Source organism: Chamaea fasciata, unplaced genomic scaffold (genome assembly GCF_029207755.1).
Source record: "Chamaea fasciata isolate MVZ Bird 193981 ecotype frontalis unplaced genomic scaffold, bChaFas1.0.hap1 SCAF_46, whole genome shotgun sequence".
Lineage (NCBI taxonomy): Eukaryota > Metazoa > Chordata > Aves > Passeriformes > Sylviidae > Chamaea > Chamaea fasciata.
In genome coordinates, this window is record NW_027094131.1 from 1,089,191 (window position 1) to 1,231,132 (window position 141,942).

At 50.3% G+C, this 141,942-nt stretch overlaps 7 long non-coding RNA genes across 7 annotated transcripts; all 7 read right to left on the minus strand.

Moving 5' to 3' along the window:
- Positions 1 to 7,294: 7,294 nt before the first annotated feature.
- Positions 7,295 to 10,037, minus strand: LOC136303993 (uncharacterized). The gene is made up of 3 exons (XR_010724337.1): positions 9,949 to 10,037; positions 7,892 to 7,955; positions 7,295 to 7,345 (listed from the first exon to the last, which is right to left on the minus strand). It is a non-coding gene; the product is annotated as an uncharacterized lncRNA (long non-coding RNA).
- Positions 10,038 to 25,354: 15,317 nt separating this feature from the next.
- On the minus strand, positions 25,355 to 27,151 carry LOC136304068 (uncharacterized). Its single transcript, XR_010724372.1, has 3 exons — positions 27,129 to 27,151; positions 25,914 to 25,977; positions 25,355 to 25,365 (listed from the first exon to the last, which is right to left on the minus strand). It is a non-coding gene; the product is annotated as an uncharacterized lncRNA (long non-coding RNA).
- A 13,826-nt stretch (positions 27,152 to 40,977) lies between these two features.
- LOC136304067 (uncharacterized) lies at positions 40,978 to 42,774 on the minus strand. Its single transcript, XR_010724371.1, has 3 exons — positions 42,752 to 42,774; positions 41,537 to 41,600; positions 40,978 to 40,988 (listed from the first exon to the last, which is right to left on the minus strand). It is a non-coding gene; the product is annotated as an uncharacterized lncRNA (long non-coding RNA).
- A 13,825-nt stretch (positions 42,775 to 56,599) lies between these two features.
- On the minus strand, positions 56,600 to 58,396 carry LOC136304066 (uncharacterized). The gene is made up of 3 exons (XR_010724370.1): positions 58,374 to 58,396; positions 57,159 to 57,222; positions 56,600 to 56,610 (listed from the first exon to the last, which is right to left on the minus strand). It is a non-coding gene; the product is annotated as an uncharacterized lncRNA (long non-coding RNA).
- A 13,827-nt stretch (positions 58,397 to 72,223) lies between these two features.
- Positions 72,224 to 74,020, minus strand: LOC136304065 (uncharacterized). Its single transcript, XR_010724369.1, has 3 exons — positions 73,998 to 74,020; positions 72,783 to 72,846; positions 72,224 to 72,234 (listed from the first exon to the last, which is right to left on the minus strand). It is a non-coding gene; the product is annotated as an uncharacterized lncRNA (long non-coding RNA).
- A 29,449-nt stretch (positions 74,021 to 103,469) lies between these two features.
- Positions 103,470 to 105,266, minus strand: LOC136304064 (uncharacterized). The gene is made up of 3 exons (XR_010724367.1): positions 105,244 to 105,266; positions 104,029 to 104,092; positions 103,470 to 103,480 (listed from the first exon to the last, which is right to left on the minus strand). It is a non-coding gene; the product is annotated as an uncharacterized lncRNA (long non-coding RNA).
- A 16,034-nt stretch (positions 105,267 to 121,300) lies between these two features.
- Positions 121,301 to 129,724, minus strand: LOC136303998 (uncharacterized). The gene is made up of 3 exons (XR_010724342.1): positions 129,645 to 129,724; positions 128,884 to 129,026; positions 121,301 to 122,532 (listed from the first exon to the last, which is right to left on the minus strand). It is a non-coding gene; the product is annotated as an uncharacterized lncRNA (long non-coding RNA).
- Positions 129,725 to 141,942: the final 12,218 nt, after the last annotated feature.

A 141,942-nucleotide genomic window follows, 5' to 3' on the forward strand; every position in this document is an offset into this window, starting at 1 on the left:
GTGCCAGAGAGCCCTGGCTGGGCAGGGCACGGCGCCCACTGCACTGCGGGCTCTTTCTCCTGCCACAGCTGGGCACACCTGGCAACAAATCCTGATGACTTGTGGGGAAACCAAGGGCTTTGTGGAGGCTGCATTGCTCTGCACACACCCGGGCCACCTGCAGCACAGAGCTTTGGCCCCCAGAAAGGTAAACCCGAGGGGAACAGCTGGAAAAGGTTTCATTTTCACCTTTCAATAGAAGCGACTAAAATCAAAGTTACCAAGAAGGGCTCCGATCCCTGGTGCCAGCTCGGTGTGAGAAAGGAGACATGACTTTATTTCAGTGCTGGGTGCGTGGGGAATCACTTTCCTAACACATGCTCAGCCAGAAATCTCACCTACTCATTTGTAACCATGGAAACAAGACCTACTCATTACTGTGCTGAAACTCACAGGTTAAACATTCCCTCAAATTAGTTGACATATTTAAATCGCTTCTCAGAAGTTACTGACAGGAGAGTAGGGCTCTCTTGAGAGTCTCTGGTGGTCATTTGGGGAACATCCCATTCCTGCAATTCTCCTCTGATGCCCAAGAGCCTCCTACAACCACTCTTTTCCCCTTGAATTCATTCCAGCTACATTCTTAGGAAGACTACTCTATTCTCAAGGCTAAGGTAGCCACTTGCACACATCAATCACTGCACTGGGGGAATACAGGGTTCAACACTGTTAATGGGAAGGGAATCCACGATTTGTTGCAGTTCAACATTTTCTCAACACTTTCTTTCTCTGGGAATTGCTCACAAGCATTTCCTCAATGCACCTTGAAATAGTTTTTGCTGACTGAAGCCACATTGTATCTTTCCTTCAGCAATTCAGAAAGAAAAACACAAATTGCTGACTGAAAACTTTCTACTCCCAAATCTGTTCACTGCTCAAGCACAAGCCTCAGGCTCATACCCGATTCCCTCAGTGAGATAGGAGGTAATATTTTGCTTCAGCTGAAGGGTTATTAGAAGAAAGAAGGAAAGTTGTTGGTTCTAGGTGTTGTTATTTAGGGTTTGGATTTGTTCTAGTTGATTTGTTGGGTGTTGCTGTGAGCTGGGAGAGGGGCCAGCGTGAAGACCAGACCAAAAGGGAAGTAGGGTAAGAGGGGAGGGGACAGAAAAGGAGGCGGTGGAGACAGAATAAAAGTTTCCTATTTCCCGGCCAAAGGGAAAGGGGACACGGTTCGCCCTGGGCTGGGAAAGGCAATAAAAAGCAGCATTTTCTGTGTGTGTGTTGTGTGTGTGTTTGGCTCTTGGGAGAGGGAGATACACACCCAGCTCAGGTGAATCCTTCCTCAGAAACAGTTCTCTTTGGCTTTGAGGACTTTTTCCCCATTTAATTTCATCTAAGAGTTGGCTCCTTTCTAACACCCCTCTCCCAGCAGCTCAGGGCTGCATTGCACAGTGCTTGCTGTGTGCCAGAGAGCTCAAAGCAGGCTGGCCTGGCGCCCCGGAATATTTCTGCAGAACACTCTGCATTTCACCCCTTTGCTCTGGCTCAGTGCACAACTCCAGCACTGCAGGCGCTTCCTCCCAGAGCCGTGTGAGGCCCCGGCTCCTGCAGATGTGACCTGACAAGCTGTCCCTGCCTGCTGCTGGCCTCGCTTCCCCCGGCAGAAGCGCCGTGCCTGAAGGAGGCTGCCCTGTGCCGGAGCCTGCGGAGCAGCCCGGCTCCCTCCCCTGTGCCCAGAGCGCTGCACACACTGCTCGCCTTGGCCAGGGGTTAGAGGGCAGCCGGCACAAGGGTGGCAATCCTCAGCCAGGCCTGCAGCCCTCGGCTGTGGTTTGCCTTTCTCTGCTCCTGTGCACGCTCCGGACGGCCGATGCCACCGGTCTGTGCTGTGCCCAGCACGGCCACGCTTCCCCTCGGGAGCAGCCGGCTGCCAGCTGGGCTCTGAGAGCGCAGGATTCGCCCGGGGCCCCCAAGAGGCACCCAGGGCCGGGCTGCTGCCTCTTGCAGCTCCAAGGGCCTCCTTGCAGCTGCCTCTGCCCCGGCTCAGGCTGCTCCGGGCTCTGCCAGGGCTCTGCTGGGGCTCCAGCCTGGGCAAGGCGGGGCCTGGGCTCACCCTGCAGCCGCTGACAGCTCTGCACCAGCTCTGCGCCTTTCCCAGGAGCCTCCCTGATCTTTCTGCTGTCTCACTTGGGCAAAACTCTCCCCCAGACAAAGAGATTGCACTTAGGAATACAAATGCAAGTGGCAGCAACCCAAATGCTCTCGAGTCAGAGCTCAAGGCCTGCATCTGCACAGGGTATTTGGGCTGCCCCACTCGTCCTTTGGTTCTGCCTGCAAATGCCACTGCCCTTTCTGCCTCAAACACAAGTGCCACAGCTGGGTAAAACCCAGCCCCTGGGCCATATTCCAAAGGCACTGCGGTCCGGAGAGCATGACGAAAGAAGAGCCTACTCCCCCTTCAAACCGTACCAAAGAAGGCATCAATGTCACTTTCCACCTCTAAGCAAAAATGGACAGTTCAGAAGGAAATGTTGAGCATTCTCACAGGCTCAGAAGGAGGACAATCTTCAAAATGACTTGAGGTTTCAGAAACTTTATTTACAATCCTAGGCCAAAATACTACCCTACAATCCTAGGCTAAAATCCTACTCTACAATCTACTACAATGCTGGTGATGGAAGAAAAAGTTTTTAAGTGACTGGTCCATTCCTGTCAACTCCTTCCACCTCTTAAAGGTAAGGATGAGTGGCACCAGGCTGGATGTAGGCTTGGCCGATGTTACAAATGGATGCTGCACAAAGGAAAACAAAAAAGCCAAGAATGAACCATTACTTTCCAAGCTAAGAGCCCCAAAGGCAGGGTAATCTTTTTTTCAATGAAAAGGGGATTGAGTCAGAGTAGGTCTAAGGAGCAACAGTGGGACAACAGTGGCACAGCTTACTGCAAGAGCTGCTAAATGCCCCAGGCCTGGAAATATTTCAGGTCTGAGCATCCTGATCTCTTGAAAGACGCCCCTGCTCATTGCAGGGCACTTGGACCAGATGACCCTTACAGGTCCCTGCCAGCCCAGCCCAGTCTAGGATTCCTGGCTGTTCTCATTTGAACAGCACCAAGAGTGGAGGCGAGGAGGACGAGGCTCATCTGATGCCTGGCACTTCAGTGCAGGAGGAGCCCGTCCCTGGGACACTGTTTCCCCTGCAGCCCCTTGGCATTTTACCTGCAGCAGCTCCTTGGCAGACCAGCGCCGCTCCTCGTCTCTCTGCAGGCAGCAGCTCAGGAAGTCACGCAGCAAAGGGGAGAGAAGCTGGGGCTGCTGCAGCTTTGGGATCCCTTTGGTGGCTATCAGGAATCGAGCCTGGAGAAAAAGGAAAGACGAGTCTCTCAGCTGCTTCTTTCACATCTGGAACTGCTCTCCCAGATCCCATTGTTTCAGCTGCACTCTGCAGTGGCAGTTTCTGCCGTGGCACAGAGGAAGAGATGACTTTCCTGGACCAACAAAAAACCCAAAGCCTGATGCAGTCACAGCTTTTCCAGCATCCAGCAGATCTTGCCCTGGCAGCTGATTTCATTGACTGACCTCCTTAGTGGAAACTACATCAGCAAAAGCACCTTTGCTTCTCTGAGGATTCACCTGACCAGCTTGACAGGCTAGTTGGAAGAGGGACTTTGCTCTACTAACTCACTCTAGTATTTCCAAGGAGTATGACATGAAAAGCATCTCTGCAGCACTTGTTGGTCCCTTAAGCACAGCTGCTATAAAAGTCATCAAGCTTTTTCCTTGGTTCTTGAAAACAATGGTAATTAAAAGTAAAGAAAGGAAATCCCTCAGTTAAGGCAAGTTTCCCTGTGAGAAGAATGGGGGTACACTTCTCTCCAAACCACTGCTTTAGAAACTTGGTTGGGTTTGGGTTACTTTCCTTCATTTCAGGAAAGATAACAGCAGCTCTAAGATGCTTGTTTCCTGTTAGTAGGGCCATCTACACGGCCAAATGAGCTGGAAGGACTTCTAAGCCAAAGCCCAGTGTTGCCTGAGAAGGGAGATTGTCTGCCTGGGCTAAGGCTTGAGTTCCCCCATGGATGCAACCAAAACCCCAGCAGATGCTGATGTGCTGCAGGGACATTTTCAGAAAGGGACCGTGGTGGAAGTAGTTCCAGCAGATGGCAATGGCATTTTGTCCAATGGCACACAGAACGTGGGATGGGGGAGAAAGACAGCGGGATCAGAGAGTATTTACACCTTACCGAGAGAGGACCTTTATTCCCGTAAGGAGGTTCTCCTTCCACCATTTCAATGCCCACAATTCCAAAAGACCAGATGTCTGCTTTGGGGCCATAGGACTCAGCTTTTGCAATTTCAGGCGCCATCCACCAAGCAGTCCCGGTCACCGAGCTCCGTCTACTCTGCTCAGGGGTGAGTTGAGCAGAGAGGCCAAAATCAGCTGGGGAGAAAGCAAAAGACCGTTTTGATTTGAATCCTGTGCAATTAGGAAAGCAAGGAAAAGAATTGCCCAGTTGAAGTTGGAGAATATGCTGCTGAATCTCCTGGACAACTCTCCCTGCTCTGTTTCCTCAGGACTTTAGCCAAGGAAATATGGCATTGGCTGCTTCAAAAATCCCCACATTTTTTACACGGCCTCCAGCAGTGTCTTTTGTTCCCCTGAAGCTTTAGACTTGTAGCCCCCTCCCTCTGGAAGGGACACACACAGAGCAATGCCACTGTGCACTGCTCGATCCTTGCCATAGGTCTGTGCACGTTGCCACCGCGTGGTCAGCTCACAACAGGCTCCCTGCACTGCCACCAGCACCGTTTTGGGGGGGCTGGCTCTCACTCAAAAGCAGCCCCACAGCCCACATATCCCTGGAATGCTGCACCTGACCAAGAAAATACTGACCCAGCTTGACAGAGCCATCCGTTTTGAGGAGGATGTTGAGGCTCTTCACATCTCGGTGTATCACGTGGTTGGAATGGAGAAAATGCAGTCCTTGCAGGCACTGAGAGAGAAACCAGAAACAGGAGGGCAAAAATCAGTGATGTGATTTCATCACACAAGAAAGGAAAGAGCTCTCCAAGATTCCCTCTGCAGGGGAATGGGGAGTAATGGCAGAAGACAGTGCCATTGAGGGCAAGAGCACGCTGCTACAACACAGGCAGGGCAGCACCTTTCTAAAGAAAGGCATGTCAGCTTGCCAAAGAGCAACAGCAACTGCTGGTGTAGACTCTGCCCTGCAAACCAGCCAGGACGACTGCTGCTGCACTGGATGTGCTCAGAAGTACAGAGCATTCTGGCTGCACTGCTAACCTTTCCAGCTGAGGACTCAGAGAAATGAGTCTCTCTTCTTTGCTGCTCCTTTCAAACAGTGCCACCCCCACCTTTGCTTTTACAGGCAAGGAATGCAGCGCAGACAGGCCAAAGTTTAGAGAGGCAAGATGGAGAAGAGCAAATACAAGAGCCAGAGTGAAAGTGCAACAGCAGGAGAGAAGAGGACAAGAACAGAGTCCAGTGAGTGCAGGGGCACTGGCAGGCAGTTCACTTGAGATGCTCTTGCTTGCCCAGAGCATATCAGCCACACAGAAACAAAGCCTGGCTCACGGAATCGCTCCTGTCCTGAGCCCCTTTCCCAGACAATCCTGCCCAAGCCCTGGGACGCACAGATGGGATCCCTCACCTCTCGACTGATGGTTGCAACGTGGTGTTCACATATGCGAACCTCAGCGATGACATCATCCAGAGAGCCTCCATCCATGTACTCCATCACCAGCCAGAGTTCGTCGAGCACAAGGTAGCTGAAAGAAGGGAACAAGGCCATGCAGATGAACATGCATACATTGGTTTCTTTGCTTGATTCTTGTTTCCGGGTCCCTTTGTGACAAGGACAGAATTCAAGGAATAGACATGCCCTCCAGGCTGTGCATTGTTTGCAGTCTGTGCAGTCTCAAGGAGAACAGCACATCTGTGAGAAAGGAGATATTTTAGATGGCCAGCAAGCCAAAAGTACAGTTTAGTATCAGCCAAGATGAAAAACCTGTCCCGCATGGTATTTCTGGAAAGGAGCACCTAGTGTTCCTGGTATGGCCAGCCCTGGAAAAGAGGGGCAACAATCCAAGGGAAATCCTCTCTAGCATGCTTCATCAGCATTGAAGAAACTTGAAAAAATCAATCCTGAGACAACATGGAGGCAGTGAGCTTACAAGGTATTGACTTAGTATGGGAGGGTTGATTCAGGTTTTTGGCCAGTGTTCCAACTCAGTGTTTGAAAGCCAGGGAAGACACATGCAGGCAAAATACACTCTCTTCCCATCCATTGGAGATGAGTAGAGAAATAATAATTAACTGATTATTAACAGCTCTATTTTCTGCCAGTGTCCAAAGTGGGGTTTTAACCTCGCATGCTTTTACTATGTAAACAAACCTTCATGGGAAGAGACCATGACCACTCACCTGTCTAAATAATCCACAACGTGGGGACTCTTATTCTTCTTCATGACCATGATTTCATTAAGCGCTTGTTGATTCCTGTTCAGTCCTTGAAGATTGATTTTCTTGATGGCCACCTAGAATGACACAGAAAATCAGTAACTTTAGAAGCTGGTGGAATGAGACCACAACACACATGGAGCGAGTGATTTTGCAATGACACAGGTGAGCTCTGCCAAAGTGCCTTGCGATTAGACAAAGGAGTAATTAGGAACTGACATTCCTACAGCTCATTTCTCTGCTCCTTTGGGGGCCAGTTCCAGGACACGTGGCCACTGACCACATTTTGCCTTGTCCACTTGTTAAAAATGGTGTGTCAACTCTCACCCCCCAAAGCTCTGAGCACACTCTCTGTTTCTCTGTCCGTACTTCAGAGGAAGAAATGCATGCCTTGGTACTCTGTGGATACATCTCGGGACCTAGGCAGGGCTTGGGGCTTTTAGGGATGCCTTGCAGATCTCTCCCCTACATGCAGTTCCCAAGTGCAGCACTGCAGGTGGCTAAGGAACTGCCAGGAACATTCCGATGAATTTGCTGGCAGCCAGAAATGAGAATTCAGGACTCTGAAGCCGTAGCCCCAGAGAGCAGTGAGATGCCCCTTTGTTGGAGCAATTGAGAGCCAGGGAGAGCGTCCTTCTCTGAAAGGAACCGCTGCCCCCCTTGCCTTCCTTCTGGCAGCTGAGCAGGACAAAGACTGTCCCAAATGCAGCTGGCAGGCTGGCACCAGTCTGTGCTTCTTGTGCCTTTGCAGCACAGCTCTAGCCACAGCTGCAGCCACAGCTGACACGAGAGAGGAAAGCCCTGGAGAGCAGCAGAATCTGCAGGGGCTCTTGACATTTACCTGTCCTCCTGTGGCAGTGTCGATCGCTCTGCAAACCTCTCCAAAAGCCCTAGAAACAAAACAGCAGCAAAGCAAGGAGAAGCCATTTAGACGTTGGAGTGAAAGCCAGCCCAGACAGGAGATGTCTGCTGGAAATGCCTCCAACCTGCAGCATGCAGGAGGGCTCTGCCAGAAGGCAGATGATGCATTTTCCTCTCCAGTGCATGGGCACTGGGCCTGTTTCTGAAGCACTGGGCTTTAGTGCCTCAGCTCAAAAGGCCAGGTGATTCTTTCGTCTTGGATTTCAGTTTCTAAACTGGGCAGTTTTTATCCTGATCACACTATTTCCTTCAGCAAACTCTTGGGAAGAAATGTTCCTTCAAACAGTTATCTGCCTGCTACGAAAAGGGGTGGTTGCTGTTTCTGGCAATGAAATCCAAGTGTCTGACAATTCCTTCTGACCACACTTCCAAATTCTGGCCGGTACTGAGAGATGGGGCAGACTAACCCCAGTGTCTGAATATGTTTGCAGCTTGCCTGACTTCACCCTTGACAGATATTCCAGCAGCAGATCGTTGCCCCATGATTGTGTACAAGTAACTGTGGTTGGACTCACCCTCTGCCAACAATTTCCTCTTCAATGTATTTCCTTCGGGGATTTTCCATGCTCGCCATTTGCCCTGAGGGAAACAAAATGCAAGATGCTCACTTGAAAGCAGAGATCCCACTATCCAGGAGATACAAAAGGCAGCCCTGCTGGGGCTGTACAGTCTGGCCTTCTGAGTCCTTTGTGGCCAGCTGCGTAACAACAAAAACTGCAAGAATTGCAACAAGACAGGCAGCTCTGCAGTACAAGCAGGCCAGCACTGATTTCTACAGTCCTTTGAAGAGATCTCTTGACAGCAAACAAAGCACAGGGAGATGCATTCCCAGGAGAGGAGGGCATCTTCCCCACCTTGCAGCAGTTTGCCAAAGGAATGCCTTTCCCTTTGTAAACCCAAGCAGCTCATGCTCTAACCAATCCCAAGGGGCCTTCAGCAGCAGGACCCTCACCCTTGATGAGCAGGCTGAGCTGGAAGACGCCCTTGCCCGTGGCCCACGTGAAGAACCACACTGCTTCTCCTCCCCCTGACAGCAGGGATCAGTCCCTGCCATTGCACTCGCCCTCTCAGCCCCGCACACGTGCCCACCTTCCCGCAGCGGGCAAGGGCAGCAGGGACAGCAGTGCTCCTCAGGTGCCGGCGGGACACGGACAGCTGCCCAGAGGAGATGCTGACCCTCTGTGAGCCCAGCCCAGGCCGTGCAGGAGCCGGCCCAGAGCAGGGGCTGCTGCCTCGGGGCAGCTCCGCTCTGCAGCGGCCGGCCGGCAGCGGCACTCTCCCAGCTAAGGAAGGCTCCAGCCTCGGCACTCACACCAGCCCTCAGGGCCAGGGCAGCCACCGCCACAAAGCTGCCAAAGCCCAGGCACCAGCACTGACAAGCAATGGCAAGAAGGCACGGCCACACCCAGCCCCTTCCAAGCTGGTGCCCCCACTGAGGACACGGCAGGATTGGCTTGGAGAGCAGACACACCCAGGTGCACGTCAGTGCCCTTTTGTGCCAACAGGTGACGGGAGACAGAGAGTCAGCTGGGCTCTCTTCTCAGCCCCACCAGGTCTCATCTGAGGGCACAGGACCGGCAGCTGCTCTGGGCAAGAAGCAGCTTCAATGACTTGTGCTGTAGAATCACAAAGGGCTTGATTTGTTTTCCTAGAGACTGATCTGAGCAGGGCTTGGGCCAGTGGGTAGCATTCTAACAGTCATGGGAATGACTGGGAATCAGGTAGGAAAAAGTGCCATGGATCTGAGGAATATACAGCAGAGGGGCTGGAGGCTCACTCCTGAGAAATGCCTACAGTGCACTTTTATCTGATCATGCCCCAGGCCTGTGTCTCTTGGACTTATCTTTCTAGGAACAAAACTAGGATATTAAATACAGATTGTAATAAAAGGATCTGTTTTTTTCATTGGGGGCCCAAAAAAACCAGCTCTTGCTGTCTGTTTCTGCTGTCACCTGATGTTCTTTCCAAAGAGTCCTCACTGACAAATATATAATCTTCTCATTAAAAAACCTGCAGATGTAGTAGTGGTAAATAGGAACAGTCATCAAAATTACGCCACTGAGACTCATGGGGCAGAAGAGCTCCTTCAAGATGGAGAAAAAACCTCTACCCAAAAAAATCTGGGAAAAAACCCAAACTAAAACCACAACCAAAAGATAAAATGCCAAAACCAATCAATTTCCGTGAAGGTTTTTTTTGCTCGGATGGCGGATGAGAAGTCAGGAGTCTAAGGAGAATTTAGGAAGCTGACTATTCTATCCAGTTTGGCCACTAGCACACAGGACTTGCCCAAATCATTTGCTAGCTCACAGCCTTCTGCTGATGCAAGGACAACCCCTGCTTCTGCCTTTAGCAGCTGGGGAAGCTCAGGCAAACCCCAGGCACGTCCAAGCTGCCCTCAGAGGCAGCGGGAACACCCAGAGCACTCTCTTGCTGCCTTGGAGCACAGCCTCTCCTGTGGGGAGCCCTAAATGCTCCTGGGACACCAAAGGGAGGAGAATCATTGGGTCCAGCTGTGCTGACACGTGCACACAATACACTTTGCCTCAGAGAAGAAAGACACAAGACATACTCAGGAGCTCCAGGGACTCATCCTCATCATCCTCCATCTCCTGTTGCTGAGCAGAAGCCCTGTCAGTGCTGGAGATGAACGAACTGCCCGGCTTCCACTGCACAGCTTGGCCAGCACAGGTGCCTTCAGGTAACACTGCTGCTGCTGCAGGTTCAACAGAAGAGCCTGTGGAGATCTGAGACAACAAAGGAGTTTGTGTCAGAAAGAAAAGTGGCTGGCAGAGATTAGCCCCAGATCCCATTTCAAGTGCAAGCCCTTAGCAAGATGCTGTCAGCCACATGCAGGGCTCTGCCATGGGTTTGTTCTGATGTCCACTCCTCAAACTGGATGGCTCAAAGCCAAAGGCTGGTTTGACTGGAGTGCAAGGCCAGATTCATTGTCCATTTTCTCCAAAATGCATTTGCATGGATTTTCTGAAGGGTGACTGCCAAAATGACCATTCCGCTTTCTCCCAAGGACGCTTTTCCCCTTCCAAGGGCTGCAGACACACTTGCAGCTCTTTGTTCAAATGTTCTACCTTCTCCCATGGAGTCCTCTTTTCCTCCGGCATCTTCTGAACGTGTCCAACCGGCAGCGCTGCTGCTTGGGACAGTTTCTGTGCCTCACAGGAATCTTGGGGCTCCTTGCTGCCAGTCACTTGATGGAAATCTTTGCAGGCTGCCAGGCGAGATGTCAACACTTCCACCTTAAGTCAAAGAGAACAAAGCAGTCAGAGAGTCCAGCTTGTCCCTGTCAGCCAAGAGTCATCGACTGTGAGGAAAGGGAGAGGACCAGATTTACAAGGGATACAGACAGCTTCTTTCCAGATCCATCTGGGTCACCGTGTTCCCCTGCAAGAACACCTCAAGAAACAAGGAGAGCAGGAAGAGGCCAGCAGGAATGCATTCAGATGACTGCTGGCCAAAAGGCCAAAGCACTAGTGCCACTGTGCAGGGCAGCAGCTGAGATTCAGCAGAGCAGGGAGTGTCCTTCAGAGTGCCTGTGACACACACTGGAGCAGGATGGCACTCAGAGGCATCACCCCACCCCCCTGCTGCTCTGCAGGGGAAAGGCAAGAAGGGCAGAAAGCACCAGGTTGGTGACTGCAGTGGCTATTGCTCATTCACTCACTTGTTTCTGTAGAGCCTCTCGCTTCTCAAGGAGGAGACAAATTTTCGCTCGGTCTTCTGCTAGAATCTCCATTTCTTCCTCCAGCCTCTTCTCCCATGCCTTGATCCTAGCCCGAGTTTTCTGCAGCTCTGCCTCCAACTTGTCTCCAAAGTTCCGTAAAGAACAAGAGACAGAACCTTCCATCAGGGGAGTGGCTACTACTCCTCCGCTTACATGGTTTTGTTGATTGCCCCTCTCCTGATGGAGTTTCCATTGATCCTCAGTTCTTCTGATGTCTTCCCTGCTCTTCCTCCTTGCTGCCATGGTGTCACTCGGAGGTTTGGGCGGCTCTGCTTGTGCCTCTGCCTCCACGTTCTGTACACACAAATGCAGAGCAAGTGACTGGGAGATGCCATCAGGCTCAGCTTTTTCCTTTTTCAGCGTACGAATCATATTCATTCAGCCACTTCTTTCTGCTTCCCTGCCCACCTCTGCTTCCATTGTAACCCTCCTGTCCCAGTGCTGATCTCTGCAGATGACAAGGCTCTGTGCTTTCAGTGCCTGGGGGACTCCTGGCCTCCTCAGTCCCAAGAGCTCCATTGAATTCCCCTCTCCCTGCCCTTCACTCTGTCCCACTGTGACACTAGCAGTACAATCAGCCTCCATCTGGGTCTGAAGCTCCAACAGCCTCTTCGGAAGCTGACAGGGAATGTGTCTTTTGCCACACAAGAGAAGAGTGGCCCCCCAAAGATTCACGGACAACACATCATCTCTTAGCAGCTCTTTAAAAGCCAAAAGACAGGTGGACTCCGAGTGCCTGTCAGCTCTGCTACTGCCTGCTCTGCCTGAAGAGGCAAAAGAACAACCTGGCAACAAAGGCACCAAAATCCCTGTCTTCAAACAGCAACTCCACATCCCCAGTGTGTCTCTGAAATGCTCCCGGGTAAGCACAGCCAAGAAGCTCCCGGGGACAAACCACCCCAAAGAGCTTGTGTTCTCAGATCAAGACTTTTGGTGCCTGTGGGTACTTGGCACGTCTGTGGAGAGGGACAGGTGTCCCCAGACCACAGCGTCCCCTACGTATCCACCAAGGCTGAGCACAGTGCCTTTGACATGCTCCCTCCTCTGCAGACAGGGAACCTTCCTGCTCCAGGCTGGCCCCTATCAGAATCCCAGCAAGCTGGGGCCTAAACACGGCAGCTCAAAGCCCATTTTCCAGCTGTCACTGGCTGAGGGGAATGGCTAGGTCTGGCAGGACTGCAGCACTCATCATCCTCAGCCACCAACAGCAAGAGCTGGCTGCTCAGAAACTTGCAGCTCTGCCTCGCACTAAAGACAGCACCCTCCAGAAGTGGCACTTACTGGCTGGGAAAGTTCTGGCTGTGGGGTGACAACAGCTGGAGCCTTGTGGTCATTTGGCTCCTCTTCGGCTTCTTGTCCAGGAGCAGAGGAAGCCGGAGGGGAGTCTGTTCTTCCTTCAGTGATCTGTGGACAGACAGGAGCGTGAGACACAGGCTCATTTAGAACCTTCTTTCTCTTCAGCTCTAGAACCAGCTCTACTAAGCACAAATCATCAACTTGGAGAGCAAGGGGATTCTAAGTCACTCTGCCTAAATTCTAATGGGCTGATTCAACTGGACACTGCAAATTGCTCCAAATTACATATTCCCCCTGACTACTATCAGGAAGCACCATTCTCTCTGCAAAACTTCTCTTTTAGTTCTTTTAAAGCTCTGGAATGGAAAATTAGGAAATAGGCAGTGATGCCTCTGCTCTTGCTGCTGTAGACATGGAAATGGATTTTCTTGCAGCCTACTCAGCTGGCCCTCTACACTCTACTGCCACAGGCCAAGCTCACAGCTTGCTGCACGATTCTTAAACACCAGGAACATCAAATGTTCTTTCCTTACTCACCTTGGGATCAGCACCTCTGAATACCCGGCTCAGGTGACCTGCAGTAGGCAAGGGAAAATGAAGCAGATGCTTTGAGAAAACTGGAGACAACCAGAGCATTTTCAGAAGACCTTCCAAGAAGGCCTCCCAGTCTACATTTTCAAAGTTGTCCTGCTTGACCCAGCAATGGAGGAATTGGCAAACTCTGCTGCCACAGACTCTCCCACGGAGGGAACGCAACCCCTGCAGGTTCCCTTGCAAATGCTGCCCACACGGCCGTGGCTACACACGCCCCCTTTTGAGCTGAACATGTTGACAGGAGCTTTACCCAAGCGGCATCCCAATGGCCTTTCTGTTTCCAAATCAACCCAGTCACTAAGAAAGAGCAGGAAGACACAAAAACCAGGTTAGGTGACACTCAGGGAAAACCTCTACTTACCTGCCAGGTGAGTCAGGAAATAGCAGGAATAAGTAACTCCGTAAACAGTGAAAACTGCAGCGGCGAGTTGCCGAATCATTGTGGCAACTGCTGTGCAAGTTTGCAGAGTGCGCTCTAACGCTAGCTAAAAGGAGTCTCCTGTCAGTCAGCAGCTGCCCACTGACAAAAGCCTCAAGCACAGGACCAAGTTCCTGCACCGAGCAAGCCCAAGAGCTGCTCTGACACCCCTGAGGCCTTCCGGGCACCAAGGCAACCTTGCGATGTCACCATGACCACGTGGCAACCGTGCCCTGACATCACAAAGCAAACGCTCTGCCTTGATCTGGATGGATGGAGGAGGGCACGTGGACGCGACTACTGAGGACACATAGCAGACGCTAGAATTAAGGGCTGTCCTTTGGATCATTATGAATTGGCCTGGTCAGGGTGTAAATATTGTCACAGACTCATGATGCGTAGTAGGGGTGGTGCTGCGGATTGAGGATGCATTGATAAAGGATATAAAGAATGACAGGTTATGGGAACTTTTGAGACAGCTGAGGCAAGCTGTTTGGCTGCGCTCAGCTCCTTTTGCAATTTTGCATATTCGAAGCCACAAATGGTCAGAAGGTTTGGGTCAGGGTAATGCCATAACTGATCAGTTGGTTTCTGTTGCAGTACCACAAGACGGATTTCAGCAGGCACGTGTTGCTCATGAGACTTTTCACCAGAATGCGCGTGGCCTAAAGAAACAGTTTCGCATATCTCTGAATGATGCCCGTGGTATTGTCAGATCCTGTCCTCTCTGTAGTCAGCATGGGCCTGGACTAGGGATGGGAGTAAACCCACAGGGCCTTGGAGCCAATCAGATCTGGCAAATGGATGTAACTCACGTATCCTCCTTTGGTAGATTGAAATATGTGCATGTTACAATTGATCCTTTCAGTAAATTTATTTGGGCTTCAGCGCAGCCAAGAGAGAAAGCTCTCCACGTGGTACGACACCTAACTACTTGCTTTGCGGTGATGGGGGTGCCAGAACAGATTAAGACAGACAATGGCCCTGCATATGTGAGCAGCAGGATCCAAAGGTTCTTACAGAAGTGGGGTGTGACACACATCACAGGTATCCCACATTCACCAACAGGTCAGGCGATTGTGGAGCGAGCCCACCAAACACTCAAGGATTATCTGTTAAAATAGAAGGAGGAGGTGGATGTGCAGACCATGCTATCAAAAACACTATTTGTATTAAACTATCTGTGTGTAATGGGGGACCACTCGGAGCCCCCTGCGGTCATCCACTCAGGGGGAGTAAAGGAGGAAGCAACTAAGCCATTGTTTAAAGTCATGTACCGAGATCCCAAAACTGGAGTATGGGAAGGTCCCGCAGAGGTTCAGTACATGGGTAGAGGTTATGTTTGTGTTCTTACCCCCACAGGGCCCCAATGGATACCTAGTAAATGGATCCGTCCTGCTAATGACCCTGCAAGAGTGACATCGATACTGGACAGCCAGGGTTAGAGGCGGTACACTTAATTGAAGACTTAAGGGCAAGAGAAAACCTACAACTGCTCTGGCAGTTTGACAAGGCAGTACAGAGATATCACTCCATGTCAATTCATACCCAAATAGCTAAGTTGCAAGAACTCACTAGTGATTTGCAGCAAGACACAGGCTTGGCTTTAACAGATTGGCTACGATCTTTCGGGCGAGGGCCTTGGATAACCTCCCTACTGCAACATGTAATCAATATTGTGATTGTTATTTTACTGCTTGTCCTTTTTGTACCTTGCTTTTTTGGCTGCTGGCAACAGATGATGTATCGCGTAGCAGAAACAGTAACTACTCGACACCCTGCATTTGCTGCACAAAATAAAAAAGAGGGAATTGTTGAAGAACGGTTAGCAGTGCAAGGCCACGGATCATTAGAGGCCTTATGGCCCGATACCAAGTGCTAGCAGCCTACGCGCTGCTGAGACAAGCTGTCCTTGGGACAGCAGTAAGCACGGACACAGGCCAAAGATAAAAGAACTTGTGGTGAATAGAGCATAGCAGTAAGCACGTATACAAAGTTTTCAGCATGCCAAGAGGAGGAACATTCTCACGCTTGATATAGCCAATCAAGTATAGATGAGTAGTGTATGCTAACCAGCTATAATTTGACAAGTATGCTGAACGCTTCGGGCAAAAGTATAAGAACGGATGTTATGAGCAATAAAGTTGAACAATGCTTTAGCAATCATATTGATTGATTGCATTCTTCCCTCGCCGAAATCCTCCGCAGTGCAGCACATCCTGCGTAGGAGACGGTCCTGGTGTCCCAGAGGGAATTGTGCGTGGCTTTGTGGACAGTGGTGCAGGTGGAGCCCAAGTCGCTGAGGGCCAGGTTGAGCAGGAGGAAGAACATGGGGCTGTGCAGGTGGTGGCCGCAGGCTACGGTGCTGGTGACCAGGCCGTGGCCCAGGAGGGCAGCCAGGGAGATGCCCAGGAAGAGGCAGAAGTGCAGGAGCTGCAGCTGCCGCGTGTCTGCCAGCGCCAGCGGGGGGAAGTGGCTGATGGAGCTGCTGTTGGACATTTGCTGTGGCTGCATATGGGGACGTGTTCATGGATAAAGGACAGTGACAAGTCAGGACTGGCTGCTTTGAGCCAAACCCGTGCCATTCCCTGTAGCCTGCCCTGCTGGTGTTGGTGTCTTTGGGGCGGACCCTGACTGCCGACACAACAGCAACACATTCGCTTAAGAGCTGGACTAGGTCAGTGCAAAAGATGGCGGCCAGGGCTGAGGGAGCCACACACAAGATGGCGGCCAGGGCTGGAGAACCACACACAAGATGGCGGCTGGGGCCGGGCTGCCAGGGCGGCTGATCTCACTAGGAGGCGCAGCCTCAGCCCTCTGGCTGCCATCCTGCGTGGGGCAGGCTGAGCCCCCCTGCAGTGTCTGTTGGAATGGACATTAACAGACACCCGGGAAAAGGACACGGTCTGGCACCTTTGCTCTGTGCACACAAACACAGACCAGCCGGTTTGGAACGCCAACTGGCAGTACTTTGATGTCAAGGCAATTCAAATAGGGGAAAATAGAACGAAACTCCAGGCATTGAACGTTTTAAAATAAAAACTTCTTTTTTTTTTTTTTTTTTTTTTTTTTTTGAAAGAGGGCTAAAAGCACTTCTTGTGCACATGGACTCCAATTAGCATCAAGCAGCATCACAAGTGGTTTCGTCCAGGCAGGAGTCACAGTGAGTGTGAGGTGATGAAAACGGAGATGGGATCTGCTTGAGGCGGATGGTGCAGCGGCTGCTCACCTGCGACGTGTATCCCTCAGGGTACCCATTTCTTTAGAACACTATGAAGACTAGAGGGAATTGAAAGTCCACTGCAGTTTAGGTTGTTCTTCACGAGATTGTTCAAGTCGAGCACAGCCATTCTGTTCAGCAGACACACGGGCAGGGGCTTCTTGGAGCGCTGCTCTGGCACCCATTCTTTGGAGGAGGGGATTGCAGGAAAGAAGAAAAGAAGCTCATCAACTACTGAAGAGGAAGAGTCACTGACAGGACTCAGTGGGTTAAGAAATGTGAGGGGAAAAAAGGCAGAAAACATGAGGTGACAACTGTGAGAAATGGGAGTGGAAAAAGGAGGGAAGTGTGAGGGAGGAAAAGGGAAGGAAACCTGAGTGGGAAAGGCTGAGAAAACTGAGGGGAAAATGGTGAAGACGTGAGTGAAAATAGGAGAGGAAGGTGAGAGGAGGAAAAGGCAGGACATATGACGGGAAAATTCTAAGAAACATAATCAGGGAAGGCTGAAAAACATAGAGGAAAAAATGGAGGGAAATGTGAGGGGAAGAGAGTGAGAAAATTACTGGCAGAGAAAGAGAAACAGGCAGCAAATGTGAGGGGAACATTGTGAGAATCCTGAGGGGAAAAGAGGGAGAAACCAGAGGGCAGAAAAAGGCAGAAAACATTAGGGGGGAAAAAAGGGTGGGAAGTTGGATGGGAAAAGTGACAGAAAACAGGAGTGAAAAAAGAGCACAAAATGCTAGAGGAAAAGTATAAGCAACATGAGGGGGAAAGAATGATGAACGTGAGGGGAAAAGTGGGAGAAATGGGAGAGGGAAAGCCTGGGAAACACGAGGGCAAAAGTGAGAAACATGAGGAGACAACTTGGAGAAAAATGACTGAGGAAAGGAGAAAAGCATGAGGAGAGAAAAGGGCAGGGTAAGTGAGGGGAAAATTGTGAGAATCATGCGAGAACAAAAAAGCAGGAAAAAGCGGGAAGCTGGGGAAGTGCGAGAGGCAAAGTGTGAGGAAAGGGAGCTGAAAAGGGTGGGGAAAAGAAGTAAAACTTGGGAGGCAAACATGACAGGAAAACTGTGAGACTCGAGAGGGGGAAGGAGTGGAAATGTGAGAGGGAAAAGAACAGGAAAGGTGAAGGGAGAAAAGGAGCGAAGGCAGGATTGGCATGACAGCTGAAATGATTCCTAACACATTCCCCCATGCATTTGCCCATTTATTGCACTAGCCCAGGGCTTCTCTGTATGTCCGTCTCCCCCTGTGCCTTGATTCCTGTTTGGAAGCAGCAGAAGTGCAGGATGTGCCCACCAGCAGGAGCTGCTCCAGGCTGGGAAGGGGCCAGGTGGTGCTGATTTCCAGAGGCTTCTGTGTCCCAGGTGAGGCCAGGGCAGGAGTGGGTTGAAAGGTGCTGCTGCTGCTCCTCTGTGCCAGAGAGCCCTGGCTGGGCAGGGCCCGGCGCCCACTGCACTGCGGGCTCTTTCTCCTGCCACAGCTGGGCACACCTGGCAACAAATCCTGATGACTTGTGGGGAAACCAAGGGCTTTGTGGAGGCTGCATTGCTCTGCACACACCCGGGCCACCTGCAGCACAGAGCTTTGGCCCCCGGAAATGTAAACCCGAGGGGAACAGCTGGAAAAGGTTTCATTTTCACCTTTCAATAGAAGCAACTAAAATCAAAGTTACCAAGAAGGGCTCCGATCCCTGGTGCCAGCTCGGTGTGAGAAAGGAGGCATGACTTTATTTCAGTGCTGGGTGCGTGGGGAATCACTTTCCTAACACGTGCTCAGCCAGAAATCTCACCTACTCATTTGTAACCATGGAAATAAGACCTACTCATTACTGTGCTGAAACTCACAGGTTAAACATTCCCTCAAATTAGTTGACATATTTAAACCACTTCTCAGAAGTTACTGACAGGAGAGTAGGGCTCTCTTGAGAGTCTCGGGTGGTCATTTGGGGAACATCCCATTCCTGCAATTCTCCTCTGATGCCCAAGAGCCTCCTACAACCACTCTTTTCCCCCTGAATTCATTCCAGCTACATTCTTAGGAAGACTACTCTATTCTCAAGGCTAAGGTAGCCACTTGCACACATCAATCACTGCACTGGGGGAATAGAGGGCTCAACACTCTGTTAATGCAAAGGGAATTCACAATTTGTTACAGTTCAACATTTTCTCAAAACCTGCCTTCTCTGGGAATTGCTCACAAGCATGTCCTCAATGCACCTTGAAAATGTTTTTGCTGACTGAAGCCAGAGTGTGTCTTTCCTTCAGCAATTCAGAAGAAAAACACAAACTGCCTACTGAAACCCTTCTGCTCCCTTCCAAATCAGTTCACTGCTCAAGCACGAGCCACAGGCTCATGCCCGATTCCCTCAGTGAGATAGGAGGTAATATTTTGCTGCAGCTGCAGGGTTATTAGAAGAAGGAACGAAAGCTGTTGGTTCTTGGGGTTGTTATTTAGGGTTTGGATTGGTTCTAGTTGATTTGTTGGGTGTTGCTGTGAGCTGGGAGAGGGGCCAGCGTGAAGACCAAACCAAAAGGGAAGTAGGAGAAGAGGGGAGGGAACAGAAAAGGAGGCGGTGGGGACAGAATACAAGTTTCCTATTTCCCGGCCAAAGGGAAAGGGGACACGGTTCGCCCTGGGCTGGGAAAGGCCATAAATAGCAGCATTTTCTGTGTGTGTGTTGTGTGTGTGTTTGGCTCTTGGGAGAGGGAGATACACACCCAGCTCAGGTGAATCCTTCCTAAGAAACAGTTCTCTTTGGCTTTGATGACTTTGTCTCCCCATTTAATTTCATCTAAGAGTTGGCTCCTTTCTAACACCCCTCTCCCAGCAGCTCAGGGCTGCATTGCACAGTGCTTGCTGTGTGCCAGAGAGCTCAAAGCAGGCTGGCCTGGTGCCCCGGAATATTTCTGCAGAACACTCTGCATTTCACCCCTTTGCTCTGGCTCAGTGCACAACTCCAGCACTGCAGGCGCTTCCTCCCAGAGCCGTGTGAGGCCCCGGCTCCTGCAGATGTGACCTGACAAGCTGTCCCTGCCTGCCGCTGGCCTCGCTTCCCCCGGCAGAAACGCCGTGCCTGAAGGAGGCTGCCCTGTGCCGGAGCCTGCGGAGCAGCCCGGCTCCCTCCCCTGTGCCCAGAGCGCTGCACACACTGCTCACCTTGGCCAGGAGTTAGAGGGCAGCCGGCACAAGGGTGGCAATCCTCAGCCAGGCCTGCAGCCCTCGGCTGTGGTTTGCCTTTCTCTGCTCCTGTGCACGCTCCGGACGGCCGATGCCACCGGTCTGTGCTGTGCCCAGCACGGCCACGCTTCCCCTCGGGAGAGCCTTCCCCACTTTCCAACTGTACCAAAGAAGCCATCAATGTCACTCTCCACCTCTAAGAAAAAACTGACACTTCAGAAGAAAATGTTGAGCTTTCTCAGAGGCTCAGAAGGAGGACAATCTTTGAAACGAGTTGTTTCACAAACTTTATTTCCAATCCTATGCTACAATCCTACTCCACTGTCCTAGCTGCAATCCTACTCTGCAGTCCTATTCTACAATCCTTCTCTATAGTGGTGTTGGAGAAAACAGTTGTCTGATTCCTGTCTCCTCCTTCCACTCTTTCACTGAAGTGATCAGTGGCACCAGGCTGGACACAGGCTTGGCTGATGTTATAAATGGATGCTGCACAAAGAAAAAAAGAAACCAAGAATGAACCATTACTTTGCAAGCTAAGAGCCTCAAAGGCAGGGCAATATTTTTCAAAGGAAAAGGAGATTGAATCAGAGTAGGTCGAAGGAGCAACAGTGGGGCCACATTGGCACAGCTTGCTGCAAGAGCTGCTAAGTGCCCCAGGCCTGGAAATATCTCAGGTCTGAGCATCCTGATCTCTTGAAAGAGGTCCCTGGTCATATTGCAGGGCACGCGGAGCAGATGAGCTTTACAGGCCCCTGCCAGCCCAGCCCAGTCTAGGATTCCTGACTGTTCTCATTTGAACAGCACCAAGAGTGGAGGTGAAGAGGAGGAGGCTCCCCTGATGCCTGGCCGTTCAGTGCAGGAGGAGCCCGTCCCTGGGACACTGTTTCCCCTGCAGCCCCTTGGCATTTTACCTGCAGCAGCTCCTTGGCAGACCAGCGCCGCTCCTCGTCTCTCTGCAGGCAGCAGCTCAGGAAGTCACGCAGCAAAGGTGAGCAGAGCTTGGGCTGCTGCAGCTTTGGGATCCCTTTGGTGGCTTTCAGGAGTCGAGCCTGGAGAAAAAGGAAAGATGAGTTTCTCACCTGCTTCTTTCACGTCTGGAACTGCTCTCCCAGATGCCACGGTTGAAGCTGCACTCTGCAGTGGCACTTTCTGCCGTGGCACAGAGGCAGAGATGACTTTCCTGGACCAACAAAACACCTATAGCCCAATGCAGCCACAGCTTTTCCAGCATCCAGCAGATCTTGCCTTGGCAGCTGATTTCATTGACTGACCTTGTTAGTGAAAACAATAGCAGCAAAAGCAGGTTTCCTTCTCTGAGGATTCACCTGAGCAGCTTGACAGGCTAGTTGGAAGAGGGACTTTGCTCTACTAACTCACTCTACTATTTCCAAAGATAATTACATGAAAAGCATCTCTGCAGCACTTGTTGGTCCCTTAAGCACAGCTGCCAGCAAACCAAAGGCATCAAGCTTTTTCCTGGGTTCTTGAAAACAATGGGAATTGCAAGCAAAGAAAGGAAATCCCTCAGTTATTCCTCAGGTAAGGAAACAAGCATTTGGAATCCCATCTTCCACACAGACACATGAAGATGCATGCACAAATGTCTTGGGACGAAAATGCCTCTTTGGGCACACAGGAAACACGTGCACCTCCGTCTCTCATCAGACTGCAAATTTCAGCTTCCCTTAGGCAGCAAAAGGAAAATTTTGGTGGTCAAAGCAGAAGAGGGAGAAACACCATCCATGTGGTAGCCCTCTGCTCATTTGGATCCTCAAGTCAATGCATTAATGGTATGGCCATCCTAGAAAGTGCCAGGAAACAAAGGGGTGGGTTTGGCAGGCTCTCCACATGGCCAGGCTTCATCTTGGTGACATGGAGGTGGCGGCTTGGGTTAGGAAAGAAAGACGGTCACTAAGTGTTTCAGCACCACCGCACAAGAAGCACAACAGACTCTGTGGCCTTCACAGCCTCTTGTCAAGGTTTCAGGCAAATTTCCTTGTGAGAAGAACGGGGGTGCACTTCTTCTCTCCAAACCACTGTTTTATAAACTTTCTTGGGTTTGGGTTACTTTCCTTCATTTCAGGAAAGATAACACCACTTCTAAGATGCTTGTTTGCTGCTATTAGGGACGTCTACAAAGCCAAAAGAGCTGGAACGACTTCTAAGCCAAAGCCAAATGTTGCCTGAGAAGGGAGATTGTTTGCCTGGGCTAAGGCTTGAGTTCCCCCACGGATGCAACCAAAACCCCAGCAGATGCTGATGTGCTGCCGGGACATTTTCAGAAAGGGACTGTGGTGGAAGTAGTTCCAGCGGATGGCAATGGCATTTTGTCCAATGGCACACAGAACGTGGGATGGGGGAGAAAGACAGCGGGATCAGAGAGTATTTACACCTTACCATGGCAGAATTTTCCTCCCAGTCAGGAGCTTCTCCTTCCACCATTTCAATGACCACGATTCCCAAAGACCATATGTCCACTTTGGGGCCATAGGGTTCACCGTTCACTTCAGGTGCCATCCACTGAAGAGTCCCGACCACCGATCTCCGTCTACTCTGCTCAGGGGTGAGTTGAGCAGAGAGGCCAAAATCAGCTGGGGAGAAAGCAAACGACCGTTTTTATTTGAATCCTGTGCAATTAGGAAAGCACGCAAAAGAATTTCCCAGTAGAAGTTTGAGAATGTGCTCTTGAATCTCCTGGACAACTGTCCCTGCTCTGTTTCCTCAGGACTTTAGCCAAGGAAATATGGTGCTGGCTGCTTCAAAAATCCCCACATTTTTTACACGGCCTCCAGCAGTGTCTTTTCTTCCCCTGAAGCTTTAGACTTGTAGTCCCCTCCCTCTGGAAGGGACACACACAGAGCAATGCCACTGTGCACTGCTCGATCCTTGCCATAGGTCTGTGCACGTTGCCACCATGTGGTCAGCTCACAACAGGCTCCCTGCACTGCCACCAGCACCATTTTGGGGGGGCTGGCACTCACTCAAAAGCAGCCCCACAGCCCACATATCCCTGGAACGCTGCATCTGCCCAAGAATATACTGACCCAGCTTGACAGAGCCATCCGTTTTGAGGAGAATGTTGAGGCTCTTCAAATCTCTGTGCATCACGTGGTTGGAATGGAGAAAATGCAGTCCTTGCAGGCACTGAGAGAGAAACCAGAAACAGGAGGGCAAAAATCAGTGATGTGATTTCATCACACAAGAAAGGAAACAGCTCTCCAAGATTCCCTCTCCAGGGGAATGAGGAGTAATGGCAGAACACAGTGCCATTGAGGGCAAGAGCTCGCTGCTCCAACACAGGCAGAGCAGCACCTTTCTAAAGAAAGGCATGTCAGCTTGCCAAAGAGCAACAGCAACTGCTGGTGTAGACTCTGCCCTGCAAACCAGCCAGGATGACTGCTGCTGCAGTGGATGTGCTCAGAAGTACAGAGCATTCTGGCTGCACTGCTAACCTTTCCAGCTGAGGACTCAGAGAAATGAGTCTCTCTTTCTTCTTTGCTGTTCCTTTCAAATGCTACCACCACCACCACCTTTGCTTTTACAGGCAAGGAATGCAGTGCCAACAGGCCAAAGTTTAGAGAGGCAAGATGGAGAAGAGCAAATACAAGAGCCAGAGTGAGAATGCAACAGCAGGAGAGAAGAGGACAGGAACAGAGTCCAGTGAGTGCAGGGGCACTGGCAGGCAGTTCACTTGAGAGGCTCTTGCTTGCCCAGAGCATATCAGCAACACAGAAACAAAGCCTGGCTCACGGAATCACTCCTGTTCTGAGCCCCTTTCCCAGACAATCCTGCCCAAGCTCTGGGAAGCACAGCTGGGATCCCCGACTGACCTCCCGACTGATGATGGCAATCTCATCTTCTCTCAGGCGAGTCTTTTGGATTGTGTCATAAAGACTGCCTCCATCCATGTACTCCATCACCAGCCACAGTTCTTCATGCACAAGGTAGCTGAAAGAAGGAAACAAGGCCATGCAGATGAACATGCATTCGTTGGTTCCTTTGCTTGATTCTTGTTTTTGGGTCCCTTTGTGACAAGGACAGAATTAAAAGAATTAAAGACATTCCCTCCAGGCTGTGGGTTGTTTGCAGTCTGTGCAGTCTCAAGGAGAACAGCACATCTGTGAAAAAGGAGATGTCTCTGATGGCCAGCAAACAAAAAGTGCAGTTTAGTAACAACCAAGATGAAAAACCTGTCACCGTGATATTTCTGGAAATAAGCACCTAGTGTTCCTGGTATGGAGAGCCATGGAAAAGAGGGGCAACAATCCAAGGGAAATCCTCTCTAGCATGCTTCATCAGCATTGAAGAAACCTTAAAAAATCCATCCTGAGACAACATGGAGGCAGTGAGCTTACAGGGTACTGACTTCTTGTGGTAGAGTTGATGCAGGTTTTTGAACAATTTTTCAACTATGTGTTGGAAAGGCAGGGATGACTCATGGAGACAAACTGCACTCTCTTCCCATCCATTGGAGATGAGTAGAGAAATAATAATGAAGCAATAATTACCAGCTTTCTTTTCTGCCAGTGTCCAAAGTGGGGTTTTAACTTTGCATGCTTTTACTATGTAAACAAACCTTCATGGGATGAGACCACGACCACTCACCCGTCTAAATAATGGACGAGATGGGGACTCATATTCCTCTTCATGACCGTGATTTCAGTAACAATATCCTCCATCTCGCTCGGTCCCCGAAGATAGATTTTCTTGATGGCCACCTAGAATGAGATTGAAAATCAGTAACTTTAGAAGCTGGTGGAATGAGACCAAAACACACATGGGGAGAGAGATTTTGCAATGACACCACCAAGCCGTGCCAAAGTGCCTTGTAATTAGACAAAGGAGTAATTAGGAACTGACATTCCTACAGCTCATTTCTCTGCTCCTTTGGGGGCCAGTTCCAGGACACGTGGCCACTGACCACATTTTGCCTTGTCCACTTGTTAAAAATGGTGTGTCAATTATCATCCCCAAAGCTCTGAGCACACTCTCTGTCTGTCTGTACTTCAGAGGAAGAAATGCGTGCCTTGGTACTCTGTGGATACATCTCGGGCTATAGGCAGAGCTTGGGGCTTTTAGGGACGCCTTGCAGATCTCTCCCTACGTGCAGTTCCCAAGTGCAGCACTGCAGGTGGCTAAGGAACTGCCAGGAACATTCAGATGTATTTGTTGGCAGCCAGAAATGGGAATTCAGGACTCTGAAGCCGTAGCCCCAGAGAGCAGTGAGATGCTCCAAGGCACCACCTTTGTTGGAGCAATTGAGAGCCAGGGAGAGCGTCCTTCTCTGAAAGGAACCGCTGCCCTCCTTGCCTTCCTTCTGGCAGCTGAGCAGGACAAAGACTGTCCCAAATGCAGCTGGCTGGCTGGCACCCGTCTGTGCTTCTTGTGCCTTTGCAGCACAGCTCTAGCCACAGCTGCAGCCACAGCTGACACGAGAGAGGAAAGCCCTGGAGAGCAGCAGAATCTGCAGGGGCTCTTGACATTTACCTGTCTTCCTGTGGCAGTGTCGATGGCTCTGCAAACCTCTCCAAAAGCCCTAGAAACAAAACAGCAGCAAAGAAAGGAGAAGCCATTTAGACGTTGGAGTGAAAGGCAGTCCAGACAGGAGATGTCTGCTGGAAATGCCTCCAACCTGCAGCATGCAGGAGGGCTCTGCCAGAAGGCAGATGATGCATTTTCCTCTCCAGTGCATGGGCACTGGGCCTGTTTCTGAAGCATTGGGGTTTAGTGCCTCAGCTCAAAAGGCCAGGTGATTCTTTCATCTTGGATTTCAGTTTCTAAACTGGGCGGTTTTTGTCCTCAGCACAGACTATTTCCTTCAGCAAACTCTTGGGAAGAAATGCTCCTGAGAAGTGTTATCTGACTGCTATGATAGGGGGTAGGTTGCTGTTTCTGGTAATGAAATCCAAGTACCTTTGATAATGCCTTCTTACCACACAAATTCTGGCTGGTACTGAGAGATGGGGCAGACTAACCCCAGTGTCTGAATGTGTTTGCAGTTTGCCTGACTTCACACTTGATAGATATTCCAGCAGCAAATCGCCTGCCCCATGGTTGTGTAGAAGCAACTGTGGTTGGACTCACCCTCTGCCAACAATTTCCTTTTCGGTGTATTTCCTCCGGGGATTTTCTGTGCTCACCATTTGCCCTGAGGGAAACAAAATGCAAGATGCTCACTTGAAAGCCGACATCCCACCATCCAAGAGATACAAAAGGCAGCCCCACTGGGGCTCTAGAGTCTGGGCTTCTGAGTCCTTTGTGGCCAGCTGGGTAACAACAACAACAACAACAATTGCAACAAGACAGGCAGCTCTGCAGTACAAGCAGGCCAGCACAGAGAATGATTTTCTACAGTCCTTTGAAGAGATCTCTTGAAAGGAAACAAAGCACAGGGAGATGCATTCCCAGGAGAGGAGGGCATCTTCCCCACCTTGCAGCACTTTACCAAAAGAATGCCTTTCCCTTTGTAAACCCAAGCAGCTCATGCTCTAACCAATCCCAAGGGGCCTTCAGCAGCAGGACCCTCACCCTTGATGAGCAGGCTGAGCTGGAAGACGCCCTTGCCCGTGGCCCACGTGAAGAACCACACTGCTTCTCCTCCCCCTGACAGCAGGGATCAGTCCCTGCCATTGCACTCGCCCTCTCAGCCCCGCACACGTGCCCAGCTTCCCGCAGCGGGCAAGGGCAGCAGGGACAGCAGTGCTCCTCAGGTGCCGGCGGGACACGGACAGCTGCCCAGAGGAGATGCTGACCCTCTGTGAGCCCAGCCCAGGCCATGCAGGAGCCGGCCCAGAGCAGGGGCTGCTGCCTCGGGGCAGCTCCGCGCTGCAGCGGCCGGCCGGCAGCGGGACTCTCCCAGCTAAGGAAGGCTCCAGCCTCGGCGCTCACACCAGCCCTCAGGGCCAGGGCAGCCACCGCCACAAAGCTGCCAAAGCCCAGGCACCAGCACTGACAAGCAATGGCAAGAAGGCACGGCCACACCCAGCCCCTTCCAAGCTGGTGCCCCCACTGAGGACACGGCAGGATTGGCTTGGAGAGCAGACACACCCAGGTGCACATCAGTGCCCTTTTGTGCCAACAGGTGACGGGAGACAGAGAGTCAGCTGGGCTCTCTTCTCAGCCCCACTAGGTCTTATCTGAGGGCACAGGACCGGCAGCTGCTCTGGGCAAGAAGCAGCTTCAATGACTTGTGCTGTAGAATCACAAAGGGCACCCAAGTGAGGAGGATCATTGGGTCCAGCTATGCTGACGCGTGCTCACAATACACTGTCCCTCAGAGAAGAAAGACACAAGACGTACTCATGAACCCCAGGAAGTCATCCTCATCATACTCCATCTCCTGTTGCTGAGCAGCAGCTTTGTCAGTGCTGGAGATGAAGGAACTGCCCAGGCTCCAGTGCTCAGCTGGGGCAGGCCAGGCCCCTTCAGGTGACACTGCTGCTGCAGCAGCTTCAATAGAAGAGCCTGTGGAGATCTGAGACAACAAAAGAGTTTGTGTCAGAAAAGTGGCTGGCAGAGATTAGCCCCAGATCCCATTTTAAATGCAAGCCCTTAGGAAGGTGCTGTCAGCCAGTGACTGGGAGCTGCTGTCAGGCTCAGCTTTTTCACCTTTCTGCCCACAATTCACATTAATTCAGCCATTTCTTTCTGCTTCCCTGCCCACCTCTGCTTCCATTTTACCAAAAGAACAACCTGGCAACCAAGGCACCAAAATCCCTGTCTTCAAACAGCAACTCCACGTCCCCAGTGTGTCTCTGAAATGCTCCCGGGTAAGCACAGCCAAGAAGCTCCCGGGGACAAACTGCCCCAAAGAGCTTGTGTTGTCACATCAAGACTTTTGGTGCCTGTGGGTACTTGGCACGTCTGTGGAGAGGGACAGGTGTCCCCAGACCACAGCGTCCCCTACGTATCCACCAAGGCTGAGCACAGTGCCTTTGGCATGCTCCCTCCTCTGCAGACAGGGAACCTTCCTGCTCCAGGCTGGCCCCTATCAGAATCCCAGCAAGCTGGGGCCTAAACACGGCAGCTCAAAGCCCATTTTCCAGCTGTCACTGGCTGAGGGGAATGGCTAGGTCTGGCAGGACTGCAGCACTCAGCATCCTCAGCCACCAACAGCAAGAGCTGGCTGCTCAGAAACTTGCAGCTCTGCCTCGCACTAAAGACAGCACCCTCCAGAAGAGGCACTTACTGGCTGGGAAAGTTCCGGCTGTGGTGTGACCACAGCTGGAGCCTTGTGGTCATTTGGCTCCTCTTCGGCTTCTTGTCCAGGAGCAGAGGAAACCGGAGGGGAGTCTGTTCTTCCTTCAGTGATCTGTGGACAGACAGGAGCGTGAGACACAGGCTCATTTAGAACCTTCTTTCTCTTCAGCTCTAGAACCAGCTCTACTAAGCACAAATCATCAACTTGGAGAGCAAGGGGATTCTAAGTCCCTCAGACTAAATTCTAATGGGTTGATTCAACTGGGCACTGCAAATTGCTCTGAATTAGACAATCCCCCCTGGCTACTATCAGGAAGCAACGTTCTCTCAGCAAAACTGGGCTTTTAGTTCTTTTAAAGCTCTGGAATGGAAAATTAGGAAATAGGCAGTGATGCCTTTGCTCTTGCTGCTGCAGACATGGAAATGGATTTTCTTGCAGCCTACTCAGCTGGCCCTCTACACTCTACTGCCACAGGCCAAGCTCACAGCTTGCTGCACAATTCTTAAACGCCAGGAACATCAAATGTGCCTTTCTTACTCACCTCAGGATCAGCACCTCTGAATACCCGGCTCAGGTGACCTGCAGTGGGCAAGGGAAAATGAAGCAGATGCTTTGAGAAAACTGGAGACAACCACAGCATTTTTAGAAGATTTTCCAAGAAGGCCTCCCAGTCTACATTTTCAAAGTTGTCCTGCTTGACCCAGCAAATAGAGGAAATGACAGACTCTGCTGACACAGACTCTCCCACGGAGGGAATGCAACCCCTGCAGGTTCCCTTGCAAATGCTGCCCGCACAGCCCTGGCTACACACACCCCCTTTTGAGCTGAACATGTTGACAGGAGCTTTACCCAAGCGGCATCCCAATGGCCTTTCTGTTTCCAAATCAATTCAGTCACTAAGAAAGAGCAGGAAGACCAAAAACCAGGTTAGGTGACACTCAGGGAAAACCTCTACTTACCTGCCAGGTGAGTCAGGAAATAGCAGGAATAAGTAACTCCATAAACAGTGAAAACTGCAGCGGCGAGTTGCCCAATCATTGTGGCAACTGCTGTGCAAGTTTGCAGAGTGCGCTCTAACGCTAGCTAAAAGGAGTCTCCTGTCAGTCAGCAGCTGCCCACTGACAAAAGCCTCAAGCACAGGACCAAGTTCCTGCACTGAGCAAGCCCAAGAGCTGCTCTGACACCCCTGAGGCCTTCCGTGCACCAAGGCAACCTTGCGATGTCACCATGACCACGTGGCAACCGTGCCCTGACATCACAAAGCAAACGCTCTGCCTTGATCTGGATGGATGGAGGAGGGCACGTGGACGCGACTACTGAGGACACATTGCAGACGCTAGAATTAAGGGCTGTCCTTTGGATCATTATGAATTGGCCTGGTCAGGGTGTAAATGTTGTCACAGACTCATTATACGTAGTAGGGGTAGTGCTGCGGATTGAGGATGCATTGATAAAGGATATAAAGAATGACAGGTTATGGGAACTTTTGAGACAGCTGAGGCAAGCTGTTCGGCTGCGCTCAGCTCCTTTTGCAATTTTGCATATTTGAAGCCACAAATGGTCAGAAGGTTTGGGTCAGGGTAATGCCATAACTGATCAGTTGGTTTCTGTTGCAGTACCACAAGACAGATTTCAGCAGGCACGTATTGCTCATGAGACTTTTCAGCAGAATGCGCGAGGCCTAAAGAAACAGTTTCGCATATCTCTGAATGATGCCCGTGGTATTGTCAGATCCTGTCCTCTCTGTAGTCAGCATGGGCCTGGACTAGGGATGGGAGTAAACCCACGGGGCCTTGGAGCCAATCAGATCTGGCAAATGGATGTAACTCACGTATCCTCCTTTGGTAGATTGAAATATGTGCATGTTACAATTGATCCTTTCAGTAAATTTATTTGGGCTTCAGCGCAGCCGGGAAAGAAAGCTCTCCACGTGGTACGACACCTAACTACTTGCTTTGCGGTGATGGGGGTGCCAGAACAGATTAAGACAGACAATGGCCCTGCATATGTGAGCAGCAGGATCCAAAGGTTCTTACAGAAGTGGGGTGTGACACACATCACAGGTATCCCACATTCACCAACAGGTCAGGCGATTGTGGAGCGAGCCCACCAAACACTCAAGGATTATCTGTTAAAATAGAAGGAGGAGGTGGATGTGCAGACCATGCTATCAAAAACACTATTTGTATTAAACTATCTGTGTGTAATGGGGGACCGCTCGGAGCCCCCTGCGGTCATCCACTCAGGGGGAGTAAAGGAGGAAGCAACTAAGCCATTGTTTAAAGTCATGTACCGAGATCCCACAACTGGAGTATGGGAAGGTCCCGCAGAGGTTCAGTACATGGGTAGAGGTTATGTTTGTGTTCTTACCCCCACAGGGCCCCAATGGATACCTAGTAAATGGATCCGTCCTGCTAATGACCCTGCAAGAGTGACATCGATACTGGACAGCCAGGGTTAGAGGCGGTACACTTAATTGAAGACTTAAGGGCAAGAGAAAACCTACAACTGCTCTGGCAGTTTGACAAGGCAGTACAGAGATATCACTCCATGTCAATTCATACCCAAATAGCTAAGTTGCAAGAACTCACTAGTCATTTGCAGCAAGACACAGGCTTGGCTTTAACAGATTGGCTACAATCTTTCGGGCTAGGGCCTTGGATAACCTCCCTACTGCAACATGTAATCAATATTGTGATTGTTATTTTACTGCTTGTCCTTTTTGTACCTTGCTTTTTTCGCTGCTTGCAACAGATGATGTATCGCATAGCAGAAACAGTAACTACTCGACACACTGCGTTTGTTGCACAAAATAAAAAAGAGGGAATTGTTGAAGAATGGTTAGCAGTGCAAGGCCACGGATCATTAGAGGCCTTATGGCCCGATACCAAGTGCTAGCAGCCTACGTGCTGCTGAGACAAGCTGTCCTTGGGACAGCAGTAAGCACGGACACAGGCCAAAGATAAAAGAACTTGTGGTGAATAGAGCATAGCAGTAAGCACGTATACAAAGTTTTCAGCATGCCAAGAGGAGGAACCTTCTCACGCTTGATATAGCCAATCAAGTATAGATGAGTAGTGTATGCTAACCAACTATAATTTGACAAGTATGCTGAACGCTTCGGGCAAAAGTATAAGAACGGATAGTATGAGCAATAAAGTTGAACAATGCTTTACCAATCATATTGGTTGATTGCATTCTTCCCTCACCGAAATGCTCCGCAGTGCAGCACATCCTGCGTAGGAGATGGTCCTGGTGTTCCAGAGGGAATTGTGCGTGGCTTTGCGGACAGTGGTGCAGATGGAGCCCAGGTCGCTGAGGGCCAGGTTGAGCAGGAGGAAGAACATGGGGCTGTGCAGGTGGTGGCCGCAGGCTACGGCGCTGGTGACCAGGCCGTGGCCCAGGAGCGCAGCCAGGGAGATGCCCAGGAAGAGGCAGAAGTGCAGGAGCTGCAGCTGCCGCGTGTCTGCCAACGCCAGCGGGAGGAAGTGGCTGATGGAGCTGCTGTTGGACATTTGCTGTGGCTGCATATGGGGACGTGTTCATGGATAAAGGACAGTGACAAGTCAGGACTGGCTGCTTTGAGCCAAACCCGTGCCATTCCCTGTAGCCTGTCCTGCTGGTGTTGGTGTCTTTGGGGCGGACCCTGACTGCCGACACAACAGCAACACATTCGCTTAAGAGCTGGACTAGGTCAGTGCAAAAGATGGCGGCCAGGGCTGAGGGAGCCACACACAAGATGGCGGCCAGGGCTGGAGAACCACACACAAGATGGCGGCTGGGGCCGGGCTGCCAGGGCGGCTGATCTCACTAGGAGGCGCAGCCTCAGCCCTCTGGCTGCCATCCTGTGTGGGGCAGGCTGAGCCCCCCTGCAGTGTCTGTTGGAATGGACATTAACGGACACCCGGGAAAAGGACACGGTCTGGCACCTTTGCTCTGTGCACACAAACACAGACCAGCCAGTTTGGAACGCCAACTGGCAGTACTTTGATGTCAAGGCAATTCAAATAGGGGAAAATAGAACGAAACTCCAGGCATTGAACATTTTAAAATAAAAACATCTTCTTTTTTTTTTTTTTTTTTTTTTTTTTGAAAGAGGGCTAAAAGCACTTCTTGTGCACATGGACGCCAGTTAGCATCAAGCAGCATCACAAGTGGTTTCGTCCAGGGAGGAGTCACAGTGAGTGTGAGGTGATGAAAACGGAGATGGGATCTGCTTGAGGCGGATGGTGCAGCGGCTGCTCACCTGCGACGTGTATCCCTCAGGGTACTCATTTCTTTAGAACACTATGAAGAATAGAGGGAATTGAAAGTCCACTGCAGTTTAGGTTGTTCTTCACGAGATTGTTCAAGTTGAGCACAGCCATTCTGTTCAGCAGACACACGGGCAGGGGCTTCTTGGAGCGCTGCTCTGGCACCCATTCTTTGGAGGAGGGGATTGCAGGAAAGAAGAAAAGAAGCTCATCAACTACTGAAGAGGAAGAGTCACTGACAGGAAGCAGTGGGTTAAGAAATGTGAGGGGAAAAAAGGCAGAAAACATGAGGTGACAACTGTGAGAAATGGGAGTGGAAAAAGGAGGGAAGTGTGAGGGAGGAAAAGGGAAGGAAACCTGAGTGGGAAAGGCTGAGAAAACTGAGGGGAAAATGGTGAAGACGTGAGTGAAAATAGGAGAGGAAGGTGAGAGGAGGAAAAGGCAGGACATATGACGGGAAAATTCTAAGAAACATAATCAGGGAAGGCTGAAAAACATAGAGGAAAAAATGGAGGGAAATGTGAGGGGAAGAGAGTGAGAAAATTACTGGCAGAGAAAGAGAAACAGGCAGCAAATGTGAGGGGAACATTGTGAGAATCCTGAGGGGAAAAGAGGGAGAAACCAGAGGGCAGAAAAAGGCAGAAAACATTAGGGGGGAAAAAAGGGTGGGAAGTTGGATGGGAAAAGTGACAGAAAACAGGAGTGAAAAAAGAGCACAAAATGCTAGAGGAAAAGTATAAGCAACATGAGGGGGAAAGAATGATGAACGTGAGGGGAAAAGTGGGAGAAATGGGAGAGGGAAAGCCTGGGAAACACGAGGGCAAAAGTGAGAAACATGAGGAGACAACTTGGAGAAAAATGACTGAGGAAAGGAGAAAAGCATGAGGAGAGAAAAGGGCAGGGTAAGTGAGGGGAAAATTGTGAGAATCATGCGAGAACAAAAAAGCAGGAAAAAGCGGGAAGCTGGGGAAGTGCGAGAGGCAAAGTGTGAGGAAAGGGAGCTGAAAAGGGTGGGGAAAAGAAGTAAAACTTGGGAGGCAAACATGACAGGAAAACTGTGAGACTCGAGAGGGGGAAGGAGTGGAAATGTGAGAGGGAAAAGAACAGGAAAGGTGAAGGGAGAAAAGGAGCGAAGGCAGGATTGGCATGACAGCTGAAATGATTCCTAACACATTCCCCCATGCATTTGCCCATTTATTGCACTAGCCCAGGGCTTCTCTGTATGTCCGTCTCCCCCTGTGCCTTGATTCCTGTTTGGAAGCAGCAGAAGTGCAGGATGTGCCCACCAGCAGGAGCTGCTCCAGGCTGGGAAGGGGCCAGGTGGTGCTGATTTCCAGAGGCTTCTGTGTCCCAGGTGAGGCCAGGGCAGGAGTGGGTTGAAAGGTGCTGCTGCTGCTCCTCTGTGCCAGAGAGCCCTGGCTGGGCAGGGCCCGGCGCCCACTGCACTGCGGGCTCTTTCTCCTGCCACAGCTGGGCACACCTGGCAACAAATCATGACGACTTGTGGGGAAACCAAGGGCTTTGTGGAGGCTGCATTGCTCTGCACACACCCGGGCCACCTGCAGCACAGAGCTTTGGCCCCCGGAAATGTAAACCCGAGGGGAACAGCTGGAAAAGGTTTCATTTTCACCTTTCAATAGAAGCAACTAAAATCAAAGTTACCAAGAAGGGCTCCGATCCCTGGTGCCAGCTCGGTGTGAGAAAGGAGGCATGACTTTATTTCAGTGCTGGGTGCGTGGGGAATCACTTTCCTAACACGTGCTCAGCCAGAAATCCCACCTACTCATTTGTAACCATGGAAATAAGACCTACTCATTACTTTGCTGAAACTCACAGGCTAAACATTCCCTCAAATTAGTTGACATATTTAAACCACTTCTCAGAAGTTACTGACAGGAGAGTAGGGCTCTCTTGAGAGTCTCGGGTGGTCATTTGGGGAACATCCCATTCCTGCAATTCTCCTCTGATGCCCAAGAGCCTCCTACAACCACTCTTTTCCCCCTGAATTCATTCCAGCTACATTCTTAGGAAGACTACTCTATTCTCAAGGCTAAGGTAGCCACTTGCACACATCAATCACTGCACTGGGGGAATAGAGGGCTCAACACTCTGTTAATGCAAAGGGAATTCACAATTTGTTACAGTTCAACATTTTCTCAAAACCTGCCTTCTCTGGGAATTGCTCACAAGCATGTCCTCAATGCACCTTGAAAATGTTTTTGCTGACTGAAGCCAGAGTGTGTCTTTCCTTCAGCAATTCAGAAGAAAAACACAAACTGCCTACTGAAACCCTTCTGCTCCCTTCCAAATCAGTTCACTGCTCAAGCACGAGCCACAGGCTCATGCCCGATTCCCTCAGTGAGATAGGAGGTAATATTTTGCTGCAGCTGCAGGGTTATTAGAAGAAGGAACGAAAGCTGTTGGTTCTTGGGGTTGTTATTTAGGGTTTGGATTGGTTCTAGTTGATTTGTTGGGTGTTGCTGTGAGCTGGGAGAGGGGCCAGCGTGAAGACCAAACCAAAAGGGAAGTAGGAGAAGAGGGGAGGGAACAGAAAAGGAGGCGGTGGGGACAGAATACAAGTTTCCTATTTCCCGGCCAAAGGGAAAGGGGACACGGTTCGCCCTGGGCTGGGAAAGGCCATAAATAGCAGCATTTTCTGTGTGTGTGTTGTGTGTGTGTTTGGCTCTTGGGAGAGGGAGATACACACCCAGCTCCGGTGAATCCTTCCTAAGAAACAGTTCTCTTTGGCTTTGATGACTTTGTCTCCCCATTTAATTTCATCTAAGAGTTGGCTCCTTTCTAACACCCCTCTCCCAGCAGCTCAGGGCTGCATTGCACAGTGCTTGCTGTGTGCCAGAGAGCTCAAAGCAGGCTGGCCTGGTGCCCCGGAATATTTCTGCAGAACACTCTGCATTTCACCCCTTTGCTCTGGCTCAGTGCACAACTCCAGCACTGCAGGCGCTTCCTCCCAGAGCCGTGTGAGGCCCCGGCTCCTGCAGATGTGACCTGACAAGCTGTCCCTGCCTGCCGCTGGCCTCGCTTCCCCCGGCAGAAACGCCGTGCCTGAAGGAGGCTGCCCTGTGCAGGAGCCTGCGGAGCAGCCCGGCTCCCTCCCCTGTGCCCAGAGCGCTGCACACACTGCTCGCCTTGGCCAGGAGTTAGAGGGCAGCCGGCACAAGGGTGGCAATCCTCAGCCAGGCCTGCAGCCCTCGGCTGTGGTTTGCCTTTCTCTGCTCCTGTGCACGCTCCGGACGGCCGATGCCACCGGTCTGTGCTGTGCCCAGCACGGCCACGCTTCCCCTCGGGAGAGCCTTCCCCACTTTCCAACTGTACCAAAGAAGCCATCAATGTCACTCTCCACCTCTAAGAAAAAACTGACACTTCAGAAGAAAATGTTGAGCTTTCTCAGAGGCTCAGAAGGAGGACAATCTTTGAAACGAGTTGAGGTTTCACAAACTTTATTTCCAATCCTATGCTACAATCCTACTCCACTGTCCTAGCTGCAATCCTACTCTGCAGTCCTATTCTACAATCCTTCTCTATAGTGGTGTTGGAGAAAACAGTTGTCTGATTCCTGTCTCCTCCTTCCACTCTTTCACTGAAGTGATCAGTGGCACCAGGCTGGACACAGGCTTGGCTGATGTTATAAATGGATGCTGCACAAAGAAAAAAAGAAACCAAGAATGAACCATTACTTTGCAAGCTAAGAGCCTCAAAGGCAGGGCAATATTTTTCAAAGGAAAAGGAGATTGAATCAGAGTAGGTCGAAGGAGCAACAGTGGGGCCACATTGGCACAGCTTGCTGCAAGAGCTGCTAAGTGCCCCAGGCCTGGAAATATCTCAGGTCTGAGCATCCTGATCTCTTGAAAGAGGTCCCTGGTCATATTGCAGGGCACGCGGAGCAGATGAGCTTTACAGGCCCCTGCCAGCCCAGCCCAGTCTAGGATTCCTGACTGTTCTCATTTGAACAGCACCAAGAGTGGAGGTGAAGAGGAGGAGGCTCCCCTGATGCCTGGCCGTTCAGTGCAGGAGGAGCCCGTCCCTGGGACACTGTTTCCCCTGCAGCCCCTTGGCATTTTACCTGCAGCAGCTCCTTGGCAGACCAGCGCCGCTCCTCGTCTCTCTGCAGGCAGCAGCTCAGGAAGTCACGCAGCAAAGGTGAGCAGAGCTTGGGCTGCTGCAGCTTTGGGATCCCTTTGGTGGCTTTCAGGAGTCGAGCCTGGAGAAAAAGGAAAGATGAGTTTCTCACCTGCTTCTTTCACGTCTGGAACTGCTCTCCCAGATGCCACGGTTGAAGCTGCACTCTGCAGTGGCACTTTCTGCCGTGGCACAGAGGCAGAGATGACTTTCCTGGACCAACAAAACACCTATAGCCCAATGCAGCCACAGCTTTTCCAGCATCCAGCAGATCTTGCCTTGGCAGCTGATTTCATTGACTGACCTTGTTAGTGAAAACAATAGCAGCAAAAGCAGGTTTCCTTCTCTGAGGATTCACCTGAGCAGCTTGACAGGCTAGTTGGAAGAGGGACTTTGCTCTACTAACTCACTCTACTATTTCCAAAGATAATTACATGAAAAGCATCTCTGCAGCACTTGTTGGTCCCTTAAGCACAGCTGCCATCAAACCAAAGGCATCAAGCTTTTTCCTGGGTTCTTGAAAACAATGGGAATTGCAAGCAAAGAAAGGAAATCCCTCAGTTATTCCTCAGGTAAGGAAACAAGCATTTGGAATCCCATCTTCCACACAGACACATGAAGATGCATGCACAAATGTCTTGGGACGAAAATGCCTCTTTGGGCACACAGGAAACACGTGCACCTCCGTCTCTCATCAGACTGCAAATTTCAGCTTCCCTTAGGCAGCAAAAGGAAAATTTTGGTGGTCAAAGCAGAAGAGGGAGAAACACCATCCATGTGGTAGCCCTCTGCTCATTTGGATCCTCAAGTCAATGCATTAATGGTATGGCCATCCTAGAAAGTGCCAGGAAACAAAGGGGTGGGTTTGGCAGGCTCTCCACATGGCCAGGCTTCATCTTGGTGACATGGAGGTGGCGGCTTGGGTTAGGAAAGAAAGATGGTCACTAAGTGTTTCAGCACCACCGCACAAGAAGCACAACAGACTCTGTGGCCTTCACAGCCTCTTGTCAAGGTTTCAGGCAAATTTCCTTGTGAGAAGAACGGGGGTGCACTTCTTCTCTCCAAACCACTGTTTTATAAACTTTCTTGGGTTTGGGTTACTTTCCTTCATTTCAGGAAAGATAACACCACTTCTAAGATGCTTGTTTGCTGCTATTAGGGACGTCTACAAAGCCAAAAGAGCTGGAACGACTTCTAAGCCAAAGCCAAATGTTGCCTGAGAAGGGAGATTGTTTGCCTGGGCTAAGGCTTGAGTTCCCCCACGGATGCAACCAAAACCCCAGCAGATGCTGATGTGCTGCCGGGACATTTTCAGAAAGGGACTGTGGTGGAAGTAGTTCCAGCGGATGGCAATGGCATTTTGTCCAATGGCACACAGAACGTGGGATGGGGGAGAAAGACAGCGGGATCAGAGAGTATTTACACCTTACCATGGCAGAATTTTCCTCCCAGTCAGGAGCTTCTCCTTCCACCATTTCAATGACCACGATTCCCAAAGACCATATGTCCACTTTGGGGCCATAGGGTTCACCGTTCACTTCAGGTGCCATCCACTGAAGAGTCCCGACCACCGATCTCCGTCTACTCTGCTCAGGGGTGAGTTGAGCAGAGAGGCCAAAATCAGCTGGGGAGAAAGCAAACGACCGTTTTTATTTGAATCCTGTGCAATTAGGAAAGCACGCAAAAGAATTTCCCAGTAGAAGTTTGAGAATGTGCTCTTGAATCTCCTGGACAACTGTCCCTGCTCTGTTTCCTCAGGACTTTAGCCAAGGAAATATGGCATTGGCTGCTTCAAAAATCCCCACATTTTTTACACGGCCTCCAGCAGTGTCTTTTCTTCCCCTGAAGCTTTAGACTTGTAGTCCCCTCCCTCTGGAAGGGACACACACAGAGCAATGCCACTGTGCACTGCTCGATCCTTGCCATAGGTCTGTGCACGTTGCCACCGCGTGGTCAGCTCACAACAGGCTCCCTGCACTGCCACCAGCACCATTTTGGGGGGGCTGGCACTCACTCAAAAGCAGCCCCACAGCCCACATATCCCTGGAACGCTGCATCTGCCCAAGAATATACTGACCCAGCTTGACAGAGCCATCCGTTTTGAGGAGAATGTTGAGGCTCTTCAAATCTCTGTGCATCACGTGGTTGGAATGGAGAAAATGCAGTCCTTGCAGGCACTGAGAGAGAAACCAGAAACAGGAGGGCAAAAATCAGTGATGTGATTTCATCACACAAGAAAGGAAACAGCTCTCCAAGATTCCCTCTCCAGGGGAATGAGGAGTAATGGCAGAACACAGTGCCATTGAGGGCAAGAGCTCGCTGCTCCAACACAGGCAGAGCAGCACCTTTCTAAAGAAAGGCATGTCAGCTTGCCAAAGAGCAACAGCAACTGCTGGTGTAGACTCTGCCCTGCAAACCAGCCAGGATGACTGCTGCTGCAGTGGATGTGCTCAGAAGTACAGAGCATTCTGGCTGCACTGCTAACCTTTCCAGCTGAGGACTCAGAGAAATGAGTCTCTCTTTCTTCTTTGCTGTTCCTTTCAAATGCTACCACCACCACCACCTTTGCTTTTACAGGCAAGGAATGCAGTGCCAACAGGCCAAAGTTTAGAGAGGCAAGATGGAGAAGAGCAAATACAAGAGCCAGAGTGAGAATGCAACAGCAGGAGAGAAGAGGACAGGAACAGAGTCCAGTGAGTGCAGGGGCACTGGCAGGCAGTTCACTTGAGAGGCTCTTGCTTGCCCAGAGCATATCAGCAACACAGAAACAAAGCCTGGCTCACAGAATCACTCCTGTTCTGAGCCCCTTTCCCAGACAATCCTGCCCAAGCTCTGGGAAGCACAGCTGGGATCCCCGACTGACCTCCCGACTGATGATGGCAATCTCATCTTCTCTCAGGCGAGTCTTTTGGATTGTGTCATAAAGACTGCCTCCATCCATGTACTCCATCACCAGCCACAGTTCTTCATGCACAAGGTAGCTGAAAGAAGGAAACAAGGCCATGCAGATGAACATGCATTCGTTGGTTCCTTTGCTTGATTCTTGTTTTTGGGTCCCTTTGTGACAAGGACAGAATTAAAAGAATTAAAGACATTCCCTCCAGGCTGTGGGTTGTTTGCAGTCTGTGCAGTCTCAAGGAGAACAGCACATCTGTGAAAAAGGAGATGTCTCTGATGGCCAGCAAACAAAAAGTGCAGTTTAGTAACAACCAAGATGAAAAACCTGTCACCGTGATATTTCTGGAAATAAGCACCTAGTGTTCCTGGTATGGAGAGCCATGGAAAAGAGGGGCAACAATCCAAGGGAAATCCTCTCTAGCATGCTTCATCAGCATTGAAGAAACCTTAAAAAATCCATCCTGAGACAACATGGAGGCAGTGAGCTTACAGGGTACTGACTTCTTGTGGTAGAGTTGATGCAGGTTTTTGAACAATTTTTCAACTATGTGTTGGAAAGGCAGGGATGACTCATGGAGACAAACTGCACTCTCTTCCCATCCATTGGAGATGAGTAGAGAAATAATAATGAAGCAATAATTACCAGCTTTCTTTTCTGCCAGTGTCCAAAGTGGGGTTTTAACTTTGCATGCTTTTACTATGTAAACAAACCTTCATGGGATGAGACCACGACCACTCACCCGTCTAAATAATGGACGAGATGGGGACTCATATTCCTCTTCATGACCGTGATTTCAGTAACAATATCCTCCATCTCGCTCGGTCCCCGAAGATAGATTTTCTTGATGGCCACCTAGAATGAGATTGAAAATCAGTAACTTTAGAAGCTGGTGGAATGAGACCAAAACACACATGGGGAGAGAGATTTTGCAATGACACCACCAAGCCGTGCCAAAGTGCCTTGTAATTAGACAAAGGAGTAATTAGGAACTGACATTCCTACAGCTCATTTCTCTGCTCCTTTGGGGGCCAGTTCCAGGACACGTGGCCACTGACCACATTTTGCCTTGTCCACTTGTTAAAAATGGTGTGTCAATTATCATCCCCAAAGCTCTGAGCACACTCTCTGTCTGTCTGTACTTCAGAGGAAGAAATGCGTGCCTTGGTACTCTGTGGATACATCTCGGGCTATAGGCAGAGCTTGGGGCTTTTAGGGACGCCTTGCAGATCTCTCCCTACGTGCAGTTCCCAAGTGCAGCACTGCAGGTGGCTAAGGAACTGCCAGGAACATTCAGATGTATTTGTTGGCAGCCAGAAATGGGAATTCAGGACTCTGAAGCCGTAGCCCCAGAGAGCAGTGAGATGCTCCAAGGCACCACCTTTGTTGGAGCAATTGAGAGCCAGGGAGAGCGTCCTTCTCTGAAAGGAACCGCTGCCCTCCTTGCCTTCCTTCTGGCAGCTGAGCAGGACAAAGACTGTCCCAAATGCAGCTGGCTGGCTGGCACCCGTCTGTGCTTCTTGTGCCTTTGCAGCACAGCTCTAGCCACAGCTGCAGCCACAGCTGACACGAGAGAGGAAAGCCCTGGAGAGCAGCAGAATCTGCAGGGGCTCTTGACATTTACCTGTCTTCCTGTGGCAGTGTCGATGGCTCTGCAAACCTCTCCAAAAGCCCTAGAAACAAAACAGCAGCAAAGAAAGGAGAAGCCATTTAGACGTTGGAGTGAAAGGCAGTCCAGACAGGAGATGTCTGCTGGAAATGCCTCCAACCTGCAGCATGCAGGAGGGCTCTGCCAGAAGGCAGATGATGCATTTTCCTCTCCAGTGCATGGGCACTGGGCCTGTTTCTGAAGCATTGGGGTTTAGTGCCTCAGCTCAAAAGGCCAGGTGATTCTTTCATCTTGGATTTCAGTTTCTAAACTGGGCGGTTTTTGTCCTCAGCACAGACTATTTCCTTCAGCAAACTCTTGGGAAGAAATGCTCCTGAGAAGTGTTATCTGACTGCTATGATAGGGGGTAGGTTGCTGTTTCTGGTAATGAAATCCAAGTACCTTTGATAATGCCTTCTTACCACACAAATTCTGGCTGGTACTGAGAGATGGGGCAGACTAACCCCAGTGTCTGAATGTGTTTGCAGTTTGCCTGACTTCACACTTGATAGATATTCCAGCAGCAAATCGCCTGCCCCATGGTTGTGTAGAAGCAACTGTGGTTGGACTCACCCTCTGCCAACAATTTCCTTTTCGGTGTATTTCCTCCGGGGATTTTCTGTGCTCACCATTTGCCCTGAGGGAAACAAAATGCAAGATGCTCACTTGAAAGCCGACATCCCACCATCCAAGAGATACAAAAGGCAGCCCCACTGGGGCTCTAGAGTCTGGGCTTCTGAGTCCTTTGTGGCCAGCTGGGTAACAACAACAACAACAACAATTGCAACAAGACAGGCAGCTCTGCAGTACAAGCAGGCCAGCACAGAGAATGATTTTCTACAGTCCTTTGAAGAGATCTCTTGAAAGGAAACAAAGCACAGGGAGATGCATTCCCAGGAGAGGAGGGCATCTTCCCCACCTTGCAGCACTTTACCAAAAGAATGCCTTTCCCTTTGTAAACCCAAGCAGCTCATGCTCTAACCAATCCCAAGGGGCCTTCAGCAGCAGGACCCTCACCCTTGATGAGCAGGCTGAGCTGGAAGACGCCCTTGCCCGTGGCCCACGTGAAGAACCACACTGCTTCTCCTCCCCCTGACAGCAGGGATCAGTCCCTGCCATTGCACTCGCCCTCTCAGCCCCGCACACGTGCCCAGCTTCCCGCAGCGGGCAAGGGCAGCAGGGACAGCAGTGCTCCTCAGGTGCCGGCGGGACACGGACAGCTGCCCAGAGGAGATGCTGACCCTCTGTGAGCCCAGCCCAGGCCATGCAGGAGCCGGCCCAGAGCAGGGGCTGCTGCCTCGGGGCAGCTCCGCGCTGCAGCGGCCAGCCGGCAGCGGGACTCTCCCAGCTAAGGAAGGCTCCAGCCTCGGCGCTCACACCAGCCCTCAGGGCCAGGGCAGCCACCGCCACAAAGCTGCCAAAGCCCAGGCACCAGCACTGACAAGCAATGGCAAGAAGGCACGGCCACACCCAGCCCCTTCCAAGCTGGTGCCCCCACTGAGGACACGGCAGGATTGGCTTGGAGAGCAGACACACCCAGGTGCACATCAGTGCCCTTTTGTGCCAACAGGTGACGGGAGACAGAGAGTCAGCTGGGCTCTCTTCTCAGCCCCACTAGGTCTTATCTGAGGGCACAGGACCGGCAGCTGCTCTGGGCAAGAAGCAGCTTCAATGACTTGTGCTGTAGAATCACAAAGGGCACCCAAGTGAGGAGGATCATTGGGTCCAGCTATGCTGACGCGTGCTCACAATACACTGTCCCTCAGAGAAGAAAGACACAAGACGTACTCATGAACCCCAGGAAGTCATCCTCATCATACTCCATCTCCTGTTGCTGAGCAGCAGCTTTGTCAGTGCTGGAGATGAAGGAACTGCCCAGGCTCCAGTGCTCAGCTGGGGCAGGCCAGGCCCCTTCAGGTGACACTGCTGCTGCAGCAGCTTCAATAGAAGAGCCTGTGGAGATCTGAGACAACAAAAGAGTTTGTGTCAGAAAAGTGGCTGGCAGAGATTAGCCCCAGATCCCATTTTAAATGCAAGCCCTTAGGAAGGTGCTGTCAGCCAGTGACTGGGAGCTGCTGTCAGGCTCAGCTTTTTCACCTTTCTGCCCACAATTCACATTAATTCAGCCATTTCTTTCTGCTTCCCTGCCCACCTCTGCTTCCATTTTACCAAAAGAACAACCTGGCAACCAAGGCACCAAAATCCCTGTCTTCAAACAGCAACTCCACGTCCCCAGTGTGTCTCTGAAATGCTCCCGGGTAAGCACAGCCAAGAAGCTCCCGGGGACAAACTGCCCCAAAGAGCTTGTGTTGTCACATCAAGACTTTTGGTGCCTGTGGGTACTTGGCACGTCTGTGGAGAGGGACAGGTGTCCCCAGACCACAGCGTCCCCTACGTATCCACCAAGGCTGAGCACAGTGCCTTTGGCATGCTCCCTCCTCTGCAGACAGGGAACCTTCCTGCTCCAGGCTGGCCCCTATCAGAATCCCAGCAAGCTGGGGCCTAAACACGGCAGCTCAAAGCCCATTTTCCAGCTGTCACTGGCTGAGGGGAATGGCTAGGTCTGGCAGGACTGCAGCACTCAGCATCCTCAGCCACCAACAGCAAGAGCTGGCTGCTCAGAAACTTGCAGCTCTGCCTCGCACTAAAGACAGCACCCTCCAGAAGAGGCACTTACTGGCTGGGAAAGTTCCGGCTGTGGTGTGACCACAGCTGGAGCCTTGTGGTCATTTGGCTCCTCTTCGGCTTCTTGTCCAGGAGCAGAGGAAACCGGAGGGGAGTCTGTTCTTCCTTCAGTGATCTGTGGACAGACAGGAGCGTGAGACACAGGCTCATTTAGAACCTTCTTTCTCTTCAGCTCTAGAACCAGCTCTACTAAGCACAAATCATCAACTTGGAGAGCAAGGGGATTCTAAGTCCCTCAGACTAAATTCTAATGGGTTGATTCAACTGGGCACTGCAAATTGCTCTGAATTAGACAATCCCCCCTGGCTACTATCAGGAAGCAACGTTCTCTCAGCAAAACTGGGCTTTTAGTTCTTTTAAAGCTCTGGAATGGAAAATTAGGAAATAGGCAGTGATGCCTTTGCTCTTGCTGCTGCAGACATGGAAATGGATTTTCTTGCAGCCTACTCAGCTGGCCCTCTACACTCTACTGCCACAGGCCAAGCTCACAGCTTGCTGCACAATTCTTAAACGCCAGGAACATCAAATGTGCCTTTCTTACTCACCTCAGGATCAGCACCTCTGAATACCCGGCTCAGGTGACCTGCAGTGGGCAAGGGAAAATGAAGCAGATGCTTTGAGAAAACTGGAGACAACCACAGCATTTTTAGAAGATTTTCCAAGAAGGCCTCCCAGTCTACATTTTCAAAGTTGTCCTGCTTGACCCAGCAAATAGAGGAAATGACAGACTCTGCTGACACAGACTCTCCCACGGAGGGAATGCAACCCCTGCAGGTTCCCTTGCAAATGCTGCCCGCACAGCCCTGGCTACACACACCCCCTTTTGAGCTGAACATGTTGACAGGAGCTTTACCCAAGCGGCATCCCAATGGCCTTTCTGTTTCCAAATCAATTCAGTCACTAAGAAAGAGCAGGAAGACCAAAAACCAGGTTAGGTGACACTCAGGGAAAACCTCTACTTACCTGCCAGGTGAGTCAGGAAATAGCAGGAATAAGTAACTCCATAAACAGTGAAAACTGCAGCGGCGAGTTGCCCAATCATTGTGGCAACTGCTGTGCAAGTTTGCAGAGTGCGCTCTAACGCTAGCTAAAAGGAGTCTCCTGTCAGTCAGCAGCTGCCCACTGACAAAAGCCTCAAGCACAGGACCAAGTTCCTGCACTGAGCAAGCCCAAGAGCTGCTCTGACACCCCTGAGGCCTTCCGTGCACCAAGGCAACCTTGCGATGTCACCATGACCACGTGGCAACCGTGCCCTGACATCACAAAGCAAACGCTCTGCCTTGATCTGGATGGATGGAGGAGGGCACGTGGACGCGACTACTGAGGACACATTGCAGACGCTAGAATTAAGGGCTGTCCTTTGGATCATTATGAATTGGCCTGGTCAGGGTGTAAATGTTGTCACAGACTCATTATACGTAGTAGGGGTAGTGCTGCGGATTGAGGATGCATTGATAAAGGATATAAAGAATGACAGGTTATGGGAACTTTTGAGACAGCTGAGGCAAGCTGTTCGGCTGCGCTCAGCTCCTTTTGCAATTTTGCATATTTGAAGCCACAAATGGTCAGAAGGTTTGGGTCAGGGTAATGCCATAACTGATCAGTTGGTTTCTGTTGCAGTACCACAAGACAGATTTCAGCAGGCACGTATTGCTCATGAGACTTTTCAGCAGAATGCGCGAGGCCTAAAGAAACAGTTTCGCATATCTCTGAATGATGCCCGTGGTATTGTCAGATCCTGTCCTCTCTGTAGTCAGCATGGGCCTGGACTAGGGATGGGAGTAAACCCACGGGGCCTTGGAGCCAATCAGATCTGGCAAATGGATGTAACTCACGTATCCTCCTTTGGTAGATTGAAATATGTGCATGTTACAATTGATCCTTTCAGTAAATTTATTTGGGCTTCAGCGCAGCCGGGAAAGAAAGCTCTCCACGTGGTACGACACCTAACTACTTGCTTTGCGGTGATGGGGGTGCCAGAACAGATTAAGACAGACAATGGCCCTGCATATGTGAGCAGCAGGATCCAAAGGTTCTTACAGAAGTGGGGTGTGACACACATCACAGGTATCCCACATTCACCAACAGGTCAGGCGATTGTGGAGCGAGCCCACCAAACACTCAAGGATTATCTGTTAAAATAGAAGGAGGAGGTGGATGTGCAGACCATGCTATCAAAAACACTATTTGTATTAAACTATCTGTGTGTAATGGGGGACCGCTCGGAGCCCCCTGCGGTCATCCACTCAGGGGGAGTAAAGGAGGAAGCAACTAAGCCATTGTTTAAAGTCATGTACCGAGATCCCACAACTGGAGTATGGGAAGGTCCCGCAGAGGTTCAGTACATGGGTAGAGGTTATGTTTGTGTTCTTACCCCCACAGGGCCCCAATGGATACCTAGTAAATGGATCCGTCCTGCTAATGACCCTGCAAGAGTGACATCGATACTGGACAGCCAGGGTTAGAGGCGGTACACTTAATTGAAGACTTAAGGGCAAGAGAAAACCTACAACTGCTCTGGCAGTTTGACAAGGCAGTACAGAGATATCACTCCATGTCAATTCATACCCAAATAGCTAAGTTGCAAGAACTCACTAGTCATTTGCAGCAAGACACAGGCTTGGCTTTAACAGATTGGCTACGATCTTTCGGGCTAGGGCCTTGGATAACCTCCCTACTGCAACATGTAATCAATATTGTGATTGTTATTTTACTGCTTGTCCTTTTTGTACCTTGCTTTTTTCGCTGCTTGCAACAGATGATGTATCGCATAGCAGAAACAGTAACTACTCGACACACTGCGTTTGTTGCACAAAATAAAAAAGAGGGAATTGTTGAAGAATGGTTAGCAGTGCAAGGCCACGGATCATTAGAGGCCTTATGGCCCGATACCAAGTGCTAGCAGCCTACGTGCTGCTGAGACAAGCTGTCCTTGGGACAGCAGTAAGCACGGACACAGGCCAAAGATAAAAGAACTTGTGGTGAATAGAGCATAGCAGTAAGCACGTATACAAAGTTTTCAGCATGCCAAGAGGAGGAACCTTCTCACGCTTGATATAGCCAATCAAGTATAGATGAGTAGTGTATGCTAACCAACTATAATTTGACAAGTATGCTGAACGCTTCGGGCAAAAGTATAAGAACGGATAGTATGAGCAATAAAGTTGAACAATGCTTTACCAATCATATTGGTTGATTGCATTCTTCCCTCACCGAAATGCTCCGCAATGCAGCACATCCTGCGTAGGAGATGGTCCTGGTGTCCCAGAGGGAATTGTGCGTGGCTTTGCGGACAGTGGTGCAGATGGAGCCCAGGTCGCTGAGGGCCAGGTTGAGCAGGAGGAAGAACATGGGGCTGTGCAGGTGGTGGCCGCAGGCTACGGTGCTGGTGACCAGGCCGTGGCCCAGGAGGGCAGCCAGGGAGATGCCCAGGAAGAGGCAGAAGTGCAGGAGCTGCAGCTGCCGCGTGTCAGCCAACGCCAGCGGGAGGAAGTGGCTGATGGAGCTGCTGTTGGACATTTGCTGTGGCTGCATATGGGGACATGTTCATGGATAAAGGACAGTGACAAGTCAGGACTGGCTGCTTTGAGCCAAACCCGTGCCATTCCCTGTAGCCTGTCCTGCTGGTGTTGGTGTCTTTGGGGCGGACCCTGACTGCCGACACAACAGCAACACATTCGCTTAAGAGCTGGACTAGGTCAGTGCAAAAGATGGCGGCCAGGGCTGAGGGAGCCACACACAAGATGGCGGCCAGGGCTGGAGAGCCACACACAAGATGGCGGCTGGGGCCGGGCTGCCAGGGCGGCTGATCTCACTAGGAGGCGCAGCCTCAGCCCTCTGGCTGCCATCCTGCGTGGGGCAGGCTGAGCCCCCCTGCAGTGTCTGTTGGAATGGACATTAACGGACACCCGGGAAAAGGACACGGTCTGGCACCTTTGCTCTGTGCACACAAACACAGACCAGCCAGTTTGGAACGCCAACTGGCAGTACTTTGATGTCAAGGCAATTCAAATAGGGGAAAATAGAACGAAACTCCAGGCATTGAACATTTTAAAATAAAAACATCTTCTTTTTTTTTTTTTTTTTTTTTTTTTGAAAGAGGGCTAAAAGCACTTCTTGTGCACATGGACGCCAGTTAGCATCAAGCAGCATCACAAGTGGTTTCGTCCAGGCAGGAGTCACAGTGAGTGTGAGGTGATGAAAACGGAGATGGGATCTGCTTGAGGCGGATGGTGCAGCGGCTGCTCACCTGCGACGTGTATCCCTCAGGGTACTCATTTCTTTAGAACACTATGAAGAATAGAGGGAATTGAAAGTCCACTGCAGTTTAGGTTGTTCTTCACGAGATTGTTCAAGTTGAGCACAGCCATTCTGTTCAGCAGACACACGGGCAGGGGCTTCTTGGAGCGCTGCTCTGGCACCCATTCTTTGGAGGAGGGGATTGCAGGAAAGAAGAAAAGAAGCTCATCAACTACTGAAGAGGAAGAGTCACTGACAGGAAGCAGTGGGTTAAGAAATGTGAGGGGAAAAAAGGCAGAAAACATGAGGTGACAAGTGTGAGAAATGGGAGTGGAAAAAGGAGGGAAGTGTGAGGGAGGAAAAGGGAAGGAAACCTGAGTGGGAAAGGCTGAGAAAACTGAGGGGAAAATGGTGAAGACGTGAGTGAAAATAGGAGAGGAAGGTGAGAGGAGGAAAAGGCAGGACATATGACGGGAAAATTCTAAGAAACATAATCAGGGAAGGCTGAAAAACATAGAGGAAAAAATGGAGGGAAATGTGAGGGGAAGAGAGCGAGAAAATTACTGGCAGAGAAAGAGAAACAGGCAGCAAATGTGAGGGGAACATTGTGAGAATCCTGAGGGGAAAAGAGGGAGAAACCGAAGGGCAGAAAAAGGCAGAAAACATTAGGGGGAAAAAAAGGGTGGGAAGTTGGATGGGAAAAGTGACAGAAAACAGGAGTGAAAAAAGAGCACAAAATGCTAGAGGAAAAGTATAAGCAACATGAGGGGGAAAGAATGATGAACGTGAGGGGAAAAGTGGGAGAAATGGGAGAGGGAAAGCCTGGGAAACACGAGGGCAAAAGTGAGAAACATGAGGAGACAACTTGGAGAAAAATGACTGAGGAAAGGAGAAAAGCATGAGGAGAGAAAAGGGCAGGGTAAGTGAGGGGAAAATTGTGAGAATCATGCGAGAACAAAAAAGCAGGAAAAAGCGGGAAGCTGGGGAAGTGCGAGAGGCAAAGTGTGAGGAAAGGGAGCTGAAAAGGGTGGGGAAAAGAAGTAAAACTTGGGAGGCAAACATGACAGGAAAACTGTGAGACTCGAGAGGGGGAAGGAGTGGAAATGTGAGAGGGAAAAGAACAGGAAAGGTGAAGGGAGAAAAGGAGCGAAGGCAGTATTGGCATGACAGCTGAAATGATTCCTAACACATTCCCCCATGCATTTGCCCATTTATTGCACTAGCCCAGGGCTTCTCTGTATGTCCGTCTCCCCCTGTGCCTTGATTCCTGTTTGGAAGCAGCAGAAGTGCAGGATGTGCCCACCAGCAGGAGCTGCTCCAGGCTGGGAAGGGGCCAGGTGGTGCTGATTTCCAGAGGCTTCTGTGTCCCAGGTGAGGCCAGGGCAGGAGTGGGTTGAAAGGTGCTGCTGCTGCTCCTCTGTGCCAGAGAGCCCTGGCTGGGCAGGGCACGGCGCCCACTGCACTGCGGGCTCTTTCTCCTGCCACAGCTGGGCACACCTGGCAACAAATCATGATGACTTGTGGGGAAACCAAGGGCTTTGTGGAGGCTGCATTGCTCTGCACACACCCGGGCCACCTGCAGCACAGAGCTTTGGCCCCCGGAAATGTAAACCCGAGGGGAACAGCTGGAAAAGGTTTCGTTTTCACCTTTCAATAGAAGCAACTAAAATCAAAGTTACCAAGGAGGGCTCCGATCCCTGGTGCCAGCTCGGTGTGAGAAAGGAGGCATGACTTTATTTCAGTGCTGGGTGCGTGGGGAATCACTTTCCTAACACGTGCTCAGCCAGAAATCCCACCTACTCATTTGTAACCATGGAAATAAGACCTACTCATTACTTTGCTGAAACTCACAGGCTAAACATTCCCTCAAATTAGTTGACATATTTAAACCACTTCTCAGAAGTTACTGACAGGAGAGTAGGGCTCTCTTGAGAGTCTCGGGTGGTCATTTGGGGAACATCCCATTCCTGCAACTCTCCTCTGATGCCCAAGAGCCTCCTACAACCACTCTTTTCCCCCTGAATTCATTCCAGCTACATTCTTAGGAAGACTACTCTATTCTCAAGGCTAAGGTAGCCACTTGCACACATCAATCACTGCACTGGGGGAATAGAGGGCTCAACACTCTGTTAATGCAAAGGGAATTCACAATTTGTTACAGTTCAACATTTTCTCAAAACCTGCCTTCTCTGGGAATTGCTCACAAGCATGTCCTCAATGCACCTTGAAAATGTTTTTGCTGACTGAAGCCAGAGTGTGTCTTTCCTTCAGCAATTCAGAAGAAAAACACAAACTGCCTACTGAAACCCTTCTGCTCCCTTCCAAATCAGTTCACTGCTCAAGCACGAGCCACAGGCTCATGCCCGATTCCCTCAGTGAGATAGGAGGTAATATTTTGCTGCAGCTGCAGGGTTATTAGAAGAAGGAACGAAAGCTGTTGGTTCTTGGGGTTGTTATTTAGGGTTTGGATTGGTTCTAGTTGATTTGTTGGGTGTTGCTGTGAGCTGGGAGAGGGGCCAGCGTGAAGACCAAACCAAAAGGGAAGTAGGAGAAGAGGGGAGGGAACAGAAAAGGAGGCGGTGGGGACAGAATACAAGTTTCCTATTTCCCGGCCAAAGGGAAAGGGGACACGGTTCGCCCTGGGCTGGGAAAGGCCATAAATAGCAGCATTTTCTGTGTGTGTGTTGTGTGTGTGTTTGGCTCTTGGGAGAGGGAGATACACACCCAGCTCAGGTGAATCCTTCCTAAGAAACAGTTCTCTTTGGCTTTGATGACTTTGTCTCCCCATTTAATTTCATCTAAGAGTTGGCTCCTTTCTAACACCCCTCTCCCAGCAGCTCAGGGCTGCATTGCACAGTGCTTGCTGTGTGCCAGAGAGCTCAAAGCAGGCTGGCCTGGTGCCCCGGAATATTTCTGCAGAACACTCTGCATTTCACCCCTTTGCTCTGGCTCAGTGCACAACTCCAGCACTGCAGGCGCTTCCTCCCAGAGCCGTGTGAGGCCCCGGCTCCTGCAGATGTGACCTGACAAGCTGTCCCTGCCTGCCGCTGGCCTCGCTTCCCCCGGCAGAAACGCCGTGCCTGAAGGAGGCTGCCCTGTGCAGGAGCCTGCGGAGCAGCCCGGCTCCCTCCCCTGTGCCCAGAGCGCTGCACACACTGCTCGCCTTGGCCAGGAGTTAGAGGGCAGCCGGCACAAGGGTGGCAATCCTCAGCCAGGCCTGCAGCCCTCGGCTGTGGTTTGCCTTTCTCTGCTCCTGTGCACGCTCCGGACGGCCGATGCCACCGGTCTGTGCTGTGCCCAGCACGGCCACGCTTCCCCTCGGGAGAGCCTTCCCCACTTTCCAACTGTACCAAAGAAGCCATCAATGTCACTCTCCACCTCTAAGAAAAAACTGACACTTCAGAAGAAAATGTTGAGCTTTCTCAGAGGCTCAGAAGGAGGACAATCTTTGAAACGAGTTGAGGTTTCACAAACTTTATTTCCAATCCTATGCTACAATCCTACTCCACTGTCCTAGCTGCAATCCTACTCTGCAGTCCTATTCTACAATCCTTCTCTATAGTGGTGTTGGAGAAAACAGTTGTCTGATTCCTGTCTCCTCCTTCCACTCTTTCACTGAAGTGATCAGTGGCACCAGGCTGGACACAGGCTTGGCTGATGTTATAAATGGATGCTGCACAAAGAAAAAAAGAAACCAAGAATGAACCATTACTTTGCAAGCTAAGAGCCTCAAAGGCAGGGCAATATTTTTCAAAGGAAAAGGAGATTGAATCAGAGTAGGTCGAAGGAGCAACAGTGGGGCCACATTGGCACAGCTTGCTGCAAGAGCTGCTAAGTGCCCCAGGCCTGGAAATATCTCAGGTCTGAGCATCCTGATCTCTTGAAAGAGGTCCCTGGTCATATTGCAGGGCACGCGGAGCAGATGAGCTTTACAGGCCCCTGCCAGCCCAGCCCAGTCTAGGATTCCTGACTGTTCTCATTTGAACAGCACCAAGAGTGGAGGTGAAGAGGAGGAGGCTCCCCTGATGCCTGGCCGTTCAGTGCAGGAGGAGCCCGTCCCTGGGACACTGTTTCCCCTGCAGCCCCTTGGCATTTTACCTGCAGCAGCTCCTTGGCAGACCAGCGCCGCTCCTCGTCTCTCTGCAGGCAGCAGCTCAGGAAGTCACGCAGCAAAGGTGAGCAGAGCTTGGGCTGCTGCAGCTTTGGGATCCCTTTGGTGGCTTTCAGGAGTCGAGCCTGGAGAAAAAGGAAAGATGAGTTTCTCACCTGCTTCTTTCACGTCTGGAACTGCTCTCCCAGATGCCACGGTTGAAGCTGCACTCTGCAGTGGCACTTTCTGCCGTGGCACAGAGGCAGAGATGACTTTCCTGGACCAACAAAACACCTATAGCCCAATGCAGCCACAGCTTTTCCAGCATCCAGCAGATCTTGCCTTGGCAGCTGATTTCATTGACTGACCTTGTTAGTGAAAACAATAGCAGCAAAAGCAGGTTTCCTTCTCTGAGGATTCACCTGAGCAGCTTGACAGGCTAGTTGGAAGAGGGACTTTGCTCTACTAACTCACTCTACTATTTCCAAAGATAATTACATGAAAAGCATCTCTGCAGCACTTGTTGGTCCCTTAAGCACAGCTGCCATCAAACCAAAGGCATCAAGCTTTTTCCTGGGTTCTTGAAAACAATGGGAATTGCAAGCAAAGAAAGGAAATCCCTCAGTTATTCCTCAGGTAAGGAAACAAGCATTTGGAATCCCATCTTCCACACAGACACATGAAGATGCATGCACAAATGTCTTGGGACGAAAATGCCTCTTTGGGCACACAGGAAACACGTGCACCTCCGTCTCTCATCAGACTGCAAATTTCAGCTTCCCTTAGGCAGCAAAAGGAAAATTTTGGTGGTCAAAGCAGAAGAGGGAGAAACACCATCCATGTGGTAGCCCTCTGCTCATTTGGATCCTCAAGTCAATGCATTAATGGTATGGCCATCCTAGAAAGTGCCAGGAAACAAAGGGGTGGGTTTGGCAGGCTCTCCACATGGCCAGGCTTCATCTTGGTGACATGGAGGTGGCGGCTTGGGTTAGGAAAGAAAGACGGTCACTAAGTGTTTCAGCACCACCGCACAAGAAGCACAACAGACTCTGTGGCCTTCACAGCCTCTTGTCAAGGTTTCAGGCAAATTTCCTTGTGAGAAGAACGGGGGTGCACTTCTTCTCTCCAAACCACTGTTTTATAAACTTTCTTGGGTTTGGGTTACTTTCCTTCATTTCAGGAAAGATAACACCACTTCTAAGATGCTTGTTTGCTGCTATTAGGGACGTCTACAAAGCCAAAAGAGCTGGAACGACTTCTAAGCCAAAGCCAAATGTTGCCTGAGAAGGGAGATTGTTTGCCTGGGCTAAGGCTTGAGTTCCCCCACGGATGCAACCAAAACCCCAGCAGATGCTGATGTGCTGCCGGGACATTTTCAGAAAGGGACTGTGGTGGAAGTAGTTCCAGCGGATGGCAATGGCATTTTGTCCAATGGCACACAGAACGTGGGATGGGGGAGAAAGACAGCGGGATCAGAGAGTATTTACACCTTACCATGGCAGAATTTTCCTCCCAGTCAGGAGCTTCTCCTTCCACCATTTCAATGACCACGATTCCCAAAGACCATATGTCCACTTTGGGGCCATAGGGTTCACCGTTCACTTCAGGTGCCATCCACTGAAGAGTCCCGACCACCGATCTCCGTCTACTCTGCTCAGGGGTGAGTTGAGCAGAGAGGCCAAAATCAGCTGGGGAGAAAGCAAACGACCGTTTTTATTTGAATCCTGTGCAATTAGGAAAGCACGCAAAAGAATTTCCCAGTAGAAGTTTGAGAATGTGCTCTTGAATCTCCTGGACAACTGTCCCTGCTCTGTTTCCTCAGGACTTTAGCCAAGGAAATATGGTGCTGGCTGCTTCAAAAATCCCCACATTTTTTACACGGCCTCCAGCAGTGTCTTTTCTTCCCCTGAAGCTTTAGACTTGTAGTCCCCTCCCTCTGGAAGGGACACACACAGAGCAATGCCACTGTGCACTGCTCGATCCTTGCCATAGGTCTGTGCACGTTGCCACCATGTGGTCAGCTCACAACAGGCTCCCTGCACTGCCACCAGCACCATTTTGGGGGGGCTGGCACTCACTCAAAAGCAGCCCCACAGCCCACATATCCCTGGAACGCTGCATCTGCCCAAGAATATACTGACCCAGCTTGACAGAGCCATCCGTTTTGAGGAGAATGTTGAGGCTCTTCAAATCTCTGTGCATCACGTGGTTGGAATGGAGAAAATGCAGTCCTTGCAGGCACTGAGAGAGAAACCAGAAACAGGAGGGCAAAAATCAGTGATGTGATTTCATCACACAAGAAAGGAAACAGCTCTCCAAGATTCCCTCTGCAGGGGAATGAGGAGTAATGGCAGAACACAGTGCCATTGAGGGCAAGAGCTCGCTGCTCCAACACAGGCAGAGCAGCACCTTTCTAAAGAAAGGCATGTCAGCTTGCCAAAGAGCAACAGCAACTGCTGGTGTAGACTCTGCCCTGCAAACCAGCCAGGATGACTGCTGCTGCAGTGGATGTGCTCAGAAGTACAGAGCATTCTGGCTGCACTGCTAACCTTTCCAGCTGAGGACTCAGAGAAATGAGTCTCTCTTTCTTCTTTGCTGTTCCTTTCAAATGCTACCACCACCACCACCTTTGCTTTTACAGGCAAGGAATGCAGTGCCAACAGGCCAAAGTTTAGAGAGGCAAGATGGAGAAGAGCAAATACAAGAGCCAGAGTGAGAATGCAACAGCAGGAGAGAAGAGGACAGGAACAGAGTCCAGTGAGTGCAGGGGCACTGGCAGGCAGTTCACTTGAGAGGCTCTTGCTTGCCCAGAGCATATCAGCAACACAGAAACAAAGCCTGGCTCACGGAATCACTCCTGTTCTGAGCCCCTTTCCCAGACAATCCTGCCCAAGCTCTGGGAAGCACAGCTGGGATCCCCGACTGACCTCCCGACTGATGATGGCAATCTCATCTTCTCTCAGGCGAGTCTTTTGGATTGTGTCATAAAGACTGCCTCCATCCATGTACTCCATCACCAGCCACAGTTCTTCATGCACAAGGTAGCTGAAAGAAGGAAACAAGGCCATGCAGATGAACATGCATTCGTTGGTTCCTTTGCTTGATTCTTGTTTTTGGGTCCCTTTGTGACAAGGACAGAATTAAAAGAATTAAAGACATTCCCTCCAGGCTGTGGGTTGTTTGCAGTCTGTGCAGTCTCAAGGAGAACAGCACATCTGTGAAAAAGGAGATGTCTCTGATGGCCAGCAAACAAAAAGTGCAGTTTAGTAACAACCAAGATGAAAAACCTGTCACCGTGATATTTCTGGAAATAAGCACCTAGTGTTCCTGGTATGGAGAGCCATGGAAAAGAGGGGCAACAATCCAAGGGAAATCCTCTCTAGCATGCTTCATCAGCATTGAAGAAACCTTAAAAAATCCATCCTGAGACAACATGGAGGCAGTGAGCTTACAGGGTACTGACTTCTTGTGGTAGAGTTGATGCAGGTTTTTGAACAATTTTTCAACTATGTGTTGGAAAGGCAGGGATGACTCATGGAGACAAACTGCACTCTCTTCCCATCCATTGGAGATGAGTAGAGAAATAATAATGAAGCAATAATTACCAGCTTTCTTTTCTGCCAGTGTCCAAAGTGGGGTTTTAACTTTGCATGCTTTTACTATGTAAACAAACCTTCATGGGATGAGACCACGACCACTCACCCGTCTAAATAATGGACGAGATGGGGACTCATATTCCTCTTCATGACCGTGATTTCAGTAACAATATCCTCCATCTCGCTCGGTCCCCGAAGATAGATTTTCTTGATGGCCACCTAGAATGAGATTGAAAATCAGTAACTTTAGAAGCTGGTGGAATGAGACCAAAACACACATGGGGAGAGAGATTTTGCAATGACACCACCAAGCCGTGCCAAAGTGCCTTGTAATTAGACAAAGGAGTAATTAGGAACTGACATTCCTACAGCTCATTTCTCTGCTCCTTTGGGGGCCAGTTCCAGGACACGTGGCCACTGACCACATTTTGCCTTGTCCACTTGTTAAAAATGGTGTGTCAATTATCATCCCCAAAGCTCTGAGCACACTCTCTGTCTGTCTGTACTTCAGAGGAAGAAATGCGTGCCTTGGTACTCTGTGGATACATCTCGGGCTATAGGCAGAGCTTGGGGCTTTTAGGGACGCCTTGCAGATCTCTCCCTACGTGCAGTTCCCAAGTGCAGCACTGCAGGTGGCTAAGGAACTGCCAGGAACATTCAGATGTATTTGTTGGCAGCCAGAAATGGGAATTCAGGACTCTGAAGCCGTAGCCCCAGAGAGCAGTGAGATGCTCCAAGGCACCACCTTTGTTGGAGCAATTGAGAGCCAGGGAGAGCGTCCTTCTCTGAAAGGAACCGCTGCCCTCCTTGCCTTCCTTCTGGCAGCTGAGCAGGACAAAGACTGTCCCAAATGCAGCTGGCTGGCTGGCACCCGTCTGTGCTTCTTGTGCCTTTGCAGCACAGCTCTAGCCACAGCTGCAGCCACAGCTGACACGAGAGAGGAAAGCCCTGGAGAGCAGCAGAATCTGCAGGGGCTCTTGACATTTACCTGTCTTCCTGTGGCAGTGTCGATGGCTCTGCAAACCTCTCCAAAAGCCCTAGAAACAAAACAGCAGCAAAGAAAGGAGAAGCCATTTAGACGTTGGAGTGAAAGGCAGTCCAGACAGGAGATGTCTGCTGGAAATGCCTCCAACCTGCAGCATGCAGGAGGGCTCTGCCAGAAGGCAGATGATGCATTTTCCTCTCCAGTGCATGGGCACTGGGCCTGTTTCTGAAGCATTGGGGTTTAGTGCCTCAGCTCAAAAGGCCAGGTGATTCTTTCATCTTGGATTTCAGTTTCTAAACTGGGCGGTTTTTGTCCTCAGCACAGACTATTTCCTTCAGCAAACTCTTGGGAAGAAATGCTCCTGAGAAGTGTTATCTGACTGCTATGATAGGGGGTAGGTTGCTGTTTCTGGTAATGAAATCCAAGTACCTTTGATAATGCCTTCTTACCACACAAATTCTGGCTGGTACTGAGAGATGGGGCAGACTAACCCCAGTGTCTGAATGTGTTTGCAGTTTGCCTGACTTCACACTTGATAGATATTCCAGCAGCAAATCGCCTGCCCCATGGTTGTGTAGAAGCAACTGTGGTTGGACTCACCCTCTGCCAACAATTTCCTTTTCGGTGTATTTCCTCCGGGGATTTTCTGTGCTCACCATTTGCCCTGAGGGAAACAAAATGCAAGATGCTCACTTGAAAGCCGACATCCCACCATCCAAGAGATACAAAAGGCAGCCCCACTGGGGCTCTAGAGTCTGGGCTTCTGAGTCCTTTGTGGCCAGCTGGGTAACAACAACAACAACAACAATTGCAACAAGACAGGCAGCTCTGCAGTACAAGCAGGCCAGCACAGAGAATGATTTTCTACAGTCCTTTGAAGAGATCTCTTGAAAGGAAACAAAGCACAGGGAGATGCATTCCCAGGAGAGGAGGGCATCTTCCCCACCTTGCAGCACTTTACCAAAAGAATGCCTTTCCCTTTGTAAACCCAAGCAGCTCATGCTCTAACCAATCCCAAGGGGCCTTCAGCAGCAGGACCCTCACCCTTGATGAGCAGGCTGAGCTGGAAGACGCCCTTGCCCGTGGCCCACGTGAAGAACCACACTGCTTCTCCTCCCCCTGACAGCAGGGATCAGTCCCTGCCATTGCACTCGCCCTCTCAGCCCCGCACACGTGCCCACCTTCCCGCAGCGGGCAAGGGCAGCAGGGACAGCAGTGCTCCTCAGGTGCCGGCGGGACACGGACAGCTGCCCAGAGGAGATGCTGACCCTCTGTGAGCCCAGCCCAGGCCATGCAGGAGCCGGCCCAGAGCAGGGGCTGCTGCCTCGGGGCAGCTCCGCGCTGCAGCGGCCGGCCGGCAGCGGGACTCTCCCAGCTAAGGAAGGCTCCAGCCTCGGCACTCACACCAGCCCTCAGGGCCAGGGCAGCCACCGCCACAAAGCTGCCAAAGCCCAGGCACCAGCACTGACAAGCAATGGCAAGAAGGCACGGCCACACCCAGCCCCTTCCAAGCTGGTGCCCCCACTGAGGACACGGCAGGATTGGCTTGGAGAGCAGACACACCCAGGTGCACATCAGTGCCCTTTTGTGCCAACAGGTGACGGGAGACAGAGAGTCAGCTGGGCTCTCTTCTCAGCCCCACTAGGTCTTATCTGAGGGCACAGGACCGGCAGCTGCTCTGGGCAAGAAGCAGCTTCAATGACTTGTGCTGTAGAATCACAAAGGGCACCCAAGTGAGGAGGATCATTGGGTCCAGCTATGCTGACGCGTGCTCACAATACAGTGTCCCTCAGAGAAGAAAGACACAAGACGTACTCATGAACCCCAGGAAGTCATCCTCATCATACTCCATCTCCTGTTGCTGAGCAGCAGCTTTGTCAGTGCTGGAGATGAAGGAACTGCCCAGGCTCCAGTGCTCAGCTGGGGCAGGCCAGGCCCCTTCAGGTGACACTGCTGCTGCAGCAGCTTCAATAGAAGAGCCTGTGGAGATCTGAGACAACAAAAGAGTTTGTGTCAGAAAAGTGGCTGGCAGAGATTAGCCCCAGATCCCATTTTAAATGCAAGCCCTTAGGAAGGTGCTGTCAGCCAGTGACTGGGAGCTGCTGTCAGGCTCAGCTTTTTCACCTTTCTGCCCACAATTCACATTAATTCAGCCATTTCTTTCTGCTTCCCTGCCCACCTCTGCTTCCATTTTACCAAAAGAACAACCTGGCAACCAAGGCACCAAAATCCCTGTCTTCAAACAGCAACTCCACGTCCCCAGTGTGTCTCTGAAATGCTCCCGGGTAAGCACAGCCAAGAAGCTCCCGGGGACAAACTGCCCCAAAGAGCTTGTGTTGTCACATCAAGACTTTTGGTGCCTGTGGGTACTTGGCACGTCTGTGGAGAGGGACAGGTGTCCCCAGACCACAGCGTCCCCTACGTATCCACCAAGGCTGAGCACAGTGCCTTTGGCATGCTCCCTCCTCTGCAGACAGGGAACCTTCCTGCTCCAGGCTGGCCCCTATCAGAATCCCAGCAAGCTGGGGCCTAAACACGGCAGCTCAAAGCCCATTTTCCAGCTGTCACTGGCTGAGGGGAATGGCTAGGTCTGGCAGGACTGCAGCACTCAGCATCCTCAGCCACCAACAGCAAGAGCTGGCTGCTCAGAAACTTGCAGCTCTGCCTCGCACTAAAGACAGCACCCTCCAGAAGAGGCACTTACTGGCTGGGAAAGTTCCGGCTGTGGTGTGACCACAGCTGGAGCCTTGTGGTCATTTGGCTCCTCTTCGGCTTCTTGTCCAGGAGCAGAGGAAACCGGAGGGGAGTCTGTTCTTCCTTCAGTGATCTGTGGACAGACAGGAGCGTGAGACACAGGCTCATTTAGAACCTTCTTTCTCTTCAGCTCTAGAACCAGCTCTACTAAGCACAAATCATCAACTTGGAGAGCAAGGGGATTCTAAGTCCCTCAGACTAAATTCTAATGGGTTGATTCAACTGGGCACTGCAAATTGCTCTGAATTAGACAATCCCCCCTGGCTACTATCAGGAAGCAACGTTCTCTCAGCAAAACTGGGCTTTTAGTTCTTTTAAAGCTCTGGAATGGAAAATTAGGAAATAGGCAGTGATGCCTTTGCTCTTGCTGCTGCAGACATGGAAATGGATTTTCTTGCAGCCTACTCAGCTGGCCCTCTACACTCTACTGCCACAGGCCAAGCTCACAGCTTGCTGCACAATTCTTAAACGCCAGGAACATCAAATGTGCCTTTCTTACTCACCTCAGGATCAGCACCTCTGAATACCCGGCTCAGGTGACCTGCAGTGGGCAAGGGAAAATGAAGCAGATGCTTTGAGAAAACTGGAGACAACCACAGCATTTTTAGAAGATTTTCCAAGAAGGCCTCCCAGTCTACATTTTCAAAGTTGTCCTGCTTGACCCAGCAAATAGAGGAAATGACAGACTCTGCTGACACAGACTCTCCCACGGAGGGAATGCAACCCCTGCAGGTTCCCTTGCAAATGCTGCCCGCACAGCCCTGGCTACACACACCCCCTTTTGAGCTGAACATGTTGACAGGAGCTTTACCCAAGCGGCATCCCAATGGCCTTTCTGTTTCCAAATCAATTCAGTCACTAAGAAAGAGCAGGAAGACCAAAAACCAGGTTAGGTGACACTCAGGGAAAACCTCTACTTACCTGCCAGGTGAGTCAGGAAATAGCAGGAATAAGTAACTCCATAAACAGTGAAAACTGCAGCGGCGAGTTGCCCAATCATTGTGGCAACTGCTGTGCAAGTTTGCAGAGTGCGCTCTAACGCTAGCTAAAAGGAGTCTCCTGTCAGTCAGCAGCTGCCCACTGACAAAAGCCTCAAGCACAGGACCAAGTTCCTGCACTGAGCAAGCCCAAGAGCTGCTCTGACACCCCTGAGGCCTTCCGTGCACCAAGGCAACCTTGCGATGTCACCATGACCACGTGGCAACCGTGCCCTGACATCACAAAGCAAACGCTCTGCCTTGATCTGGATGGATGGAGGAGGGCACGTGGACGCGACTACTGAGGACACATTGCAGACGCTAGAATTAAGGGCTGTCCTTTGGATCATTATGAATTGGCCTGGTCAGGGTGTAAATGTTGTCACAGACTCATTATACGTAGTAGGGGTAGTGCTGCGGATTGAGGATGCATTGATAAAGGATATAAAGAATGACAGGTTATGGGAACTTTTGAGACAGCTGAGGCAAGCTGTTCGGCTGCGCTCAGCTCCTTTTGCAATTTTGCATATTTGAAGCCACAAATGGTCAGAAGGTTTGGGTCAGGGTAATGCCATAACTGATCAGTTGGTTTCTGTTGCAGTACCACAAGACAGATTTCAGCAGGCACGTATTGCTCATGAGACTTTTCAGCAGAATGCGCGAGGCCTAAAGAAACAGTTTCGCATATCTCTGAATGATGCCCGTGGTATTGTCAGATCCTGTCCTCTCTGTAGTCAGCATGGGCCTGGACTAGGGATGGGAGTAAACCCACGGGGCCTTGGAGCCAATCAGATCTGGCAAATGGATGTAACTCACGTATCCTCCTTTGGTAGATTGAAATATGTGCATGTTACAATTGATCCTTTCAGTAAATTTATTTGGGCTTCAGCGCAGCCGGGAAAGAAAGCTCTCCACGTGGTACGACACCTAACTACTTGCTTTGCGGTGATGGGGGTGCCAGAACAGATTAAGACAGACAATGGCCCTGCATATGTGAGCAGCAGGATCCAAAGGTTCTTACAGAAGTGGGGTGTGACACACATCACAGGTATCCCACATTCACCAACAGGTCAGGCGATTGTGGAGCGAGCCCACCAAACACTCAAGGATTATCTGTTAAAATAGAAGGAGGAGGTGGATGTGCAGACCATGCTATCAAAAACACTATTTGTATTAAACTATCTGTGTGTAATGGGGGACCACTCGGAGCCCCCTGCGGTCATCCACTCAGGGGGAGTAAAGGAGGAAGCAACTAAGCCATTGTTTAAAGTCATGTACCGAGATCCCACAACTGGAGTATGGGAAGGTCCCGCAGAGGTTCAGTACATGGGTAGAGGTTATGTTTGTGTTCTTACCCCCACAGGGCCCCAATGGATACCTAGTAAATGGATCCGTCCTGCTAATGACCCTGCAAGAGTGACATCGATACTGGACAGCCAGGGTTAGAGGCGGTACACTTAATTGAAGACTTAAGGGCAAGAGAAAACCTACAACTGCTCTGGCAGTTTGACAAGGCAGTACAGAGATATCACTCCATGTCAATTCATACCCAAATAGCTAAGTTGCAAGAACTCACTAGTCATTTGCAGCAAGACACAGGCTTGGCTTTAACAGATTGGCTACGATCTTTCGGGCTAGGGCCTTGGATAACCTCCCTACTGCAACATGTAATCAATATTGTGATTGTTATTTTACTGCTTGTCCTTTTTGTACCTTGCTTTTTTCGCTGCTTGCAACAGATGATGTATCGCATAGCAGAAACAGTAACTACTCGACACACTGCGTTTGTTGCACAAAATAAAAAAGAGGGAATTGTTGAAGAATGGTTAGCAGTGCAAGGCCACGGATCATTAGAGGCCTTATGGCCCGATACCAAGTGCTAGCAGCCTACGTGCTGCTGAGACAAGCTGTCCTTGGGACAGCAGTAAGCACGGACACAGGCCAAAGATAAAAGAACTTGTGGTGAATAGAGCATAGCAGTAAGCACGTATACAAAGTTTTCAGCATGCCAAGAGGAGGAACCTTCTCACGCTTGATATAGCCAATCAAGTATAGATGAGTAGTGTATGCTAACCAACTATAATTTGACAAGTATGCTGAACGCTTCGGGCAAAAGTATAAGAACGGATAGTATGAGCAATAAAGTTGAACAATGCTTTACCAATCATATTGGTTGATTGCATTCTTCCCTCACCGAAATGCTCCGCAGTGCAGCACATCCTGCGTAGGAGATGGTCCTGGTGTTCCAGAGGGAATTGTGCGTGGCTTTGCGGACAGTGGTGCAGATGGAGCCCAGGTCGCTGAGGGCCAGGTTGAGCAGGAGGAAGAACATGGGGCTGTGCAGGTGGTGGCCGCAGGCTACGGCGCTGGTGACCAGGCCGTGGCCCAGGAGCGCAGCCAGGGAGATGCCCAGGAAGAGGCAGAAGTGCAGGAGCTGCAGCTGCCGCGTGTCTGCCAACGCCAGCGGGAGGAAGTGGCTGATGGAGCTGCTGTTGGACATTTGCTGTGGCTGCATATGGGGACATGTTCATGGATAAAGGACAGTGACAAGTCAGGACTGGCTGCTTTGAGCCAAACCCGTGCCATTCCCTGTAGCCTGTCCTGCTGGTGTTGGTGTCTTTGGGGCGGACCCTGACTGCCGACACAACAGCAACACATTCGCTTAAGAGCTGGACTAGGTCAGTGCAAAAGATGGCGGCCAGGGCTGAGGGAGCCACACACAAGATGGCGGCCAGGGCTGGAGAACCACACACAAGATGGCGGCTGGGGCCGGGCTGCCAGGGCGGCTGATCTCACTAGGAGGCGCAGCCTCAGCCCTCTGGCTGCCATCCTGCGTGGGGCAGGCTGAGCCCCCCTGCAGTGTCTGTTGGAATGGACATTAACGGACACCCGGGAAAAGGACACGGTCTGGCACCTTTGCTCTGTGCACACAAACACAGACCAGCCAGTTTGGAACGCCAACTGGCAGTACTTTGATGTCAAGGCAATTCAAATAGGGGAAAATAGAACGAAACTCCAGGCATTGAACATTTTAAAATAAAAACATCTTCTTTTTTTTTTTTTTTTTTTTTTTTTTTGAAAGAGGGCTAAAAGCACTTCTTGTGCACATGGACGCCAGTTAGCATCAAGCAGCATCACAAGTGGTTTCGTCCAGGCAGGAGTCACAGTGAGTGTGAGGTGATGAAAACGGAGATGGGATCTGCTTGAGGCGGATGGTGCAGCGGCTGCTCACCTGCGACGTGTATCCCTCAGGGTACTCATTTCTTTAGAACACTATGAAGAATAGAGGGAATTGAAAGTCCACTGCAGTTTAGGTTGTTCTTCACGAGATTGTTCAAGTTGAGCACAGCCATTCTGTTCAGCAGACACACGGGCAGGGGCTTCTTGGAGCGCTGCTCTGGCACCCATTCTTTGGAGGAGGGGATTGCAGGAAAGAAGAAAAGAAGCTCATCAACTACTGAAGAGGAAGAGTCACTGACAGGAAGCAGTGGGTTAAGAAATGTGAGGGGAAAAAAGGCAGAAAACATGAGGTGACAAGTGTGAGAAATGGGAGTGGAAAAAGGAGGGAAGTGTGAGGGAGGAAAAGGGAAGGAAACCTGAGTGGGAAAGGCTGAGAAAACTGAGGGGAAAATGGTGAAGACGTGAGTGAAAATAGGAGAGGAAGGTGAGAGGAGGAAAAGGCAGGACATATGACGGGAAAATTCTAAGAAACATAATCAGGGAAGGCTGAAAAACATAGAGGAAAAAATGGAGGGAAATGTGAGGGGAAGAGAGTGAGAAAATTACTGGCAGAGAAAGAGAAACAGGCAGCAAATGTGAGGGGAACATTGTGAGAATCCTGAGGGGAAAAGAGGGAGAAACCAGAGGGCAGAAAAAGGCAGAAAACATTAGGGGGAAAAAAAGCGTGGGAAGTTGGATGGGAAAAGTGACAGAAAACAGGAGTGAAAAAAGAGCACAAAATGCTAGAGGAAAAGTATAAGCAACATGAGGGGGAAAGAATGATGAACGTGAGGGGAAAAGTGGGAGAAATGGGAGAGGGAAAGCCTGGGAAACACGAGGGCAAAAGTGAGAAACATGAGGAGACAACTTGGAGAAAAATGACTGAGGAAAGGAGAAAAGCATGAGGAGAGAAAAGGGCAGGGTAAGTGAGGGGAAAATTGTGAGAATCATGCGAGAACAAAAAAGCAGGAAAAAGCGGGAAGCTGGGGAAGTGCGAGAGGCAAAGTGTGAGGAAAGGGAGCTGAAAAGGGTGGGGAAAAGAAGTAAAACTTGGGAGGCAAACATGACAGGAAAACTGTGAGACTCGAGAGGGGGAAGGAGTGGAAATGTGAGAGGGAAAAGAACAGGAAAGGTGAAGGGAGAAAAGGAGCGAAGGCAGGATTGGCATGACAGCTGAAATGATTCCTAACACATTCCCCCATGCATTTGCCCATTTATTGCACTAGCCCAGGGCTTCTCTGTATGTCCGTCTCCCCCTGTGCCTTGATTCCTGTTTGGAAGCAGCAGAAGTGCAGGATGTGCCCACCAGCAGGAGCTGCTCCAGGCTGGGAAGGCGCCAGGTGGTGCTGATTTCCAGAGGCTTCTGTGTCCCAGGTGAGGCCAGGGCAGGAGTGGGTTGAAAGGTGCTGCTGCTGCTCCTCTGTGCCAGAGAGCCCTGGCTGGGCAGGGCCCGGCGCCCACTGCACTGCGGGCTCTTTCTCCTGCCACAGCTGGGCACACCTGGCAACAAATCATGACGACTTGTGGGGAAACCAAGGGCTTTGTGGAGGCTGCATTGCTCTGCACACACCCGGGCCACCTGCAGCACAGAGCTTTGGCCCCCGGAAATGTAAACCCGAGGGGAACAGCTGGAAAAGGTTTCATTTTCACCTTTCAATAGAAGCAACTAAAATCAAAGTTACCAAGAAGGGCTCCGATCCCTGGTGCCAGCTCGGTGTGAGAAAGGAGGCATGACTTTATTTCAGTGCTGGGTGCGTGGGGAATCACTTTCCTAACACGTGCTCAGCCAGAAATCCCACCTACTCATTTGTAACCATGGAAATAAGACCTACTCATTACTTTGCTGAAACTCACAGGCTAAACATTCCCTCAAATTAGTTGACATATTTAAACCACTTCTCAGAAGTTACTGACAGGAGAGTAGGGCTCTCTTGAGAGTCTCGGGTGGTCATTTGGGGAACATCCCATTCCTGCAATTCTCCTCTGATGCCCAAGAGCCTCCTACAACCACTCTTTTCCCCCTGAATTCATTCCAGCTACATTCTTAGGAAGACTACTCTATTCTCAAGGCTAAGGTAGCCACTTGCACACATCAATCACTGCACTGGGGGAATAGAGGGCTCAACACTCTGTTAATGCAAAGGGAATTCACAATTTGTTACAGTTCAACATTTTCTCAAAACCTGCCTTCTCTGGGAATTGCTCACAAGCATGTCCTCAATGCACCTTGAAAATGTTTTTGCTGACTGAAGCCAGAGTGTGTCTTTCCTTCAGCAATTCAGAAGAAAAACACAAACTGCCTACTGAAACCCTTCTGCTCCCTTCCAAATCAGTTCACTGCTCAAGCACGAGCCACAGGCTCATGCCCGATTCCCTCAGTGAGATAGGAGGTAATATTTTGCTGCAGCTGCAGGGTTATTAGAAGAAGGAACGAAAGCTGTTGGTTCTTGGGGTTGTTATTTAGGGTTTGGATTGGTTCTAGTTGATTTGTTGGGTGTTGCTGTGAGCTGGGAGAGGGGCCAGCGTGAAGACCAAACCAAAAGGGAAGTAGGAGAAGAGGGGAGGGAACAGAAAAGGAGGCGGTGGGGACAGAATACAAGTTTCCTATTTCCCGGCCAAAGGGAAAGGGGACACGGTTCGCCCTGGGCTGGGAAAGGCCATAAATAGCAGCATTTTCTGTGTGTGTGTTGTGTGTGTGTTTGGCTCTTGGGAGAGGGAGATACACACCCAGCTCCGGTGAATCCTTCCTAAGAAACAGTTCTCTTTGGCTTTGATGACTTTGTCTCCCCATTTAATTTCATCTAAGAGTTGGCTCCTTTCTAACACCCCTCTCCCAGCAGCTCAGGGCTGCATTGCACAGTGCTTGCTGTGTGCCAGAGAGCTCAAAGCAGGCTGGCCTGGTGCCCCGGAATATTTCTGCAGAACACTCTGCATTTCACCCCTTTGCTCTGGCTCAGTGCACAACTCCAGCACTGCAGGCGCTTCCTCCCAGAGCCGTGTGAGGCCCCGGCTCCTGCAGATGTGACCTGACAAGCTGTCCCTGCCTGCCGCTGGCCTCGCTTCCCCCGGCAGAAACGCCGTGCCTGAAGGAGGCTGCCCTGTGCAGGAGCCTGCGGAGCAGCCCGGCTCCCTCCCCTGTGCCCAGAGCGCTGCACACACTGCTCGCCTTGGCCAGGAGTTAGAGGGCAGCCGGCACAAGGGTGGCAATCCTCAGCCAGGCCTGCAGCCCTCGGCTGTGGTTTGCCTTTCTCTGCTCCTGTGCACGCTCCGGACGGCCGATGCCACCGGTCTGTGCTGTGCCCAGCACGGCCACGCTTCCCCTCGGGAGAGCCTTCCCCACTTTCCAACTGTACCAAAGAAGCCATCAATGTCACTCTCCACCTCTAAGAAAAAACTGACACTTCAGAAGAAAATGTTGAGCTTTCTCAGAGGCTCAGAAGGAGGACAATCTTTGAAACGAGTTGAGGTTTCACAAACTTTATTTCCAATCCTATGCTACAATCCTACTCCACTGTCCTAGCTGCAATCCTACTCTGCAGTCCTATTCTACAATCCTTCTCTATAGTGGTGTTGGAGAAAACAGTTGTCTGATTCCTGTCTCCTCCTTCCACTCTTTCACTGAAGTGATCAGTGGCACCAGGCTGGACACAGGCTTGGCTGATGTTATAAATGGATGCTGCACAAAGAAAAAAAGAAACCAAGAATGAACCATTACTTTGCAAGCTAAGAGCCTCAAAGGCAGGGCAATATTTTTCAAAGGAAAAGGAGATTGAATCAGAGTAGGTCGAAGGAGCAACAGTGGGGCCACATTGGCACAGCTTGCTGCAAGAGCTGCTAAGTGCCCCAGGCCTGGAAATATCTCAGGTCTGAGCATCCTGATCTCTTGAAAGAGGTCCCTGGTCATATTGCAGGGCACGCGGAGCAGATGAGCTTTACAGGCCCCTGCCAGCCCAGCCCAGTCTAGGATTCCTGACTGTTCTCATTTGAACAGCACCAAGAGTGGAGGTGAAGAGGAGGAGGCTCCCCTGATGCCTGGCCGTTCAGTGCAGGAGGAGCCCGTCCCTGGGACACTGTTTCCCCTGCAGCCCCTTGGCATTTTACCTGCAGCAGCTCCTTGGCAGACCAGCGCCGCTCCTCGTCTCTCTGCAGGCAGCAGCTCAGGAAGTCACGCAGCAAAGGTGAGCAGAGCTTGGGCTGCTGCAGCTTTGGGATCCCTTTGGTGGCTTTCAGGAGTCGAGCCTGGAGAAAAAGGAAAGATGAGTTTCTCACCTGCTTCTTTCACGTCTGGAACTGCTCTCCCAGATGCCACGGTTGAAGCTGCACTCTGCAGTGGCACTTTCTGCCGTGGCACAGAGGCAGAGATGACTTTCCTGGACCAACAAAACACCTATAGCCCAATGCAGCCACAGCTTTTCCAGCATCCAGCAGATCTTGCCTTGGCAGCTGATTTCATTGACTGACCTTGTTAGTGAAAACAATAGCAGCAAAAGCAGGTTTCCTTCTCTGAGGATTCACCTGAGCAGCTTGACAGGCTAGTTGGAAGAGGGACTTTGCTCTACTAACTCACTCTACTATTTCCAAAGATAATTACATGAAAAGCATCTCTGCAGCACTTGTTGGTCCCTTAAGCACAGCTGCCATCAAACCAAAGGCATCAAGCTTTTTCCTGGGTTCTTGAAAACAATGGGAATTGCAAGCAAAGAAAGGAAATCCCTCAGTTATTCCTCAGGTAAGGAAACAAGCATTTGGAATCCCATCTTCCACACAGACACATGAAGATGCATGCACAAATGTCTTGGGACGAAAATGCCTCTTTGGGCACACAGGAAACACGTGCACCTCCGTCTCTCATCAGACTGCAAATTTCAGCTTCCCTTAGGCAGCAAAAGGAAAATTTTGGTGGTCAAAGCAGAAGAGGGAGAAACGCCATCCATGTGGTAGCCCTCTGCTCATTTGGATCCTCAAGTCAATGCATTAATGGTATGGCCATCCTAGAAAGTGCCAGGAAACAAAGGGGTGGGTTTGGCAGGCTCTCCACATGGCCAGGCTTCATCTTGGTGACATGGAGGTGGCGGCTTGGGTTAGGAAAGAAAGACGGTCACTAAGTGTTTCAGCACCACCGCACAAGAAGCACAACAGACTCTGTGGCCTTCACAGCCTCTTGTCAAGGTTTCAGGCAAATTTCCTTGTGAGAAGAATGGGGGTGCACTTCTTCTCTCCAAACCACTGTTTTATAAACTTTCTTGGGTTTGGGTTACTTTCCTTCATTTCAGGAAAGATAACACCACTTCTAAGATGCTTGTTTGCTGCTATTAGGGACGTCTACAAAGCCAAAAGAGCTGGAACGACTTCTAAGCCAAAGCCAAATGTTGCCTGAGAAGGGAGATTGTTTGCCTGGGCTAAGGCTTGAGTTCCCCCACGGATGCAACCAAAACCCCAGCAGATGCTGATGTGCTGCCGGGACATTTTCAGAAAGGGACTGTGGTGGAAGTAGTTCCAGCGGATGGCAATGGCATTTTGTCCAATGGCACACAGAACGTGGGATGGGGGAGAAAGACAGCGGGATCAGAGAGTATTTACACCTTACCATGGCAGAATTTTCCTCCCAGTCAGGAGCTTCTCCTTCCACCATTTCAATGACCACGATTCCCAAAGACCATATGTCCACTTTGGGGCCATAGGGTTCACCGTTCACTTCAGGTGCCATCCACTGAAGAGTCCCGACCACCGATCTCCGTCTACTCTGCTCAGGGGTGAGTTGAGCAGAGAGGCCAAAATCAGCTGGGGAGAAAGCAAACGACCGTTTTTATTTGAATCCTGTGCAATTAGGAAAGCACGCAAAAGAATTTCCCAGTAGAAGTTTGAGAATGTGCTCTTGAATCTCCTGGACAACTGTCCCTGCTCTGTTTCCTCAGGACTTTAGCCAAGGAAATATGGTGCTGGCTGCTTCAAAAATCCCCACATTTTTTACACGGCCTCCAGCAGTGTCTTTTCTTCCCCTGAAGCTTTAGACTTGTAGTCCCCTCCCTCTGGAAGGGACACACACAGAGCAATGCCACTGTGCACTGCTCGATCCTTGCCATAGGTCTGTGCACGTTGCCACCATGTGGTCAGCTCACAACAGGCTCCCTGCACTGCCACCAGCACCATTTTGGGGGGGCTGGCACTCACTCAAAAGCAGCCCCACAGCCCACATATCCCTGGAACGCTGCATCTGCCCAAGAATATACTGACCCAGCTTGACAGAGCCATCCGTTTTGAGGAGAATGTTGAGGCTCTTCAAATCTCTGTGCATCACGTGGTTGGAATGGAGAAAATGCAGTCCTTGCAGGCACTGAGAGAGAAACCAGAAACAGGAGGGCAAAAATCAGTGATGTGATTTCATCACACAAGAAAGGAAACAGCTCTCCAAGATTCCCTCTCCAGGGGAATGAGGAGTAATGGCAGAACACAGTGCCATTGAGGGCAAGAGCTCGCTGCTCCAACACAGGCAGAGCAGCACCTTTCTAAAGAAAGGCATGTCAGCTTGCCAAAGAGCAACAGCAACTGCTGGTGTAGACTCTGCCCTGCAAACCAGCCAGGATGACTGCTGCTGCAGTGGATGTGCTCAGAAGTACAGAGCATTCTGGCTGCACTGCTAACCTTTCCAGCTGAGGACTCAGAGAAATGAGTCTCTCTTTCTTCTTTGCTGTTCCTTTCAAATGCTACCACCACCACCACCTTTGCTTTTACAGGCAAGGAATGCAGTGCCAACAGGCCAAAGTTTAGAGAGGCAAGATGGAGAAGAGCAAATACAAGAGCCAGAGTGAGAATGCAACAGCAGGAGAGAAGAGGACAGGAACAGAGTCCAGTGAGTGCAGGGGCACTGGCAGGCAGTTCACTTGAGAGGCTCTTGCTTGCCCAGAGCATATCAGCCACACAGAAACAAAGCCTGGCTCACGGAATCACTCCTGTTCTGAGCCCCTTTCCCAGACAATCCTGCCCAAGCTCTGGGAAGCACAGCTGGGATCCCCGACTGACCTCCCGACTGATGATGGCAATCTCATCTTCTCTCAGGCGAGTCTTTTGGATTGTGTCATAAAGACTGCCTCCATCCATGTACTCCATCACCAGCCACAGTTCTTCATGCACAAGGTAGCTGAAAGAAGGAAACAAGGCCATGCAGATGAACATGCATTCGTTGGTTCCTTTGCTTGATTCTTGTTTTTGGGTCCCTTTGTGACAAGGACAGAATTAAAAGAATTAAAGACATTCCCTCCAGGCTGTGGGTTGTTTGCAGTCTGTGCAGTCTCAAGGAGAACAGCACATCTGTGAAAAAGGAGATGTCTCTGATGGCCAGCAAACAAAAAGTGCAGTTTAGTAACAACCAAGATGAAAAACCTGTCACCGTGATATTTCTGGAAATAAGCACCTAGTGTTCCTGGTATGGAGAGCCATGGAAAAGAGGGGCAACAATCCAAGGGAAATCCTCTCTAGCATGCTTCATCAGCATTGAAGAAACCTTAAAAAATCCATCCTGAGACAACATGGAGGCAGTGAGCTTACAGGGTACTGACTTCTTGTGGTAGAGTTGATGCAGGTTTTTGAACAATTTTTCAACTATGTGTTGGAAAGGCAGGGATGACTCATGGAGACAAACTGCACTCTCTTCCCATCCATTGGAGATGAGTAGAGAAATAATAATGAAGCAATAATTACCAGCTTTCTTTTCTGCCAGTGTCCAAAGTGGGGTTTTAACTTTGCATGCTTTTACTATGTAAACAAACCTTCATGGGATGAGACCACGACCACTCACCCGTCTAAATAATGGACGAGATGGGGACTCATATTCCTCTTCATGACCGTGATTTCAGTAACAATATCCTCCATCTCGCTCGGTCCCCGAAGATAGATTTTCTTGATGGCCACCTAGAATGAGATTGAAAATCAGTAACTTTAGAAGCTGGTGGAATGAGACCAAAACACACATGGGGAGAGAGATTTTGCAATGACACCACCAAGCCGTGCCAAAGTGCCTTGTAATTAGACAAAGGAGTAATTAGGAACTGACATTCCTACAGCTCATTTCTCTGCTCCTTTGGGGGCCAGTTCCAGGACACGTGGCCACTGACCACATTTTGCCTTGTCCACTTGTTAAAAATGGTGTGTCAATTATCATCCCCAAAGCTCTGAGCACACTCTCTGTCTGTCTGTACTTCAGAGGAAGAAATGCGTGCCTTGGTACTCTGTGGATACATCTCGGGCTATAGGCAGAGCTTGGGGCTTTTAGGGACGCCTTGCAGATCTCTCCCTACGTGCAGTTCCCAAGTGCAGCACTGCAGGTGGCTAAGGAACTGCCAGGAACATTCAGATGTATTTGTTGGCAGCCAGAAATGGGAATTCAGGACTCTGAAGCCGTAGCCCCAGAGAGCAGTGAGATGCTCCAAGGCACCACCTTTGTTGGAGCAATTGAGAGCCAGGGAGAGCGTCCTTCTCTGAAAGGAACCGCTGCCCTCCTTGCCTTCCTTCTGGCAGCTGAGCAGGACAAAGACTGTCCCAAATGCAGCTGGCTGGCTGGCACCCGTCTGTGCTTCTTGTGCCTTTGCAGCACAGCTCTAGCCACAGCTGCAGCCACAGCTGACACGAGAGAGGAAAGCCCTGGAGAGCAGCAGAATCTGCAGGGGCTCTTGACATTTACCTGTCTTCCTGTGGCAGTGTCGATGGCTCTGCAAACCTCTCCAAAAGCCCTAGAAACAAAACAGCAGCAAAGAAAGGAGAAGCCATTTAGACGTTGGAGTGAAAGGCAGTCCAGACAGGAGATGTCTGCTGGAAATGCCTCCAACCTGCAGCATGCAGGAGGGCTCTGCCAGAAGGCAGATGATGCATTTTCCTCTCCAGTGCATGGGCACTGGGCCTGTTTCTGAAGCATTGGGGTTTAGTGCCTCAGCTCAAAAGGCCAGGTGATTCTTTCATCTTGGATTTCAGTTTCTAAACTGGGCGGTTTTTGTCCTCAGCACAGACTATTTCCTTCAGCAAACTCTTGGGAAGAAATGCTCCTGAGAAGTGTTATCTGACTGCTATGATAGGGGGTAGGTTGCTGTTTCTGGTAATGAAATCCAAGTACCTTTGATAATGCCTTCTTACCACACAAATTCTGGCTGGTACTGAGAGATGGGGCAGACTAACCCCAGTGTCTGAATGTGTTTGCAGTTTGCCTGACTTCACACTTGATAGATATTCCAGCAGCAAATCGCCTGCCCCATGGTTGTGTAGAAGCAACTGTGGTTGGACTCACCCTCTGCCAACAATTTCCTTTTCGGTGTATTTCCTCCGGGGATTTTCTGTGCTCACCATTTGCCCTGAGGGAAACAAAATGCAAGATGCTCACTTGAAAGCCGACATCCCACCATCCAAGAGATACAAAAGGCAGCCCCACTGGGGCTCTAGAGTCTGGGCTTCTGAGTCCTTTGTGGCCAGCTGGGTAACAACAACAACAACAACAATTGCAACAAGACAGGCAGCTCTGCAGTACAAGCAGGCCAGCACAGAGAATGATTTTCTACAGTCCTTTGAAGAGATCTCTTGAAAGGAAACAAAGCACAGGGAGATGCATTCCCAGGAGAGGAGGGCATCTTCCCCACCTTGCAGCACTTTACCAAAAGAATGCCTTTCCCTTTGTAAACCCAAGCAGCTCATGCTCTAACCAATCCCAAGGGGCCTTCAGCAGCAGGACCCTCACCCTTGATGAGCAGGCTGAGCTGGAAGACGCCCTTGCCCGTGGCCCACGTGAAGAACCACACTGCTTCTCCTCCCCCTGACAGCAGGGATCAGTCCCTGCCATTGCACTCGCCCTCTCAGCCCCGCACACGTGCCCACCTTCCCGCAGCGGGCAAGGGCAGCAGGGACAGCAGTGCTCCTCAGGTGCCGGCGGGACACGGACAGCTGCCCAGAGGAGATGCTGACCCTCTGTGAGCCCAGCCCAGGCCATGCAGGAGCCGGCCCAGAGCAGGGACTGCTGCCTCGGGGCAGCTCCGCGCTGCAGCGGCCGGCCGGCAGCGGGACTCTCCCAGCTAAGGAAGGCTCCAGCCTCGGCACTCACACCAGCCCTCAGGGCCAGGGCAGCCACCGCCACAAAGCTGCCAAAGCCCAGGCACCAGCACTGACAAGCAATGGCAAGAAGGCACGGCCACACCCAGCCCCTTCCAAGCTGGTGCCCCCACTGAGGACACGGCAGGATTGGCTTGGAGAGCAGACACACCCAGGTGCACATCAGTGCCCTTTTGTGCCAACAGGTGACGGGAGACAGAGAGTCAGCTGGGCTCTCTTCTCAGCCCCACTAGGTCTTATCTGAGGGCACAGGACCGGCAGCTGCTCTGGGCAAGAAGCAGCTTCAATGACTTGTGCTGTAGAATCACAAAGGGCACCCAAGTGAGGAGGATCATTGGGTCCAGCTATGCTGACGCGTGCTCACAATACACTGTCCCTCAGAGAAGAAAGACACAAGACGTACTCATGAACCCCAGGAAGTCATCCTCATCATACTCCATCTCCTGTTGCTGAGCAGCAGCTTTGTCAGTGCTGGAGATGAAGGAACTGCCCAGGCTCCAGTGCTCAGCTGGGGCAGGCCAGGCCCCTTCAGGTGACACTGCTGCTGCAGCAGCTTCAATAGAAGAGCCTGTGGAGATCTGAGACAACAAAAGAGTTTGTGTCAGAAAAGTGGCTGGCAGAGATTAGCCCCAGATCCCATTTTAAATGCAAGCCCTTAGGAAGGTGCTGTCAGCCAGTGACTGGGAGCTGCTGTCAGGCTCAGCTTTTTCACCTTTCTGCCCACAATTCACATTAATTCAGCCATTTCTTTCTGCTTCCCTGCCCACCTCTGCTTCCATTTTACCAAAAGAACAACCTGGCAACCAAGGCACCAAAATCCCTGTCTTCAAACAGCAACTCCACGTCCCCAGTGTGTCTCTGAAATGCTCCCGGGTAAGCACAGCTAAGAAGCTCCCGGGGACAAACTGCCCCAAAGAGCTTGTGTTGTCACATCAAGACTTTTGGTGCCTGTGGGTACTTGGCACGTCTGTGGAGAGGGACAGGTGTCCCCAGACCACAGCGTCCCCTACGTATCCACCAAGGCTGAGCACAGTGCCTTTGGCATGCTCCCTCCTCTGCAGACAGGGAACCTTCCTGCTCCAGGCTGGCCCCTATCAGAATCCCAGCAAGCTGGGGCCTAAACACGGCAGCTCAAAGCCCATTTTCCAGCTGTCACTGGCTGAGGGGAATGGCTAGGTCTGGCAGGACTGCAGCACTCAGCATCCTCAGCCACCAACAGCAAGAGCTGGCTGCTCAGAAACTTGCAGCTCTGCCTCGCACTAAAGACAGCACCCTCCAGAAGAGGCACTTACTGGCTGGGAAAGTTCCGGCTGTGGTGTGACCACAGCTGGAGCCTTGTGGTCATTTGGCTCCTCTTCGGCTTCTTGTCCAGGAGCAGAGGAAACCGGAGGGGAGTCTGTTCTTCCTTCAGTGATCTGTGGACAGACAGGAGCGTGAGACACAGGCTCATTTAGAACCTTCTTTCTCTTCAGCTCTAGAACCAGCTCTACTAAGCACAAATCATCAACTTGGAGAGCAAGGGGATTCTAAGTCCCTCAGACTAAATTCTAATGGGTTGATTCAACTGGGCACTGCAAATTGCTCTGAATTAGACAATCCCCCCTGGCTACTATCAGGAAGCAACGTTCTCTCAGCAAAACTGGACTTTTAGTTCTTTTAAAGCTCTGGAATGGAAAATTAGGAAATAGGCAGTGATGCCTTTGCTCTTGCTGCTGCAGACATGGAAATGGATTTTCTTGCAGCCTACTCAGCTGGCCCTCTACACTCTACTGCCACAGGCCAAGCTCACAGCTTGCTGCACAATTCTTAAACGCCAGGAACATCAAATGTGCCTTTCTTACTCACCTCAGGATCAGCACCTCTGAATACCCGGCTCAGGTGACCTGCAGTGGGCAAGGGAAAATGAAGCAGATGCTTTGAGAAAACTGGAGACAACCACAGCATTTTTAGAAGATTTTCCAAGAAGGCCTCCCAGTCTACATTTTCAAAGTTGTCCTGCTTGACCCAGCAAATAGAGGAAATGACAGACTCTGCTGACACAGACTCTCCCACGGAGGGAATGCAACCCCTGCAGGTTCCCTTGCAAATGCTGCCCGCACAGCCCTGGCTACACACACCCCCTTTTGAGCTGAACATGTTGACAGGAGCTTTACCCAAGCGGCATCCCAATGGCCTTTCTGTTTCCAAATCAATTCAGTCACTAAGAAAGAGCAGGAAGACCAAAAACCAGGTTAGGTGACACTCAGGGAAAACCTCTACTTACCTGCCAGGTGAGTCAGGAAATAGCAGGAATAAGTAACTCCATAAACAGTGAAAACTGCAGCGGCGAGTTGCCCAATCATTGTGGCAACTGCTGTGCAAGTTTGCAGAGTGCGCTCTAACGCTAGCTAAAAGGAGTCTCCTGTCAGTCAGCAGCTGCCCACTGACAAAAGCCTCAAGCACAGGACCAAGTTCCTGCACTGAGCAAGCCCAAGAGCTGCTCTGACACCCCTGAGGCCTTCCGTGCACCAAGGCAACCTTGCGATGTCACCATGACCACGTGGCAACCGTGCCCTGACATCACAAAGCAAACGCTCTGCCTTGATCTGGATGGATGGAGGAGGGCACGTGGACGCGACTACTGAGGACACATTGCAGACGCTAGAATTAAGGGCTGTCCTTTGGATCATTATGAATTGGCCTGGTCAGGGTGTAAATGTTGTCACAGACTCATTATACGTAGTAGGGGTAGTGCTGCGGATTGAGGATGCATTGATAAAGGATATAAAGAATGACAGGTTATGGGAACTTTTGAGACAGCTGAGGCAAGCTGTTCGGCTGCGCTCAGCTCCTTTTGCAATTTTGCATATTTGAAGCCACAAATGGTCAGAAGGTTTGGGTCAGGGTAATGCCATAACTGATCAGTTGGTTTCTGTTGCAGTACCACAAGACAGATTTCAGCAGGCACGTATTGCTCATGAGACTTTTCAGCAGAATGCGCGAGGCCTAAAGAAACAGTTTCGCATATCTCTGAATGATGCCCGTGGTATTGTCAGATCCTGTCCTCTCTGTAGTCAGCATGGGCCTGGACTAGGGATGGGAGTAAACCCACGGGGCCTTGGAGCCAATCAGATCTGGCAAATGGATGTAACTCACGTATCCTCCTTTGGTAGATTGAAATATGTGCATGTTACAATTGATCCTTTCAGTAAATTTATTTGGGCTTCAGCGCAGCCGGGAAAGAAAGCTCTCCACGTGGTACGACACCTAACTACTTGCTTTGCGGTGATGGGGGTGCCAGAACAGATTAAGACAGACAATGGCCCTGCATATGTGAGCAGCAGGATCCAAAGGTTCTTACAGAAGTGGGGTGTGACACACATCACAGGTATCCCACATTCACCAACAGGTCAGGCGATTGTGGAGCGAGCCCACCAAACACTCAAGGATTATCTGTTAAAATAGAAGGAGGAGGTGGATGTGCAGACCATGCTATCAAAAACACTATTTGTATTAAACTATCTGTGTGTAATGGGGGACCACTCGGAGCCCCCTGCGGTCATCCACTCAGGGGGAGTAAAGGAGGAAGCAACTAAGCCATTGTTTAAAGTCATGTACCGAGATCCCACAACTGGAGTATGGGAAGGTCCCGCAGAGGTTCAGTACATGGGTAGAGGTTATGTTTGTGTTCTTACCCCCACAGGGCCCCAATGGATACCTAGTAAATGGATCCGTCCTGCTAATGACCCTGCAAGAGTGACATCGATACTGGACAGCCAGGGTTAGAGGCGGTACACTTAATTGAAGACTTAAGGGCAAGAGAAAACCTACAACTGCTCTGGCAGTTTGACAAGGCAGTACAGAGATATCACTCCATGTCAATTCATACCCAAATAGCTAAGTTGCAAGAACTCACTAGTCATTTGCAGCAAGACACAGGCTTGGCTTTAACAGATTGGCTACGATCTTTCGGGCTAGGGCCTTGGATAACCTCCCTACTGCAACATGTAATCAATATTGTGATTGTTATTTTACTGCTTGTCCTTTTTGTACCTTGCTTTTTTCGCTGCTTGCAACAGATGATGTATCGCATAGCAGAAACAGTAACTACTCGACACACTGCGTTTGTTGCACAAAATAAAAAAGAGGGAATTGTTGAAGAATGGTTAGCAGTGCAAGGCCACGGATCATTAGAGGCCTTATGGCCCGATACCAAGTGCTAGCAGCCTACGTGCTGCTGAGACAAGCTGTCCTTGGGACAGCAGTAAGCACGGACACAGGCCAAAGATAAAAGAACTTGTGGTGAATAGAGCATAGCAGTAAGCACGTATACAAAGTTTTCAGCATGCCAAGAGGAGGAACCTTCTCACGCTTGATATAGCCAATCAAGTATAGATGAGTAGTGTATGCTAACCAACTATAATTTGACAAGTATGCTGAACGCTTCGGGCAAAAGTATAAGAACGGATAGTATGAGCAATAAAGTTGAACAATGCTTTACCAATCATATTGGTTGATTGCATTCTTCCCTCACCGAAATGCTCCGCAGTGCAGCACATCCTGCGTAGGAGATGGTCCTGGTGTTCCAGAGGGAATTGTGCGTGGCTTTGCGGACAGTGGTGCAGATGGAGCCCAGGTCGCTGAGGGCCAGGTTGAGCAGGAGGAAGAACATGGGGCTGTGCAGGTGGTGGCCGCAGGCTACGGCGCTGGTGACCAGGCCGTGGCCCAGGAGCGCAGCCAGGGAGATGCCCAGGAAGAGGCAGAAGTGCAGGAGCTGCAGCTGCCGCGTGTCTGCCAACGCCAGCGGGAGGAAGTGGCTGATGGAGCTGCTGTTGGACATTTGCTGTGGCTGCATATGGGGACATGTTCATGGATAAAGGACAGTGACAAGTCAGGACTGGCTGCTTTGAGCCAAACCCGTGCCATTCCCTGTAGCCTGTCCTGCTGGTGTTGGTGTCTTTGGGGCGGACCCTGACTGCCGACACAACAGCAACACATTCGCTTAAGAGCTGGACTAGGTCAGTGCAAAAGATGGCGGCCAGGGCTGAGGGAGCCACACACAAGATGGCGGCCAGGGCTGGAGAACCACACACAAGATGGCGGCTGGGGCCGGGCTGCCAGGGCGGCTGATCTCACTAGGAGGCGCAGCCTCAGCCCTCTGGCTGCCATCCTGCGTGGGGCAGGCTGAGCCCCCCTGCAGTGTCTGTTGGAATGGACATTAACGGACACCCGGGAAAAGGACACGGTCTGGCACCTTTGCTCTGTGCACACAAACACAGACCAGCCAGTTTGGAACGCCAACTGGCAGTACTTTGATGTCAAGGCAATTCAAATAGGGGAAAATAGAACGAAACTCCAGGCATTGAACATTTTAAAATAAAAACATCTTCTTTTTTTTTTTTTTTTTTTTTTTTTTGAAAGAGGGCTAAAAGCACTTCTTGTGCACATGGACGCCAGTTAGCATCAAGCAGCATCACAAGTGGTTTCGTCCAGGCAGGAGTCACAGTGAGTGTGAGGTGATGAAAACGGAGATGGGATCTGCTTGAGGCGGATGGTGCAGCGGCTGCTCACCTGCGACGTGTATCCCTCAGGGTACTCATTTCTTTAGAACACTATGAAGAATAGAGGGAATTGAAAGTCCACTGCAGTTTAGGTTGTTCTTCACGAGATTGTTCAAGTCGAGCACAGCCATTCTGTTCAGCAGACACACGGGCAGGGGCTTCTTGGAGCGCTGCTCTGGCACCCATTCTTTGGAGGAGGGGATTGCAGGAAAGAAGAAAAGAAGCTCATCAACTACTGAAGAGGAAGAGTCACTGACAGGAAGCAGTGGGTTAAGAAATGTGAGGGGAAAAAAGGCAGAAAACATGAGGTGACAACTGTGAGAAATGGGAGTGGAAAAAGGAGGGAAGTGTGAGGGAGGAAAAGGGAAGGAAACCTGAGTGGGAAAGGCTGAGAAAACTGAGGGGAAAATGGTGAAGACGTGAGTGAAAATAGGAGAGGAAGGTGAGAGGAGGAAAAGGCAGGACATATGACGGGAAAATTCTAAGAAACATAATCAGGGAAGGCTGAAAAACATAGAGGAAAAAATGGAGGGAAATGTGAGGGGAAGAGAGTGAGAAAATTACTGGCAGAGAAAGAGAAACAGGCAGCAAATGTGAGGGGAACATTGTGAGAATCCTGAGGGGAAAAGAGGGAGAAACCAGAGGGCAGAAAAAGGCAGAAAACATTAGGGGGGAAAAAAGGGTGGGAAGTTGGATGGGAAAAGTGACAGAAAACAGGAGTGAAAAAAGAGCACAAAATGCTAGAGGAAAAGTATAAGCAACATGAGGGGGAAAGAATGATGAACGTGAGGGGAAAAGTGGGAGAAATGGGAGAGGGAAAGCCTGGGAAACACGAGGGCAAAAGTGAGAAACATGAGGAGACAACTTGGAGAAAAATGACTGAGGAAAGGAGAAAAGCATGAGGAGAGAAAAGGGCAGGGTAAGTGAGGGGAAAATTGTGAGAATCATGCGAGAACAAAAAAGCAGGAAAAAGCGGGAAGCTGGGGAAGTGCGAGAGGCAAAGTGTGAGGAAAGGGAGCTGAAAAGGGTGGGGAAAAGAAGTAAAACTTGGGAGGCAAACATGACAGGAAAACTGTGAGACTCGAGAGGGGGAAGGAGTGGAAATGTGAGAGGGAAAAGAACAGGAAAGGTGAAGGGAGAAAAGGAGCGAAGGCAGGATTGGCATGACAGCTGAAATGATTCCTAACACATTCCCCCATGCATTTGCCCATTTATTGCACTAGCCCAGGGCTTCTCTGTATGTCCGTCTCCCCCTGTGCCTTGATTCCTGTTTGGAAGCAGCAGAAGTGCAGGATGTGCCCACCAGCAGGAGCTGCTCCAGGCTGGGAAGGGGCCAGGTGGTGCTGATTTCCAGAGGCTTCTGTGTCCCAGGTGAGGCCAGGGCAGGAGTGGGTTGAAAGGTGCTGCTGCTGCTCCTCTGTGCCAGAGAGCCCTGGCTGGGCAGGGCCCGGCGCCCACTGCACTGCGGGCTCTTTCTCCTGCCACAGCTGGGCACACCTGGCAACAAATCATGACGACTTGTGGGGAAACCAAGGGCTTTGTGGAGGCTGCATTGCTCTGCACACACCCGGGCCACCTGCAGCACAGAGCTTTGGCCCCCGGAAATGTAAACCCGAGGGGAACAGCTGGAAAAGGTTTCATTTTCACCTTTCAATAGAAGCAACTAAAATCAAAGTTACCAAGAAGGGCTCCGATCCCTGGTGCCAGCTCGGTGTGAGAAAGGAGGCATGACTTTATTTCAGTGCTGGGTGCGTGGGGAATCACTTTCCTAACACGTGCTCAGCCAGAAATCCCACCTACTCATTTGTAACCATTGAAATAAGACCTACTCATTACTTTGCTGAAACTCACAGGCTAAACATTCCCTCAAATTAGTTGACATATTTAAACCACTTCTCAGAAGTTACTGACAGGAGAGTAGGGCTCTCTTGAGAGTCTCGGGTGGTCATTTGGGGAACATCCCATTCCTGCAATTCTCCTCTGATGCCCAAGAGCCTCCTACAACCACTCTTTTCCCCCTGAATTCATTCCAGCTACATTCTTAGGAAGACTACTCTATTCTCAAGGCTAAGGTAGCCACTTGCACACATCAATCACTGCACTGGGGGAATAGAGGGCTCAACACTCTGTTAATGCAAAGGGAATTCACAATTTGTTACAGTTCAACATTTTCTCAAAACCTGCCTTCTCTGGGAATTGCTCACAAGCATGTCCTCAATGCACCTTGAAAATGTTTTTGCTGACTGAAGCCAGAGTGTGTCTTTCCTTCAGCAATTCAGAAGAAAAACACAAACTGCCTACTGAAACCCTTCTGCTCCCTTCCAAATCAGTTCACTGCTCAAGCACGAGCCACAGGCTCATGCCCGATTCCCTCAGTGAGATAGGAGGTAATATTTTGCTGCAGCTGCAGGGTTATTAGAAGAAGGAACGAAAGCTGTTGGTTCTTGGGGTTGTTATTTAGGGTTTGGATTGGTTCTAGTTGATTTGTTGGGTGTTGCTGTGAGCTGGGAGAGGGGCCAGCGTGAAGACCAAACCAAAAGGGAAGTAGGAGAAGAGGGGAGGGAACAGAAAAGGAGGCGGTGGGGACAGAATACAAGTTTCCTATTTCCCGGCCAAAGGGAAAGGGGACACGGTTCGCCCTGGGCTGGGAAAGGCCATAAATAGCAGCATTTTCTGTGTGTGTGTTGTGTGTGTGTTTGGCTCTTGGGAGAGGGAGATACACACCCAGCTCCGGTGAATCCTTCCTAAGAAACAGTTCTCTTTGGCTTTGATGACTTTGTCTCCCCATTTAATTTCATCTAAGAGTTGGCTCCTTTCTAACACCCCTCTCCCAGCAGCTCAGGGCTGCATTGCACAGTGCTTGCTGTGTGCCAGAGAGCTCAAAGCAGGCTGGCCTGGTGCCCCGGAATATTTCTGCAGAACACTCTGCATTTCACCCCTTTGCTCTGGCTCAGTGCACAACTCCAGCACTGCAGGCGCTTCCTCCCAGAGCCGTGTGAGGCCCCGGCTCCTGCAGATGTGACCTGACAAGCTGTCCCTGCCTGCCGCTGGCCTCGCTTCCCCCGGCAGAAACGCCGTGCCTGAAGGAGGCTGCCCTGTGCAGGAGCCTGCGGAGCAGCCCGGCTCCCTCCCCTGTGCCCAGAGCGCTGCACACACTGCTCGCCTTGGCCAGGAGTTAGAGGGCAGCCGGCACAAGGGTGGCAATCCTCAGCCAGGCCTGCAGCCCTCGGCTGTGGTTTGCCTTTCTCTGCTCCTGTGCACGCTCCGGACGGCCGATGCCACCGGTCTGTGCTGTGCCCAGCACGGCCACGCTTCCCCTCGGGAGAGCCTTCCCCACTTTCCAACTGTACCAAAGAAGCCATCAATGTCACTCTCCACCTCTAAGAAAAAACTGACACTTCAGAAGAAAATGTTGAGCTTTCTCAGAGGCTCAGAAGGAGGACAATCTTTGAAACGAGTTGAGGTTTCACAAACTTTATTTCCAATCCTATGCTACAATCCTACTCCACTGTCCTAGCTGCAATCCTACTCTGCAGTCCTATTCTACAATCCTTCTCTATAGTGGTGTTGGAGAAAACAGTTGTCTGATTCCTGTCTCCTCCTTCCACTCTTTCACTGAAGTGATCAGTGGCACCAGGCTGGACACAGGCTTGGCTGATGTTATAAATGGATGCTGCACAAAGAAAAAAAGAAACCAAGAATGAACCATTACTTTGCAAGCTAAGAGCCTCAAAGGCAGGGCAATATTTTTCAAAGGAAAAGGAGATTGAATCAGAGTAGGTCGAAGGAGCAACAGTGGGGCCACATTGGCACAGCTTGCTGCAAGAGCTGCTAAGTGCCCCAGGCCTGGAAATATCTCAGGTCTGAGCATCCTGATCTCTTGAAAGAGGTCCCTGGTCATATTGCAGGGCACGCGGAGCAGATGAGCTTTACAGGCCCCTGCCAGCCCAGCCCAGTCTAGGATTCCTGACTGTTCTCATTTGAACAGCACCAAGAGTGGAGGTGAAGAGGAGGAGGCTCCCCTGATGCCTGGCCGTTCAGTGCAGGAGGAGCCCGTCCCTGGGACACTGTTTCCCCTGCAGCCCCTTGGCATTTTACCTGCAGCAGCTCCTTGGCAGACCAGCGCCGCTCCTCGTCTCTCTGCAGGCAGCAGCTCAGGAAGTCACGCAGCAAAGGTGAGCAGAGCTTGGGCTGCTGCAGCTTTGGGATCCCTTTGGTGGCTTTCAGGAGTCGAGCCTGGAGAAAAAGGAAAGATGAGTTTCTCACCTGCTTCTTTCACGTCTGGAACTGCTCTCCCAGATGCCACGGTTGAAGCTGCACTCTGCAGTGGCACTTTCTGCCGTGGCACAGAGGCAGAGATGACTTTCCTGGACCAACAAAACACCTATAGCCCAATGCAGCCACAGCTTTTCCAGCATCCAGCAGATCTTGCCTTGGCAGCTGATTTCATTGACTGACCTTGTTAGTGAAAACAATAGCAGCAAAAGCAGGTTTCCTTCTCTGAGGATTCACCTGAGCAGCTTGACAGGCTAGTTGGAAGAGGGACTTTGCTCTACTAACTCACTCTACTATTTCCAAAGATAATTACATGAAAAGCATCTCTGCAGCACTTGTTGGTCCCTTAAGCACAGCTGCCATCAAACCAAAGGCATCAAGCTTTTTCCTGGGTTCTTGAAAACAATGGGAATTGCAAGCAAAGAAAGGAAATCCCTCAGTTATTCCTCAGGTAAGGAAACAAGCATTTGGAATCCCATCTTCCACACAGACACATGAAGATGCATGCACAAATGTCTTGGGACGAAAATGCCTCTTTGGGCACACAGGAAACACGTGCACCTCCGTCTCTCATCAGACTGCAAATTTCAGCTTCCCTTAGGCAGCAAAAGGAAAATTTTGGTGGTCAAAGCAGAAGAGGGAGAAACACCATCCATGTGGTAGCCCTCTGCTCATTTGGATCCTCAAGTCAATGCATTAATGGTATGGCCATCCTAGAAAGTGCCAGGAAACAAAGGGGTGGGTTTGGCAGGCTCTCCACATGGCCAGGCTTCATCTTGGTGACATGGAGGTGGCGGCTTGGGTTAGGAAAGAAAGACGGTCACTAAGTGTTTCAGCACCACCGCACAAGAAGCACAACAGACTCTGTGGCCTTCACAGCCTCTTGTCAAGGTTTCAGGCAAATTTCCTTGTGAGAAGAACGGGGGTGCACTTCTTCTCTCCAAACCACTGTTTTATAAACTTTCTTGGGTTTGGGTTACTTTCCTTCATTTCAGGAAAGATAACACCACTTCTAAGATGCTTGTTTGCTGCTATTAGGGACGTCTACAAAGCCAAAAGAGCTGGAACGACTTCTAAGCCAAAGCCAAATGTTGCCTGAGAAGGGAGATTGTTTGCCTGGGCTAAGGCTTGAGTTCCCCCACGGATGCAACCAAAACCCCAGCAGATGCTGATGTGCTGCCGGGACATTTTCAGAAAGGGACTGTGGTGGAAGTAGTTCCAGCGGATGGCAATGGCATTTTGTCCAATGGCACACAGAACGTGGGATGGGGGAGAAAGACAGCGGGATCAGAGAGTATTTACACCTTACCATGGCAGAATTTTCCTCCCAGTCAGGAGCTTCTCCTTCCACCATTTCAATGACCACGATTCCCAAAGACCATATGTCCACTTTGGGGCCATAGGGTTCACCGTTCACTTCAGGTGCCATCCACTGAAGAGTCCCGACCACCGATCTCCGTCTACTCTGCTCAGGGGTGAGTTGAGCAGAGAGGCCAAAATCAGCTGGGGAGAAAGCAAACGACCGTTTTTATTTGAATCCTGTGCAATTAGGAAAGCACGCAAAAGAATTTCCCAGTAGAAGTTTGAGAATGTGCTCTTGAATCTCCTGGACAACTGTCCCTGCTCTGTTTCCTCAGGACTTTAGCCAAGGAAATATGGTGCTGGCTGCTTCAAAAATCCCCACATTTTTTACACGGCCTCCAGCAGTGTCTTTTCTTCCCCTGAAGCTTTAGACTTGTAGTCCCCTCCCTCTGGAAGGGACACACACAGAGCAATGCCACTGTGCACTGCTCGATCCTTGCCATAGGTCTGTGCACGTTGCCACCGCGTGGTCAGCTCACAACAGGCTCCCTGCACTGCCACCAGCACCATTTTGGGGGGGCTGGCACTCACTCAAAAGCAGCCCCACAGCCCACATATCCCTGGAACGCTGCATCTGCCCAAGAATATACTGACCCAGCTTGACAGAGCCATCCGTTTTGAGGAGAATGTTGAGGCTCTTCAAATCTCTGTGCATCACGTGGTTGGAATGGAGAAAATGCAGTCCTTGCAGGCACTGAGAGAGAAACCAGAAACAGGAGGGCAAAAATCAGTGATGTGATTTCATCACACAAGAAAGGAAACAGCTCTCCAAGATTCCCTCTGCAGGGGAATGAGGAGTAATGGCAGAACACAGTGCCATTGAGGGCAAGAGCTCGCTGCTCCAACACAGGCAGAGCAGCACCTTTCTAAAGAAAGGCATGTCAGCTTGCCAAAGAGCAACAGCAACTGCTGGTGTAGACTCTGCCCTGCAAACCAGCCAGGATGACTGCTGCTGCAGTGGATGTGCTCAGAAGTACAGAGCATTCTGGCTGCACTGCTAACCTTTCCAGCTGAGGACTCAGAGAAATGAGTCTCTCTTTCTTCTTTGCTGTTCCTTTCAAATGCTACCACCACCACCACCTTTGCTTTTACAGGCAAGGAATGCAGTGCCAACAGGCCAAAGTTTAGAGAGGCAAGATGGAGAAGAGCAAATACAAGAGCCAGAGTGAAAGTGCAACAGCAGGAGAGAAGAGGACAGGAACAGAGTCCAGTGAGTGCAGGGGCACTGGCAGGCAGTTCACTTGAGAGGCTCTTGCTTGCCCAGAGCATATCAGCAACACAGAAACAAAGCCTGGCTCACGGAATCACTCCTGTTCTGAGCCCCTTTCCCAGACAATCCTGCCCAAGCTCTGGGAAGCACAGCTGGGATCCCCGACTGACCTCCCGACTGATGATGGCAATCTCATCTTCTCTCAGACGAGTCTTTTGGATTGTGTCATAAAGACTGCCTCCATCCATGTACTCCATCACCAGCCACAGTTCTTCATGCACAAGGTAGCTGAAAGAAGGAAACAAGGCCATGCAGATGAACATGCATTCGTTGGTTCCTTTGCTTGATTCTTGTTTTTGGGTCCCTTTGTGACAAGGACAGAATTAAAAGAATTAAAGACATTCCCTCCAGGCTGTGGGTTGTTTGCAGTCTGTGCAGTCTCAAGGAGAACAGCACATCTGTGAAAAAGGAGATGTCTCTGATGGCCAGCAAACAAAAAGTGCAGTTTAGTAACAACCAAGATGAAAAACCTGTCACCGTGATATTTCTGGAAATAAGCACCTAGTGTTCCTGGTATGGAGAGCCATGGAAAAGAGGGGCAACAATCCAAGGGAAATCCTCTCTAGCATGCTTCATCAGCATTGAAGAAACCTTAAAAAATCCATCCTGAGACAACATGGAGGCAGTGAGCTTACAGGGTACTGACTTCTTGTGGTAGAGTTGATGCAGGTTTTTGAACAATTTTTCAACTATGTGTTGGAAAGGCAGGGATGACTCATGGAGACAAACTGCACTCTCTTCCCATCCATTGGAGATGAGTAGAGAAATAATAATGAAGCAATAATTACCAGCTTTCTTTTCTGCCAGTGTCCAAAGTGGGGTTTTAACTTTGCATGCTTTTACTATGTAAACAAACCTTCATGGGATGAGACCACGACCACTCACCCGTCTAAATAATGGACGAGATGGGGACTCATATTCCTCTTCATGACCGTGATTTCAGTAACAATATCCTCCATCTCGCTCGGTCCCCGAAGATAGATTTTCTTGATGGCCACCTAGAATGAGATTGAAAATCAGTAACTTTAGAAGCTGGTGGAATGAGACCAAAACACACATGGGGAGAGAGATTTTGCAATGACACCACCAAGCCGTGCCAAAGTGCCTTGTAATTAGACAAAGGAGTAATTAGGAACTGACATTCCTACAGCTCATTTCTCTGCTCCTTTGGGGGCCAGTTCCAGGACACGTGGCCACTGACCACATTTTGCCTTGTCCACTTGTTAAAAATGGTGTGTCAATTATCATCCCCAAAGCTCTGAGCACACTCTCTGTCTGTCTGTACTTCAGAGGAAGAAATGCGTGCCTTGGTACTCTGTGGATACATCTCGGGCTATAGGCAGAGCTTGGGGCTTTTAGGGACGCCTTGCAGATCTCTCCCTACGTGCAGTTCCCAAGTGCAGCACTGCAGGTGGCTAAGGAACTGCCAGGAACATTCAGATGTATTTGTTGGCAGCCAGAAATGGGAATTCAGGACTCTGAAGCCGTAGCCCCAGAGAGCAGTGAGATGCTCCAAGGCACCACCTTTGTTGGAGCAATTGAGAGCCAGGGAGAGCGTCCTTCTCTGAAAGGAACCGCTGCCCTCCTTGCCTTCCTTCTGGCAGCTGAGCAGGACAAAGACTGTCCCAAATGCAGCTGGCTGGCTGGCACCCGTCTGTGCTTCTTGTGCCTTTGCAGCACAGCTCTAGCCACAGCTGCAGCCACAGCTGACACGAGAGAGGAAAGCCCTGGAGAGCAGCAGAATCTGCAGGGGCTCTTGACATTTACCTGTCTTCCTGTGGCAGTGTCGATGGCTCTGCAAACCTCTCCAAAAGCCCTAGAAACAAAACAGCAGCAAAGAAAGGAGAAGCCATTTAGACGTTGGAGTGAAAGGCAGTCCAGACAGGAGATGTCTGCTGGAAATGCCTCCAACCTGCAGCATGCAGGAGGGCTCTGCCAGAAGGCAGATGATGCATTTTCCTCTCCAGTGCATGGGCACTGGGCCTGTTTCTGAAGCATTGGGGTTTAGTGCCTCAGCTCAAAAGGCCAGGTGATTCTTTCATCTTGGATTTCAGTTTCTAAACTGGGCGGTTTTTGTCCTCAGCACAGACTATTTCCTTCAGCAAACTCTTGGGAAGAAATGCTCCTGAGAAGTGTTATCTGACTGCTATGATAGGGGGTAGGTTGCTGTTTCTGGTAATGAAATCCAAGTACCTTTGATAATGCCTTCTTACCACACAAATTCTGGCTGGTACTGAGAGATGGGGCAGACTAACCCCAGTGTCTGAATGTGTTTGCAGTTTGCCTGACTTCACACTTGATAGATATTCCAGCAGCAAATCGCCTGCCCCATGGTTGTGTAGAAGCAACTGTGGTTGGACTCACCCTCTGCCAACAATTTCCTTTTCGGTGTATTTCCTCCGGGGATTTTCTGTGCTCACCATTTGCCCTGAGGGAAACAAAATGCAAGATGCTCACTTGAAAGCCGACATCCCACCATCCAAGAGATACAAAAGGCAGCCCCACTGGGGCTCTAGAGTCTGGGCTTCTGAGTCCTTTGTGGCCAGCTGGGTAACAACAACAACAACAACAATTGCAACAAGACAGGCAGCTCTGCAGTACAAGCAGGCCAGCACAGAGAATGATTTTCTACAGTCCTTTGAAGAGATCTCTTGAAAGGAAACAAAGCACAGGGAGATGCATTCCCAGGAGAGGAGGGCATCTTCCCCACCTTGCAGCACTTTACCAAAAGAATGCCTTTCCCTTTGTAAACCCAAGCAGCTCATGCTCTAACCAATCCCAAGGGGCCTTCAGCAGCAGGACCCTCACCCTTGATGAGCAGGCTGAGCTGGAAGACGCCCTTGCCCGTGGCCCACGTGAAGAACCACACTGCTTCTCCTCCCCCTGACAGCAGGGATCAGTCCCTGCCATTGCACTCGCCCTCTCAGCCCCGCACACGTGCCCACCTTCCCGCAGCGGGCAAGGGCAGCAGGGACAGCAGTGCTCCTCAGGTGCCGGCGGGACACGGACAGCTGCCCAGAGGAGATGCTGACCCTCTGTGAGCCCAGCCCAGGCCATGCAGGAGCCGGCCCAGAGCAGGGGCTGCTGCCTCGGGGCAGCTCCGCGCTGCAGCGGCCGGCCGGCAGCGGGACTCTCCCAGCTAAGGAAGGCTCCAGCCTCGGCACTCACACCAGCCCTCAGGGCCAGGGCAGCCACCGCCACAAAGCTGCCAAAGCCCAGGCACCAGCACTGACAAGCAATGGCAAGAAGGCACGGCCACACCCAGCCCCTTCCAAGCTGGTGCCCCCACTGAGGACACGGCAGGATTGGCTTGGAGAGCAGACACACCCAGGTGCACATCAGTGCCCTTTTGTGCCAACAGGTGACGGGAGACAGAGAGTCAGCTGGGCTCTCTTCTCAGCCCCACTAGGTCTTATCTGAGGGCACAGGACCGGCAGCTGCTCTGGGCAAGAAGCAGCTTCAATGACTTGTGCTGTAGAATCACAAAGGGCACCCAAGTGAGGAGGATCATTGGGTCCAGCTATGCTGACGCGTGCTCACAATACACTGTCCCTCAGAGAAGAAAGACACAAGACGTACTCATGAACCCCAGGAAGTCATCCTCATCATACTCCATCTCCTGTTGCTGAGCAGCAGCTTTGTCAGTGCTGGAGATGAAGGAACTGCCCAGGCTCCAGTGCTCAGCTGGGGCAGGCCAGGCCCCTTCAGGTGACACTGCTGCTGCAGCAGCTTCAATAGAAGAGCCTGTGGAGATCTGAGACAACAAAAGAGTTTGTGTCAGAAAAGTGGCTGGCAGAGATTAGCCCCAGATCCCATTTTAAATGCAAGCCCTTAGGAAGGTGCTGTCAGCCAGTGACTGGGAGCTGCTGTCAGGCTCAGCTTTTTCACCTTTCTGCCCACAATTCACATTAATTCAGCCATTTCTTTCTGCTTCCCTGCCCACCTCTGCTTCCATTTTACCAAAAGAACAACCTGGCAACCAAGGCACCAAAATCCCTGTCTTCAAACAGCAACTCCACGTCCCCAGTGTGTCTCTGAAATGCTCCCGGGTAAGCACAGCCAAGAAGCTCCCGGGGACAAACTGCCCCAAAGAGCTTGTGTTGTCACATCAAGACTTTTGGTGCCTGTGGGTACTTGGCACGTCTGTGGAGAGGGACAGGTGTCCCCAGACCACAGCGTCCCCTACGTATCCACCAAGGCTGAGCACAGTGCCTTTGGCATGCTCCCTCCTCTGCAGACAGGGAACCTTCCTGCTCCAGGCTGGCCCCTATCAGAATCCCAGCAAGCTGGGGCCTAAACACGGCAGCTCAAAGCCCATTTTCCAGCTGTCACTGGCTGAGGGGAATGGCTAGGTCTGGCAGGACTGCAGCACTCAGCATCCTCAGCCACCAACAGCAAGAGCTGGCTGCTCAGAAACTTGCAGCTCTGCCTCGCACTAAAGACAGCACCCTCCAGAAGAGGCACTTACTGGCTGGGAAAGTTCCGGCTGTGGTGTGACCACAGCTGGAGCCTTGTGGTCATTTGGCTCCTCTTCGGCTTCTTGTCCAGGAGCAGAGGAAACCGGAGGGGAGTCTGTTCTTCCTTCAGTGATCTGTGGACAGACAGGAGCGTGAGACACAGGCTCATTTAGAACCTTCTTTCTCTTCAGCTCTAGAACCAGCTCTACTAAGCACAAATCATCAACTTGGAGAGCAAGGGGATTCTAAGTCCCTCAGACTAAATTCTAATGGGTTGATTCAACTGGGCACTGCAAATTGCTCTGAATTAGACAATCCCCCCTGGCTACTATCAGGAAGCAACGTTCTCTCAGCAAAACTGGGCTTTTAGTTCTTTTAAAGCTCTGGAATGGAAAATTAGGAAATAGGCAGTGATGCCTTTGCTCTTGCTGCTGCAGACATGGAAATGGATTTTCTTGCAGCCTACTCAGCTGGCCCTCTACACTCTACTGCCACAGGCCAAGCTCACAGCTTGCTGCACAATTCTTAAACGCCAGGAACATCAAATGTGCCTTTCTTACTCACCTCAGGATCAGCACCTCTGAATACCCGGCTCAGGTGACCTGCAGTGGGCAAGGGAAAATGAAGCAGATGCTTTGAGAAAACTGGAGACAACCACAGCATTTTTAGAAGATTTTCCAAGAAGGCCTCCCAGTCTACATTTTCAAAGTTGTCCTGCTTGACCCAGCAAATAGAGGAAATGACAGACTCTGCTGACACAGACTCTCCCACGGAGGGAATGCAACCCCTGCAGGTTCCCTTGCAAATGCTGCCCGCACAGCCCTGGCTACACACACCCCCTTTTGAGCTGAACATGTTGACAGGAGCTTTACCCAAGCGGCATCCCAATGGCCTTTCTGTTTCCAAATCAATTCAGTCACTAAGAAAGAGCAGGAAGACCAAAAACCAGGTTAGGTGACACTCAGGGAAAACCTCTACTTACCTGCCAGGTGAGTCAGGAAATAGCAGGAATAAGTAACTCCATAAACAGTGAAAACTGCAGCGGCGAGTTGCCCAATCATTGTGGCAACTGCTGTGCAAGTTTGCAGAGTGCGCTCTAACGCTAGCTAAAAGGAGTCTCCTGTCAGTCAGCAGCTGCCCACTGACAAAAGCCTCAAGCACAGGACCAAGTTCCTGCACTGAGCAAGCCCAAGAGCTGCTCTGACACCCCTGAGGCCTTCCGTGCACCAAGGCAACCTTGCGATGTCACCATGACCACGTGGCAACCGTGCCCTGACATCACAAAGCAAACGCTCTGCCTTGATCTGGATGGATGGAGGAGGGCACGTGGACGCGACTACTGAGGACACATTGCAGACGCTAGAATTAAGGGCTGTCCTTTGGATCATTATGAATTGGCCTGGTCAGGGTGTAAATGTTGTCACAGACTCATTATACGTAGTAGGGGTAGTGCTGCGGATTGAGGATGCATTGATAAAGGATATAAAGAATGACAGGTTATGGGAACTTTTGAGACAGCTGAGGCAAGCTGTTCGGCTGCGCTCAGCTCCTTTTGCAATTTTGCATATTTGAAGCCACAAATGGTCAGAAGGTTTGGGTCAGGGTAATGCCATAACTGATCAGTTGGTTTCTGTTGCAGTACCACAAGACAGATTTCAGCAGGCACGTATTGCTCATGAGACTTTTCAGCAGAATGCGCGAGGCCTAAAGAAACAGTTTCGCATATCTCTGAATGATGCCCGTGGTATTGTCAGATCCTGTCCTCTCTGTAGTCAGCATGGGCCTGGACTAGGGATGGGAGTAAACCCACGGGGCCTTGGAGCCAATCAGATCTGGCAAATGGATGTAACTCACGTATCCTCCTTTGGTAGATTGAAATATGTGCATGTTACAATTGATCCTTTCAGTAAATTTATTTGGGCTTCAGCGCAGCCGGGAAAGAAAGCTCTCCACGTGGTACGACACCTAACTACTTGCTTTGCGGTGATGGGGGTGCCAGAACAGATTAAGACAGACAATGGCCCTGCATATGTGAGCAGCAGGATCCAAAGGTTCTTACAGAAGTGGGGTGTGACACACATCACAGGTATCCCACATTCACCAACAGGTCAGGCGATTGTGGAGCGAGCCCACCAAACACTCAAGGATTATCTGTTAAAATAGAAGGAGGAGGTGGATGTGCAGACCATGCTATCAAAAACACTATTTGTATTAAACTATCTGTGTGTAATGGGGGACCACTCGGAGCCCCCTGCGGTCATCCACTCAGGGGGAGTAAAGGAGGAAGCAACTAAGCCATTGTTTAAAGTCATGTACCGAGATCCCACAACTGGAGTATGGGAAGGTCCCGCAGAGGTTCAGTACATGGGTAGAGGTTATGTTTGTGTTCTTACCCCCACAGGGCCCCAGTGGATACCTAGTAAATGGATCCGTCCTGCTAATGACCCTGCAAGAGTGACATCGATACTGGACAGCCAGGGTTAGAGGCGGTACACTTAATTGAAGACTTAAGGGCAAGAGAAAACCTACAACTGCTCTGGCAGTTTGACAAGGCAGTACAGAGATATCACTCCATGTCAATTCATACCCAAATAGCTAAGTTGCAAGAACTCACTAGTCTTTTGCAGCAAGACACAGGCTTGGCTTTAACAGATTGGCTAAGATCTTTCGGGCGAGGGCCTTGGATAGCCTCCCTACTGCAACATGTAATCAATATTGTGATTGTTATTTTACTGCTTGTCCTTTTTGTACCTTGCTTTTTTCGCTGCTTGCAACAGATGATGTATCGCATAGCAGAAACAGTAACTACTCGACACACTGCGTTTGTTGCACAAAATAAAAAAGAGGGAATTGTTGAAGAATGGTTAGCAGTGCAAGGCCACGGATCATTAGAGGCCTTATGGCCCGATACCAAGTGCTAGCAGCCTACGTGCTGCTGAGACAAGCTGTCCTTGGGACAGCAGTAAGCACGGACACAGGCCAAAGATAAAAGAACTTGTGGTGAATAGAGCATAGCAGTAAGCACGTATACAAAGTTTTCAGCATGCCAAGAGGAGGAACCTTCTCACGCTTGATATAGCCAATCAAGTATAGATGAGTAGTGTATGCTAACCAACTATAATTTGACAAGTATGCTGAACGCTTCGGGCAAAAGTATAAGAACGGATAGTATGAGCAATAAAGTTGAACAATGCTTTACCAATCATATTGGTTGATTGCATTCTTCCCTCACCGAAATGCTCCGCAGTGCAGCACATCCTGCGTAGGAGATGGTCCTGGTGTTCCAGAGGGAATTGTGCGTGGCTTTGCGGACAGTGGTGCAGATGGAGCCCAGGTCGCTGAGGGCCAGGTTGAGCAGGAGGAAGAACATGGGGCTGTGCAGGTGGTGGCCGCAGGCTACGGCGCTGGTGACCAGGCCGTGGCCCAGGAGCGCAGCCAGGGAGATGCCCAGGAAGAGGCAGAAGTGCAGGAGCTGCAGCTGCCGCGTGTCTGCCAACGCCAGCGGGAGGAAGTGGCTGATGGAGCTGCTGTTGGACATTTGCTGTGGCTGCATATGGGGACATGTTCATGGATAAAGGACAGTGACAAGTCAGGACTGGCTGCTTTGAGCCAAACCCGTGCCATTCCCTGTAGCCTGTCCTGCTGGTGTTGGTGTCTTTGGGGCGGACCCTGACTGCCGACACAACAGCAACACATTCGCTTAAGAGCTGGACTAGGTCAGTGCAAAAGATGGCGGCCAGGGCTGAGGGAGCCACACACAAGATGGCGGCCAGGGCTGGAGAACCACACACAAGATGGCGGCTGGGGCCGGGCTGCCAGGGCGGCTGATCTCACTAGGAGGCGCAGCCTCAGCCCTCTGGCTGCCATCCTGCGTGGGGCAGGCTGAGCCCCCCTGCAGTGTCTGTTGGAATGGACATTAACGGACACCCGGGAAAAGGACACGGTCTGGCACCTTTGCTCTGTGCACACAAACACAGACCAGCCAGTTTGGAACGCCAACTGGCAGTACTTTGATGTCAAGGCAATTCAAATAGGGGAAAATAGAACGAAACTCCAGGCATTGAACATTTTAAAATAAAAACATCTTCTTTTTTTTTTTTTTTTTTTTTTTTTTGAAAGAGGGCTAAAAGCACTTCTTGTGCACATGGACGCCAGTTAGCATCAAGCAGCATCACAAGTGGTTTCGTCCAGGCAGGAGTCACAGTGAGTGTGAGGTGATGAAAACGGAGATGGGATCTGCTTGAGGCGGATGGTGCAGCGGCTGCTCACCTGCGACGTGTATCCCTCAGGGTACTCATTTCTTTAGAACACTATGAAGAATAGAGGGAATTGAAAGTCCACTGCAGTTTAGGTTGTTCTTCACGAGATTGTTCAAGTCGAGCACAGCCATTCTGTTCAGCAGACACACGGGCAGGGGCTTCTTGGAGCGCTGCTCTGGCACCCATTCTTTGGAGGAGGGGATTGCAGGAAAGAAGAAAAGAAGCTCATCAACTACTGAAGAGGAAGAGTCACTGACAGGAAGCAGTGGGTTAAGAAATGTGAGGGGAAAAAAGGCAGAAAACATGAGGTGACAAGTGTGAGAAATGGGAGTGGAAAAAGGAGGGAAGTGTGAGGGAGGAAAAGGGAAGGAAACCTGAGTGGGAAAGGCTGAGAAAACTGAGGGGAAAATGGTGAAGACGTGAGTGAAAATAGGAGAGGAAGGTGAGAGGAGGAAAAGGCAGGACATATGACGGGAAAATTCTAAGAAACATAATCAGGGAAGGCTGAAAAACATAGAGGAAAAAATGGAGGGAAATGTGAGGGGAAGAGAGTGAGAAAATTACTGGCAGAGAAAGAGAAACAGGCAGCAAATGTGAGGGGAACATTGTGAGAATCCTGAGGGGAAAAGAGGGAGAAACCAGAGGGCAGAAAAAGGCAGAAAACATTAGGGGGGAAAAAAGGGTGGGAAGTTGGATGGGAAAAGTGACAGAAAACAGGAGTGAAAAAAGAGCACAAAATGCTAGAGGAAAAGTATAAGCAACATGAGGGGGAAAGAATGATGAACGTGAGGGGAAAAGTGGGAGAAATGGGAGAGGGAAAGCCTGGGAAACACGAGGGCAAAAGTGAGAAACATGAGGAGACAACTTGGAGAAAAATGACTGAGGAAAGGAGAAAAGCATGAGGAGAGAAAAGGGCAGGGTAAGTGAGGGGAAAATTGTGAGAATCATGCGAGAACAAAAAAGCAGGAAAAAGCGGGAAGCTGGGGAAGTGCGAGAGGCAAAGTGTGAGGAAAGGGAGCTGAAAAGGGTGGGGAAAAGAAGTAAAACTTGGGAGGCAAACATGACAGGAAAACTGTGAGACTCGAGAGGGGGAAGGAGTGGAAATGTGAGAGGGAAAAGAACAGGAAAGGTGAAGGGAGAAAAGGAGCGAAGGCAGGATTGGCATGACAGCTGAAATGATTCCTAACACATTCCCCCATGCATTTGCCCATTTATTGCACTAGCCCAGGGCTTCTCTGTATGTCCGTCTCCCCCTGTGCCTTGATTCCTGTTTGGAAGCAGCAGAAGTGCAGGATGTGCCCACCAGCAGGAGCTGCTCCAGGCTGGGAAGGGGCCAGGTGGTGCTGATTTCCAGAGGCTTCTGTGTCCCAGGTGAGGCCAGGGCAGGAGTGGGTTGAAAGGTGCTGCTGCTGCTCCTCTGTGCCAGAGAGCCCTGGCTGGGCAGGGCCCGGCGCCCACTGCACTGCGGGCTCTTCCTCCTGCCACAGCTGGGCACACCTGGCAACAAATCATGACGACTTGTGGGGAAACCAAGGGCTTTGTGGAGGCTGCATTGCTCTGCACACACCCGGGCCACCTGCAGCACAGAGCTTTGGCCCCCGGAAATGTAAACCCGAGGGGAACAGCTGGAAAAGGTTTCATTTTCACCTTTCAATAGAAGCAACTAAAATCAAAGTTACCAAGAAGGGCTCCGATCCCTGGTGCCAGCTCGGTGTGAGAAAGGAGGCATGACTTTATTTCAGTGCTGGGTGCGTGGGGAATCACTTTCCTAACACGTGCTCAGCCAGAAATCCCACCTACTCATTTGTAACCATGGAAATAAGACCTACTCATTACTTTGCTGAAACTCACAGGCTAAACATTCCCTCAAATTAGTTGACATATTTAAACCACTTCTCAGAAGTTACTGACAGGAGAGTAGGGCTCTCTTGAGAGTCTCGGGTGGTCATTTGGGGAACATCCCATTCCTGCAATTCTCCTCTGATGCCCAAGAGCCTCCTACAACCACTCTTTTCCCCCTGAATTCATTCCAGCTACATTCTTAGGAAGACTACTCTATTCTCAAGGCTAAGGTAGCCACTTGCACACATCAATCACTGCACTGGGGGAATAGAGGGCTCAACACTCTGTTAATGCAAAGGGAATTCACAATTTGTTACAGTTCAACATTTTCTCAAAACCTGCCTTCTCTGGGAATTGCTCACAAGCATGTCCTCAATGCACCTTGAAAATGTTTTTGCTGACTGAAGCCAGAGTGTGTCTTTCCTTCAGCAATTCAGAAGAAAAACACAAACTGCCTACTGAAACCCTTCTGCTCCCTTCCAAATCAGTTCACTGCTCAAGCACGAGCCACAGGCTCATGCCCGATTCCCTCAGTGAGATAGGAGGTAATATTTTGCTGCAGCTGCAGGGTTATTAGAAGAAGGAACGAAAGCTGTTGGTTCTTGGGGTTGTTATTTAGGGTTTGGATTGGTTCTAGTTGATTTGTTGGGTGTTGCTGTGAGCTGGGAGAGGGGCCAGCGTGAAGACCAAACCAAAAGGGAAGTAGGAGAAGAGGGGAGGGAACAGAAAAGGAGGCGGTGGGGACAGAATACAAGTTTCCTATTTCCCGGCCAAAGGGAAAGGGGACACGGTTCGCCCTGGGCTGGGAAAGGCCATAAATAGCAGCATTTTCTGTGTGTGTGTTGTGTGTGTGTTTGGCTCTTGGGAGAGGGAGATACACACCCAGCTCCGGTGAATCCTTCCTAAGAAACAGTTCTCTTTGGCTTTGATGACTTTGTCTCCCCATTTAATTTCATCTAAGAGTTGGCTCCTTTCTAACACCCCTCTCCCAGCAGCTCAGGGCTGCATTGCACAGTGCTTGCTGTGTGCCAGAGAGCTCAAAGCAGGCTGGCCTGGTGCCCCGGAATATTTCTGCAGAACACTCTGCATTTCACCCCTTTGCTCTGGCTCAGTGCACAACTCCAGCACTGCAGGCGCTTCCTCCCAGAGCCGTGTGAGGCCCCGGCTCCTGCAGATGTGACCTGACAAGCTGTCCCTGCCTGCCGCTGGCCTCGCTTCCCCCGGCAGAAACGCCGTGCCTGAAGGAGGCTGCCCTGTGCAGGAGCCTGCGGAGCAGCCCGGCTCTCTCCCCTGTGCCCAGAGCGCTGCACACACTGCTCGCCTTGGCCAGGAGTTAGAGGGCAGCCGGCACAAGGGTGGCAATCCTCAGCCAGGCCTGCAGCCCTCGGCTGTGGTTTGCCTTTCTCTGCTCCTGTGCACGCTCCGGACGGCCGATGCCACCGGTCTGTGCTGTGCCCAGCACGGCCACGCTTCCCCTCGGGAGAGCCTTCCCCACTTTCCAACTGTACCAAAGAAGCCATCAATGTCACTCTCCACCTCTAAGAAAAAACTGACACTTCAGAAGAAAATGTTGAGCTTTCTCAGAGGCTCAGAAGGAGGACAATCTTTGAAACGAGTTGAGGTTTCACAAACTTTATTTCCAATCCTATGCTACAATCCTACTCCACTGTCCTAGCTGCAATCCTACTCTGCAGTCCTATTCTACAATCCTTCTCTATAGTGGTGTTGGAGAAAACAGTTGTCTGATTCCTGTCTCCTCCTTCCACTCTTTCACTGAAGTGATCAGTGGCACCAGGCTGGACACAGGCTTGGCTGATGTTATAAATGGATGCTGCACAAAGAAAAAAAGAAACCAAGAATGAACCATTACTTTGCAAGCTAAGAGCCTCAAAGGCAGGGCAATATTTTTCAAAGGAAAAGGAGATTGAATCAGAGTAGGTCGAAGGAGCAACAGTGGGGCCACATTGGCACAGCTTGCTGCAAGAGCTGCTAAGTGCCCCAGGCCTGGAAATATCTCAGGTCTGAGCATCCTGATCTCTTGAAAGAGGTCCCTGGTCATATTGCAGGGCACGTGGAGCAGATGAGCTTTACAGGCCCCTGCCAGCCCAGCCCAGTCTAGGATTCCTGACTGTTCTCATTTGAACAGCACCAAGAGTGGAGGTGAAGAGGAGGAGGCTCCCCTGATGCCTGGCCGTTCAGTGCAGGAGGAGCCCGTCCCTGGGACACTGTTTCCCCTGCAGCCCCTTGGCATTTTACCTGCAGCAGCTCCTTGGCAGACCAGCGCCGCTCCTCGTCTCTCTGCAGGCAGCAGCTCAGGAAGTCACGCAGCAAAGGTGAGCAGAGCTTGGGCTGCTGCAGCTTTGGGATCCCTTTGGTGGCTTTCAGGAGTCGAGCCTGGAGAAAAAGGAAAGATGAGTTTCTCACCTGCTTCTTTCACGTCTGGAACTGCTCTCCCAGATGCCACGGTTGAAGCTGCACTCTGCAGTGGCACTTTCTGCCGTGGCACAGAGGCAGAGATGACTTTCCTGGACCAACAAAACACCTATAGCCCAATGCAGCCACAGCTTTTCCAGCATCCAGCAGATCTTGCCTTGGCAGCTGATTTCATTGACTGACCTTGTTAGTGAAAACAATAGCAGCAAAAGCAGGTTTCCTTCTCTGAGGATTCACCTGAGCAGCTTGACAGGCTAGTTGGAAGAGGGACTTTGCTCTACTAACTCACTCTACTATTTCCAAAGATAATTACATGAAAAGCATCTCTGCAGCACTTGTTGGTCCCTTAAGCACAGCTGCCATCAAACCAAAGGCATCAAGCTTTTTCCTGGGTTCTTGAAAACAATGGGAATTGCAAGCAAAGAAAGGAAATCCCTCAGTTATTCCTCAGGTAAGGAAACAAGCATTTGGAATCCCATCTTCCACACAGACACATGAAGATGCATGCACAAATGTCTTGGGACGAAAATGCCTCTTTGGGCACACAGGAAACACGTGCACCTCCGTCTCTCATCAGACTGCAAATTTCAGCTTCCCTTAGGCAGCAAAAGGAAAATTTTGGTGGTCAAAGCAGAAGAGGGAGAAACACCATCCATGTGGTAGCCCTCTGCTCATTTGGATCCTCAAGTCAATGCATTAATGGTATGGCCATCCTAGAAAGTGCCAGGAAACAAAGGGGTGGGTTTGGCAGGCTCTCCACATGGCCAGGCTTCATCTTGGTGACATGGAGGTGGCGGCTTGGGTTAGGAAAGAAAGACGGTCACTAAGTGTTTCAGCACCACCGCACAAGAAGCACAACAGACTCTGTGGCCTTCACAGCCTCTTGTCAAGGTTTCAGGCAAATTTCCTTGTGAGAAGAACGGGGGTGCACTTCTTCTCTCCAAACCACTGTTTTATAAACTTTCTTGGGTTTGGGTTACTTTCCTTCATTTCAGGAAAGATAACACCACTTCTAAGATGCTTGTTTGCTGCTATTAGGGACGTCTACAAAGCCAAAAGAGCTGGAACGACTTCTAAGCCAAAGCCAAATGTTGCCTGAGAAGGGAGATTGTTTGCCTGGGCTAAGGCTTGAGTTCCCCCACGGATGCAACCAAAACCCCAGCAGATGCTGATGTGCTGCCGGGACATTTTCAGAAAGGGACTGTGGTGGAAGTAGTTCCAGCGGATGGCAATGGCATTTTGTCCAATGGCACACAGAACGTGGGATGGGGGAGAAAGACAGCGGGATCAGAGAGTATTTACACCTTACCATGGCAGAATTTTCCTCCCAGTCAGGAGCTTCTCCTTCCACCATTTCAATGACCACGATTCCCAAAGACCATATGTCCACTTTGGGGCCATAGGGTTCACCGTTCACTTCAGGTGCCATCCACTGAAGAGTCCCGACCACCGATCTCCGTCTACTCTGCTCAGGGGTGAGTTGAGCAGAGAGGCCAAAATCAGCTGGGGAGAAAGCAAACGACCGTTTTTATTTGAATCCTGTGCAATTAGGAAAGCACGCAAAAGAATTTCCCAGTAGAAGTTTGAGAATGTGCTCTTGAATCTCCTGGACAACTGTCCCTGCTCTGTTTCCTCAGGACTTTAGCCAAGGAAATATGGTGCTGGCTGCTTCAAAAATCCCCACATTTTTTACACGGCCTCCAGCAGTGTCTTTTCTTCCCCTGAAGCTTTAGACTTGTAGTCCCCTCCCTCTGGAAGGGACACACACAGAGCAATGCCACTGTGCACTGCTCGATCCTTGCCATAGGTCTGTGCACGTTGCCACCGCGTGGTCAGCTCACAACAGGCTCCCTGCACTGCCACCAGCACCATTTTGGGGGGGCTGGCACTCACTCAAAAGCAGCCCCACAGCCCACATATCCCTGGAACGCTGCATCTGCCCAAGAATATACTGACCCAGCTTGACAGAGCCATCCGTTTTGAGGAGAATGTTGAGGCTCTTCAAATCTCTGTGCATCACGTGGTTGGAATGGAGAAAATGCAGTCCTTGCAGGCACTGAGAGAGAAACCAGAAACAGGAGGGCAAAAATCAGTGATGTGATTTCATCACACAAGAAAGGAAACAGCTCTCCAAGATTCCCTCTGCAGGGGAATGAGGAGTAATGGCAGAACACAGTGCCATTGAGGGCAAGAGCTCGCTGCTCCAACACAGGCAGAGCAGCACCTTTCTAAAGAAAGGCATGTCAGCTTGCCAAAGAGCAACAGCAACTGCTGGTGTAGACTCTGCCCTGCAAACCAGCCAGGATGACTGCTGCTGCAGTGGATGTGCTCAGAAGTACAGAGCATTCTGGCTGCACTGCTAACCTTTCCAGCTGAGGACTCAGAGAAATGAGTCTCTCTTTCTTCTTTGCTGTTCCTTTCAAATGCTACCACCACCACCACCTTTGCTTTTACAGGCAAGGAATGCAGTGCCAACAGGCCAAAGTTTAGAGAGGCAAGATGGAGAAGAGCAAATACAAGAGCCAGAGTGAGAATGCAACAGCAGGAGAGAAGAGGACAGGAACAGAGTCCAGTGAGTGCAGGGGCACTGGCAGGCAGTTCACTTGAGAGGCTCTTGCTTGCCCAGAGCATATCAGCAACACAGAAACAAAGCCTGGCTCACGGAATCACTCCTGTTCTGAGCCCCTTTCCCAGACAATCCTGCCCAAGCTCTGGGAAGCACAGCTGGGATCCCCGACTGACCTCCCGACTGATGATGGCAATCTCATCTTCTCTCAGGCGAGTCTTTTGGATTGTGTCATAAAGACTGCCTCCATCCATGTACTCCATCACCAGCCACAGTTCTTCATGCACAAGGTAGCTGAAAGAAGGAAACAAGGCCATGCAGATGAACATGCATTCGTTGGTTCCTTTGCTTGATTCTTGTTTTTGGGTCCCTTTGTGACAAGGACAGAATTAAAAGAATTAAAGACATTCCCTCCAGGCTGTGGGTTGTTTGCAGTCTGTGCAGTCTCAAGGAGAACAGCACATCTGTGAAAAAGGAGATGTCTCTGATGGCCAGCAAACAAAAAGTGCAGTTTAGTAACAACCAAGATGAAAAACCTGTCACCGTGATATTTCTGGAAATAAGCACCTAGTGTTCCTGGTATGGAGAGCCATGGAAAAGAGGGGCAACAATCCAAGGGAAATCCTCTCTAGCATGCTTCATCAGCATTGAAGAAACCTTAAAAAATCCATCCTGAGACAACATGGAGGCAGTGAGCTTACAGGGTACTGACTTCTTGTGGTAGAGTTGATGCAGGTTTTTGAACAATTTTTCAACTATGTGTTGGAAAGGCAGGGATGACTCATGGAGACAAACTGCACTCTCTTCCCATCCATTGGAGATGAGTAGAGAAATAATAATGAAGCAATAATTACCAGCTTTCTTTTCTGCCAGTGTCCAAAGTGGGGTTTTAACTTTGCATGCTTTTACTATGTAAACAAACCTTCATGGGATGAGACCACGACCACTCACCCGTCTAAATAATGGACGAGATGGGGACTCATATTCCTCTTCATGACCGTGATTTCAGTAACAATATCCTCCATCTCGCTCGGTCCCCGAAGATAGATTTTCTTGATGGCCACCTAGAATGAGATTGAAAATCAGTAACTTTAGAAGCTGGTGGAATGAGACCAAAACACACATGGGGAGAGAGATTTTGCAATGACACCACCAAGCCGTGCCAAAGTGCCTTGTAATTAGACAAAGGAGTAATTAGGAACTGACATTCCTACAGCTCATTTCTCTGCTCCTTTGGGGGCCAGTTCCAGGACACGTGGCCACTGACCACATTTTGCCTTGTCCACTTGTTAAAAATGGTGTGTCAATTATCATCCCCAAAGCTCTGAGCACACTCTCTGTCTGTCTGTACTTCAGAGGAAGAAATGCGTGCCTTGGTACTCTGTGGATACATCTCGGGCTATAGGCAGAGCTTGGGGCTTTTAGGGACGCCTTGCAGATCTCTCCCTACGTGCAGTTCCCAAGTGCAGCACTGCAGGTGGCTAAGGAACTGCCAGGAACATTCAGATGTATTTGTTGGCAGCCAGAAATGGGAATTCAGGACTCTGAAGCCGTAGCCCCAGAGAGCAGTGAGATGCTCCAAGGCACCACCTTTGTTGGAGCAATTGAGAGCCAGGGAGAGCGTCCTTCTCTGAAAGGAACCGCTGCCCTCCTTGCCTTCCTTCTGGCAGCTGAGCAGGACAAAGACTGTCCCAAATGCAGCTGGCTGGCTGGCACCCGTCTGTGCTTCTTGTGCCTTTGCAGCACAGCTCTAGCCACAGCTGCAGCCACAGCTGACACGAGAGAGGAAAGCCCTGGAGAGCAGCAGAATCTGCAGGGGCTCTTGACATTTACCTGTCTTCCTGTGGCAGTGTCGATGGCTCTGCAAACCTCTCCAAAAGCCCTAGAAACAAAACAGCAGCAAAGAAAGGAGAAGCCATTTAGACGTTGGAGTGAAAGGCAGTCCAGACAGGAGATGTCTGCTGGAAATGCCTCCAACCTGCAGCATGCAGGAGGGCTCTGCCAGAAGGCAGATGATGCATTTTCCTCTCCAGTGCATGGGCACTGGGCCTGTTTCTGAAGCATTGGGGTTTAGTGCCTCAGCTCAAAAGGCCAGGTGATTCTTTCATCTTGGATTTCAGTTTCTAAACTGGGCGGTTTTTGTCCTCAGCACAGACTATTTCCTTCAGCAAACTCTTGGGAAGAAATGCTCCTGAGAAGTGTTATCTGACTGCTATGATAGGGGGTAGGTTGCTGTTTCTGGTAATGAAATCCAAGTACCTTTGATAATGCCTTCTTACCACACAAATTCTGGCTGGTACTGAGAGATGGGGCAGACTAACCCCAGTGTCTGAATGTGTTTGCAGTTTGCCTGACTTCACACTTGATAGATATTCCAGCAGCAAATCGCCTGCCCCATGGTTGTGTAGAAGCAACTGTGGTTGGACTCACCCTCTGCCAACAATTTCCTTTTCGGTGTATTTCCTCCGGGGATTTTCTGTGCTCACCATTTGCCCTGAGGGAAACAAAATGCAAGATGCTCACTTGAAAGCCGACATCCCACCATCCAAGAGATACAAAAGGCAGCCCCACTGGGGCTCTAGAGTCTGGGCTTCTGAGTCCTTTGTGGCCAGCTGGGTAACAACAACAACAACAACAATTGCAACAAGACAGGCAGCTCTGCAGTACAAGCAGGCCAGCACAGAGAATGATTTTCTACAGTCCTTTGAAGAGATCTCTTGAAAGGAAACAAAGCACAGGGAGATGCATTCCCAGGAGAGGAGGGCATCTTCCCCACCTTGCAGCACTTTACCAAAAGAATGCCTTTCCCTTTGTAAACCCAAGCAGCTCATGCTCTAACCAATCCCAAGGGGCCTTCAGCAGCAGGACCCTCACCCTTGATGAGCAGGCTGAGCTGGAAGACGCCCTTGCCCGTGGCCCACGTGAAGAACCACACTGCTTCTCCTCCCCCTGACAGCAGGGATCAGTCCCTGCCATTGCACTCGCCCTCTCAGCCCCGCACACGTGCCCACCTTCCCGCAGCGGGCAAGGGCAGCAGGGACAGCAGTGCTCCTCAGGTGCCGGCGGGACACGGACAGCTGCCCAGAGGAGATGCTGACCCTCTGTGAGCCCAGCCCAGGCCATGCAGGAGCCGGCCCAGAGCAGGGGCTGCTGCCTCGGGGCAGCTCCGCGCTGCAGCGGCCGGCCGGCAGCGGGACTCTCCCAGCTAAGGAAGGCTCCAGCCTCGGCACTCACACCAGCCCTCAGGGCCAGGGCAGCCACCGCCACAAAGCTGCCAAAGCCCAGGCACCAGCACTGACAAGCAATGGCAAGAAGGCACGGCCACACCCAGCCCCTTCCAAGCTGGTGCCCCCACTGAGGACACGGCAGGATTGGCTTGGAGAGCAGACACACCCAGGTGCACATCAGTGCCCTTTTGTGCCAACAGGTGACGGGAGACAGAGAGTCAGCTGGGCTCTCTTCTCAGCCCCACTAGGTCTTATCTGAGGGCACAGGACCGGCAGCTGCTCTGGGCAAGAAGCAGCTTCAATGACTTGTGCTGTAGAATCACAAAGGGCACCCAAGTGAGGAGGATCATTGGGTCCAGCTATGCTGACGCGTGCTCACAATACAGTGTCCCTCAGAGAAGAAAGACACAAGACGTACTCATGAACCCCAGGAAGTCATCCTCATCATACTCCATCTCCTGTTGCTGAGCAGCAGCTTTGTCAGTGCTGGAGATGAAGGAACTGCCCAGGCTCCAGTGCTCAGCTGGGGCAGGCCAGGCCCCTTCAGGTGACACTGCTGCTGCAGCAGCTTCAATAGAAGAGCCTGTGGAGATCTGAGACAACAAAAGAGTTTGTGTCAGAAAAGTGGCTGGCAGAGATTAGCCCCAGATCCCATTTTAAATGCAAGCCCTTAGGAAGGTGCTGTCAGCCAGTGACTGGGAGCTGCTGTCAGGCTCAGCTTTTTCACCTTTCTGCCCACAATTCACATTAATTCAGCCATTTCTTTCTGCTTCCCTGCCCACCTCTGCTTCCATTTTACCAAAAGAACAACCTGGCAACCAAGGCACCAAAATCCCTGTCTTCAAACAGCAACTCCACGTCCCCAGTGTGTCTCTGAAATGCTCCCGGGTAAGCACAGCCAAGAAGCTCCCGGGGACAAACTGCCCCAAAGAGCTTGTGTTGTCACATCAAGACTTTTGGTGCCTGTGGGTACTTGGCACGTCTGTGGAGAGGGACAGGTGTCCCCAGACCACAGCGTCCCCTACGTATCCACCAAGGCTGAGCACAGTGCCTTTGGCATGCTCCCTCCTCTGCAGACAGGGAACCTTCCTGCTCCAGGCTGGCCCCTATCAGAATCCCAGCAAGCTGGGGCCTAAACACGGCAGCTCAAAGCCCATTTTCCAGCTGTCACTGGCTGAGGGGAATGGCTAGGTCTGGCAGGACTGCAGCACTCAGCATCCTCAGCCACCAACAGCAAGAGCTGGCTGCTCAGAAACTTGCAGCTCTGCCTCGCACTAAAGACAGCACCCTCCAGAAGAGGCACTTACTGGCTGGGAAAGTTCCGGCTGTGGTGTGACCACAGCTGGAGCCTTGTGGTCATTTGGCTCCTCTTCGGCTTCTTGTCCAGGAGCAGAGGAAACCGGAGGGGAGTCTGTTCTTCCTTCAGTGATCTGTGGACAGACAGGAGCGTGAGACACAGGCTCATTTAGAACCTTCTTTCTCTTCAGCTCTAGAACCAGCTCTACTAAGCACAAATCATCAACTTGGAGAGCAAGGGGATTCTAAGTCCCTCAGACTAAATTCTAATGGGTTGATTCAACTGGGCACTGCAAATTGCTCTGAATTAGACAATCCCCCCTGGCTACTATCAGGAAGAAACGTTCTCTCAGCAAAACTGGGCTTTTAGTTCTTTTAAAGCTCTGGAATGGAAAATTAGGAAATAGGCAGTGATGCCTTTGCTCTTGCTGCTGCAGACATGGAAATGGATTTTCTTGCAGCCTACTCAGCTGGCCCTCTACACTCTACTGCCACAGGCCAAGCTCACAGCTTGCTGCACAATTCTTAAACGCCAGGAACATCAAATGTGCCTTTCTTACTCACCTCAGGATCAGCACCTCTGAATACCCGGCTCAGGTGACCTGCAGTGGGCAAGGGAAAATGAAGCAGATGCTTTGAGAAAACTGGAGACAACCACAGCATTTTTAGAAGATTTTCCAAGAAGGCCTCCCAGTCTACATTTTCAAAGTTGTCCTGCTTGACCCAGCAAATAGAGGAAATGACAGACTCTGCTGACACAGACTCTCCCACGGAGGGAATGCAACCCCTGCAGGTTCCCTTGCAAATGCTGCCCGCACAGCCCTGGCTTCACACAGCCCCTTTTGAGCTGAACGTGTTGACAGCACCTTTACCCAAGTGGCATCCAAAAGGTCTTTCTGTTTCCAAATTAACTCAGTCCCCAAGAAAGAGCAGGAAGACATACAAAAGGCAGGTTAGGTGACACCCAGGGAAAACCTCTACTTACGTGCCAGGTGAGTCAGGAAATAGGTGGAATATCCAACTCCATAAACGGAGCAAACTACAGCAGCCAGTTGCCCAATCATTGTGGCAACTGCTGTGCAAGTTTGCCAACTGTTCTCCAACACTATCAAAAAGCAAGTCTCCTGTCAGTGTGCACGTGCCCACTGACAGACGCCTCAAGGTGCAGGACGCTCCTGCACTGAGCAAGCCCAAGAGCTGCTCTGACACCCCTGAGGCCTTCCGTGCACCAAGGCAACCTTGCGATGTCACCATGACCACGCGGCAACCGTGCCCTGACATCACAAAGCAAACGCTCTGCCTTGATCTGTGAGTTGATACAGATGGAGAGACTGATGTTTGTGTAGGCCTAGGCTGCATTTTTACCTCTTTCCCTCCCTCAGCTGCCTGTTTCAGCTCTTGTTTCTCCCCCTGTGCCCCCTGTGTCCCCTGTTGCTGTGCCGGGTCCCAGCTGGCGGCCGGGCCGGGCGGAGCAGCAGTTCCAGCCCCGGCTGTCCCTGGAGCGCTGGGAGCTGCCGGTGGCCCCAGGCACTGTCCCCTGAGCCAGTGCCATCTGCTGTCCTTGTCCAGGGGTGCTGCTCTGCAGGGGAGGAAGCAAGAACAGAGTGAAAGGCTTTGAAGATGGGGCGGCGGGAATCCCTCTGCTTAGATTTCTGTTTAAAGATATATGGACTGTAGCATAGAGAGGAATAATTACATGGATATTTAGATATGCGGGTTGCTTATTGTATAGGAATATATCTGTATATATCTTGGTATATTTATAAATGTATTCTCCCTATATATGTGTCTGTATATATGCATACATCTTTGTAATAACATATGTTTATATGGATGTAAGTATATGTATATGTAAGTATGCTGTTCGATGTGTGTTTTAATTCTATTTCCTATGAATACAGTTGTGTAGGTATTTCTGTTTATGCAGTTGGAGTTATATGACTCTTTAAATAGGTATATTGGTATTCCTAGAAGTAAATATATCCAGTTTTCTATTTACATCTGTGTATTGACTTCTGTATTTTGAGGTGGGTGTATCTGGGTGTATCTTTCTATTTAAACATGTTTGGAGATGTATAGTTGTGTCATTGTATCGATTGAGATCTTTGTAGACGACTGTTTAGACAGAAATACTGATATTTTTGTATCCCTAGATGGGCTTTAGGCTTGCAGTAATATCTAATAAATTAAGTTGCTAAACACCTAATTGATCTTTGTGTCTAGTGAGTTGTTGTAGATGTTGGCAATAAATTAAGGTTTTCTTAACTGAAGTGGATATTTCTATATTTTTTATATAGCATTGTTGTAAAAATTTAAAAAATCCCTTTTTTAACTTAAATTGAGATATATAGTTAAATTAAATACATAGTTGTATAGTGTCAGCGTCGGTGAAGCAATTTGTAATAAATGACATTTTTCATGTGAAATCACTTCTGGTGTATTTGTCGATCAGCAGCGCAGCTGTAGGAATCTGCAAGAAAATACAATTGTCAACTGCGATGGGTGTTTTGTGATTTGTGCTGTCCAGAGCAATGAGCAGTTTTAAATACTGGAGGATTTTGGCCATGGAAATCTCCATCCATGCCCAGCACATGCCCCACTTGCACTCAGGCTGGCCAAGGCAGGTGCAGATTTGGGATGGCAGCAGAGCCACACGTTGGCTGAGAACTCGCTGCAAAGGCAGCTGAGAAAACTCCGGGATTCCACGGAGCATCCAGCTCCAACCAGAGCCACCCAGGGAGAACAAATCCACCCACCATGCCATGGGCAGCTCTTCAGGAAGCGCTCCAAGTGTCCCTCTGAAGGTCATCCTGGAGCCCAGGAGCCAACAGGGATCCTGAGCCAGCTCCGCTGCCTTTGGCAGCACTTTGCAAGTGAGCTGCAGCAAGGGGGAGGCCGCAGGGACTGTGAGTGCTGCAGGCTGGGGATGAAGGAAGGGCCATGGACACTTGGGCTGACATGCTCAGAAATCCACAAGGATGGTGAAGAACTGGGAAGCAACAAGTTCTCACAGCCACAACAGTGATGGAAGCCCTTGGTGTGAAGTTCCCTGGGGGAACTCCCAGGGGAGTTGCTGCTCGGATCAGCAGCAGCAGAAGCCAGCAGGATCTGCTCCTTTTCCTGGCTTTGTGTGCAGGGCACAGGCTGTGATGGCCCCTGCCCCACAAAGCCCTTGCCCATGGAGGCTGCAGGCTCAAAGCAATCCCATTGCAGAGAGAGGCTTTGCAGTTGAAGTCCACTGCCCTTGTGTTTCGGGCTGGAATGGCTCTCATGCCGAAGCACAGCAGGTAACCAGGGCTTTGGGAGGCAGAGACTTTAGAGGGAAAGAGAGGTCAGGCACTCACATGCCTGAAACTCCTTCAGCTCTCTTCTTTTGTAGAATGAGAAAGAAACAAGCTGGGGAGAGGCACATGCAGTCCTTTGAAAAAACACAGTGTCTAACAAGTCCTGTGGCAGAAGAAAAATGGGTAACAACCTTGCCTTGTTTTCATAGCCTGCATCTTCTGCAGAGGAGACAATGGGATGGGCAGGAGGAAGGGGAGGGGTGGAATGACTGTGTTAACCCAGTCTGCCTTGCTGTGTCCTGCTATACTTTGTAGCAGTGAACATTAGAGGTAATGCCAAATTCCTATTTAGCACCATGACACGCTGCTGCTTCATTGCAAAACTGCCTCAGTGTTGTTATAAATACATACTAAGTGTTTGGCTTTTTACAAATATGAAAATGAATCTTAGATGTGTTATGGTAGAAAGTTATGCGATAGTAATATACCCTCTTGTAGTAGTGGGATAAACACAGTTTTTAGGCTATAGCAGATGCTTTTTGTAACTAGCTCAAAAAATAAAAATAAAAGAACCAAAACTAAAAAACAAACAAACAAACAAAACAAATGGGAGAAGCAATTAAGAAATTCCTCACAGCATCTCATGTGGATAGACATAACAGCAAGGACACCTAGGACTCCAACAAGAAGAATTTATTGCCTTGGTTATCAAGAGATTTGCGACTTTGTGGAGCCACAAAAACTTTATGTGCAGGAAAGAATGGTGGGGGAGAAAAGTTGCAATTAAGCAGAAACACCTAAAGTCAAAAGGAATGTTTAAATCGCGGATGAAATGTATGAATATGCCATACCTATGGTATTTAAAGGTCCTTTGTTGGCAAGCCGTGCCTTGAGTGGAAACACCAGGCACCCAGATGTCTGTCATTTTGCTTTTCTTATGCCTCTTCTTGTCTTATTGTTTATTATTAAACTTTTAAAATTTTAACAAAAAATGAACTGTGTTTTTCACAGAGAAAGTCAGCTGAATTTCTTGTTAGTTACATTAGATGTGGTGAGAAACAGTGACAGTGATTCAAACAGGTTTTCTAACCTCATCATCCAAAGGGAATTTAGTGTTCCCTTTTCTTCATTGTATGCACAACAGTTTGGAGTTGTTCTGGATTCTTCAAGGGGGTATCCACAACCGACCAAAAAAGAAAAGGGGGATTATTGCATTCATTCTCTTTTAACACCTATTTGCACTAAGCTGTAGCTTCAGCTTAGTAAGGAAAAGGAGAGATTGTCTTTAGTCATGCAGTGTGGAATCAATGGTGTAGAACAGCAACCATCCCAGCTGTAAGAACAGCGTGTTCTTGCTCTTAACAGGACATTGTGGATAAAAAAGCACCACAATGCTCATGATTCACGTCTTAGGTAAAACCAGAATGGTTCATGGTGTCAAACTAGCAGGTGATAGAAATAACAAATGTCCCTGGGCTGGGGCAGAAGCAGAAGTTTCCCTCTCTTCCCCCATTTCCTGAGGTACTTGAGAGCTACATACTTCCCAGAGTGCCCAATACCCAAAATTCCTCCTTAACATACAACCCCCTTTAAACTTTGAATTTTTATGGAATTTATGGGGTTTCCCCAATGTTTCTTTCATCTTTCAACATCCATTTTCATTTATCAGCAAACCCACCGTTTGTTTGTGAAGGCAAACATCTTCTTTTCCATTCATCAATCAGTGGGATCCTTCCCATTGTTTCTTTTCTCTCTCAGTGCTGGTTTCATCCAGCAGCAGACCCAGAGTTTGTTTGTAAAGACAAACCTGTCATTCCTCCCAGAAGTGTCAATGTAAAGATAAATGTCAATCTTTAGAAAGCTGATGAGTTATTTTCTGATTGGGACAGAGTGTGAATAGTAGAAAAATTCATTTTTTTCTTTGTGACATCTGAGACTGACCAAGCCAACAATTATGAGGGAGAGGTTGTCACCCTACATAAAAGCTGCTGGATTTCTAGTTTCTCTATCAAAATAAAACCAGCCAAAACCCATGCTACCAAACACAATAAAAAGGCCCACAAACAAATTGATCAAATAAGATAATTAGCAAAACTTTAAACAAGCAAACAAAAAGTTTTAATATCTATTGAATATGTAAAACAGCAATCCTTAAAAACACAGCCATTGAAAAGAGAAGGGTGTGTGCTTTCCGGTGAGGCACCCCAGCTGAAACGTTTGCTCTTATGTCTCCTAATTGTCTGTCTTTAATTTTTATTCAACTCATAAACATTTGAAAAGAGAGTGGAGCTCGTTTTTCACACAGTGGAAATGAATTCCCTCCTGTCCTGGCAGTCCCTGATGAACACTCCCACTCCGGTTTCCCTGTAGATCCTTCAAACACTGCAAGTTTTCTCTTCTCCAAAGTCATTTTGTTCTTGAGTTCTTTGCTCCAAAAGGTTCTTGCCATATTATTCAAACCCTTGAAAAAGCTATTTTTTTTGAACTGTGAAAAGCTCCAGTCTGCTATCAAATTTCATCACCTTACACCAAAAACTACCTGAATCCTGTGTGCACATCAATTGCTTTCTGATTAAAAAGATGTTCTTCTTCAATAAAATGTGCTTTTAACGAGGCAAAACCACGTTAAAAAACTTCTGGATTGAAGCCAGAGGATTTATTTACCTCTTCAAGGTGTAGAAAGCAAAGGGCTGAGTTTTACCGGAGATGTTGAACAACACGTTCACTTTCCAGCGACTCTGGCATGAATTTGAGAAGGAACCACAGAAGAAAAAAAAAAAAAAGTCAAAACAACTTCTCACAACACACAGGTATCATGTTGGGAATCAGCTGCAAACTCCTCTTGGACATAAAACGCTTCATTTCCCTTGATCTGTGTCTTTTCAGAGATGTGTCAGAAGAGAACTGTGTTATTAAATGGATCACGTTCAACTGCTCTGAAGTGGTTTTGATTCCTGGAAACCCGAGCATCTCCGTTTGCTACAGCTGCTGTGAAAAACACAGGCTCGAATGACAGGGCTTGGTTAGGAAAGGAGTTGTGCAACAAATTGGGAAGTTTCAGGGACCAGCTCAAGGATTTCAGTGACAAACTCGAGGGGTTTTGTACAAAACTCGAGGGTTTCTGTGACAAAGTTGAGGATTGCAGTGACAAACTCGAGGATTTCTATTGCGAACTCCAAGATTTCTATGACAAACTCGAGGATTTTTATGACAAACTCCAGGATCTCTATGACAAACTCGAGAATTTCTAGGACAAACTCGAGGATTTTTGGTAAGAAACTCGAGGATTTCTGTGACAAACCCCAAGGTTTCAGTGCCACTTGAGGGAGCTCAAAGATAATTGACCTCGCAGAGCCACCTGGAGTTTCCTAATTCCAGGGAAACAATTTCTATCCACAGATAAAACGCATCACTTTGGAAAGCTAAAGCTAAACCGAGCCTGGGGTTGTCTTTTTCTTGTTCTGTGTAACACCAGGCTCTTTATCAGAGAGGAAGAAATCTCAGCCACGTATCCGGAATATTTACCAGGAGAAAAGGACGGTTTTCCATTTGCTGATTCCCAAGATTTGCCTTTCTCCCCTGTCACCTTCACCTTGGCTGTGACCTTGCTGTGCCCGTGATGTTCCTGTGAGTTCAGGCACATGCATTGCAGGGGAGTGTTTATGTGCCAAATAAATACAGTGGATCGCTCTTAAACTCAGCTTTAGGATGTTTATTACAGATGGAGTTGCTGCCTCTCTGTAAATCAGAGCACTTAAAGTGCCATATGATCCCACAAAGGCTGTGTTTAGCAGCAGCAAATGCAGGAAAAGCTGTGTACAGGACTTTAGAGGGGCCATAAAATCCTGCCCTCCTTGCAGTGCAGGTGCAGGCAGCACGGAGGGCAGTAAAAACTCCCAGGAGACAAGGATGAGTCTCGGGGTTCAGCTCCTCAGAGTTATTGTCCAGCCCGGCCTTGGACACTGCCAGGGATGGACACCCCAGGATGGACACCCCGTGCCAGGACCAAGGCTGGTGCACATCAGGCACCCAAACAAGCCCCAGCAGCTGCAGCCTCGGCGGGTTTAATCCCAACCATCCAACATTCCCGAGCCGGCAGCACGGCAGTGCTGACCTCTAGTGAGAGGTCCCTGGAAAAGGGAGGATTTCTTGGGATAAAGTTCCCTTCCCAAAGCCTCCAAAAGCAACACCAGAACCCACAACAACCAAAAAGCACGGATGACAGTGTCCAACGAAAGGTTTTCTTTAAAAACCACCCCAAATTCACAAGGAAAGCGTCCAATCAAAGCCTCAGGGCTGGTACCGAGGAGCCCAGAAAGGACCAGGACAGCTCAGGGGGACAGGGAGCTCCCAAACTGCTCCGTTGGGTCCCCTCATTGTCCTCCAGAATCCAGAACTTTCACCCAAAATGTCCCTCGGGAAGATGAGAATTTTCCAGGCACCTCAAAAAAATCTCCACTGCACAAAAATCTCTTTTAAAACCAAGCTTTGAGATTGGGAGTTCTGCTTAGATTGAAACAATGAAATTCAGGATATTCTACATCAAATGCAACATTTTTGATTCTAACGGACTCCTCTCCCTGCAGCCAAACAAACGTCAAAGGCTCCTGAGCTTTTTGTGGCACACCAGGATTCCCTGGAGCCATCCCAGGAACATTTCCTGGAGTATCCCAGGAATATTCCCCATTCCTGGGGCTCCACAAACCTCCTGCCCCTTTACAGCAAGCTCAGCTCGGGTCAGAGATAATTGATCCAATTACCTCCAGGAGGAATTAAAGCAAAGCAAAGCGCACTCTGCAGGAGCCCTGGGAAGTCCCTGTTCAGCAAGGAACTTCCCACCGAAATGATGGGAAAAGGATGAGTTCCAGCATGGAATTCAAGGCTTTTCCCTCCGGAAGCAAAATCCAGTCCTTGCATTAACTCTTTTTATTGGTTTTCAGTCACTAAGTCTTAAAAAATAAATCGGTTTTCACATTGTTCAGGCTTGGAGAGGTTAGTGCTGTTCCTGAGCTGGGATAAATTCCTGAGGCTGAGCACTTTTTGTACTTCTGGAACTGGAGATTCCTCTGCAATATTCCCTGGGGAGCTTCTCCTCACCTTTTCCTCCCCCAGGGTTTTTTTTTTTTTTTGTGTTTGTTTGCTTTGTAATACACACTAGTAAAGAACTACTATTCCTATTTCCCAAATCTTTGCCTAAGAGCCTCTGATTGTAAATTTATAATTGAAAAAAGAAAAAAAAAAGGGGTTGAGGGGGGGTTTACACTCTCCATCCTAAAGGAAACTGCAGTTGTTGTTGGTTTTTTTTTTTTTTATTACCTGGCAGATACCTGTCTTCCCAAACCAAGACAGATTTTGGTACCCAATGTGGGGCTTGAGGGCACTGAGAAAAAGGAAGAGAAATAGCGGTTCTTAACTAACCTAGTACTTTCTTTTCTGTGCGTTGGATATAAAAACCTCATTAAGCAGCATCATGTGGTCTAACTTACCCTAGTTTGGATCGCATGTGATTGTGGCTGTATTCCTTCCATTTGCAGGCCCTTATCTAAACATGGGCCCTATAACTAAGGCTACTGTGACTGTCATCCAGTTTATTTTATAGCTTAATAAAGTGAAGAACTCATGGATTTTTAATTTCCTCTGGAAGGCAGGCACATGGATTCAGGGCTATTTTACACTAACTGTGTGTTTTTGGAGTTACTTTAACAATAGTACCTACTGTGAGGAAATGACACCGAGAGAGTTTTTTTCCCAACCCTTTACCCATCTCTTTGGGTCTGCCTCACCAGTTTTTGAAGAGTTTAAATCCTCTTTGAATGCTAATGATATCATACAATGGCTGGTGCTGCTAATATGCGTATTCTATTTAGCATTCAGAGATAAGGGAAGATTGACCTGGATAACCACCCTGATACCTACCTCACAGAATAGGGATGATACCCCAGAGCCTGACTCTGCCCCACAGCCTGCCTCAGAAAGGACCCACCCGGATTGGGTTGAAGTTCTGGTAAAAGAGATGGGCCAGATGCTGAGGGAGTACATTTCCCCAGCTCATGAAAAACTCTCCCCCTGCCCCGAGAAGGCGGAGACTGATGGTGCAGCAGTGGAACCCACAGATGTTACAACTGTCCAAGTTCCAGCTGAACCACAAGGGCAGCCACAGCCAGCAGCAGTCGCCCCTGTGGAAACAAGGAAGTGTAAAGTGAAATCGTCAGATCCTGGTATTAAGGATAAGAAAGGAGGGTCCTCACAGTCCACAGAAGAGCCACAGGTTGAGATCATCACTGAGTCCCTGACGTATGAAAGTCTACGTAATCTGCAAAAAGATATTGTACGACGAGGACGTGAGGCTTATACAGCCTGGTTACTTCGAGTCTGGGACCTTATGGGTACAAGTGTACAACTGGATAGTGCTGAAGCAAGGAATTTGGGACCCTTGACCCAGGACTCAGGTATAAATCAGGTATTTGTTAGAGAACAAAAGCCCCTTTCCCTTTGGAAACGACTTCTAATAAGTGTGAGAGAGAGATTTGTCCACAGAGACAAAATGCAAGAGCACAACCATAAAATGCGATGGAAGACCCTAGAAGAAGAAATCCAACAGTTGAGAGAAGTGGCAGTGTTAGAAGTACTTTTTAAAAAGACCAGACAGCATGATAATAACCCCAACAAGATTAGATGCACAGGGCACATGTAGAATCTAGCAACTCATGGACCATCTCAATACGCCACATTCATCGCAACAATTAATGCCGAGGATAACCGAAAGACAGTAGGTTCTGTTGCCAACAAGCCCGGAAATTATGAAAGTATGATCAGTGGCCCAATGCAGGCTCATGTCTCTGCAGTGATGAAAGAACTCGAAGAAGAGATGAAAAAAATAAGAGAGGAGATGAGAAGAAACAGTTCCCATGTAGCACCGGTGTGAGTCACAAGCCCCAAAATTAGAGCCCAACATTCCCCAGCGAGAGAGAGAGGGCACACCCCTCGAGCTGACCTGTGGTTTTATCTGCGGGACCACGAGGAGGACATGGGAGCGTGGCATGGGAAACCTACTTCTGTCCTGGCAGCACGGGTACGTGAGCTCAAGGAAAGAAACGCTAACAGAGGGAGTTCCACTAGAATGAAAGTAGCCTCAGCCTCCCATGAGCAAGCTGCCAAGTATTACGGAAGTGAGAATGCTGTGTCAGATTCCCTCGAAGGAACCTCTACCATGTATGTCCAAGAAGAGAATAATAACCAGTGCTAAAGGAGCCTTGCCTCTAGCCAGGAAGAGGCACGAGAAAATCGAGTTTTTTGGACTGTGTAAATTCGGTTGCCTAGCACATCAGAACCACAAAAATATGAAACTTTAGTAAATACTAGGTCGCAGTGTATTCTAATGCCATCGGGACATGTGAGGGAAGAACCGATTTCCATTGCCGAGGTGACGAGAGGATCACAAAAATTGACTCTGATTGAAGCCAAAGTGAGCCTGACCAGGAAAAAGTGTCAGAAACTTCCGATTGTGACCGGCCCAGAGGCTCCGTGTATTCTGGGCATAGACTTCCTCAAGAATGGATATTATAAAGACCATAAAAGACTCAGATAAGCTTTTGGAATAGCTGCTGTGGAGACAGAGAACATTAAGCAGTTGAACACCTTGCCGAGACTATCAGAGAACCCATCTGCAGTGGGACTCCTGAAGGTAAAAGAACAACAAGTACTTGTTGCCACCTCGACGGTGCACCATCAGCAGTATCAGACAAATCAAAACGCCGTGATCCCCATCCACAAAATGATCCGTGAGCTGGAGAGCCAAGAGGTGGTCAGCAAAACCCACTCACCCTTCAACAGCTCCATCTGGCCTGTGCGCAAGTCTGATGGAGAATGGAGACTGACTGTGGACTATCGTACATTGAATGAAGTGACTCCACCGCTGAGCGCTGCTGTGCCGGACATGCTGGAACTTCAGTACGAGCTGGAGTCCAAGGCAGCGAGGTGGTATGCCACTATTGACATCGCCAATGCATTTTTCTCCATTCCTCTGGCTGCAGAATGCAGGCCTCAGTTTGCTTTCACCTGGAGGGGCGTGCAGTACACCTGGAACCGGCTGCCCCAGGGGTGGAAACACAGCCCCACCATCTGCCATGGGCTGATCCAGGCTGCACTGGAGAAGGGTGAGGCTCCGGAACATCTACAGTACATCGATGACATCATTGTGTGGGGAAAGACTGCAGCTGAAGTGTTCGAGAAAGGAGAGAGGATCATCCAGATTCTGCTAAAAGCCGGGTTTGCCATCAAAAAAAGCAAAGTCAAAGAACCTGCCAGACAGATCCAGTCCCTAGGAGTAAAGTGGCAAGATGGACGGCGGCAGATCCCCACTGAGGTCGTTGATAAGATCACAGCAATGTCCCCACCGACCAGCAAATAAGAAACACAAGCTTTCCTAAGAGCCATAAGTTTTTAGAAGATGCACATTCCTGAGTACAGTCAGATCGTGAGCCCTCTCTACCTGGTTACCCACAAAAAAAACCAATTTCCACTAAGGCCCTGAACAGCAACACGCCTTTGCCCAGATCAAGCAAAAGATTGCTCATGTAGTAGCCCTTGGCCCAGTCAGAACAAGACCAGATGTGAAAAATGTGCTTTACTCTGCAGCCGGAAACAACAGTTTGTCCTGGAGCCTTTAGCAAAAAGTGCCTAAAAGACCCGAGGCCGACCACTGAGATTCTGAAGTCGAAGTTACAGAGGATCTGAAGCTAACTACACTCCCACAAAGAAAGAGATCTTGGCCGCCTATGAAAGAGTTCAAGCTGCCTCAAAAGTGATTGACACAAAAGCACAACTTCTCTTGGCACCCCGACTACCAGTGCTGGGGTGGATGTTTAAAGGAAAGGCTCCCTCCACCCACCATGCCACCGACGCCACATAAAGCAAATGGATTGCCCTCATCACACAGCGTGCCCGTATTAGAAACCCAAATCGCCCTAGGATTATAGAGATAATTACAAACTAGCCAGAAAAAGAAAACTTTAGTCTCACGGATGAAGAAAAGCAAGAACAAGTGACACGGGCTGAAGAAGCTCCTCCGTACAACCAACTGCCGGCAAAAGAAACACACTACGCTCTTTTCACTGACGGTTCCTGTCGCATTGTAAGAATGAACCATAAGTAAAAAGCAGCCATATAGAGCCCCACACGACAAGTTGCAGAAGCCACTGAAGGAGAAAAGAAATCAAGTCAGCTTGCTGAACTCCAAGCTGTTCAATTATCCCTTAACATCGCTGAAAAAAAAAAAGTAGCCAAAGCTCTACCTCTACACTGATTCGTAAATAGTAGCCAATGCTCTGTGGGGCTGGCTGGAAAAGTAGAAAAAGGCCAACTGGCAGCGTCAGAAAAAACCAATCTGAGCTGCTGATGAATAGAAAGACGTTGCCACTCGTGTAGAGAAGCTGCCTGTGAAAGTCTGCCATGTAGATGCCCATGTTCCCAAGAGTCGGGCTAATGAGGAACACCAAAACAACAAGCAGGTAGATCAGGCTGCCAAAATAGAAGTGTCAAAGATAGATTTAGATTAGCAACACAAAAGAAAGTTGTTCCTAGCTCGACGGGCCCATGATGCCTCGAGTCATCAGGGCAGAGATGCCACCTACAAGTGGGCCCGAAACCGAGGGGTGGATTTAACCATGGACAGTATTTCTCAGGTTATCCATGACTGTGAGACATGTGCTGCAATCAAGCAAGCCAAGCCAGTGAAGCCCTTATGGTGTGGTAAACAGTAGTCCAAATATAAATATAAAGAAGCCTGGCAAATTGACTACATCACCCTTCCCCAAACCCGCCAGGGCAAGTACTATGTGCTAACCATAGTGAAAGCCACCACTAGATAGTTAAAGACCTACCCTGTGCCTCATGCTACTGCCCGGAACACCATCCTGGGCCTGGAAAAACCAGTCCTGTAGAGACATGGCACCCCTGAGTGGATCGAGTCGGACAATGAGACCCATTTCAAGAATAGTCTTATAAGCACCTGGGCTAGAAAACATAGCATCAAGTAAGTGTACCATATTCCTTATCGTGTACCAGCGGCCAGAAAAGTTGAACAGTGCAATGGCCTGCTTAAAACTACCTTGAAGGCACTGGGTAGGAGAGCCTTCAAGAATTGAGATATTAATTTAGCAAAAGCCACCTGGTCGGTGAACACTCGAGGTTCCACCAACCGAGCAGGTCCTGCCCAATCTGAGCCCTTGCAAACGACAAAAAAAAATAAAGTTCCAGTGGTACACATGAGAAGTATGCTGAGAAAAACTGTTTGGATTAATCCTGCCTCCAGCAAAGACAATCCCATCCGTGAGGTTGTCTTCGCTCAGGGACCAGGTTGCACCTAGTGAGTGATGCAAAAAGATAGAGAGACCCAATGTATACCTCAAATGGACCTTGTTTTGAAGTGAACTACCCATGACAATGTAACTGTATCCATATTTGCATACATATTTATATATATGTATTTTAACAGTTAAAACTCAATGTAATATGTTCGTATGGAAAAAAAATTCGGGATGGATAATGTTGGGGGTTAGGTTTGTTCCTTCTTTCTCTAAAGAATTTTTTCCCCATAAGTTACCAAAGAAACCAAGCGTTGGATACTTAAGAGTACTTAACCAAAACAAAGAGGTGGACAAAGTTGGAAGAAGGAGAAAATGCAAGTAAAAGACAAAGCTTGAGACAGCTGCCAGCTCTTCTTTTTCCGGCGTTCAGGGAGGGAGAGAACGGCTGTTGCTGGCTGGAGGAGTTTCACTGTGGCCAAAGGGATCCAGTCCTGGGAAATCTACTATCACCGGTTCAGCCTGAATCCTGAGTTTTCCCTGCCACCCGCGGGAGCTGGTCCAGGCACGGCCTCGCCTTCGGCTTCTTCGGCGCTGCTCCTCTTGCTGCAGCGTGACCCTGCACCCCCTGCGCTGCCGGGACATCCTGCCCCTGCCTGCCGGGACACCCTGCCATCCCAGCGACCAGCCCGGGACTTTTCCACTGTTTCAGCTTGGTGCTCTGAGGATCCTGCAGAGACACCGAAACCAAACTGCCCTGGGTTTTGTGAAACAAAGCCCTCAAGGTTCTTAGTACTGTTTTCGTTTGTCATTAATCCTGTAGTTGTTTGGTGGGGGTTTTTTTTGTGTTTGCTTGCTTTGTAATACATACTAGTAAAGAACTGCTATTCCTATTTCCCAAATCTTTGCCTAAGAGCAAAAGCAGAGACTGGGGAAACTGTCAGGGAAAAGAATTGGTATGCTTTCCTTAGATTTTCACATCTTACCTTGTTTTCAGATACTGAAGTTAAATGCTACAAAGACACTGGAGTAACATATAGGGGTATCTGGAGCACGGCAGAGAGTGGAACTGAATGTTTAAATTGGAATAGCAATGGCCTGGTGGACTGGTTCTCTCCACAAGCAGAGAAGCTTCTGCAGCACGGAAAGTGCGTCTCCTAGCCTGGGAAGCGAGAAAGCGCCTGTTCTCTGCGCCAAGTGCAGTCAGCGGTTCAACGCTGCAGGCAGGCTGGGAACAGCGCTAGGTGCCGTTTCTGAGCTCTCCACAAGCAGAGAAGCTTCTGCGGCACGGAAAGTGCGTCTCCTAGCCTGGGAAGCGAGAAAGCGCCTGTTCTCTGCGCCAAGTGCAGTCAGCGGTTCAACGCTGCAGGCAGGCTGGGAACAGCGCTAGGTGCCGTTTCTGAGCTCTCCACAAGCAGAGAAGCTTCTGCGGCACGGAAAGTGCGTCTCCTAGCCTGGGAAGCGAGAAAGCGCCTGTTCGCCGCGACTAGTAACTAATAACTAGGACTAGTTCCATTGACGCATGCCACACGAGTTTCTTCACCTTACATAGCTTTCATTTCTACTCATGAATGCAATTGACTTTCCCTGCTGTTACTAGTTTTCCTCAGATTTTTAGTCCAGAGGGACTTTTATCCAAAAGGTCCAGGGACAAATAAGCACCAGAGTTTAACTTAACTGTGTTTTCATTCATTTCCACTGTGCTTAAAATTCAAGACTTAAATAAAACTGAAAACACTCCTTCTGCAGTATCCTATACGTAGAATTTGAAAGTTTAAGTAAACTTTAGCATTCCAAGTAACAAGAATTTCCTGTGATCCCCATTTTAATGATGGAGAAGTGGAGCCTCCTCACAATTTCACAGGAGAGCTGGCAAAACCAGGAATGGGTGTCATAATTTCGATCTTTAACCACAGGCATATATTATTTGCTAGATAATATTTTTCTTACGTTGTCTCTGAATTCTGCACATCGTACCGCTCAATGCTGTTCTGATTAGTAAGACGAGCTGCTTTTCAACCTACTTTGTAACTCTATTTGCCTGAGCTCCCTCCTCTTACTGCATTCTTATGGTGCAAATGGTGTAAGTCGTTAACTTTCTATTACTGTATTCTGTCTCAGTTGTGCTTTTGATGATTACTTGCATCGTGCACTGGGAACGTGTGGGCACGAGGAACTGTGTGGTCTCCGTACTATGGCTGCCTCTGCTTACTGACATCTCTTGACAGACAGTTTTTCTGGCTGGAAGCTTTGATTCTCAAATAATATGCTAATAGTTAATTATGCTGTCTTCTGATTGTGATGGAACGTGAACAACTGTATTAATAACTAAAATGGGCTTTTTCTTCTCCATGTGTAGTGGTTTGGAAGCAAAACAAATGAGAGGCTCCAAGTCAGAGATACAATTTAATAGGAAAAAAAAAAGGAAAGAAAGTAAACTAAAATAGATGCAATAATACAAAAGACCACTGACAGAGTCAGAATACAACCTGAGCGGAGTGATGGAAGCAGTCCAGATGAGGTGGTCTTCCTGAAGCAGTGATCCTGTAGAAAGGTCTGGTAGCTCGGGTCCTCTGGGAATCCAGTGGGTAAGCGCCCCTCTGGTGTTCAGAGTCTCAGCTTATATCCAGGCTGGAATGCTTGGTTCCTCCCTCTGGGCGGAGCATCTCACAATGGGATGGTGAGTCATGTGATAAGGCCTGATGGGCCCATTAACAGGAGGTAGTCCAGGAGGGGGTTATCTGTGAGCTGTGTAGCAAAGGTGCTGATGGGCCATTAACAGAAGATAAGCCAGAGTGGAGGAGGCAGGGAGCACTGCCTCACCTGGTTTCAACAGTTCATGAAGATGGTGATAGAATATACTTCAACCCAGGACAAAATTTTAAAGCCCCAAAATCCCCTAAATTCACCCCAAAATTTCCACCCAAAATCCCAAAAATTCACCCCAAAATTCCCACTAAAAATTGGGATTTTTAGAGCCCCAAAATCCCTAAAAATTCACCCCAAAATTTCCCCCCAAAATGCCAAAAATCACCCCAAAATTCCCACTAAAAATAGGAACTTTTAGAGCCCCAAAATCCCCCAAAATTCACCCAAAATGCCCCAAAAATGACCCCAAAGATTCCCACTAAAAATCGGGATTTCAGAGCCCCAAAATCCCAGAACATGACCCCAAAATCCCGACTGAAAACTGAGATGTTTTTAAGCCCCCAAATCCCCCAAATTCACCCCAAAATTCCCACCCAAAATCCCCCAAAATTCCCATTAAAATTGAAATTTTTAGAGCCCAAAAATCCCCAGAATTCACTCCAAAATTTCCTGCTTAAAGTGGGAATTTTTAAAGCCCCAAAATCCCAAAAATTCACCCCCCACAACTGAGATTTTTAAAGCCCCAAAATCCCCCAAATTCACCCCAAAATTCCCACCTAAAATCCCTCAAAAAACCCCAAAATTCCCACTAAAAATTGGAATTTTTAAAGCCCCCAAATCGCCTAAAGTCACCAAAAATTTGGAATTTTTAAAGCCCCAAAATCCCCTAAATTCACCCCAAAATTTCCACCCAAAATCCCAAAAATTTACTCTAAAATTTCTCCACCAAAAATTGAGATTTTTAAAGCCCAAAAATCCCCTAAATTCAGCCCAAAATTTCCACCCAAAATCCCAAAAATTTACTCCAAAATTCCCCCCCAAAACTGAGATTTTTAAAGCCCAAAAATCCCCTAAATTCACCCCAAAATTTCCACCCAAAATCCCTAAAAATGACCCCAAAATTTCCACTGAAAACTGAAATTTTTTAAGCCTCAAAATCCCTCAAATTTACCCCAAAATTCCCCCCAAAAATTGGGATTTTTAGAGCCCCAAAAGTCCCAAAAATTCACCCAAAAATTGGAATTTTTAAAGCCCCAAAATCCCCAAAATTCACCCCAAAATTTCCACCCAAAATTCCAAAAATTTACTCCAAAATTCCCACTAAAAATTTGGATTTTTAAAGCCCCTAAATCCCCCAAAATTTACCCCAAAATTCCCTCAAAAATTGGGATTTTCAGAGCCCCAAAATCCCTAAAAATTCACCCCAAAATTCCCACCCCAAATCCCCCCAAAAAACCCCAAAATCCCCTCTAAAAATTGGAACTTTTAGAGCCCCAAAATCCCCCAAAACTCACCCATAATGCCCCAAAAACGACCCCAAAAATTCCCATTAAAAATCGGGATTTCAGAGCCCCAAAATCCCAGAAAATGACCCGAAAATCCCGACTGAAAAATGGGATTTTTAGAAGCCTCAAAATCCCCCAAATTCACCCCAAAATTTCCACCCAAAATGCCAAAAATCACCCCAAAATTCCCCCTCCAAATTTGGAATTTTTAGAGCCCCAAAAATCCCAAAAATTCACCCCAGAATTTCCACCCAATATCCCAAAAAATGACCCCAAAATTTCCACTGAAAACTGAAATTTTTTAAGCCTCAAAATCCCTCAAATTTACCCCAAAATTCACCCCCAAAATTGGGATTTTTAGAGCCCCAAGAATCCCAAAAATTCACCCAAAAATTCGAATTTTTGAAGCCTCAAAATCCCCAAAATTCACCCCAAAATTTCCACCCAAAATCCCAAAAATTTACTCCAAAAATTCCCACTAAAAATTTGGATTTTTAAAGCACCCAAATACCCAACATTCACCCCAAAATTTCCCTCAAAAATTGGGATTTTCAGAGCCCCCAAATCCCTCCAAAAAACCCCAAAATCCCCACTAAAAATTGGAACATTTAGAGCCCCAAAATCCCCCAAAAGTCACCCAAAATGACCCCAAAATGACCCCAAAAATTCCCATTAAAAATCAGGATTTCAGAGCCCCCAAATCCCAAAAAATGACCCCAAAATTCCGACTGAAAAATGGGATTTTTAGAAGCCCCAAAATCCCCCAAGTTCACCCCAAAATTCCCACCCAAAATCCCCCCATTAAAACCCAAAATTCCCACTAAAAATTGGGATTTTCAGAGCCCCAAAATCCCCAAAAATTCACCCAAAATGCCCCAAAAATGACCCCAAAAATTCCCACTAAAAATCGAGATTTCAGAGCCCCAAAATCCCAAAAAATGACCCCAAAATCCCGACTGAAAACTAAGATTTTTTAATCCCCAAAATCCCTTAAATTCACCCCAAAAATCCCACTCAGATTTCCCACTAAAATTGAGATTTTTTAGAGCCCCAAAAATCCCCAAAATTCACCCCAAAATTTCCTGCTGAAAGTGGGAATTTTTAAAGCCCCAAAATCCCCAAAATTCCCCCCAAAATTCCCACCTACAATCCCTCAAAAAAACCCCAAAATTCCCACCAAAAATTGCAATTTTTAGAGCCCCAAAAATCCCAAAAATTCACCCAAAAATTGGAATTTTTAAAGTCCCAAAATCCCCTAAATTCACCCCAAAACTTCCACCCAAAATCCCCTAAATTCACCCCAAAATTCCCACTAAAAATTGGAACTTTTAGAGCCCCAAAATCCCCCAAAATTCACCCAAAATGCCCCAAAAATGACCCCAAAAATTCCCATTAAAAATCGGGATTTCAGAGCCCCAAAATCCCAAAAAATGACCCAAATTTTCGCCCCAAAAATCAGGATTTCAGAGCCCCAAAATCCCAAAAAATGACCCCAAAATTCTGATTGAAAAATGGGATTTTTGAAGCCCCAAAATTACCCAAATTCACCCCAAAATTCCCACCCAAAATCCCCCAAAATTCTCACTAAAATTGAGATTTTTGGAGGCCCCAAATCCCCAAAAATGACCCCAAAATTCCCACTAAAAATTGGAATTTTTAGGAGCCCCAAAATCCCCAAAATTCACCCAAAAATTGGAATTTTTGAAGTCCCAAAACCCCCCAAATTCACCCCAAAATTCCCACTAAAAATTTGGATTTTTAAAGCCCCAAAATCCCCCAAATTCACCCAAAATTCCGACTGAAAATTGGGATTCTTGATGCCCCAAAATCCCCAAAATTCTCCCCAAAAATCCCAAAAAACCCCCAAACCCCCTCCCAGTACAAATCAGTACAAACCAGTAAAGAAAAACCCCAAACCAGTATAAACCAGTACAAACCAGTCACCCCAAATCCCTTCCCAGTTCATCCCACTTCATCCCAGTGACCCCTAAACCCTGTCCCAGTACAAACCAGTAAGGAAAACCCCCAAACCAGTACAAACCAGTATAACCCATGACGGGATACACCGAGGCGCAGAGCGGCACCACGGGGCATGACGGGATACACCGAGGCGCAAAGCGGCGCCGTGGGGCATGACGGGATACACCGAGGCGCAAAGCGGCGCGGAGCATGATGGGATACACCGAGGCGCAAAGCGGCGCCGGGGGAATGACGGGATACACCGAGGCGCAGAGCGGCACCGCAGGGCATGACGGGATACACCAAGGCGCAAAGCGCCTCAGGGCATGACGGGATACACCGAGGCGCAAAGAAGCGCGGGGCCCGATGGGATACACCGAGGCGCAAAGCGGCGCCGCGGGGAATGACGGGATACACCGAGGCCCCAAATGACCCCAAAATGGTCCCGAATTTCCCCCCAAAAAAATCTGCCCCAAATTTCCCCAAAAATCCCCAAAATTCCCCTCAAATTTCCCAAAAAAATCTAAAAAAATTCCCAAAATTTCCTCAAAAGTCCCAAAAAATTACCAAATTTTACCAAAATCCCCCCCAAAATTCCCAAAATTTCTTCAAAAATCCCCCAAAATTCTTCAAAATTCCTCAAATATCTCTCCCAAAATTGTCCCCAAATCCCCCCAAAATCGACCAAAATTCTCCCAAAAACAGCCCACAAAAATTCCCAAAATTTCCTCAAAAATTCCCCAAATTTTACCAAAATCCAAAAAAAATTCCCAAAATTTTGTCAAAAATCCCCCCAAATTCCCCAAAATTTTCAAAATTTTTTCAGAAATCTTCCAAATTCTCCAAAATTTCACCAAAATCTAAAAAAAATCCCAAAATTTCTACAAAAATTTCAAAAATCCCCCCAAATTTCTCAAAATTGCCCTCCCAAATTTCTCAAAATTTCCCTCCCAAATCACCCAAAATTTCCCTCTGAAATCACCCAAAATTTCTCCCGATATGACCCAAAATGGTCCAAAAATTCCCAGGATTTCACCATTCCTTCTCCAAATTCCTCCGAATCCCCCGAATTTCCCCCTGAAATTCCCAAATTTTCCCAAAATTCCCCCAAATAACCCCGAAATTTCCGGAAAAAAAAGCCAAATTTCCCCCAAAAAGTCCCAATTTTTTTCCCAAATTCCTCCCAAAATCCCCCAAAATTTCCCCCCAAATCCCCTGAATTTTCCCAAAATCCCCAAAATTCCCCCAATTTTTTCCAAATTACCCGAAATTTCCCCCAAACTCTCCCAAATTGCCCCAAAAATTCCCCCAAATTTGCCCCGAAATGACCCCAAATCCTCAAAATTCTCCCAAAATTCCTTCAAAACTCCCCAAAATGCCCCCAAATTTTCCCAAAATCCGCCAAATTCTCTCCCTGCAGAGCGCCCATTGGTGGCCCTTGAGGTCGGAAAGTTTTGGGGGAAAATCCCTGAAATTTGGGGAAATTTGGGGTGAAAATTTGAGAATTTGGGGGAAAATTGGGATTTTTGGGGTCGTTTTTAGGGGAATTCTGGGGGGGAAATGGAGGATTTGGGAAATCTGGGAGAAAATTTTGGGGAAATTTTGGGAGATTTGGGGTGAAAATTGGGAATTTGGGGATTTTGGGGGGAATTTTTAGGGGATTTTGCGGGAAAATCGGGAAAATTTTGGGATTTTTTGATGGTTTGGGGTCGTTTTTAGGGGGATTTTTGGGGAAAATTTGGGGGAAAAGCCCCAAAATTTGGGAAAAGTGGGAAAAAAATTGGGAACATTTGGGGGGATTTGAAAGATTTGGGAATTTTTGTGGAAAATTTTGGGGAATTTTGGGGGAATTTTTTGAGGATTCTGTGGGAAACTTTCGGAATATTAAAAAAAATTGGGAAAAATGGGGAAAAATGGGGAAAAACTGGGAAAAAATTGGGAAAAATGGGGAAAAATTGGGGAAATGGGGAAAAATTGGGAAAAATTGGGAAATTTTGGGAATTCTGGGGGAAAATTTTGGGAATTTTTTCGAGGAAAAAAATTGGAATTTTTTGGGGGGGAAATTTGGAGTTTTTGGGAAATTTGGGGATTTTTGTGGGAATTTTGAGGGATCCCCCCTCTGCCCCATAGATCCCGAATCCCAAACCCCGCCCCACAGATCCCATCCCCGCCCCCCAGATGGCTCCTGCCCCACAGATTGTCCCGCCCCCGTCTCTGCCCCACAGGAGCCGCTGGAGCCGCCCCACAGGATCCGGCGCCCCCCGAGTGACCTCCTGAGCAACCCCTGCCACGGTGAGCCCCACGGCTGAGCCCTGACCCACGGATCTGTGACTCACGGCTGAGCCCTGACCCACAGAGCCCGGACCCACAGAGCCCTGACCCACAGATCTCTGACCCACGGCTGAGCCCGGACCCACAGAGACCTGACCCACGGATCTCTGACCCACGGCTGAGCCCTGACCCACAGAGCCTGGACCCATAGATCTGTGACCCACAGAGCCCTGACCCATAGAACTGTGACCCACGGCTGAGCCCTGACCCACAGAGCCCTGACCCACGGCTGCGCCCTGACCCACAGAGCCCTGACCCACCGAGCCCTGACCCACGGATCTGTGACCCACAGATCCCTGCCCCACAGACCCCTACCCCACAGATCCCTGCCCCACAGATCCCTGTCCCACAGATCCCTACCCCACAGATCCCGGACCCACAGATCCCTGTCCCACAGATCCCTGCCCCACAGAGCCCTGACCCATAGATCTGTGACCCACAGAGCCCTGACCCACAGAGCTCTGATCCACAGATCCATGACCCACGGCTGAGCCCTGCCCCACAGATCTCTGCCCCACAGATCCCTGCCTTGCTAGGGGCCGGGGCTCAGGCCTTGCCCTTTTGGATTCATGGAACACATCCAGGTTTGCTCAGCACCAGAGACACCTTTGCCTTGTCTGTCCCCACCTGTCATCAGTGCCTGCAGTGATGGAACCTGGGGACACTTTCTCCATTGGGTCTCTCTGTGTGTCCCATTAAAACTGCAAAAAACTTCAGTGTTTTAATTTACCTTTGAGTTCTTGAGAAGTTTTTGGAACACTCTTTCAGGGACAGAGTTGAATGGAAACACCAAATCCACGGGAGGGTCATTCAAGTCCTTGTGCTGTTTCTGTGCTGCTGAGCTGGGCCGGGCTCCTGGCACAGAGGCAGCTCCTGGCAACAAAGGAAACTTTTAGAAAGACATTTCCCCTGAGGAGAAATCCTCCTTCAGATGGGTCACCTGTATTATTTGAAATGTAGACTCAGAGTGAAAGTTTACAGTGGCATAACAACCTTTTCTGTTCCTTTCTCATTAATGGTTAACCCTCTCCTTTTTGTTTGCTTTGGTTCATTTTGCTTTTAACAGTAGAGAACATCATTCTTACATGGAATATTAGGTTTTGCACTTAGGCTAATTGATATCTACGCCTATAGAGCCCATACCTATGGAATATTAAGTTTTAAATACAATACGTATGTTTCATGAGTAAATAAACACGTTGAAGTGAACAAGTGTCCCCCAGCCCCTCCAGGATCCCCAACTGTTCCCTCAGCGCCCATTCGCCCGCCCCCAAAGCGTCCCCGGATCCCTTGAACGCTCCGACCCCACAGATTCCCCTTAGAGCGACTTCAGGGAATTCATCTCCAATCATCCCCCCTGGCCTCGGAGCCCCTCGGAACACGGTTCTGCGCTTAAAAACTCCTGCCCCGCCCCGCGCCCTAGAGAGCTCGGTTACAGCTCCCCAAGCTCCCCGCAAGTGCTCCCGAGCCGTACACGTTCCCCCCGAGGACCTCAAATCGCGGCTCGGACACAAAAGTGTCCCCAAAGCGCCTTCCCGGAACCCCAGACGCCGCGTTCGAGCCACTTCCGGGACTACAGCTCCCAGCATGCTCCGCGGCGCACTTGGAGCGCTACTCCAGCCGTGACTCCATCTCCCATCATGCCCCGCGCCCCGCCGACAGCCGTTGGAGCTGCGCCTCCACCTCCCGTGATGCTCCGCGGCGCCGTTCAACCCTGTTCTCCCCGCGCCTACAACTCCCATCATCCCCCGCGCCCCAGAGAGTCCCCTCAGAGCCCCCCAGGTGCCCGCCCGGACCCCGAAGGGCCCCGGATTCCCCTCCCTGACCTCCAAGTGCCCCCCTGGACCCCGAGTTGTCCGACAGAATCCCTAAGTGCCCCTCCAAGTGTCCACCCGCTTCCCAAATGTGTCCTCCAGACCCTCAAGTTCTCTCCAAATTCCCTGCCCCAAATGTGCCCCAGAAATGTCTCCATGAACCCCAAAGTTGCCCCTTTTACCCTGTCTGAGAAAATGCTAAAGAAGATGACAAAAGGACTAAAAATAGAGCAAATCAGCATGAAGAAGAAGAATTCAATAGCCAGTAGTGGTCAAGCAATTCATGAAGGGAAGTGTGTTACTTAGAACCAATGACCAATAACTTTCTTCGTTGCTAAAAATATATTGATTTTTTAATGTCAATATAAAAATTAGCTAATAAAATATAGAAAAATGTTATTATAAAACTGAAAAATAAATTTCTAATTTTATTATTTACATAAGTTTGTTTTTATAAAAAAATGCTGAATTTTCTTTGATGTTTTGGGAGCGCAGTCCAAGGTGGGTGATGTCACACGTGGTGAGGTTGGGTGAGAAGCGGGTTGTCCAAACAGGGTCAGCCTGCAAGGGGCTCATTCTTCGCTGTGCTCAGAACTCCTAAGGAGACATTCAGCACCAAGATCACCTAAAGAACGCTTCAGTCAACTCTTCAATGAAATGAAAAATAAAAAAAATACTCCTGCAATTAAAAAACCAAAAATCACGAGGTGCGCTTTGATATCTTCCTCCTTAAGAGAATTCCGAACTGATTCCAAGCAGCTGCACAAGCCATGGAGACTTGAAGACAACTGAAGGAAGACCAAGAGCTCCGCAGGGATTTCGGTGGTTTTTTATCAGGTGGATTTGGGGCTGAGTCCAGGAGCCCCGAGGAACAGACCCCTGAGGAACACCACTGGTGACCGGCTGCCAGCTGGATGCGGCGCCATTCCCCACCACCCTCTGCCTTTGCCTCCCCAGCAAAGAGTGCTCCTGTCCAAGCCGTGGGCCGCCAGCTTTCCCAGGAGTGTGCTGTGGGAGACAGTGTCAAAGGCCTTGCTGAAGTCCAAACAGACAACATCCAAAGCCTCTCCCACATCCACCACGCAGGTCACCTGTTCATAGAAGAGGCAGGTTGGTCAAACAACACCTGCCCCTCCTAAACCCGTGCTGGCTGGCTCTGATCCCCGGGCCGTCCTGTAGGTGCTGCATGATGACACTCAATATAAACTGCTCCGTGACCTTACCGGGTACTGAGGTCAGGCTAACTGGCCTCTAATTACCAGTTCCTCCTTCCCACCCTTTGTGTGAATGGCTGTCACATTGGCCAGTTTCCGGTCCTCCGGATCCTCACCAGTGAGCCAGGACTGTTGGTAAATGATGGAGAGCGGCTTCACAAGCTCATCTGCCAGCTCCCTCATCACCCTGTGGTGGATCCCACTTGGGCCCACAGATCTGTGAACATCCATTTGGCTCAGCAGTTCTCTGGCTGCCTCCTCCTGGATAACAGGGGCACCATTCTATTCCCTGACACCATCTACCAGCCCAGGAGGGCAGCTGTCCTGAGGACAAGCCATATTCCCACTAAAGACTGAGGCAAAGAAGGCGTTAAGCACTTCTGCCATCTCCTCATCTGCAGTTCCTAAGTTCCCTCCCACATCCAGCAGAGAACAAAGGTCGGTTTTTAGCCTTCCTTTTGCCATTAATATATTTGTAAAACCATTTTTTATTTTCCTTCACAAACTTGCTGCCGTTGGTAGGACATTTAGTGACAGAAGCTGCAGCTCATTCTCCAGGAAGGGTTCTTGGAAAGAGCAGACAGGACTGTGGAGAAGATTCTGGGACAGCTGAAACAGCTTTTAAAAAATGAAACAAAAATGGAAAGAACCAATCCAAGATGGTTTTCTCTATTTATTTCTATGCTCCCCTTTTCCATTTTGCACTACTTCTCCATCCCATTAACTACAAATGGATCTCACCTCTAAGATCCATGACTTGGCAAGTTTTAGACGCTGTAAAACACCATGAGCTACACACAATTTGCCTACCCCCGTTTTTCTTGGAAAGCAATGCTGGAGACGCAAGTGCAGTGCTTGGGCCAGGTACGAATTCTGCATTCAAGGAATGTTCTCTGACAGTGTGTGACCCTCAGCAGGGACAATACACAGCAGCAGCCAAGGGGATTGCTCTGCCACAGTGCAGGAGTCAAGGCTCTGGGTCTTGGCTCAACGGGGCAAAGTTCCCGCGTTTGGAAGGCTCAGGGGCTGCCCCCGGGGCGCACGGGGCTCGGCGTGGGGCTGAGCGGGCGACGGACAAACGGCCCCGGGGAAAAACGGCCCCGGGGCTTCAGTTGCAGCGGCAGCAGCGGCAGCAGCGGCAGCAGCGGCAGCAGCGGCAGCAGCGGCAGCAGCGGCAGCAGTGGCAGCAGCAGCAGCAGCAGCAGCAGCAGCAGCAGCAGCAGCAGCAGTAGCAGCAGCAAAAAAAAAAGCTCCTCTTGCGACTCCCTCCTGCTTCTCCTCTCCCTCTCCTGCAGTCCCACACCCGCTCCCAGTCTCCCTGTCCCGGTGTCCCCCTCCTCTCCCAGTGTCCCTCTCCCCTGCAGGGCCGGGCCATGCCCCCGGCCCGCCCCCGGCCCCGGGCGGGGCTGCCCCGTCCCCGCCCCCGCCCCCGGGCCTCCCACCGCGCTCTCGCCTCCGCCCGCCTCTGGCTGTCCTGGCGATGGCGGTGCTGGGCGGGGATCGGTGCCTGGGCCAGGGACAGTATCGCCGCGCTTTGCCTCCGCCTGTTCCGAGCCCGGCCCCGGCCCCTCCCGGGCCCCGCGGACACACGCGGCGCGGCCGCTCCCGCCGCCTGCGCTGCGCCTTCCCCGGCCCGAGCTCCGCCGCTGGCCAGCGCGGCCGCCGGCCCCGAGCCGCCAGTGTCGCCTTCCCAGGAGCGAACGCCTGGGGATGCCCGGCCTGGGGTGGTTGAGGGGCGCTCAGGGGCCGTTCCTGGCCCCAGGCCGAGCGCTGACAGCCGCGTCTCTCCGGCAGGGAAGGCGCAGCAGGGCCTCCAGGAGCAGTACCGGCTGGGTTCGCTGCTGGGGCGCGGCGGCTTCGGAACTGTCTTCGCGGCGACGCGGCTTTCGGATGGCGCCCCGGTGAGCGGCGGGTGCAGGAGGAGGAGGAGAAGGGCGGAGGAGGAGGAAGAGGATGGGGCTGGGCAGGGCGGGCGGTGAGCTCAGCCCGCTGCTCCCCTTGCCTTGCAGGTGGCCATCAAAAGGGTGCCACGGAACCGCGTCCAGCACTGGGGAGAGCTGGTGAGTGAGCGGGGGCCAGCGGGAGAAGCCGGGGCGTGCCAGGCGGGGACGAGCCGAGGCCCGGCAGGGTGGAATCCGCCAGGACGCCTCAAGGGAGAGCGGGCGTGCGGCCACTGGAGGGTGCAGAACATCCCGGGCAGGGTGAGCGCTTCCCCACCCCTGGCAGGGCCTCAGCCCCACTGACGGCATCGTGGTCCTCCCACAGCCCAACGGCACCAGCGCACCGCTGGAGATCGTGCTGCTGGACAGGGTCTCCACTGGCTTCCCTGGTGTGGTCCAGCTGCTGGAGTGGGTGGAGCTCTCCAACAACATCGTGATGGTGCTGGAGCGCCCGGAGCGGTGTCAGGACCTCCAGCATTTCATTCGGGCACGGAGGTTCCTGTCCGAGGAGGTGGCACGGGAGCTGTTCCGCCAGGTCCTGGAAGCCGTGCGGCACTGCACCAGCTGCGGGGTCCTGCACAGGGACATCAAACCCCAGAACATCTTGGTTGACCTGGCTACCGGGCAGGCCAAATTGATTGACTTTGGCTGTGGCACCTACCTGCAAAAGACAGCATACACTCAATTTGCAGGTGAGCCCACGCAGGAGTGTGCTCCCGGTCCCAGCATCTCATGGCCCAGCCTGGGTGTGGCAGCAGGGACTCTCCCTTTTGCTGCCAGACACGGCACTGAGTCTTCAGCCAGGTGGCTTTTGAGCAGGGGTGTGTGGGGGGCCAGCTTCCAGCCCTGCTGGCAGCCTTTGCCAGCCACTCTGCCCAGGACTGGCGCTGGGGTTGGGGCAGGCAGCTCGACAAAAACACCTGTGGGTGAGAGTAGCAGAGAAGCGGGGGCTAGAAGCAGTGCAGCAGCCAGTTTGGTGTGCAGGCAAGAGTGGGCTTGGGCTGCTCTGCCTGCCTTATTTGCCCTGGCTTCATAATGTTTTTTGGGGCAATGCAGGCAGGGAGGATGAGGGCATGGTTTTTCCCCGGCGCCGAGTGGGTTTTTCCTTTGGATGTCATGGCCAGGCCTTGCCACGGCTTCCGCTGCCCCCTTCCGACACTAGTAGCTTTTTTTCCAACCCTGAGTTTGTAAACAAGTCACTGGTGCTGGTGAGAGAGCAGCAGGTCACCCCACGTGCCACTGGTGCAGCCCCCGCATGCCCAGGGATGCTGGGGCCAGGCTCTGGGAGCAGCAGCATCGCCCTGATGAACTCCATCTGTATTCCATAGGAACACCATCCTACAGCCCCCCGGAATGGACCCACTGTGGCTGGTACTATGGCGAGCCAGCTACCATCTGGTCCCTGGGCATCCTGCTGCACCAGATGGTCTGTGGAAGACACCCTTTCAGGAGGGGTCAGAAGATCAGCTGGGACCATCAGCTCTCCCTGCCACAACGGCTCTCTCAAGGTGGAGGCTCATCTCTGGGCACAGGGGGAATACCAGTGCTGGGAGACAGCAGTTGGCTTGTGAGCATCCTGCTTTGGCAGCTGCTGAGGAGGTGGCACATGTCCTGCTCTCCTGATCTCCTCCAAAACAGGGAATTGGTGGGAAAGTTTAGGCCCAGCTCTGAGCACATGCAGCATGGCCTGGGCATGGGAATAGTGGGACAGGAGCTTTCTCCAACTGACTGGCGGCTTCTGGTTTCTCTCCCCAGATTGCCAAGATCTGATCAGGTGGTGTTTATCAGTGCACTCCTTGGACAGGCCCTCATTAGAAGACCTGTTCTGTGATCCTTGGATGCAGGATACTCATCTGCCCTAGAAGAAGGGAGAGAGCCACAGGCACACTTCGATGCAGGGCCCTGGTAAGTTCCAGCTGCACACATGCCTTGGCGATCAGAAGCAGAGCAAGCCAGACTTTTTGTCCTGCCTGTGTCACTGCGCAGGGCTCATGGGATGGGCACAGGCAGCCCTCGTGCTGGAGCCGAGCTGCTCTGCCCAGCACTGGTGGCTGCCATCCAGGCTGGTTTTGCTTGTCCTGGTTCACTGACAGCTGGGGCCCTGGGCAGAGCCCTGAGAGCCTGGTCTCACCCCCAGGGAACAAGAAGGAGCCCCTGGAGAAGCTGGACAAGGTGCAGCTGCTGCTGCTGGAGACAGCGAGGACAACATCAAGGATGAAAACCTCTTCTGGGACCTGGCCACCACAAAGGTGAAGATGATTGACTTCGATTCTGGCATCTTCTTCAAAGCCAGGCTCCACAGCCAATTTGCAGATGAGTCCACACACAGGGGGATGCTCCCAGATTTGGGCATTGCCTGTCCAGGAACCACAGGTTCCTCCCTTTGCTGGGGCAGGTCCAACTGATTGTTCAGTGGGCTGCCAAGCTGCTTTTTGGCAGGGCTGGGGGCACAGGCTGGGGTGGTTACGAAATGGGAGTTGGCTCCTGGCCCTGCCAACAGCCCCCACCACCCACCGTGCCCTGGGCTGGGGCTGGGGCAGCCAGCCCGACACAAACAAACCCCCAAGGTGGGAGCAGAGGTGGGACTCCAGAGCCTGTCCATGGGCTGCTTTGCCTTGCAGGCAAGGAAGGGCTTGGGCTGCTCCACTGCCCTTGTTTGCTTTGGGATCACCATTATTTTGGGGGGCAGTGCAGGGGGGAAGAGTGAAAGCATGGGCTTCCCTCACTGGTGGGTGGGTTTTTCCCAAGCATGTCGGAATTGGCCCTTCCTCAAGCCCCTGACAGAGATCACATCTTTTAACTTTTCCCTTGTTTCCCCTTTTTGTCTGTTAATTTGTTGTTTGTTTTTCTAAAGGAAGTGTTCTAGGTGGTGTCCAGTCTGGATTGGGAAGTGCTTGGGACCAGCTGTGGCGTGGATGGGCCGCGCCCTAGGAGAAGGCTGAGGACGTGGTTTGGGAGCAGCTTTTCTTCCAGCGGCGGATGGCGTGAGGTGGGTCCCCGTCTTCTTGGCACAGGTGGGGTAAGAGCTTTTGGGAGATGGCAGCCAGCACAGGAGCATCTTGCTCTGGGCAGCTGCTGAGGGCTGGATGCGCCGTGGCTGGCTGCAGGCTGGGCACACGTCCTGCCAGCAATGATGGGCAGCTTTGGGCCCAGCCCTGAGCACGGCCAGCGTGGCCTGGGCACCGCGGGCGGCTGGGACAAGGGCACAGGAGCCTTCAGCTGACGGGCGGTTTCTGGTTTCTGTCCTTGCAGCCGGGCTCTGCGGGTGCTGAGGCTGCTCTGGGCTCTGCCAGGGCGCTGCTGGGCTCAGCACCGGGCCGGGATCAGCCAAAGAAGAAACGGTGTGCCCTGCAGCAGAGACTTGCCTTGAGCATTTTGGCAATGCGGCTCAAGTTTGCAGAGTGTACATCTCCAAGAGAAAACATGATACCGCCCAAAAAATAAACTTCTTCAATACCTTCTGAAACGAAAACAATCTGGGATGGCCCCAAATGACATTTTTAAGCTTGCTCAAGCTGTAGCTCAGCTCTTCTCTGAACAGTTCTGTCCTCCACCTGCCTTTTCCTTCACAATGCTCTCTATTTTTCCCCAGTGAGTTCCCAGCCCATGCCAGTCTCCATCACACTGTTGCCTTCCTTGGTGCCCCTCAGCATGAGGAAGACTGAGTCCCAGGCTTAGGGACTGGCTCTGGCTGAAGAGTAGCAATGTCTCAGAGGCCCAGAGACATTTTAGTGTCATTCAGAGCTGCTCTCCAGCCCTCAGCTCTCCTCACTGCTGAGTTCCCACTCCCTTTTTGTCGTCCTTCCAGCAGGATGACCAAGGGGCTCTTGGATGTCTCTGTATCCATGCACAGAAGGCTCTGTCTGCGCCAGGGTTTCCATAATGTCTTTGTACCCATGGGTATGGAATGAACACAGAGAGGGAAAGTGTCAGGCACGGTGCTTGTGCACTCCTTCCTTTCTATACAAGACACATCCATGCACACCTCACATACAGATGTATTAAAAGGATAGGGATGGATAGAGATTTTCCACAGAGCTCTAACTTTGGCTCACTTGTAAGCCGGAAGCCAGGGGATTTTTTCCCAGCTTTGTGTGAGTAGGTGTCTAAGAGCTGAGGAGAGCAGCATTTAGAAGCAGTTTCAGGATTTCTAGGCAGGAAATGGAGCTGACAACCATCAGTGTAACTCGCTGTATTCATTGGGATGGGCTGCTGGTTCTTTAGGAATATGGCACAATGGAGAGACAAGACTTGGAACAATCCCAGCTCTCTGTGGATTTGTGCAAAGGGAGAGCAGCAGGAAAACTTTGTGTCTGCTTTGGGGGACACAAGGTCCACGGAGCTGGGGTGGCAGAGGGAAACGCGGGCTGGTGGCAGGTGAAGTCCTGTTTCATGAGATCCCAGAGTGGCACAGGACAAAGCTAAAAGCACCCACCACCCCACTGATGAAATCCTTGGGCTGCTACACACAGTATAGGAAAAACTGCTGTCACACAATCCATTGGGATTTAAAACTTTCATTTGCAACACTTTTGCTCCAAGTTTCAAACTGCCAAAGTTTTACACTCAAGATGCAGTCGTGCACAATCCGTCTTTCAATTTCCTATTGCTTTAAGTTTAAATTTACTTCATATTAGGAAATAATTCCAACATCTGCAAAAGAATGCAGCTGATGAATCCTTGCCACGAGCACATTTACAAAGCAACTGAGTTCTCATTTCAAAACATCACTTACATCTTTTTAATCCACACTTATGGAAGACTTTTAACTACACAGTTTTGGGGCAGTTTTTATCTTTTGTATTTTTTCCGGTTTTCTCTTTTCTCTTTTTTTTTCATCCTTTTTTTTTTTTTTTTAACAGAAAACACATCCTAAAGAATGTGTTTCCTTTGTTTCCTGTTCCTGTATGGAGCAGCTCCCTTCCCGCTGGCCCTGCAGGGCTGAGGCTTTTCCCCGTTGCTGGGCACAGACTGATGGAGCAGCACTGCTGAACACGGGGACACACAGAGGGAGCAGAAGCAGCTGCCTGTGTCCACCTGCAGCTCCAAGGCCCAAATTGGTTCCCCCCTGTCCCAGCTGTTGGGGGGTCACACTTTTATTGGGGTCCCTCATCTATTCAGTCCCCACCCTCCCCGGGCTGCTGGGAGTCCCAGGAACCCAAAAAGCTCCCCCCTCTTCTGTCTCCCCACTTACGGGTACTGGGACTGACTGGGCTCATACTGGGAGTGACCGGTGTTATAAATGCATATTATAAACTTGGCTTTTTGCAAGATGTGTTCTATATGGTTAAGAATATTGTGTAATGATATAATTTTTTTTAGTTCTGCTATTAGTAAAGAAAATTAGGCATAGAGGTACTAGATGATATAGTATGCTTAAACTGTCTGTTTGGTCGGGATAACATCTAGTGAACATGTAAAGGAGACTCTGCTATTGAGATACCAACTATCAGCATCTACCATCTGAAGAAAGTATGGACCAAGGCCCAAGCTGGAGGTGATAATGAAGACACAGCCAAGAAACACGCATGCCCTAAAACGGCGGACCCAAGGAGGGACCATGCAAAACAGTTCCCGGAATATGGAAACTAGTTTATGGAAAAATATGAACATTCAACAGGTTGATACAATGGAAATGGTATTTAAAGAATGACTCTGATACAGCAGTGTGGACTTGGCTAAATGCCAAGTCAAGCGGCCAAACGTACTTAGCTTTTTTTTTAATCTCCTAACTGACTCATTTTCTATTAAACCTGTTTCTGAAAATTTACATAGAAAGTGAACATTGTTTTTCACAGACTGGGCTCATACTGGGACTGACCGGGCTCATACTGGGAGCAGCCACTGCCGGCACCGGGACCCCCCAAAAACACCTCCCGGGGAGCGCCCGATGTCCCCCCGAGGGGCATCTGCTGCTCGGCTTTGGATCCCCGCGAGCTCCAAACATCCCCCCAACAAACCCCAAACCCAGGGACCCCCCGGGATATTTGGGGCGAGCTCCCCCTCCCCGGCCCCCTGCGGGATGGGGGCGATGATCCCGGCGGTGCCGCCAGTTCAGGGAGCGCTGGAGCCGCCGCTCCCTCCGCTCGTCTTCTCCTCCCGCTCCTGCCGCCGCCGCGCCTCTTCCTCCCTCCCTCCTCCTCCTCCCCCGGGCCCGGGCCCGGCCTGGGAGGGCGGGGCCAAGGAAAGGGCGGGAACTGGGACGGGAAAGGGGCGGGGTCAAGGGAACGCGCGGTCCTAAAACCGCCCGGTTTCGCCTAAAATCGCCAATTGTGCCGAAAATCCACCGTAAATCCACCGGGTTTAGCTTCAAATCATCCAAATGGGCCAAAAATCTCCGGGAATGGGACCAAGACCGAGACAAGATCAGCACCGGAACCCGCAGCAACACCAAAGCTGAGACCGTCACCGCAACTGAGACCGGCCCCGCACAGACACCGGCACTGGGACCAACATCGAGACCGAGACCAAAACCGGCACCAGAACTGGTACCGGGACCAACCAAGACTGAGACCACGACCGACACTGCGACTGGCACCGGGAGCGCTTCGGAACCGGCACCGGGAAGGCTCCAGGACCGCGGCCAGAACCGAGACCGGCAGCGCTCCGGGACAGACCGAGACCGGCACCGGAACCAGCACCGACACTGGCGCTGATCCGAGACCGAGACCGAGCCCGAAACCGGGACGGGGATCGGACCCGGAATCACTCCGGGATCGCTCCGGGACCGCCGCGCTCGCTCCGGGGAGTTTTGGCCGCGCCTCCGGGCGGGACTGGGCGGGACCCAGCTGGGAGACTCGGAGCTTCCCAAGGCTGAAAATGACTCCTTTAGTTTTTCGAATTTGTCTCCCTTAGTATTTTACACAGACCAATCTGATTGGTGACAAAAAGACAAACCTCATCAATCACACTGGTCAGACCAGAGGGACATCAAGAAGAAGTCTCTCCTAGGAAAAGGAATGAAAAACAATGCTACAGTTTTTAGAAAAACACTCCTCTTGTTTACAGAAAATTCCCTGAGAAAAGAATTTCACAAAACCAAAAGATCTCAGGCACGAAAGCAGGGCTACAATCTCTCTTGGCTTTTGCAGTACAAAGAGAGGGAGAAGAAAAAATAATTAAGGTCTAATCAAAAGGATAATCGGCAAGGTGACTTCCCAACACGGAACACACGGAATGTGGGTCACCGGGGCTCTGCCCAGTGTGGCTCCTCCAGTGGGGGCTGGAGCTGGAGCAGAGCTCGAAGCTCTTTCTGCACCGGGGGCACTGGCAGGGCTTTCCTGATGCTGCCTTGGTTGGTGTTGGGTCAAGGCTGAGCTCTGTGAGAAGCTCTTCCCACACTGGGGACACTCTTGGGGCCTCTCCCCAGTGTGGATGCGCCGGTGGATGATGAGGTTGGGGTTGTGCCTGAAGCCCTTCCCGCAGTCAGGGCAGCGGAAGGGCCTCTCCTCTGTGTGTGTCTGCTGGTGTTCAAGGAGCTTGCTGCTGACCCGAAACCCCTTTCCACACTGGCAACACTTGTAGGGCCTCTCCCCAGTGTGGATTTTTAGGTGCAAGCTCAGGCTGCCTCTGTGGCTGAAGCCCTTCCCACATTCCCCACACTTGTACGGCCTTTCCCCAGTGTGGATGTTCTGGTGCTGGATCAGGTTGATTTTCTGGCTGAAGCTCTTCCCACATTCCCCACACTCGTAGGGCCGTTCCCCGGTGTGGGTCCTTTGGTGGAGGATCAGGTGGGAGCTCCGCCTGAAGCTCATCCCACATTCCCCACACTTGTAGGGCCTTTTCCCAGTGTGGATTCTATGGTGAAAGATCAGCCTGGACCTCAGACTGAAGCTCTTCCCACATTCCCCACACTCATAGGGTCTCTCTCCGGTGTGGATGCTTTGGTGGCTGATCAGACTTGAACTCTGGATGAAACTCTTCCCACATTCCCTACACTCATAGGGCCTCTCCCCAGTGTAGATCTTTTGGTGTAGCCTCAGGTTAGCTCTCTGCCTGAAGCCCTTCCCACATTCCCCACACGTGCACGGCCTTTCCCCAGTGTGGATGTTCTGATGTTCAGTCAGGGTGGCTCTCTCTGTGAAGCTCTTCCCACATTCCCCACACTCGTAGGGTCGTTCCCCTGTGTGGAACATCTGGTGGCAGAGTAGGCTGGACCTCTGGCTGAAGCTCATCCCACATTCCCCACACTCGTAGGGCTTCTCCCCAGTGTGGATCCTTTGGTGGAAGTTCAGGTTGGCTCTGTACCTGAAGCCCTTCCCACACTCCCCACACTTGTACGGCCTTTCCCCAGTGTGGATGTTCTGGTGCTGGATCAGGTTGATTCTCTGGCTGAAGCTCTTCCCACATTCCCCACGCTCGTAGGGCCGTTCACCTGTGTGAATGCTTTGGTGGCAGATCAGGCTGTTGGCCTGGCTGAAGCTCTTCCCACACTCGGAGCACTTGTGGGGCTTCTCCCCATCACGAAGCTGCTCATGGACCACCAGCTCTGAGCTCTGGCTCCATCTCCGGCCGCCTTCCCGGCCCGGCCTGGCTCTTTCCTCCTCACATCCTCGCCAGCTGCGTTTGCAGCCCCTCCTCCTCAGGGACCTTCGGCCCTTTTCCTCTCCGTTGCATTCCTGCGCCGTGGAGCCGCTCAAAACGGCCTCTGCCACGAGCTTCTGCCGCGGGGATTTGTTCTCCCTGCTCTCCATGCTCGGCTCCTTGTCTGGGGGAGGAAGGACAAGGACAGGATGGGATTTGCCTCCGTGTCACAGGGAAGGGGAAGGAGATCCCCCGTCTGTTCGGTGCCTGCCCTCCCCGGGCTGCGGCGAGTCCCAGG